General features: G+C 54.3%; 2 protein-coding genes and 1 long non-coding RNA gene across 7 annotated transcripts; all 3 read left to right on the top strand.

The window, feature by feature from the left end:
- The first annotated feature begins 9,578 nt into the window (after positions 1–9,578).
- On the top strand, positions 9,579–13,148 carry LOC142458434 (uncharacterized). Its single transcript, XR_012786417.1, has 3 exons — positions 9,579–10,240; positions 11,518–11,589; positions 12,203–13,148. It is a non-coding gene; the product is annotated as an uncharacterized LOC142458434 (long non-coding RNA).
- Positions 13,149–14,801: 1,653 nt separating this feature from the next.
- Positions 14,802–43,967, top strand: USP36 (ubiquitin specific peptidase 36). 4 transcript variants are annotated; one of them, XM_075562305.1, is made up of 22 exons: positions 14,802–14,911; positions 18,935–19,045; positions 20,691–20,952; positions 21,211–21,432; positions 23,674–23,784; positions 24,133–24,247; positions 26,748–26,815; positions 27,289–27,359; positions 28,352–28,434; positions 29,606–29,717; positions 30,935–31,075; positions 31,618–31,718; positions 32,387–32,522; positions 36,086–36,244; positions 36,338–36,787; positions 37,306–37,388; positions 38,572–39,105; positions 39,588–39,766; positions 40,954–41,055; positions 41,483–41,598; positions 41,982–42,130; positions 42,373–43,967. In XM_075562305.1, the coding sequence occupies exons 3-21, from the start codon at positions 20,700–20,702 to the stop codon at positions 42,111–42,113; spliced, it is 3,168 nt and encodes a 1,055-aa protein (XP_075418420.1). In that variant the 5' UTR covers positions 14,802–14,911; positions 18,935–19,045; positions 20,691–20,699; the 3' UTR covers positions 42,114–42,130; positions 42,373–43,967. The 4 variants fall into 4 exon arrangements, with proteins under 4 accessions (XP_075418420.1, XP_075418419.1, XP_075418418.1 ...); XM_075562304.1 differs by having other exon boundaries at positions 24,133–24,235; positions 36,086–36,787; XM_075562303.1 differs by having other exon boundaries at positions 28,355–28,434; positions 36,086–36,787.
- An 11,407-nt stretch (positions 43,968–55,374) lies between these two features.
- CYTH1 (cytohesin 1) lies at positions 55,375–124,865 on the top strand. Of its 2 annotated transcripts, none has more exons than XM_075562300.1 (13): positions 55,375–55,534; positions 108,832–108,914; positions 112,874–112,938; positions 114,793–114,859; positions 115,076–115,194; positions 115,519–115,599; positions 116,070–116,182; positions 116,824–116,972; positions 117,186–117,297; positions 121,200–121,276; positions 121,724–121,795; positions 122,557–122,711; positions 123,533–124,865. In XM_075562300.1, exons 1-13 carry the CDS (start codon positions 55,513–55,515, stop codon positions 123,873–123,875), a joined length of 1,458 nt encoding a protein of 485 aa, XP_075418415.1. In that variant the 5' UTR covers positions 55,375–55,512; the 3' UTR covers positions 123,876–124,865. The 2 variants fall into 2 exon arrangements, with proteins under 2 accessions (XP_075418415.1, XP_075418416.1); XM_075562301.1 differs by having other exon boundaries at positions 55,376–55,534; positions 123,528–123,743.
- The last annotated feature ends 660 nt before the right edge of the window (positions 124,866–125,525 follow it).

The raw sequence follows: 125,525 nt of genomic DNA, 5'->3' as shown, positions 1-125,525 counted from the left end.
GGCCTGCACCTGTCAGAGATGGAAGGCTCAACTGTTCAAACGAGGAGGTGGGCGAGAGAGAGAGAGAGAGAGAGAGAGAGAGAGAGAGAGAGAGAGAGAGGTGGGGTTCTTGACCGAGAGCGAGAGAGAGGAAGGTGGTGTCTGCGCCCTGTCAGGGGCGGAAGACTCATGGGTGGGGGGGGAGGGGAGACAAGGCAGCCCACCCAGGCCCCACAACCCTCATTACCATCAACCCTCCCTTCCTGAACCCCCACTAATCTACTTCCTGTCTCTGTGACGCCCCTGTGGGGGCATTACCCAGGAACGGTATCTTCTTGTCTTTGGGGTTCAATGTCTTTCTCAGCATCACGTGGTTGAGGTCCATCCACGGGTAGAGCTGCCTTTCTGCCCATTGGCGTTCCTCTGGGCACGTGTGGGCAATAATTGGATACCTGACTCAGTGTGCCGGCCGGGGGGTGGGGTGGGGTGGGGGGGTGTCCAGCACCCAGCACTCCAGACCCTCCAGACACATTGCATGGATTGGGGTATTTCCGTCAAACAGGGCTTTGAGATAAAAAAAAAAACAACAAACGATGGTGGGCATTTCAAACGTACGCAAAATGCAGACAGTGGTATGGCAAATGCCGCGCCCCAGGTTCTGGGTTCAAGCCAGTACCCGAGCGTTTTTACAGCGATCGTTCGTTTTATCACAATGTTGTCATTGTAAACAGGAGGGGGGGTACATTTAAGATCATCCACTGTGTTTTAAACAACAAATCACATCGTTGATGCTTTACTCAGGCCTTGCTTGTTCCAGAGAAAGGTGCTCTTTTGCAGTCGGGGGGCGGGGGGGGGGGCGGGGTTGTGGACATGATTGTTGGTTTCGCTACAAGGTTCCCTCAAGAACGTGAAACACCGGCCACCTGGAAGGGGTGTGGGTGGGCAAGCTCACGACGTAAGCGCTGATCCCGTCTCTGTGACAATTTCCAAATTCTTCAAGAGCCATAAATATATTTTGACAAGCAAATGAAAATCACCATGATCTGAAAAGGGGACTAGAATCGTTTTATCTTCATTTTCTAGTGGACTTCAGGGCCGCAGGTATGGCCCCATGGAGCCGCCTGGGGCTGGAGGAACACGGTTGCTGACCCCTGATCTAGAACAAGCCCCCTGACTTGGAACTGATGGATGAGGAAAACCACACAGTGGGACCAGAGAAACTGCACCCTGAAAAGGGTTGGGGTTATCCATATTTTCAACTCAATATGCTCGCTCTATTTTAAAAGTTAAACCAGTTAAAAGTTGTTCTTAACTTCACAGCACTGACTGGGCTGATACTTAGATTTTGCTTAAAGAAGAAATGTACTTGCTGTCGGGTGGTGGGCAGACCTGGTGGGGCTGGTGAAGGGGGCAGCTGCTCTGGAAACGGTGGCAGACCCCAACCAGTTAAACTGAGAACTGACACAGGACCCAGGAATCCCACTCTTAGCCACAAGCCCCTCAAGGCACTGTCTCTGGCGGAGCAGCTGGTGGGTTTGAACAGCTGATCTTCCAATTCGCTTCCCAACTAGTATAGCACTCTGCCATCAGGGCTCCTTTTGAATCTAAAACAGAAAAACAAACTCACTGCCATCTCACGGCGACCCTCTAGGACAATGGTTCCCAACCTTCCTCATGCCATGACCCTTTAATACAGTTCCTCATGTGGAGACCCCCCCAACCATAAAATTTTTTTAAATTAAATCATTTTATTAGGGGTTCATTACAATTCTGATCTCAATCCATGCATACATCAATTGTGTAAAGCATATTTGTACATTCATTGCCCTCATCATTGTCAAAACATTGTCTCTCCACTTAAGCCCTTGGTATCTGCTCATTTTTCCTGTCCCTCCCTGCTCCCCCCTCCCTCATGAACCCTTGATAATTTATAAACTATTATTTTGTCATATCTTATAATGTCAGACATCTCCCTTCACTAACTTTTCTGTTGTTCATCCCCCAGGGAGGAGGTTATATGTAGATCCTTGTAATCAGTACCCACTTTCTACTCCACCCTCCCAGTATCACCACTCACACCACTGGTCCCGAAGAGATCATCCGCCCTGGATTCCCTCTGTTTCCAGTTCCTATCTGTACCAGTGTACATCCTCTGGTCTAGTCAGATTTGGGATCATGACAGTGGAGGGGGAGGAAGCATTTAGGAACTAGAGGAAAGTTGGATGTTTCATCATTGCTACACTGCACCCTGACTGACTCTTCTCCTATAAGGGGATGTCCAATTGCCTACAGATAGGCTTTGTGTCTCCACCCCGCACTCTCCCTCATTCACAGTGATAGGATTTTTTATTCTCGTGATGCCAGATACCTGATCCCTTCGACGCTCGTGATTGCACAGGCTGGTGTGCTTCTTCCATGTAGGCTTTGTTGCTTCTCAGCTAGATGGCTGCTTGTTTACCTTCAAGTCTTTAAGACTCCAGACGCTGTATCTTTTGATAGCCGGGCACCATCAATTTTTTTCACCATGTTTGCTTATGTATCCGCTTGTCTTCAGCGAATGTGTCGGGAAGGTGAGCATCATGGAATGCCAGTTTAATGAACAAAGTATTCTTGCATTGAGGGAGTACTTGAGTGGAGGCCCAATGTCCAACTGCTACCTTAATACTAAACCTATACATATATGCACATAGATCTATGTCCACATCCTCATATAGAAATATATTTACACATGTACATGCCTTTATTTAGACCTCTATAAATGCCCTTTGCCTCCTAGTTCTTTCCTCTATTTCCTTTTACTTTCCTCTTGTCCCACTATCATGCTCAGCTTTCATTTGGGTTTCAGTAATTCCTCTTGGTTACATTACCCTTGGTCACACGCTACCAGGCCTCCTACCCTCCTCACCACCAATTTGGATCACTTGTTCCCTTGTCGCTGGGTTTGTTAACACCACTTCCTTTCCCCCCACCTCCCCCTCTCCCATGTCCCCCAGAATTGTCAGTCTCATTGTTTTTGTTTTCTCCTCCAGATTGTTCATCCAGCCTATCTTATTTAGACAGACCTGTGGAGATAATAACATGCACAAAAACAAGACAGAGAAAACCTAGCAACAAAAGAAAGCCAAACAACAAGCCAATGACAACAAAACACAACAACAAGAAAGAAAAGCTTGTAGTTAGTTCAAGGACTCTTTGTTGTCCTTTAGGAGTGTTTTCCTGTTGAGTCTGATGGGGTGCCAAGCCCTGGCCCCAAAGTCTATTTTTGGTATTCCCTGGGGACTTCATTGCTCTGTTCCCCTTGCTGTTTTATTCCATGCCCTTAGTGTTTTGACTCGGTGTGGTGGGAACAGATCAGGCGGAATTCCCACACTGTCTCCAGTGTTGTCCCCTGTAGGGATATGCCATAAAATTATTTTCATTGCTACTTCCTAACTGTCATTTTGCTACTGTTATAAATCAGGCAACCCTTGTGAAAGGGTCGTTCGATCCCCCAAAGGGGTCACGACCCACACGTTGCGAACCGCTGCTCTAGGACAGGGTAGGACTGCCCCTGTGCTTTCCTGAGACCGTCACTCTATGGGAGTAGAAAGCCTCCATTTTCCCTGGTGGAGTGGCTGGTGGTTTCAAACTGCAAACCTCGAGAGGTTAGCAGCCCACCGTGCAATCCCCTGTACCACCAGAGCTCTCTTTAAAAAAAAAAAAAAAAGATTATTATTTGGAGTTAATACAGATACCCTATCATTCCATAGTTCATCACATCAAGCAGTGTTGTACAGCTGCTGCCACAATCAGTTTCCACACATTCTCTTCCTTCCTGGACTCCTTGACATCATCTCACTCTGACCCCCCTCCCCCACCACTGTACTCTCAAGCCGCCACCCCCCAGAAATCCTTATTCCACTTGCTGTCCTTATAGGTTCATCAGTCCTGGGGTTCATGTGCTGAAAAACAGAAAGACATATGACACACCTTCAAGAGGGTGCCCCCTCCCCCCATGGCATGACACCTTTGAGATAAACCCTACTATGAACACACAAAACAGAACAAAAATACAGATCATGTTGAAAACCAGATCAGGTCCAGCGTGCATCAACTGACAAGGTGCTAACTGATCGAGTCAGCTTTCCCCTTTGATCTTCCGGTCTCACCTCTCCAGTGCTCTCTGTTTAGGAACCACTTTCCGACCCTTCCTCAAGTATGGGTAGAGAGATCACCGTGGGCTTGTCTCCAATGTTGTTCCCACAGATGAATCCTGGGTTCCCAGTGTCATCCATAGGCTTCTGCATACCGGATTCTCACAATTTAGGCTTTGATACTATTCCCTCCGACTACGGATTGTATATTTCACAATCCTTCGGTGACTCATGATGGTGTGCTTCTTCCTTGTGGACTTAGTTGACATCTCACTTCGATGGCTGCTTGTTCAGAGACAAGCCCTTAAAAGACCCCAGACACTATTTTATCTGATAGCCAAACATCATTGTGGCAGTTACATAATCTGGTGTCAATTCGAGGATTAAGAGTGTGAAGGGGTGGAGTCTAGCCTGTCAATCAGGATATAGCCAATGAGGCTTCTGTGTGGGCATGGCCTTCTGAGGATTCCGGAAACTCCTGTATTCCTCCTTCGAGGTGGAAGACACTCTCTCTCATGGCTCACTCCCTTAGAGACATCCCTGTGGAGAAGACACATGAAGAGAGACTGATAGAGCCGATCTCTGGAGCTCAAGAAGCCATGTGAAGACCCCTGCCAGTGCTGAGATGCATACAACGCCACTGGATCCACAAGACTTCCCATCCACTGGCCTGTGATCTTCCTGTACTCAATGCCATTGCATGTGTTTCATGAGTCTGAAGAGGACTTTGCAGATTGGTGTCGGACATGTGGGCTAATATCAGACTTGTGGACTTGATCTGGACTGGGCCGGGATGTTTTCTCAATATTCAATTGCTCTTGTACATGAAGCTCTTTCCTATACACACGTGTGTCCATGAAATTTGTTTCTCTAGTCCACCTGGATGAACACACTCATCAGGTTTCTTCTCCACATTTTGCTATAGCCCGTATCTTCTGTGTTCCTTTCCTGAGAGTGAGTATCAAGCAGGGCCACGATGTAAGAGCTAAGTGCTAAGAACTAATTATTCTTAAGTTGGGGCTAGGATTCAGTGCCCCAAACCCATTCCTGGATTTACGTTTTCTTGTTTATCTGCCTTTGGTTCCCTTTCCAAACCTCCTTGATTTATGGTAGACTTATCAGCCCACCCCCCGGGACAGGGCACAAGGTGGAGAGATGCTCCGCCGGAAAGAGGACTAAGCTCTGCTACGTGTCAACACCAGTGAGCCTAGGAAACTCCGGGTGAAATAAGCCAGACACAGCAGAACAGATGTGGTGGGAGCGCCTCCCCACCTCCTGTCAGGGTAAGCAATCACAGAACCAAGCCAGCTTGGTGGTGGGCTGGGCCGAAGCCGGAAAGGAGCATTATCGCTTCAGAACCAAAGGCAAGCCAGCCAAGTAAGGGGGAGCAACAGACAGAATAGTCACAAACATCCGTGGGCGACAGAGTCTACAAGTGTCATTTGATTATGTAGGATTTGCTGGTTTGGGGGATGGAGGGTGGGGATGGGACTTCCCACACCCCTCTATTAGTGCACAGCGTGAGTGTCAGCAGGCCAGGGCCATGCCACGCTGGGTTCTGCACTGAGATGTTGAGCTCACGAAGGAAGATGTCTGTGGCTAACCTGATGGAGCCCTGGTGGCGTAGTGGGTCCACGTTGGGCTGCGATCTGTGGGGTCTGCAGTTTGAGACCACCAGCAGTTCCCTGGGAGAAAGACTGGAGCAGAAGGAAGCCCACAGGGTGACAATATGAATTGGCTGGAAGGCATTGACTTTGGACTTTTCAGTTGCTACCCTCACCATCCCAACAGTCACAGTGCATGGCTCCCCTGTGGCTGGGTGGCAGGGGTCATTTGCCTCTGATAGGTTCTCTCCAAGAAGCGGAGGTCTTGGGTGGAGTGGGGGCAGGGCAGACAGAAGCATGAGCCCCGTGTGCACCTTTTCAGCATGTCCCACCTGGTGGGACGTGCCTTCCCAAGGAAACCAACAAACCTAGAGTGTGAGGCACATCGAAAACTCACTGCCACGGAGCCGAGGCCGACTCACGGGGACCCCACCAGACAGGGTGGAACTGCCCCTGTGGGTTTCCGAGACTGTGACTTTTTTAAGGGTGCAGAAAGCCTCATCTTTCTCCAGAGGAGTTGCTGGTGTTTGAGAACTGCTGACCCTGAGGTTAGCAGCCCAACACATACAACTACTCCAGGGATGTTTATATGTTAAATTGTTGGAATATAACACACACACACACACACCCCGGACACACACACCTCATGCTCTCTCTCATACACATATGCATGCATGGGCACACACACAAACGTGAGACCCACGAGACAGAGCCCTGTGGCTGGCAGCTCGGCATGAAACCCACTGAGCCACCTGATCCTTGAGCTTCAGTGAAGGGGAGGGGACGTCTGGAAAGGATGGCGATGGTGCCACATCCAGCGTCACCAATGGCGCTGTATTATGACACGTGAGAATGTTGACATCACAAAGGATTTGTTCCCAAGAGGGGCTGCATGAAGGTCTGGGGAGAAGCCCCCTTCTCTTTCTATTCCATTTTCCACTCACGGGCCATCTTGTGGGTTCCCCCATCCCCAAAATACAGAGTGGACACAAAGCAACCCGAGCTCCTGGTCTGCGGAGGAGCTGCTGCTGGTGATACAGGCTGCCCTGGATGAGTGTCCATGGCAGCCTGATGACCACGGCGAAGGCTCTTCATTCCCAAAACCAGACTTCAGTCTCTTCTCTTCAAGGTAGCTTTCCGGAGACCCGCCTGGGCAGGAGGGGTAAGGCAGAAAGATTACGTCAGGACAATTATTTGGGTGGATCCCTGGTCTACCTCGATGAACCCAGAAAATCTAGATTCCACAGGAGTGAAGAATCTGTATCTCTCCCAGCCCTGGCCACACATCATAACAATGGGCCTGCCCCTGTGTTTGTTTCCTGTAGGATTCTCTCAACCGGAATCCTTCCAGAGGAACGTCTAGGGCGGGTCTGCTCTCTGAGCAGGTGGGATATAACAAGCACATCGTAAATAGTTGGTGGGTGAATCAGCCTGGGTTTGGCTGCCTTCTGGGTGAGTAGATTCAAAATCACAAAGTCGAGGTGACTGACAATTAAAAAAGAAAAATTTTACAGGAGTCACTCCGGGACCAAGTACCTGAAGATGTAAGAGCTCCCTTCCTCTCCAAGGCAGGGCGCCCCAGGTGGAGCTCAGACCACAGTGTCCTATGTTTTTAAACCAAGACTGCATTCCTTCTTCGTTGACGATTCTCTGGCTTTCTCATTCTTGGCACATGAATATGGCTCTTCTAGCTATAGTCTCTGTGACTCTCCATGTGACTGCACGGGAGTATGCAAATGAGGTGTGTGCCGCCCAACCAGGGGATTGGATGGCTTGCTAATATTGTAAATAAAGTGTACTACAACACCCCTCTGAGGGACGGAGCCACGCAAATAGGTGTATGGAACCCTAATGGGGGGCTTGGTCAGTTTTTCCATCAGGCTAGGATTGAAAATGAGCCATCCAGGAGGCAGAAAGGGGTTTCCTCACTCACGCCCATCAGGCAGAAGAAGATGGGAAGGAGGTGTGTCTTTTGGACTCACGGTCCCTGCACTGAGAACCTTCTAAACCCAAGAGATGGCAGGAATCCAGGAAGACTTCTTGGAGGCAGTGGTGCCAGGCTGCAGAGTTGGGCAAGTGGGAGATGCAAGGCCACCGGACCAGCTGGCACCTGAGTGGAGGCAAAGGGAGACCAGCAGCCTTGGTTCTGTTGGGAGACCCAGGGTGGGGATTGGTGAGGACAGGCGGGTCGGCAGATGGGGCCAGCAGCCCCGGGGTGCTCTCCAGAATTCTCCCCACCAGCATGGGACCTGGGGAGGGCTTCAGGCAGGGTCAACACACTTTCTAGCACAGCTACCCCCCGACTTACAAGGTGCCTCTATCCCAGGCACTGGTCTTTAAGCGCATTTTCAAGTAAGTGAAGTACTTACATTTCACTCTCCGTGCCTTTTATGATCAGTCTCCTTATAAATCTGATCTTGATTTGTCTTTAGGAGCTGGAACCCCGATATGTAAACACCACAGGTGGACTTCTGAGAACAAGGACTCGCCCACTGCCGTCCATTCCATGCCGGCTCCGAGTGAGCCTACAGGACACCGCAGATCCACCTCTGGGGGTTTCTGAGACGGTAGCTCTTGCTGTGGTTGTAGGTCGTAGGCTGTTGTTGTCGGTATCATCTGACTCACGCTGCCCGGCCCGGCGCCAGCCTCACAGTCCTTCCTGAGCTTGAGCCCAGTGTTGCAGCCACGGTGCCCATCCATCTCCTCGAGAGCCGTCCTCTTTTTTTGCTGTCCTTTTACTTTGTAAAGCTTGATGTCATTCTCTGGGGAAAGCATGTGCAAAGCACAGGAGACGAGTCTTGGCCTTCCTCACGGCTCAGGACGACTCTGGCCGTGCTTCTTCCAGGACACATCAGTTGGTGCGTTTAGCAGTCCTCGGCACTTTCAACATTCTTCCCCGGCACCGCGATCCCAATGCTTCCTTCCTTCTTTGGTCTTCCTTATTCAGGGACTAAGTGATCCAGTAACAGGAGGCTAGTGAACCGATCAGGGCTAAGATACAAAATAACAGTAACAAGAGATAATCGATCAAGGTTTCATGTGGGTGAGAGTGGGGAAAGAAGAGCTGATACCAAGGGCTCAACTAGAATGTTTTGGAAATGATGATGGCAACGCGTGTATAAACATGCTTAATACAGTTGATGTCTGGAATGCTGTAAGAGCTATAAGAGCCCCCCAATATCGTGCTTTTTACAAAAGAAAGTAAGAAAACATCAGGACTGGTTTGTTGTTGTTTTTTTTTGTTTTTTAATGGGACAAAGATTCTTCTTTTTCCTGTAGAGCGGCTGGTGGTTTCAAACTGTTGCCTTTGCGTTAGCAATCCAAGTAGAAACCCCCTACTCCACGGGCCTCTGCTCTACACAGTGCGGCATCAGCCAGTGGCTTGCTGTAAACCTGTGCGTGCTAAGGGGTGTGCACAGAGCAGGCGCCAGCAAGTGGTCACAGATACAGCCCTTCCTTCCTGGGATACGAGTAAGACCGAGGTCGCCTGCATAACATCCTGGTTGGCAGTTTGAGCCGTGGATTTGCCCATCCCAACCACGCAGGCAAAGACAGGGAGGGGCTTGACTTGGACAGCTGGGGGTGGGGAGGGGATAGAGGGGCTTTCCTGGGACATATTTCAGAAGTTAGATTGCCAGAGCATAGGGCTTGCTGACTGAAGGTGGGGCTCGAGGCAGAGAGGAGGCCAGTTTGGTGCACAGGCTGGCGAGTGCTGGGTGAGGTCCACTCAGGGACGCCAAAGCCAGTCCCTGTGTGTAAGGTGGGGGTGGGGGGATGTTAAAACACTGGGATGGAGGCAGGCCCTGGCGGAGGAGCCATGCAGCCAGCCGGGCAATGGGGATGACCCACGACACACTAGAGCAGGAAACTGGCCCCTCTGGAGACGGGGGCACCCAGGGAGGGGAACGAGGGAGGCTGGGGTCCAGGTGGGCTCTGATGGACTCCATTCAAAGTAGGGTGGGGACGGCTGTTGCCCAGCCGGCCCGTGTCACCAGTGACCCCTTGTGCTCAGAGATGGAAGCTAACTCACTGGGAGTGAAGGGCTCCGCCCTTCCGGACCGCCCAGAACGCTCTTAAATCTGAAACTGCGGACTCTCGGTGCCTGCCGTCAAGCCCACGCCGACCCACAGTGACCTGACAGGACAGGGTAGAACTCCTGTGAGTTTGAGACTTTCGATGGGGGTATAAAGCCCCAACTTTCTTCCTCAGAGTAGCTGGTGGTTTCGAGCTACTAACTTGGCAGTTATCAGCCCAACACTAACCCCCACACCACCAGGGCATTTTTTGGGCTTTCTCAAGACGCCTCCAAAAAACCCTCCCAGGATCTCCCAGAACCCTCTTTGGACCTCTCTAGGACCCCTCCCCTCAAGCACCTCTCTGAATGCTTCCCGGGATCTCCCCCAAGTCCCCCAGGACCCCCACCCCCAGAGCCAGAGCAGAGTCAAGAGCTCAAGGATGGCATGAGGCTGTGCACCGCGCTCCCTGTAGGGACTGAACGACTGGGGTGTGTTGCTTCTGCACAGGGTGAGTTGGAGGTGCTTTGTGCGATGTTGTGTGTGTGTGGGGGGGTGTTCAGCAAACACGTGGGCCTGTGACCCCAAAGTCATGGGAGAAGATTGCAAACTCGATGTGCTCACAGTCAAACCACGTCCCCATGCACAGCCTCCCTTTTCTCTCCCAGGGGCAAGGCCCTGGGTTCAGGTTGTGCCGCATTCCCTTCCGGTTCTGCACTTCCGGTGGGCATGGGAGGAGCCCGGGTGGTGCAGTGATGAAGCGCTGGGCTGACAGCCAGAGGGTTGATGATTCAAACCCACCCAGAGGCCCTGTGGGGTCGCGACCTGGATTTGAGTCCATAGGATTAGCATCTGGGACACCCACAAGGGCAGGTCAATGCTGCTATGTGGCAGGGCGGGGCGGGGGGAGGCAGGGGGGAGGGCAGCTCTGAGCCTGAATCGGGTATAGGAGGGGTGCACCGAGTAGTGAGTTCATTTGCATCCTGGTGACCTTTGCGATGGGGCATTTTTGTAGCTCACCTCATGTGAGCATACCTCCAGGGAATTCTGGGAGGGAGGCTGAGGGTGGAGGGTGGCCACAGCCTCCTTCCCTACCTCTCTCTAGGTTGCTCAGGTTATGTTCTCAAGGGATGGGCAGGCCTTGGGGCCACCCTGCTGTGGTCACATGCGGAAGCCCCTCAAGGAGCCCTGGTGGCATAGTGGTTACACATTGGGTGGCAAGGTCAGCAGTTTGAAACCACCAGCTACTCCTCAGAAGAAAATCCAGGCTTTCTACTCAAAGAGTTCCCGTCTCAGAAACCCACAAGTGCAGCTCTAGCTGGTCACATCACATAGTGCCGCTATGGGTCAGCATCGACTCGGCAGCAGTGAGCTTGGTTTCTGCAGCTCCTGAGCACTCGAGGGGTGGATCTGGAGCCTTTATTATCTCCTGGCTGGGACCTTGCAAACATATCTTCCCTGCACTCGGCGCTCCCAGCTGAACCATGGGAACATGACACGTCTCTGAGGGGTTGTAATGAGGATTCCATCAGGTTGTGGTGGAAAATGGCCCATGCGTTCTGGGCACTCCTGAGCTCTCAGCAGCTGGTAGCAAGGCTGGTTCTGTGAGGTGAAGAAATCAAGAGCTGTTGGAGGCCTCCCCATCTCACAGATCAGGAAACTGAGGACCAGACCCATGAGGAGCCAGTTGAGTTGGTGCCGGTTCACAGTGGCCCTGTAGCATGGAGGGGAACTCCCTAGGATTTCTGACACTGATGGAAGAAGACAGCCTCATCTTTTCTCCCTCAGAGCAGCTAGTGGGTTTGAACTACCAACCTGGAGATCAGCTGCCTGATGAGTAACCCCTGGAGGGCTCTTTGGGTAAGTTAAACCCAAACCACAGACAAACCCACTGCTGGGGACTTGATGCTGACCCACAGCATCCTCTCCCTCAGCTTCCGAGATGGTACATTTTTATTTGTTTGTCTCATTAGGTAAACTTTATTGTATCAAAGTATCGCAGATGGGTCTAGAGGACTCATCTGGACTGCAGCAGGACACCTCTTAGCTCTCCCGCCTCAGCCTGCTGAGCCATTCCTCTTTCAGAAACACACCATCCCAAAGCTTTCCCATATCCCTGTTGTTGTTTTTAACTGTCGTGGCTTGCCAAATTAAAACAGCTGAATTTGATACACGCCCAGTGTCCTTTCTTTCATCTTTCTGGGCCTGAGAAATGGAACAAGCAACACCTGTCCTCATCAGGACCCTCCGGATGTATTCTTCACCCAAGAAGTTACAGATTTCAACGAGACCCGTTCTCCTGAACAACCACGTCGGTGGGCATGGGGGCACCCCCCCCTTCTCTTGCATCGAAGCCCAGGGGCCCACCGGGGTCATGCTCTGGACACAAATGATGACAGAGAGGGCGGGCTGTGGCCAGTCCTTTCTAGTTCCCCACAGGTGTCAGCATGAAGCCTCTTCTCTTTCTTTCCAGGGAGACTGAGTTCCATATTGATGTGATTGAAGTCCCTCCGCAGGCACCATGTGCCCCTTCAGGAAAATGTCCACACCCCCTGGGATGTCACGGCCGGTGCCAAGAATGGTCTTCATTCTCGCAGTAGATGCGGCAAAGGGGGAGGATGTATGTCTTTATGGGAGCAGACGGCCTCATCTGTCTCCCTCAGAGCGGCTGGTGGGTTTGAACTACTGACCTTTCAATTAGCAGCCCCAAAGCTTAACCCATTGTGCCACCAGGGCTCCTTGGGGAAAAACCCAGTTTTCCCTAAGCCCTGTGGTCAGCTGTCCTCTGCCCATGCGGCCCTCTAATGGACTTGACACTGACTACCTGGCAGGGGGCGGGGAGGTCGCCCCAGGTCCTAGAAGAGGCTAAGTGCTAGGCAATCAGAACTCCCAGTGGCACCGTGGAGGAAAGGCCTGTGAATGAATGTACTTCCCAAAGGTTACAGGTTGAAAACCCAGAGCTGCACAGCTTCACTCTAATGATGGCAATTAACGACCATCTGACTGTCTGCCTGCTGCTAGTGCCCACCCCCCATGTGTCCCCTTTCTCTCTCACTCCCAGTGGGCCTGTGTCAGGGTCAGGGTGGCTGGCAGGGAAACATGCCTGCCCAGGACAAAGCCAGCTTCAGTCTGAAGCTCTAAGTGACCGTTCTTACGGGCGAGGGGCAGGGGTTCAACCTCGGGATACGTTTGTGGGTCTTGCTTTTATGGTTAACACACACACAAAAACCCTGACACACACATCTCCCACCCACCTTGGGTGTTGCAAAAGGACCCCTGGTGGCGGTGTGGGTTATGTGTTGAGACTGCCCTGCAAGATCAGCAGTTTGAAACCAGCAGCCCCTCAGGAGAAAAAGGAGGCTTTCTATTCCCATTAAGAGTTACTGTCTTGGACACCTCCAGCGGCAGTCTACTCTGTCTAATAGGGTCAATATTAAATGGGAATTAACTCCATGGCTGTCAATTTGTCTGTCTGTCTGTCTGGGCAGGGAGTGGGGAGGGGGTGTGCACGACGAAGCACTCAGCTGAAAAGTCGACAATCAAACCCATCCCTATGGAGGGAAGTTCTACTCTGTACATGCAAGGGGCTATTGGGGGGGAGCGGTGTCAGAATACGTTTGTTCTGATCTCCTCTGCTGATCTGTGTGATCTGATCCATCCCTGCTTTAGGGCTGTGGGGGGAGATGAGCCTGTTTGTCCCTAAAGTCGCCCCCCTCCACTCCTGCTCATTGGGACAGAAAGACAGAATGGGACAGGATGGGTACAGGACTTGGCCTTTTGGGAAAGTTGTTTCTTGCTGCTGGAGGGCATTGGAAGCTCTCCGGCCCCGGGAAAAACAGGTTGCCAGATAAGAAAACACCTGGTCCTAGCTTGGGAGAGATACCAGTTAACAGAACGAATGCAAAGGGAGGGCAGCGGAATTTAAAAGCAGGTGAAAGGCTGAACCTATCAGCCATTCTGCAAGCCAAAAGTCTCAAACTCTGAAACATCGACAGAGGTTGTACTCTACCCTACCCTGCAGGGTGGTTCTAACTAGGGACGGAACCCATGGTCTGGGGTTGGGGCTGGTGAGCCTGGCCCTGTCATAAGGCGCAGGTGAAGGCCGCTGGCCCTGAGTCTCCTGTAAGCTGTGGGTAAGGGTAGTTCTTTGCAGTAGGCGCTCTGGTTTGCAGCACATTCAACAGTCCGCTCCAGTGCATGGTGACCCCATGGGTAGGTGGCAGTAATAGAAACTCTACTTAAACTATAGGGTTTTTAATGATCCATTTTTCCGGAATCGGCCACCAGGACTTTCTGGCATAGAACTCAAAGGATGGAGGGATTTTTTACAAAAAACCTTTGCTATTTCCCAGGCTCACAGGGAATGCAATGTTGTCAATGTCAAGTTCGTTGTAAAACTGGTTCTCAACCTTCCTAATGGAACCGCTGTTAAAAGATGCTGCAAAAGCAGTATGAAATCTGCTGTAAAAATTCGACCAAGACCTCAAGGCATGGCTGTGGGATGATGTTTGGGTGGACTGGGGAGGTGGGCTTCATAGGTCAAGTGTCGTGACTCTCGGATCCTCACACTCCAAAGCGCACTTCTTGTGGCAGCTTTTCAGAGGGTGCTGCTGTTCCCTGCATGACCCCAATCTGCAGCTGGTCGCCAGGCACCGGGGCGGTGCCTCCCACTTCCAAGTCGGCACCCAAGCCGCCTGAGCCGTCGCTCCGCTAGTCTCTTTGGCCTCGAGATGCCTTGCGCCCGCCAACTCCTGCGTCACCCCTTCAGGGCTCCCGATGGAGGCCTGGGGACGCACGCACCAGCGCGGCGCCCACGCGCCGCCCACCCGGAAGTGCGGGCGCATCACATGCTCTGCGGGAACTTCGCGTGACGGCACAGCGTCTGCGGCTCGGCGTGCTTGCGTCATCGCGTAGGCTGGCGGGGCACGGTGGTGGCAGTGACGTTCCCGGGGCGTCCGGCAGCCGAGGGCGGGTCTATGGGAGTGGGGCCGCAGGTAGACCCCGCCTCTTAAAGCCGCCAGACCTCTTCGTGGTTGGCTGTGGGCGGCCGCAGGGCGCGGCGCCTTTAAGGCTCGCAGTGACACGTGTGTCCCGCGCCGGAGGCCCGGATGGTGCGCATGCCGGACTGCGGGCCGGGAGACGCGAGCGCCGCGCGGGCCTGCAGCGGCGGCCCGGAGGCCTGGTAGGCTGCTGCGGGCAGCGCGCGGGGAGACGGCCGCGGGGTCATGCGGGCCCCGGGAGGGCGCTGGGCACTTGGCTGCGGCGCGTCCCGGGGCGCGGGCAGCGTGGATGCGTGTTCACAGGGCCCGGGTGCTCGCGAGGGAGGGATTCGGGGTGTCTGCTGAGACGGGGTGCCCTCGAGAGAGGGTTTCGGGCTGTCCACAGGGTGGGGTGTCCGTGAGGAAGGGCCTCGGGTGTCTGCCCAGACAAGGTGTCTGCGAGGGGGAATTCCGGGTGTCCTTAGGCTGAAGTGTCTGACGGGGAATTCGGGGTGTCCTTAGGCTGAAGTGTCCGCGAGGAAGGGTCTCGGAGTGCCCGCGGGGGGGCAGGGTGTCCACGAAGAGAGGTTTAGGGTGTCCGTGGGAGTGGACACCCCGCAGAGAAAGGATTCGGGGTGTCTCCCGGGTGAGGTGTCTGCGTGGAGGGGCCTCGGTATGGCCGTGGGGTCTGGGGTGTCTTCAAAGAAGAGTTTTGAGGTGTCCTGGGGTGGGTTTACTCGAGGAAGGGACTTAGGGTGTCTGGGGGAGCTCGCGCATCCGCCTGAAGGGGACTTGGCAAGTTCACTAAGGGTCTGACGCTTCCCCATGGGGGGTTGTGCGTTCTGGGATCTTGAGGTGACCCTTAGAGGCTTGGGGGTGCCCCCGGGGGTGCGCTCAGGCTGTAGTGCATCGGCCACCCTCTGTCTCCTCCCGCCCCCCACCTCTGCGAACCCTGGGCTGAGTTGCTTGCAGGCTCTGCGCTGTGGGGCCGGAGCGGGCAGCCGCGTGGAGAGAATCACCTCGTGGTCCTTTTCTGGAAGGCGGTGTGGGCTCTTTAAAGGCGCCTGGCTTTTCCGAGTGGGTTTCCACTGCGCTGCTAGTAGTTAGAGGCAGAGAGAGGGAAAGTGTCTCCGGCTGATGGATGCCAGGAAGCAGGTCTTGGAGGGCAGGGATGGGATCCTCTTCTGTGTTCTTTACTGGCCCCAGCTGGCTTCTGCAGAGATGCCCAGAATTGGACTCAAGCTCACAGGGACTCTACCTGTGTACCCCCACATGAAGCACTACCCAGCCCTATGCCATCTGGTCTGCAGCCACTGTGTCAATCCATGTGGTTGAGGGCCGTCTTCTATTTTAGCTGACCCTCTAGTTTACCAACGTGCTGCCCTGGTGGCGTAGTGGTTATGCGTTGGGCTGCTAACCCTAAGGTTAGCAGTTTGAAGTCACCAGGAGAAGGATGAGGAGGACGAGGCTTTCTGCCCCTGTAAAGAGTTACAGTCCGGGAAACCCACAGGGGGAGTTCTGCCTTGTCCTGTGCGATCCGTGAGTTTTAAGGACTGCTTTCCCAAGCATGGTGTTCTTCCCAGGGACTGGTCCTTCCTCAGAACACAAAACACATCCGATGTTTTCCTGGGAAGTCTCGCCATCCTCTGTTCTGAGGAGCAGTCTGTCCTCCCAAGACAGGTTTGTTCGTTTCTCTGGCAGTCTGTGATCTGTGTGACACTCTCTGCCAACACCATCATTCAGATCTCCATCGCCCAGCTTTGGCCTGTGTAGGAGGTGATGGAAATACTGTGGCGTGGGCCTCAGAGCCCATCTTTGCTCTTTCTCATGCCAAAGAGGTCTTGTGCTGCAGATTTGCCCAGTGGAAGACATCAGTGGCTTTCTTGACTGCTCCTTCCAGGGCCCTTGGTTGTGGAGATAAGCAAGGTACCTGCCTCTTCTGTTGATCACGATACATTCGTTGTTGTGGGGAGTTTGCTTTGTTTGCATCGAGTCGTGGTCTATTTTGGCTGTGGCCTCGTATCTCTTTCCATAAGACGTGCTCCAGGTCCTCCTCGTTTCCAGCGTGCAGGTCCCCCAGGAGCAGGAGGTTACCCACAGCTTGTCCTGACCCCCGCCCTAAGATGTCTTTGCCTAGTCACCGGCACACAGCCAGACATCTTCCCCGATGGTCCCTGTCTACCCCAAATCCCTTGTCCCAAGTCCCTTCCAGGTCTGGCGGGACTTGCTGTGTCCATAGCACTGCAGCAACCTTTTTCAGTGCGGGCCAGCAGCCTGTGAGAGTCATGGTGCTGCTCTGTCCTTTCCACCTGAGTTGGATCACAGTAGGCCCTGGGGAGGCCGCCGTGCCCCAGAGGGTCTCGTCTTCCTCATCGCAAGCAGCATGAGGCTGAGAGGGTGAGTGTAGAGTGCAGTTTAGATGGAGAGATGAGCGGGGAGAGAGCAGTGTAGAGTGCAGTTTAGATGGAGAGATGAGCGGGGAGAGAGCAACAGGCCTTTGAGGCCGCCAGGTTTGAGCCCCTGTAGCAGTGGAAGCAGAGTTGTAAGTGTGTTGAGTGTGACTGTCGTGCGGGGCTCCTTCCTTGAGCCCAGGAGGATCTGCTGTGGAAAAGGGTGTGGATGCGCCTCACAAAGTCCTTCAGAGGATGTGCTGATGGGTGCTCGGAGGGGTGTCTTCCGATGGTTACCCTCACCTCGGGGGAAATCATTTTTTCGTTACTGCTTCACGTTTGCAGTGGGAAACAGTCTGTGCCTTTTGAAATCTGCCGACTCCCACTCTGGCACCAGTGCCTTTTACTCTGGGTGCTGGTCACAAGTTAAATTGGATGAAAGAGCCATCACTCTCCGGATGCTCTCCTTCCTCCAGCCACCCACCCACAGGCTCCTGTCCTGTCCGGTTAAGATGGGTCCCACCTGGGAGGTAGTGGCTGTACAGTGCTTCTAAAGCCAAGCACCTTTGCAGGGCTGAGCCACGTACTATACAGGTGAATATCAAAGCCCACTGTCCAAGTGTGCCTTCAGACTCGTAGGAGGGCTGTCCCAGTTGCTGAGGCTGTGAGTCTGTACGGGGCAGTCAGTCTCCTCTTCCTTCTAGCCACTGGTGGGTTTGAACCACTATTGATTAGAAGCCTGGAACTTAACTGTGCCACCAGGGCCATGTGTGTGTAATACACTCATATATACATATAACACATGGATGCATTACATTTGCATATCTACACACATGCATTATCCATTATCTGTAATTCCAAAACCTCAAACTCACTGCCATTGAATCTATTCTGAATCCTATCAACTCTATAGGACAGAGTAGAACCGCCCCTGTGGGTCCAAGTCTTTACAGCTTTACAGGAGTAGAAAACTTCTTTCTCTGTAAGAGTGGCTGGTAGTTTTGAACTGCTGACCTTGGGATTCACAACCCAACTCAAGGACAGCGCCGCTAAGGCTCCATTCTGTGTACTTCTCAAACAACTCAAACTCAACTGCCATTGAGTAGATGCTGACTCATAGCGACCCTATAGGGCAGAGCAGACTGCCCCTGTGGGTTTCTGAGACTGTAACTCTTTACAAGGGTAGAAAGCCCCAGTTTTCTTCCATCAAATTGCTGACCCTGCAGATCACAGACCAGTTCATAACCTTGCACTACCAGGGCTCCCAGTCTGTATTCTTAGCAGAGGACAAATCTGGTGGCTCATTGTTCTTGTCTTTTTTTTTTTAATTTCTTTTTTTTTTTTAATTTCTTTTACAAACCCTTGTGTGTTCTTGTCTTTTTTAATGAAGAGCGTGGGCTCGGCCTGGGCCAGAGGCCTGGACCTAGTGTTAGCGATGGTGGCTAAGGCAGAGGTTCAGGTTAGAATTTGAGTCTGGGCAGTGTTAGGGTTTCAGTGCATTCATTTTCCAGGTTAGGTTTAGGGTCTAGTGAGGGCTGGGGTTAGGGTCAAGGTGTTAGAGGTTAGGCTTCTCAGGGGTTGTCCTGACCCCTCCCCACCCCCCTGCATTTTTCTGCTGGTGCTCTGAGTAGATAGTTGGGGCTGCTCGTTGGGAATATATGTCAGGCTCTCCCCTGGTCTGCCTGGGGCAAGAGCTTGTCCTGGCAGCTGTGGTTCTCCTCTAGTGGCCCCCACCTCGCACCCACCCACCCCTTTCTGTGCTCTCGGTGATGGCTTGTTCTTGGCTGGGAGGGGAGGGGCGGTGGCCTCCTGTGCCCATCTCTGTTCACTCTACAGAGCCAGACACTGCTTTTAGAAGAGCCGTTAGACCACTTGGGCGATTCGACAGGCAGGGCCGCCCGCCGAACACCTCCCTTCAGGAGCCGTCGCCACATCCAGCCCTCCCAGGTAAGCCTGCGGGGGCTCCTGCCAAGCTGGCCAAGCTACCTCGTCACCCTGAGGGGGCTCTCAGGGTCCCGGCCCCTTAGACAAGAAATCTTTCTTACTTCCAGTTGAAAACCCAGCTGGTGCCACCCCCGTGTCCCCCCACCCTGCACCCCGCACTTCCCACCTTTCATGAAATAAACTCACTGCCATGAGTCAATTCTGACATACACCAACCAACCCACTGTGATACTCTGGCTCCTGGCATCTCTGTGTTTTTAGAAACTGTTGTAGAAATCAGAATTCAACCCATGTATGTGGGGCTTCATGGAAAAAACTCAGTCTTTGAACTCCATCTTTTCTTGGGGGTTTTGAAGCCACCTCTAGGGAATTCACAAGCCTTGCCTGATGGCAAATTGAATGCCTTTTGGGGGTTCAGGTTTACCTCTCCCCCCTCCCCCCACCTTGTGGTTTCCGGTTTCTATTCTTACTTTGAACTTTGAACTTGATCCATAGGTCAGTGCTTCTCTCCATGAGTTTGGGGTACAGTTGGCTGGGTGGCTTCTTGTGGCAGGCTGGGTCCTGGGCACCAGGCTGTGTAGCAGCTTTCCTGGGTGACTGAGTGAGCAGTTTAAGGAGCACGGTTTCTTAAGTGTAGCTGTGGTAGATACAAAGTAGCAGTCGGGGTGTGCAGTCTGTCTCTGCTACAGTGTCTCCTGCGCATGGGGATGGGCCTCCTCCACCAGCGGCTACAATGTGGCGAGAGCGCTGTGTGTGGCCCCTGAAGGCCGCTGTTTCAACCCCATTGCATATCAAAGACTAGAAGGCTTTGGGGTGGTGGGAGGCCTGCTCCTCTGACTTCCTCACCAGCTGGGGACAGAGCTGGAAGTGGCCCTGGTGCCCAAACCTCGGTGGGCTGGCCCTGTGCTTGGTCAGGGTTGGGGCCACCCTCTCATCTGTCACTACTTATGTCTTTCTCTGCAATTCTTCCTCCCTTGCCTTTAAAAGACCACCCAAGTCCACTGCCATGGGATGCCAGCATGCACCCAACTCTGAACTTTCTGTTGCCACAGGGGAGAGGACTACAAAGCCGGGGTGCTGACATGAATCCTAGGTTTTCTTTGCCTGCTCTGCGTCCACATGCTGTCCAGGGCAGTGGCTGAGGCACGGGGTAATTGTCTCATAGGCTTTGCCATGTTAACCAGCCCCACTGCCTCCCATGGTCCCGCTGAGCTGGCCGAGGAGGGTCCCAGGGCGTCCTTACAGAAGTGCCACTCGAGTGAGGGCCCTACCAAGCGCCAGGCAGGGCTGGGCAGCATGGCACCCAGGTGGGGCGGTCTTCCTTCCCACGGAGCCACTGCGTGGGTTTGACCTGCCGGCCTCGCAGCTCAGCTCAGGGCTTATGTCACCAGGGCCCCTCTAAATCCTCTGTGCCCCTCGGGCTGAGCTTGTCCCACGTTAGACTCGCTGCTTCTCTCCAGCTGTGAAGCGTGTCTGTGTGTGACGCTGGTGCCCATGTCTTGTGGGCCTCTGTGTGTGTGTGTGTGTGTGTGTGTGTGTGTGTGTGTGTGTGTGTGTGATCAGTGTCTTCCAAGAACTGGGGTCTACGAGAAGCAGTGGGCTTGTCCCTGGGGCCTGCCTGTCCACACTCGATGTCCGGTTCCCCCAGGGCTGCGCCATGCCGATAGTCGATAAGCTGAAGGAGGCCCTGAAGCCCGGCCGCAAGGACTCAGCGGCTGACGGGGAGCTGGGGAGGCTGCTGGCTGCCTCGGCCAAGAAGGTCCTGCTGGAGAAGATCGAGTTCGAGCCCGCCAGCAAGAGCTTCTCCTACCAGCTGGAGTCCCTGAAGAGCAAATACGTGCTGCTGAACCCCAAGACTGAAGGAGCTGCTCGCCACAAGGGTGGCAGTGAGCCCCCGATCAGGAGGCAGGGTATGGCATGGGTCCCCCCAGCAGCCGAGGGGTTGGCAGATTTGTCTGAGGGTGTCTAGAGGTGTCGTCCCAGGTGTGATGGGCAGGGCAGTGGGAACCAAGAGCAGAGAGACACAGGGTGGGCTGCAAGGGGATGGGGCCAGGCTGTGATCTCTGAGCTCTCGGGGTATGGAGTGACTGGGTTCCTGGTATATGTGGCGGTGGCAGCAGCTGCCATGTCCTCCCGCGGCTTGTGTTGACCTCTGCCCTGCCCCACAGGTGGGGAACGCTCTTACGACAGCTGCACTGACGGGGTCCCGGCCCCCCAAAAGGTGCTCTTCCCCACCGAGCGCCTGTCCCTGCGCTGGGAGCGTGTCTATCGCGTGGGCGCCGGCCTGCACAACCTGGGCAACACCTGTTTCCTCAACTCCACCGTGCAATGTCTCACCTACACACCTCCACTTGCCAACTACCTGCTCTCCCGGGAGCATGCGCGAAACTGTGAGTGCCCCTGTGTGGGAGGTGGGGGGGGGGTAGCCAGTCCCCTGAGTAGGACCGTGTCTCACTAAAGCAGCTCATTCTGGGGCCATGGTGGGCACCAGATGCAGTAAACAGTGCCCCAGCAAGCACAGCCGTTTTTAGAGACAAACTGAATTTAAACAAAACCCAACCCATCGGTGGTCTCTGAGGCCCTCCAGCTCGCAGGCCCCGTGGGAGAGTAGCCTGCCCCTGCCTACATTGCAAGAATGTGTGTCCTGAGGGACGCAGACCCTAGGGCCCTCCTGTGGCCAGCTGCCAAGTGCTTGCATCACGGCAGTGCCTTTGAGTGGCTCTGACTGGTGGCGCCTGCACAGGCTTTCTGAGGCTGTGCGTTGCTACAGGAGCAGGCAGCCTCCTCTCCCTTGTGGAGCGACTGGTAGATTTGAACCACCTACCTTGGGATTAGCAGTCCCATGCCTAACCCACTGCGCCACCAGGGCTCCTTAAGAATAATTCTTGCAGCCAATGAATTCCTACTCAGGTTTCTATTGGTGTGAACACAGGTGGCATGTGCCGCGTCAGTCATTGTCACTGGTACAGATCAGTGACTACAGTGACATCACGCCTACCCCACCCCAACCAGACAGAAACTGGAGGCTCACTTGACAAAGGCCCCCTGGACACCAACGTTTCATGGACTCTATTAGAACGAGCCCCAAGGCAGGAGTTGAACTCTGGTGCGGGTCTGAGGCAGAGAAACCGTGCGTGAGTGAAGAGTCGGTTAATTCTGAAACAAACGGAGGCAGAACCTAAGAAAGAGACAGAAACTCCTGGGGAACTCAGTGATGCTCTTAGCATCGAATTGTTCCTAGCCTTCACAAACGTGTCTGATGGGTGCTGGGGGGCTGGTTCTGTCTGGTAGCGACCCTGCCCTCCACTGAGAACCAGGCCAGCTCGTTCTATTAGGTTCTAACAGCTTGGAGAGCAGCGTTAAACAAGAGTGCCCGTTGTGAGAGAAAAGACTCGCGGTTTCCCCTTACTTGGAACCTTCGTAGGTACAGGGATTCCAGGCGCTGGACCCCGCCCCCTCGTTGTCAGTTTTGTCTGGTGCCTTCCGTCTGGGTGGCTGTGCCGCCGTGCTTCAGACCGCAGCAGGCTCGCCGGGATGGACAGCTTTCCCTGCGTTTCCAGCAGACCTGGGCAGGCTAGGAGGAAAGAGCAGGCAGCGGACTTGGCTTTTTCAAAAAACGTTGTGGCTAAAAAGTTATAAAGTAACAGATGGGTGTGCTTAGAAAAGTTCAAAATGAAAGCTATGACCATCTCCGAATGGTAAGCGCATCGTGTGACTGAGGTCTGGACGTCCACCCAGCAATCTGGTTTGGGTGTAAATAAACCCTGGCATCTTTGTGCCCCTGGAAAGCAGGCGACAAGGCCAGCCCTGACAGCCTTGAGACATCTCAGGAGCCGCTGCTCGTAGGTGTTGAGGAAAATCCTAGAACAGGGTTGAACAGGGTAGTGGTATATTCTTTGTACTTCCCTTTCTGTGTAAAATGTCTCAGAGTTTATAGAAGCCAGCACTGCCCTGCCACCTGCCCTAGCCCCCGCTGGCGGGTGGCCAGCTGACGGGTAGACTCAGTTTTGCAGGCACACACTGTGCCCATTGGGTTGCCGGTCGAGAGGACTGCTCTTGCTCTCCAGAGGCAGAGTGATGCAGTAGTGAATGTGCGGCCTGCAGAGCCCTTGTGCGTGGGACCCAGCTGCTTACGGGATGTCGAGAGACCCCGAGACACTAGCTACTGACCTTCCACACACCTTGCACTTGCCTTTGGGAAGTCGGGCTATTGCTGATTATAATGGACTGATGCTGTATGTACCACGTGCTAGCATCACTCTGTTGCTGACCGAAAGATGGGGGTTTTGAGTCTGCCTGAGGGTGCTGTGGTAGAAAGGCCTGGCAGTCTCTTTCTGAAGACTGAGCCTCAGAGGGCCCTGAGGAGCACAGTCTGCTGGGGCAGGCACACGTGGGGCTGCCCAAGTCAGGATCAGTCCGACAGCCAGTGGTTAATGAACTATCACAGGTCTCAACCGACCCTTGGGGTGACGTGTGAGCCTGCTGGGGACCCCGCTATGGACATGTCTCCTCAGTGATCCTCAGGAAGGCGGGGTCACCCTTTTCCTTCTGATCAGCTCAGCCTAGGGGCTTGTCGGGCTGGGCAGGGGTGTTGCCGCCAGTCTCTGGAGAACTCTGTTCTCTGCCCACAGGCCACCAGGGGAGCTTCTGCATGCTCTGCGTCATGCAGAACCACATCGTCCAGGCCTTCGCCAACAGTGGCAACGCCATCAAGCCTGTCTCCTTCATCCGGGACCTGAAAAGTAAGGGGCACGGCCATCAGGCCCGGCTTAGCTTGGGGCTGCCCAGTGGGCGGTGGGTGCAGCAGGGCCCAGCCATGGGAAAGGAACCTGTGTCTCCTTGGGGCTGTGGTGCACTCAAGGGTTAGCTATGCACCCCTCCCTGAGGCACGGAGTGTCCTGCCTGAGGAATGCATGGCACTCGGCAGACACCTGCGTGCCTGGGCTCCTGGTGTTCCGTGCTGGCTCTGTGGCATGCCGTCTCTGAGCCCTGCGGTGGTGGGAGGGGCTGGCCTGGTCCTCTGCACCAAAAGGACTGGCAGGAGTAGTGCAGACCCTCTCTGCCCACTGATGGCCTTCTCCCTCCCACAGAAATCGCCCGGCACTTCCGCTTCGGGAGCCAAGAGGACGCCCATGAGTTTCTGCGGTACACCATCGATGCCATGCAGAAGGCCTGTCTGAACGGCTATGCCAAGTACGCCCAAGGGTGGGCAGACACAGGCTTCCCACGAAGACTGGCTCCTCCTACCACCCCTCGCTCAGGCTATGGGCTATGGTCAGGGGCATGCAGCAGCCCTCGGGAGAGAAGATGGCCCACAACTCTGTGGGCACACCTCCCCATCATGTCATTAACCATGCTAGTGTTTTCGTTCCTGATCTCTGGAGCCCACCCGCAAGAGCAGGAGGTTGTGGGATTCCACGTGTCCTTATGAGAGAACTTGGACGTGACGTAGGCAGGGAGCGTTGATGTTGAGAAATGGAAGGCTGGAAAGCCCGAGCCTCACAGTCGCATGGATGGCCGTAGGTTAGGGCGTTTGCTCTGTGCTTCCCTTCTGGTGTCTCTGCCTGGTGGCCTAGTGCTCACATGTCAACTGTTAACCACAAGGTCAGCAGTTCGAAACCACCAGCTGCTCCTTGGAAGAAAGGTGAGGTTTTCTGCTCCCAGAGAGAGTTTCAGTCTTGGAAAACCCCAGGTGTGGTCCTGCACTGTCCGGTAGCAATGCGGAACCCGCAGTGGGTTATTTGTGGGGCTGTGATTCTCAGGGTCAGCAGTTCGAAATCACCAGGTGAAAGACAGGCTCTCTACTCCCGTCCAGAGTTTCCGTCTCGAGAACCCCGGGCAGTCACTAAGAGTCGGCATCACTCCGTGGCAGTGAGAGTTGTCATGGTTAATGAGGTTGGGTGGCATCGAGGAGTAGGCTCGGGGCTGTCGCTGCAAGGTCAACGCACCAAACTCACGAGCTGGTCCTGGGGAGAAAGATGAGGCACGCCGTCCCTGCCCACCATTACCATGATGCCACTGCCGGTCTCCATCCCTCCCCACCTCCTGCTGCACTCCGCTCGCTCAAGGCTTGGAGCTCAGTATCTCCCTCGCCCTCTGATGGGAATTTGTCTCTTCCTTTCGTCTTTTTAACTTGAATTTCACATGGAGCCTGGTTTCTGATAGTCCCAAATGCTTGTTTGAAGGTGCAAAGGGTCCCCCTTTCTTCATCCTGTGTGGTGATGGCCTTTGATGAAGCCCTGGGGCCCTGTCTCCATGTCTCTCCCAAGGGCAGACACCTGGAGACTCACAGGACTCCTGGGCCCAGCATGCCCCCTCTGGCAGCTCAGAGAAGTGCAGCCTATTCTGACCTGCAGAGTATCCCCCACCCCCCACCTCTTTGTGGCTCCCCTGCCCTTCACTAACTGCTCTCCTGGGGTGCCTCTCCATCCTTATTACCTCCACATCCGTATCTGTTACCCCTGGCTGCGTGCCCCTGGGAACCCCAGAGTCAGTGCCCAGGACATTCAGCCTCACACCCTACCCCCTCCCCTGGCAGCAGTGACCTCAGGTGACAACCACTACCGTCCTTATTCCTCTCCCTGCTGACTCAGGCCCTGCACGGGGCCCTGGGAATGGGCCTTGGTCTTCTGCTCCTGTTCTCTGGCACCTTGCAGTGTGGACGCAGTCGGGCCAGCGGCCACCCTTCTCTGAGGGTTGGCTGTTCGGGGACGGCCCTGCCTGTTTTCTGGTGTGGTGACATCTTTTCTCCGAGTGAAGCTACACCTGGCAGATAGACCAAGGGGCCCTATGTTGGTCCCCCAAATCTTACGTGTGTGTGTATGAGAAAGAGAAAGAGAGAGCTAGCTAGCTAGCTCACTTCCAGGGCTGGGGCGTGAACCAGCACAGATGGGAGGGCCTGGGCAGTGGTGGAGATGCGGAGCCCACAGTGGGTTCTATGGATGGCAACTTCAACTGCACTTTGAGGGGTGCTGAGGAAGCCTGGCCTGTGAGGGGCTGCCCTAGGGATGGGGACGGGAGAGTGTGGCTTCTGGGAGAGCTGTGGACCCAGGGTTGGAGGGACACACAGGGTGTAGACCACACAGTCGGTTGCCCCAGCGTCCAGTGGGCAGACTGCCAAGCTGTCTGGGGGTCGCTGGCCATTCAGAGGGTGCTTAGGCAGGGGTGCGTGAGCGCCAGGAACAGGCTAGCTGGAGGCATTTGCCTCTAGATCTTTCTTGCCGGACTGGAGGCTGCTGCGGGGAGGTGTCAGTGTCCAGAGCTGTGCTCTCTTTGGGACCTGGGTACTTCCTGGCCGCCCTGACCCAGGCCATGGAGTCTAAAGGGGACATGGCTCTCAGGGTGGTTTGCTTGCTCCCCGGCCCTTCACTGTTCCTCAAGGTGTGGTGTATGTGCAGGAGGGGAGGGGCCTGGGCCTGGAGAAGGACAGGGTGGGCGACTGGGAGGGTGGGCCTGTCCTATAGAAAGACCTCTCCCTGTTCCTCTATCGAGATTGTGAGTGAGCGAGGCTCCGGTGAGCCAAGCGAGCTGCTTGGGCCCCTCCTTGGTGGCCACATGCGGCTGCCCACCGAGGAGCAGAGCGGGGGCCTGGGCTGGGGCGTCTTTAGAAGGGACAGGACAGTAGAGAGGTCGCAGCAGGCAGTGAAGGGTGAAGTCCTGCCGAGGGTGGTGCAGGGCTCTATAGTCCCCTGTGCTCTATCTGCAGGCTGGACCGCCAGACGCAGGCCACAACTCTGGTCCATCAGATTTTCGGTGGTTACCTCCGCTCCCGTGGTAAGTGAGGCCGCCTTCCTCTCCGACCCAGAAACCAAACACTGGGGTCTGGTGGGGCATCAGAGGCCTGCCCCGCACAGTGGTCATGGGCAGGTGGCCAGTCCAGTGGCACATTGCTGTCTGCCCGGGGATGGTGGGGGAAGCAGCATGCCGTGATGCTGTGGGGACAGGTGTTCTTGGACAGAGAGAACCAGGCCAGATCCAAGCGGGTGGTTCCCCTCCACAGGGGAGGGGAACATGATAGGCTGGCGGAGGGGGGTGGGGGGAGAGGTTGCGGGGCTAGCTTGAGTAGGTGTCTGGGGATACACTTGAGCAAGGCTTGAGGCTGTCCCCCGCTTCAGATAACTGTGGGCCTCAGGGACTGTGGGCTGGGTGCATTCCAGTGTCTGGCCAGGGCCCCCTGCAGAGGCCACTGTCCAGTCCTTGGTCACCATCCACTGTCTGCCCACCATCACGGCCTCCCTTCGTTGCAGTGAAGTGTTCCGTGTGCAAGAGCGTCTCAGACACATACGACCCCTACCTGGACGTTGCACTGGAGATCCGGGTAACGGCCGGTGTCCATGGGCACGTGGCGGGCAGGAAATGGGGGAGGGGCGGGTGGTGGTTGGTGGGTCTGTACTGTCTACGTTGAATCTGGATCCAGTAAATAGGGTTCCTCAAAATGGACAGGGAAGCACTTCAGATCTGCTGCAGTGCACCCCGATCCCTCCCTGGTTCCTGTCTAGCTCTTCCTTACCAGTCTTTAGAAAGGTGGGGGGTGGGGGTGTCAGGACTCAGTTTTGCCGCCTGAACTCCTGAGCGGGGAATGTTGCTGACTATGTACATGCGTTGGGGAATCCTGGTAGAATAGTGGTTATGAACTGGGCTGCTGACCCCACGGTCCAGGCTTCCAGCCCACCAGCTTTCAGCTCCCATAAAGAGTTACAGTCTCCGAAACTCAGGGGGGCTGTTCTCCTTGGTCCTGTGGGGTCACTGAGTCAGAATTGATGGGATGGCAGTGTGTTTGGTTGGTATATGCAGGGAGGTTGCTGGTGGTGCCATCATTAAGCATTGGGCTGCTTACCCTGAGGTCAGTGGTTTGAACCCACTGGCCTCACCTTGGAAGACAGATGAGGCTGTCTGCTCCTGTAAAGACTCTCCACCATGGAAAACACTTGGGATCAGCTCTACTCTGTCCTGCAGAGTCCTTGTGAGCTGGATTGACTTGGCGTCAGAGGGTTTGGCTTGGGGAGAGTACACTGGGGCAGAGTCTTGAGGGCAGCGCCCTTTCCCTGGTGGGTTGCCTGGGCCTCCGTAGGTGGATGCCACCAGCTGCAGTCTCTGGGCTGGTGCAGTGGGATGCTTTGAGACTGGCAGGCTCCAGGGCCCCTGGTCCCGCCCCTCTGCCATGGACGCAGGGGCCTTGGAGAGTAGCAGTCAGCGGATGTACGTTGTGCAGTGAAGCTTTGTGATTTGCTGCCTCAGCCAGAACGGGCCTTGCCTTTGGCATTCCCGAGTCAGCAGGCGCCCCCGCCCCACCCCCTTTGCCCCTTTCAGCAGGCAGCCAACATCGTGCGGGCCTTGGAGCTGTTTGTGAAACCGGACGTGCTGAGTGGGGAGAATGCCTACATGTGTGCCCAGTAAGTGTGGCCCACTCCCCTGGGGTCCTTAAGTAAGTGGCCCATGGCCCTGGGGTCCTTAGGTAACTGGCCCACTCCCCTGGGGTCCTTAGGTAACTGGCCCACTCCCCTGGGGTCCTCAAGTAAGTGGCCCACTCCCCTGGGGTCCTTAAGTAAGTGGCCCACTCCCCTGGGGTCCTTAAGTAAGTGGCCCACTTCCCTGGGGTCCTTAAGTAAGTGGCCCCTGGGTCCTTCTAACAGAGGAAGTCTTTCTAAGTACCAATGGGACAGGGACCTCGAAGCATGAGAGCCTGACTGCTCTCACCCTGCCCCCTCTCCTGCGGGTGGGCATACTCTGTGTTGGCTCTGAGCATGTCCCTCACCAGCTGCTCTCATCGGTGGCCTTGGGGTGCTGTCCCGTTTGGTGCCCACAGTGAGTGTGCTCTCCTGCTCACTGATGGGTGAGTGGTTCCAGACCACTTTGAGGTACCTTGCAGAAAGTCCTGGCGATCACTCCTGAAAAGTCACCCCGAAAGCCCTGAGCCACAAGGGGCTCCGTGAGCTGGACTACACACAGAGTGCTGGCTGGGACTCGGTTCCCCATGTCCCCCTCCTTGGTGGGAGTCGTTTCAGCCCCTCACAGCAGCCACCTCGTGCCTCTGGGTCCCCTTCTTCACTTGTCTCCAGCGGTGCTGAGGTTGTCCTCCCGCTGTCTACTGCCCTTCATCCATGCTGCCCTCTCGGCCCCTGGTGGGCGGTGGGTACACACGTGTCTCAACTCCTCCCTGCTCTCTGCTGCCTTCCAGGAAGAGGTGGCTGTCACCGGGGAGGGTGCAGGCAGTGGGGCCACCGGGGGGCCCGTTATCACGGTTCTCCCCTCCCTCCCTGGGGCAGAAACGCCCATAGTTGGTGGTTTTCATGTTGAATTGTTGGCGTGACGGCCACTCAGCAGTCAGGGTCCCGCTCCAGAGTGTCTCTGATGGACCAGTTCAGTCGTTGGCCTGTTCACCGCATCCCGTGTCCAGGTGCTTGGTTCCCAGAGCTCTCGACTGCCCCCTCCCCAGCCCTTCGTCCCTTCTCATCATGGGGTCCCTGTGGTTCGGTTGGCAGTGCTCTGACAGCCCCGCCCCTGAGAGGCACCACTTCAGCGCAGGGTGGCTGGTAACCACAGTGGTTTCTCTCTGTCCCGTAGCTGCAAGAAGAAGGTCCCAGCCAGCAAGCGGTTCTCCATCCACAGAGCTTCTAGCGTCCTGACCTTGTCCCTCAAGCGCTTTGCCAACTTTAGCGGGGGCAAGATTACCAAGGTGAGTGCCCACGAGTGGGGCCGAGGGCAGGGCTCTAGCGGGACCCTGCTTCAGGATTCTACCCTCTTCTGGGAGGGCCAGGCTGCCTGGGGCAACAGGTGTGGTCGCCCTTGGGTTCCCACTGTCCCCCACCCTGTCCGGTGTTACCCGGAACAGTTGCATTTGCAGCTGTGGCTTTCTGAACGGGGCACAGAGCGGAAGTCCCCTGCTGCACCAGCGGGGCCAGGCCCCACTGGGAGCCAGGTCACTGTGGCTGCACTCTGGAGGAGCCGCTGTTTCTCTTAACATCCGGGGCTGGGGTCCCCGCACAATGCAGTTTGAGAATGAATGGTCTGTTTGGGGGCGGTGACTGGGCCTCTCATGCTTGGCACTTGGGACTATGGGCTTGTCTCCCGGACACTGTCTGGCTGAAGAGGCCAGGCCTACAGAGGACACCCGGGGACTTGAGCAGTGTCCATGGAGGAAACCCACTGTCTTCATGTCCCTGTCCCCGGAGACTTGGGGAGACCCCACCTACTGGATCGTTCCTTGAATGACATTTCAGACCAGGCCCTTCTAGGTGGGGGCCAGTTAGTGGACACTCGAAGTGGGGCAGCAGCTGGAGGGGACCCATCCCCTTCAGAGTGTGGCAGCACCCGTGGGGGTGGGCATTGGTCATGGCACGCACAGGAGGACGTACATTTCTCAGCTGCACCCAGTGACCACTGTGCATGAGTGTGAGCAGGTGTGTTATGCCCCTTCCGAGTGTCCATGTCCCAGCTGCACCCAGTGACCACTGTGCATGAGTGTGAGCAGGTGTGTTATGGCCCTTCCGAGTGTCCATGTCTGGAGGAAGTGCTAAGTGACATTTACCATGGCATAGTCACACAGAAGTACACCGGCCACCACAGAGGGGGTCCCGTGGCCTTGGCACACCACACCCCTGCATTCCCCAGCACGTTCCAGCCATGGGGTGTGACAAAGGGAGAGAGTCCCCTTCCTCCTCTGCTGCTGGGGACCAGGAGTGGGGGGAGCAGCTCATCCGGAGGCCAGGCCAGGGACCAGCTGTTTACCACGTGCCACAGCAGTGCAATCAGGCTCTAAAGGCCTCTGCCCACCGGGGCTCTGCAGCCCTGTTGCCGTGCCAGTCCCTGCGGAATCCTGGGGAGAAAGTCGTGTGGCTGCCTTCTTCCAAGCTGAGTGGTGCTAGCCATGCTCAAACTCTCTCTCCCGCACAGGACGTGGGCTACCCCGAGTTCCTCAACATCCGCCCGTACATGTCCCAGGGCAGCGGGGAGCCGGTCACCTACGGGCTGTACGCCGTGCTGGTCCACTCGGGCTACAGCTGCCACGCTGGCCACTACTACTGCTATGTGAAGGTCAGTCGCCGCTCCCGGACACCGCAGCAGAGAATGTGCCACCTTCTGCCCAGTCCCCAGTCCGCTCTGCACGCACAAACCAAACCCAATCTCACCCCCTGCTCTCGAGCTCACCTCTCGGGTCTGTAAGGCGGCTGCGGGGTGGTGCGGACAGCCTCACCTGGCTGCCACAGCCCAGCCAGCGGGTCACACGGCCAACGCCTAGCCCGCTGCACTGGGGAGAAGAAGCCTTCCAAGAGCCTGGACTCTGGAGTGTCGTTGGGGCTCACGGGGAACCCCGGGCTATGGGTGGGGTGACATTAGTGCTTTGTCCCGAGCCCCCAGAGGCCTCTGGTGACGACAGGCTGGCAGGAGAAGTTGAGTTGTGAGCATGCCCCACCCAGCAATACTGTCGGTGAGGGGCTGATCCCTTGGGCTTGAGAGGAGCTGGGCGCATTCAGAACTATGCAAGTGCCAGACATGTTGGCGCGAGGTCATCACCGGCCCTCACGAGGCACGTGTGCTGACTGCCCTGCCTGGTCTCCTGTCTCCCTGTGCCCCAGGCCAGCAACGGGCAGTGGTACCAGATGAACGACTCGCTGGTGCACGCCAGCAACATCAAGGTGGTCCTGAACCAGCAGGCCTACGTGCTCTTCTACCTGCGGTAACGAGCTCCTCACCCCCACTCCCCTCCCCCCCCAGGGCTGGGAGTGCTTGGCAGGAAGCCGGGGAGGACACAGCTGTTGGAGGCCAGTCCTCAGCCTTCCCTCACCAGCCTCTCTGACCGACCCGTCTGCCGTTCCTCTGACACTTTTGTGTGGGGGTGGATGGTGACCACCGGACCAGCACCTGATGAGCCTGTCCTAGGCCCCATCAGCAGGGCCTTTTTCCGAGACTGCCCCTCCTCGGGGCTCTGGTGGTGGAGCCCTGTTAACTACAGGTCAGCAGTTTGAAACTGCTGGCTGCTCGAAGGGAGAAAGCTGAGGCTTTCTACTTACAGGGTTGCGGTCTGGGAAACCCTCAGGGGAACTGCCCCATGCTATCAGGTCACTGTGAGTCAGCAGTGGCTCCATGGCCGTGGGTTTGGTTTGGGTGCTCGCCTCACCTTGGGCTTGGGAGGTGCTTTGGCTGCCCTGCGTTGCTGCTGAAGGCTCTCTGCTCCCTGATACACGGCTCTTGCCCCAGAAGAAGCCAGGCTCTGTGCTGCCCGGGGCGGTGCCTAGGCTCTGACGGGCTGTGGAGACACGTCCCTGGTTGAGGACAAAGCAAGACTGAGGACAGGCTAGTGCGGGCAGCCTGTGGCACCCCCTGATGGCTTCCTTCCTTCTACAGGATCCCCAGCTCCAAGAAGAGCCCCGAGGGCCCCATCTGCAAGGCAGCCTCTACCCTCCCCAGCCGCCCCAACTCCACCCCAGACCCCCTCAAGAAGAACATCAGCGGGGTGGCATCCTCCCCTCTGACCAGCAAGGTAACCCCCTTTGGCGGACAGACGGGCAGCATCACTGACCTTCCCTGCAGGCCTTGGAGTCTCAGACACAGGCCACCTGGGGCTTGGAGCCCCACTTCTGGGGGATGTGGGGATTGGGGCTGGGTTGTCTTCTCTGGGAATGTGGCTGTCGACAAAGCTGGAGCCAGAGAAGGAGGAGGTGGGCAGGAACAGGGGGACCAGAGCCAGCGTACAAGAGAGACAGCACTCCTATGTCGCACACTGTTACACTCACGCTGTCACCCTTCCCCTGCACCGTTAGCTCAGCTTGAGGACAGCCCGCCCATGACAGACCCGAGCAGGCCCTTCACTTTAAATTTCACTTTAAATGTGTGTGTGCGCGCGCGCACCTTTACACACCACAGTTGGGCCGTGCCAACACGCACAATCTGGTGATGTTGGTTACGTTCTCGGAGCTGTGCAGCTGTAGTCACGTCTCTCCGAGTGAGCTTCTGTCCTGGCATTTAACTCTGGAAGTACCACTGAGGCGCTGCAGTGGCTACGTGATGCGGAAGCTGTGTCGCTGTGGTCCGTTGTGCTCCTGTGCGGTGGTCCCCTGAGTGAGTCCTTGTTCCAGGACATGTACAGAGTGAGCGAGCAAGCAAGGGGACACGGGTGTCTGTAGCCGAGCCAGGTGGCTCGGCAGACAGGTAATACACACACATGCGTGCATACCCCCTGAGGTTTTGAAAAGTGTCTGGATGGTGGTGTTGGAAGACAGCTGACTTGTTCCGTGAGCTCCGTGAAGCCCCCTCTTATGGTGTGCACAGAGAGGACGGCAGTAAAGCTAAGGAGTTTGCGCTGAAACCTGTTCCCCTTGGGAGACCCTGCTGGTACTTGAAAGAGCAGGGACAGAGCTTCCAGCAGCAGCACAGCCACGAGCAAGACCGCAGACTGACCGACAAGGGGTGGGCAGTCTTTACTGGTGAAGCTAAACTCCCACTTGGGTTTTCAGAGTCCTTCAGAGGATGTTTGGTTTAAGGTTTAAAGATGGTCTCAAGACAACAGCTTGAGGAGCCCATCCAGCCTCCGTGGTTCCAGAAACTTTGGATTCCATGAGCACTTGAAATTCTGTTCTGCACCTTCCCCCTTTTGATCAGGGTTCCTTCTGTGGAATCTCTTGATGGCAATGTTCAGTTACTGGTCACGGTACACCTCAGCTTCTGGTGTCCCAGATGTCACAAAGGAGGCTACCTGAAGATCGTTCAGCGTTGGCAGCAGTAACCGGGTACCAGAGACCCGAGCTGGCTTCAGAGTGGATGGCATTGCTGTGCTGTGAACGGAGAGCAGCAAACAGATGTGCTTCCTTGACTATGCAGAGGCCTTCGGCTGTGTGGAGTGCGCAGCCACGGATAGCACTGAGGAGACTGGCACTTGCAGAGCCTGTACGTTGACCAAGCGGTAGTCACTGCGAGAGAGCAAGGGAGTGTTGTGTGCTCTAGAATCTGGGAAGGTGTTTGTCATGGCTATATCTGTTCACCATCTGCATGCTGAGCACACTCGGACTCACGCTGGGTAAAGTAGAAAGGCAGCGAAGAAGACGTGGACTGACACGGTGGCTGCAGCCATGGGCTCGGACGTGCTAATTGTGAGGCTGGCGCAGCACCAGGCCGTGTTCTGTTGTCCACGGTGTCGTGTCGCTCAGGGGCAGAGCCCCCTTGACGGCACCGGACAGCAGCAAAGCAAGGCTGTCTGCTTGAGCACCGCGCTCTTGTGAGCGCTCCCCGTGGGACCGAGGTGGCAATACGGCTGACTGGAAAGATTGGACAGGACTCTCAGGGTTCATGAGGAGGGTCACCAGGGTCACGTGGCATCGTTGTGCACGTGGACACGCTGAGGTGGTGTGGCCCTGCTGTGACCCTTCTCATCGACAAGTATAAAGAAGTAGTTGTAAAGAGAGGGGGCAAAGGCGGAAATGTTAAATACTGACATCAAACCCAACCCAACCTCAATTGCCACCCAGTCAGTCTTGGCGGCCTGGCGGCCCGGAGCACAGAGCAGCACTGCCCGTGTGGGTTTCCCAGGGGCAGATAGTCTCATCTTCCTCCAGCCGAGCAGCCTGGGGGTTCGAGCAGCTGCTGGCCTTGTGACCCACTGGCACTTAAGACTCATGGTCTACGTGCAAGGTTGGCGATCCCTGCAGCCTAGGCCCTGAAACTCAGGGGCCGCACGGGCATTGCCCAGAGGCTGCCGGTGTCCCGGGGATCGCTCAGGTGCCCTGCGCTGAAGCCTGCCGTTCACGCCCACCCAACCAAAGTGAGTGCATGCAGGTCCCCCGGTGCTCACAGCAGCGCCCTGGGAGCCATGCTCCTGCCGGGGAACAGCTCCCAAGAAAATAGACGAGACTCCTTTCAAAGCTCCGGAAGGGAGGCGTGAAGCCAGGGAGCGCACACTGAAAGAGGCCCGGGTTCAGCTTTGCGTCTATCTGTAGCCGTCCTCCAGCCGCGTGCCACTCTGCAGCAGAAGGGTTCTACTGGTGACCGACAGGCCTGGCTGCGACGATGGGAACAGGTGCTCACAGCTCGAGGCCACCCCAGCCCCTAGCCACTGTGGTCACAGCCAGAGGGTCCACTTCTGGAAACCTGGCTGGCTCGAGTCCAGACAAAGCTTCCACCCTTGGGTTGTTGGACAAGGCCCTGAGCTGGCTGCCCTGGCCAGGGCAGAATGAGGCAAAAACGAGGTGAGCAGCTGGGGGTGTGCAGGGTGTCTGCGAGCAGGAAGGCCGGACAGAGCCTTCAGTCGCAGGGTAGACTCTGAAGGTATCTCCCGTGGCCGAAGTCGGAGCATTTCGGAGCTGCGAGAATGAGCCGTGTGGAGATGCTGTGGCCATCCGTGCCTGGAGAGTGTGTGAAGCCAGGCTGGGCTGCTTACACCCAGCCAAGCATTTGTAGAGCAGTGGTTCCCAACCTTCCTGAGGCCGTGACACTTTCATACAGTTCCGCATGTTGCAGTGACCCCCAACCATAACATTTTCGTGGCTACTTCATCATTGTAATTTTGCTACTGTTATGAATTATAATGTAAGTATTTGATATGCAGGATGTATTTTCATTGTTATAAACTGTACGTAATTAGACATAAAGCATAGTGATTAATCACAAAACAATATGTAATTACATATTGTGAAATATGTGTTTTCTAATGGCTAGGCAACTCCTGTGAACGGGGTTGCCCACAGGTTGAGAACCCCTGGTCTAGATGCTGAGACTGGAGGTTGCTTTTTGTTCTTTGTCAGTGTTTTTGGTAATTTTCCAGTCTTACTGAGTAAAGATTGCGATGGAACACACGTACACACGCACCCCTTCCACACACAGCGCCCAATCTACTAAGACTATCTCCAGACAGGGAGATATCCACATAGATCAGGAGTCCGGCTGGCCTGCCTGGGGGTCACCAGCTTGAACCCACCAGCCACCCCCAGGGGGAGAGATGAGCTGGACGGTCAGGGACCATGGGGGCACTTCCGCCGAGTGTGCTGGGCTGCACGGGCCCGGGGCACAGGGTGGGGTCTGACCGAGCCTCCTTTCTGCTCTGTTCTCTCCCAGCGACAAGACCCCATGACCCCGAAGAAGCTGCAGGCCGCGGAGGAGCTTGGCGTGCCTGTCTCCCGAAACGGCTCCCTAACTGGCCTGAAGCCACACAATGGGACGGTCCCTCAAAAGCCGCCCTCGGGGACTCTATTCCCCAAACTCTCCAAAATGCAGGTGCACACGCCTACCATTCTGGATGAGCCTGGGAAGAAGGCCAAGAAATGCGCCCCCCTGCAGCACCTCTGCCTGTCCCCCAAAACCTCTCAGGGGCCCCGCGGCACCAGCGACTGGAGTGGTGGTGGAAGCAGGTCAGAGAGCCGGCGGCCGGGCTGGGACAGCAAGGACACCGTCCCCTCTACCTCACCGAAGCTCCTGGCCCGAGCAGCCACCAATGGGCACGGGCTGAAGCCCCGCGACCAGAGCCCCGACTCCTGCTCCTCTTCCTCCTCGTCCTCGACACGAGGCTCCAGCAGCTCCAGCCCTGACCACTCAGCCAACAGCGCCACCCCCCAATCCCCCAGGAGTGGCGCCGCCCGCCCCTGCAATTCTCAGGAAACCGACTGCCCTGCCAACGGTCACCCCAAGGCGCTACCGCGGGGAGGCGACCCCAAAATGGTGAAGCTGAAGGCCCCCACCTTGAGCAGCACGGCCACAGAGGCTGCCAGCATCCTGTCTCCACCCCCAGCCAAGAAACTGGCCCTGTCAGCTGCCAAGAAGGTGGGCAGGGGCCACAGGCTACTTGTTCTCCGGGGGGAGGGTCTGCACGCTGGGAGCTGGGGCACCTTGGGGTGGCTGTGGTGCTAACGACAGTAGAGGGGCAGCCCAGGCTCCATGGTTTCGGCTTGGCAGTTAGGCAATCGGGGAGACCAGTATCCCCGGGAGGTGGCCTCGCAGATGTAGGGGGCCTGGAGGTGGGGCGCAGACCCTGACTGGGCCAGCAGGCCGGGGTCCCAGGTGGCAGTGACACTGCACTGTGGTCACGGTCACGGCCAAGCTGGGCTTTTGTGTAACTCCTTCCTTGGTTCCTTTCTGTTTCTAACCAAAACCACTCTGATTCTTCTTCCACCACCCACCCTCCCGTCTCCTCCCTCGCCCTTACCCTCCCTCCTCTCTGGGCTCCTTGTGTTGTGTCTGTCTGTCTGTCTGTTTTCATTTGCTCTCATGTTCATTTGCCCTCTTCACTCACGGAAACCTTTTTTAGACCACCAAGTTTTTATTTATGTCGATAACTGCAGGCCCGCACCCTGCGGAGGGCGAGCACCACTGACCTCTGTCCACCTCCCCGCCCACCGTCCACTGGGCCGGCCAGTCAGAGCAGGTGAGCTGGGGGCTGGGTGGGGGCTGTGGGGAGACGCAGAGCCAGGAGGCCCAGAGGTGCCCCATCTGGCGAAGAAGAGTCGGCTGCCCACTGAGGGCAGCCCTGGAGGCGCGGTGGCCAGTCACCCTTCCCTGGAGGCACACTGGTTAAAACTCAATAACCAGAGGTTCCTCAAACGACAGGCCAGGCAACCCTTCCCAAAGCCCCCGGACTGTGGAGAGTAGCCGAGTGGCATGGGGCCCTGGTCGATCCAGTGAGCCTGTGGGCACCAAGCCTGCCTGCATCAGGCTGTTTGCAGACCCCTGGACGCCCGTCTGTGATCTGATCACCACAGTAGGGTTGTCGGGCTGGCTGCGAGCATGGCCTCCAGTGCAGGGACTCACTCTTGTCCTTGATCCTGGCCTTCAGACACACTTCCCGGGGCGGGGGCTTCCCCAAGGCACTGCTGCGACAGCTAGGGTGGCCGAGAGAGCGTGACCAGTGCACTGTGGTTTGGTGGCTGCTGAAGCTCCAGCTTGGTTGGGCGGAGTGGGCTGCCTGCTGCTCACAGCATGGCCTCTCCCAGACGGCCTCCTCCCCATCGCGTGTGCTCCTTGCATGGGCCATCCCCTCGGCAGGGCTCTGACGAGGCCTCCTGTGGAATATTTCCCTAAGCGGGGGGACCCCTCCGCCCTCAGATGTGGTTTCCTTGGCGGAGCCCCCCACAAAAGAGCGACGCGGGTCCAAGAGCATGGTTGTGCGGGTCCCTGGCGGGACCAACTCTGTGTCCTGCCCTGCCCCACTGACATGGGACTGCCCTCCTGGTGGGGTTGCCGTCCCCCCAAACCCTGCCCCGAGTCCTTCTCCTGGCCAGGGTACCCATCTCCCCAAGGCCTACATAGCCATCCCCCCAAGGTCCACTGACTCCTTCTGAATTCCTAGTGGGGGGTGTCCATCCCTGGAGGCCTGCTCCAATTCGGAGAGGCTGAGCCCGGGATGTTGGCAATGGGTCCCGGCGTACAGGCCCTGCTGGCTGAGGACAGGGGGTGCCAAGTGCTGCCTCCTGCGTCTCTGGCCCGGGTGTGCAGCTTGTCTGTCCTCCTGCTTCCAGTGACCAGAGTTGCTGGAGACGCATGCACACCATTGAGGTCGGGGAGTCAGCAGGGGTCTGGGGGGGGGTCCTCATGCTTGGCTGTCTTTGCAGGACAGTTCCCGCCCCCACACCACCGCCAAGCTACCCACGGCCGCCCTTCCCACCCCACACCACGTGTCTTTCATCGTCTACTAGCTCCCACCTTCTTGGGAGAACAGAGCCACGGAGCTTACCCTCTGCCCCCACCGCCCAGCCTCGGGTCAATGGGGCTTCCACACACCCCCAGGACCACCTGCAGGAGGCCGCAGCCCCCCAGAGTGTTTCTCGGAAGAAAAAGAAGCACCGCTCAGGAGACACCGGACGTCTGTGCCTGGAGGCGGGCTCCTGCCAGCCCAGCGGGGATGCCATCCCAGGGCCTCGGGGGAAGAGGAGGAGGAGGAAGAGGAAGCACTCAGAGGGCACTCTGTCAGGGGAGCCAGCTGGGGATCCACTGGAGGGCAGGGGGCCGCAGGTGGTGAACGGGCAGCAGGTTGGACAGGCAGCGGGTGCGCACTGGGAGGACAGCGGCAGCAGGAAGAAGAGGAGGAAGTGTGTGGAGGGTCTCCTGGGGGAGGAGAGTGGCCCTCAAACCCCAGCCTCGCACAGGTAAGGGCAGCTGTGGGCCCGCAAACAGGCACGGGGTGGTCCTGAGGCGGGCAGGCGGTAGGCCTGTGCCGTTGGTGGTGAGTGGGGGTGGCCATCACAGGATGGCACTGCTGATGCACGTCCAGTGTGCACCGGCAGTTGCAGGCTTCAAGAGTCCTGTGGGTCTCACATCCTACACACTGGACTGTGGGGCCCTGACCACACACTGGCACTAGGAGCTGGTGCTCTTGGTCCTCTGGGACTGGGGTGGTGTTTCTCAGGCGGTGTTCCTCCTTCTCTGGGGACTGGGGTCCAGAGTAATGCTCTGCAGGCCGTTCTTGTGGGCTGCTTGTGTGTGTGTGTACATTTTTCAGGGACGTCCCTGTGTCCTGGTTGGGCCTGGGGAGGCATTTTTGAGGGCACTCCTCGACAGACTGCACTGGGGCACAGTGCACCCTTTCTGGGTGTATGGTAGGGGCACTGACCCAACTCTGGCTCCACAGCCACGATGCCACTGCCCCTGAGATGGTGGCCGAGTGTCCGAGGAAGAGGAGGAGGAAGAAGAGAAAGCGGGAGTCCCAGCAGGACGAGGATGTGAGCGAGCCTCCCAGTGGCCTGGCCAGTGTCCTGCCCCAGGAGCGTCCAGCCCCCGAGCTTAGTGGCCACGTGCCTCACATGAACGGTAAGCAAGGCAGCTTCTGTCTGGGCATAGTCTGATGTGACCAGGTGGCCACTTGTCCTCTGCAAGAGTCTGGCTCAGGGCATGTGACGTGAACACTGCAGGGTCTTCTGGGCCAGAGTTGTCCGTCTGTGCCTCCAGCCTGTGTGTCATGGGGGCTATCGGGCATGCTGTTGGCCTCTCATTTCCCTGCATCAGGCACAGTGAGGACAGGTGGCCCTCCAGTTAAGGCCCCGTCAACAAGGCAGAGAAACCTGGCAGACACCCCAAGCTTGGTTCTGCTTGCCCAGCTGCCAGCAAAGCCGAATGTGGACAGGTAGGGGCTGGTAATCAGTGCCGGGCAGTGAGGGAGGCCGTCTGCAGGCAGCATGGAGGGAAAGCTCATGAGCTGCAGGGGGCGCTGGACAGCAGGTCCAGTCATTCAGACAAGGGTGGTTTGTAGCTGCTGGTGTACGCCTGGGCCACGTGGGAGCCAATGAGACACCTGTGGGTGGTGTGGCTACAGAGGGTACTGCACCCCAGAGGGCAGCATACCTGCAGAGGGGATACCCAGCAGATGAGGTGCTCAGAGGGATACTCAGAGGGGGGCACCTTCAGGGAGGCCCCAGAGGGACACCTGCAAGGGGTGACCCTGCGGCCACCAGCTCTGTTTGTGGAGCTGAAGGTCCTGCTCTGTGGGGTTGGCAGCCTGGGCCGAGAGGCAGCAGAGGCCGGCCTTGCAGATGGTCCTGTGCCCAGGCCTGGTTGAGGGCCAGGAGGGGAACCCAGAGGTGTGCTGTGGACAGGCCGAGAGAGGCGAAGACCCCCAGAGTTGGTGCCGGGCTGAAGGGGCACCATCTGTAGTGAGGTCAGTATAGTTGTGGGTGGACCCAGGCAAGAGACAGGGCCACGAGCTCAGAGGTGGTTTTCTGGACCCCAACAAGGGACTGAATGTGAGACCGAGGTGGGAGACCGAGCCCACACCAGCCTCTGTGGCCCATCTGACCTGGCCTGAAGTGTCTAGTGCCCCTCGGGTGTGTAAGAGTGTGGGATGGATTGGCTTTTTTTGCACTTTGTTTCTCAAGTGCTCACTTGGCCCTCGGCGTTGTCCAGGAGAGACCACTTCAGCGGCCCCTCAGTCTGGCGCCCAGTCTCCCTGTGAGAAAACAGGGCGGGCTGTGAACGTGTGTCCCCCACCGCTCTTCCTGCAGGGCAGACGCAAGTCCCTCCTGCCCCCTGGAGCATGGAGAGAGAGCCTGACGTGGTCCGGGAGTTGCTCAAGTTCTCATCAGATAAAGCTTACGGGAGGAAAGGTACTGGCCTGGGGCTTGCCCTCCCCCTCTGACGGGCGGTCCTGGGTGGGTGGGGGGATCAGCCCTGCCCTGTGTGTGTTGCAAGCGAGGGTCAGAGCAGCATGCCCTCCAGGTGGGAAAGCCGTCCACAGGCTGGCCGCCTCCCTCCGCAGGGCACAGCCTCTTCACAGGGTGGGCACTGGGAGCATGTGGCCCTAGGGGCAGGGCGGAGTTGAAGGGCTCTCTAGTCCCTGGTCTTCAGGGGGAACACAGCACAGGCTGCCTGGTTCATAACTCGTGGGCTGTTTCTGGGGAGACAGTCCCCAGCAGGCTCACCCCCTTCTGCCCTGTCTGTTCTCATGGAGAGAGAACGGACAGTCGGGACAAGGCCAATCTAAGCCATAAAGGAGGCTACCCTTACCAGACTGACGGCCTGTCTGTCCCGTAGTCTTGACATGGGAGGGTGAGCTGTCAGCCGTCAGTCGGGACGCCATGGAGGACAGCAGACTGGCCCGGAGCCAGACGGTGATGGATGACTGGGATGAAGACTTCGACCGAGGGAAGGTAGCGTCTGGTCACTGGGTGGACTGGCCAAGGTCGGGGGAAGCAGAGGCAGCGGTGGGGAGTGGGCCAGGCAGGCTGCATTCAGATCCCAGCTCCTCCATTCGCTGCTCCTGTGCCTGCCTGTCGTCCCGCTCCGTCTTCAGCTAGGAGAGGTGATCTGGGAGCTATCACCTATGCCCCCGGGAAGGTGAGGCTCACAGCACCAAGAGCCAAGCCCAAGGATCCTGTCACCCAGAGCCGAGCTGCCCCAGGTCTCCCAGGCCACCTGGGTCCTCCGTACCAGGCTAGTGGCCAGCCAGCCCTCCTTCTATGGTGGTCGGTAGCCATTTGCGGTGACACATATGCCCTGCCCGCAGCTCTCACCACTTTGGTCCTTGTAACAGGAAAAGAAGACGAAAAAGCTGCGGAGAGAGAAGAGGAGGAACGTGAACGCCTTCCAGAAGCTTCAGAGCAGGCGGAACTTCTGGGGTGCGACTCACCCGGCAAAGGCGGCCAGCCTCAGCTACCGCCGCTGAGCTCCCACGACGCAATGGTCAGCCATGGTGGCCGGGCCGTGAGCATATGTGGGCACGTGCACCTTGGTGTGCGTGGGTGTGAGCACGAGTGAGGGCGGGTTGTGCGCATGCATTGTGGCGTTCCCCTGTGGGTGCGATGAGGGTGTGCAAGTGAGCACAGGAGCGGGAGTCTAGGAGAGTGATGCCCTGAGTCGGGCGCAGCCTGGAGGGGTGGGAGTGGGGATTTCGGTGCTCATCGCCCTCTGCCCTGTGCCCCCAGCATCTGGAGAAATGGCGGTGTCCCCTCCCGGAGCCCTGCACTAACAAGCACCCTGTGGGGACCTACTGTGGACCTGCCTGCTGCTTGCTGTCTGTGGGCTCCCGAGAGGGAGGCTGGGGGCCTGCTCACCACAGCGGGACAGCCTGAGCGGAGGGCCTCCAAGGATGCTTGCCAGGCCTGTGAGAGAGGACACAGAGGACAGGCAATCTGCACTGACTGAGCCCAGTGCCCACAGACAGTGGGGCCTCTTTCCCTAGAGAGGGCAGTTGCCCACCTGCTGCCCAGTGCCACCCCCTGGCTCCTCTGGGCCAGGCCCTGTAGCAGCCTCACCCTGAGTCCAAGCTAACCCAGCGCTTCACCCCAAGTCCTGGAATGGTCTCTGGTGAGGTGTCCTGGGGCGTGGAGCCCTCCTATGTCCTGCTCCCCTCCACCAGGCCTGCGGCTTCCATTGGCCTTTGTCTCCCCTCCCCCACACGCAAGTGCCAGCTCCGTCCCCTGCCTACCCACCACCCCTCCGTCCATGCCATCCTGCAAGTGCTTGTGGACGTAAATGATTGTATAACCCAAGAATTTTTTAATCTTGCTCAAGCTGTGCCTGCAAACTTGTAACAAATGTGGAACTCCGTTAGGGACTCCAGGCGGCCGGCCAGAGGCCTCCTGTCGAGGAGGTGGCAGCAGTTCTGGAAATGACTCCAGCTGGGCCTCTCACCCTGCTCTTCCTCGGGGGAACCCCAGAGGTGGGAGAGATGTGGGGCCTGGCCCGTACCTCAGAGGGGCGCTTGTCATCAGACCTCCACGGCGCCTGTATCTGGCAGCTGGCTCTGCCCCTCTCCCTCGCCCGCCTCTGGGCCAGCCGAGCAGACGGTAGGAGAGACATGGCACTTAGCTGTGGCTGCCTCCCGGTTCCCCCCTTTTAGATTTCTCTAAAGAAGGGCCAGGAGGCCATACTTCTGGGGCCTGGACTGGGAGCTGACTCCCAAGGTCAATCGCGTTCAAAGCTCCAAGTTCCCGTGGCACTTTGGAAGCAGACGCCATCGGGGCAGGCGCTGTCCCCTCCTGGGGTTGGCACTCATTCCCCGGGGGGCCATTTCCTAGCTGTGGACCCCTCACATCCCCAGATCAGGGAAGGAAACTCCGTGGACCTTCCGCCCACCCGCCCAGAATGTGTCTGCGCTTTTCCTCGCCGTCCCTTGTCTGCAGAGAGCACCCCCATTGCGTCTGTGCAGCGGTGCCCACTGGCTTGGCTTTCGACGACGCTTCATCACTGTTCGTGGGGCCAGCCTTTCCCTTCGCAGTCAATCACTGGTCAAACTGGGAAGGGCAAGGACACAGCCCACAATGCACCCATGTTCTAGGCCCTTGTGTTGTGTGCACATCTCAACCCACATGGACACGGACCAAGCTTCTGCAACAGCAGTCCCCTGGCCGGCCTAGATGCTGGGCTCCACCTGGTGCCATGGGGGAGCTGAGCCAGAGGCGGCCTGTGGGACCCCACCAGCTGTGCATAGAGGTCCGCCCCCCACCCCTCGCCCCGAGGGAGGGGTCCTGACCCCCACGTTGCCTAGACCTTGGTGCAATAAAACAAACCATTTTGTGACCCTGCCTGTGCTTTCTTGCCTTTGCTTATAAAGCCTTACACCAAAGCCCCCCCTCCCCCCCAGCCAGTGTCCGCAGTTCCGTGCAAGGCGGTCTCTGGTGCCTGCTTCTGAAGGTAGGAATGGGAACCCTCAGACCCCTGTGGGCTCGCGGCAAGCAGGGAGAGCCTGGCTCCCCAGAATCAGGTTCTCTTGGGCTTTGTTTCTGAGCTGACCTGCACTGAGGTGAGCCAGTCGCCTGGCTGAGCTGAAAGCCACACTTTCTGCATAGGCAGGAGCAGGGCCACAGTCTGGCAGCGCCTTGCTTGGCTAGCGCGCACATGTGGGAGCTGCAGCATGCTCCCGCCACATGCCCCTGACCCGGCCCCTACCCTGAGTGGGCGGCCCGTAGCCCTTGTCCTCCAGCAGCAGGTCCCAGGACTTGCTAAGGACAAGTTCCTTGGTGTGGACCAGGGTTTTCTGTAGAACCCGAAGGTTTAGACTCGGGACAGGGGCTTTGTTGGTGTCAGGCAGAATGTGGTGGAAATGCTCTGAGAGGACGGGGGCCGGGAGGGGAGTCCTGGGTCTCCTGCAGGAGGCAGGTTTCCCGCTGGAAGGGTGTTGTAGCTACTGCTTGGCAGGCAGACACAAGGGTCTTCCGTGGCCTCTAAGAGCTCCACCCACAGGTGGACACCCAGGGTCTCGGGAAGCAGGGCTGTCTGTGAAATGGGACTTTCCAGGGGGTGCAGTGGTAGGAGCCTGGTTTTTCACCCTGGCCACCCCCACCCCCCAGCTGCTCTGAGGGCTGAGGGTTGAGGCTGTGTGCTCGGAACCCCAGTGGAGCAGGTCTGCTCTGTGTGTGGGAGCAGCTTTCAGTGAGGACAGGCCCCATGGCAGTGAGTTTGGTTTGCCTGGGGTTTCTTTTTTCTCCTGAGGACCTGGGTAGCTCATCTCACCGGTTCCCACCCTCCAGCCTGGCCCCACCACCCCCCCTTCCCCAGACCCCCAGCCATCGATAAAGACAAGAAGCTCTTGTGACATCATTGCCGGCAGAGCGCGCGTCCTGGGTTCTCGAACTGTAGGATCAGCTATGCACCTGTGATGTCCACAGCGGGTTTCTGAGTGACCTGTGACGCGAAGTGGGCTGTGCTGGCAGTGCTTACTGGTCTCACGATGTTAGGCACGAGGGCTGTTTCTCATCCTGTGTCCTTTGAAAGGCCTGGTTCTGCCCAAGGGGGCTGCCTTTGGAGACTTCTCACCAGAGACCAAGGTCACCGTCTCCTGCCTGTGCCCAGGGCTTCCTGCTATTGTAATGAGTGGCTGTTGAATCTACTGACCTTCAGGGTCGGTCTGCATCCTGTGCACCCGCTGGCAGGATTCAAACCGCCGATTTCCAGTGAGCAGGCTGGCATGTCACGGCCACACCACCAGGGCTCCTTATTAAAATGCCAGACCTGCACCATCCAGCGTGTTCCGGCTCACAGCAAGGCCCCCATGGCGCCCAGAGCAACCCCACAGAGCTGGCTCACGGGTTTTCCAAGGCCATAAAACCTATTTTTTACAATCTTCATCCCACTTTAGGTGAAAGCTTACGCAGCCTGTCAGTCTTCCGATCAATTGTCCACCAACAGTGTTCTGTGCCACTGGTTGCCGGTCCGTGAAAGGTTAGCACTGTCCCTAGTTCCTCCTGGGGTGCCCCTCCCTGACATCTCAGCCAGGGTTTGGGACAGGTGTTGCCCCCCTGGTCTCTCCCAGCTGAGGGCCCGAGGAGCACACTCCTGGCAGCTGTGCTGGCTCCTGGGCCCAGCTGTGGCTGACTAGAAGGTGGCCTCTGGGGGTCTTCAGCACACAGTTTTAAATTCTCTGGGCTCCCTCCACTCTCTTTCAAGCCCCGTGAATCGGTTTGTTTTTCATTAGAAGTTTCTTCTACGTTTTGTACCTTCTCTAAGTGGTGCCTTCCGCGGCCTTGGTTGGAGCAGTGGATAGCCGGTGCAGTCTCCGCTTCAGGAGGTTGACAGTCGTTTGGACTGATGGTTGCCTGAGTCCGCCCTTTCCTTCCTTCTGCTCGGTGCCACAAAGAAGGAGACCCTCACAAGCTCTGAAGACCCCCGAGGCTACGCACCCGACCAGCAAGCAGAGCACCTCCGTGACCATAAACTATTTGGCCCATTGGCCTAGAGGCCCCCCCACTCCTGCCCCTCTGCTGAGGCCTCAGTGTGTGTATCTTAGGAGAGACCTGTGGGTGTCGTCAACAGCCGAGCGCTTAAGCATTCCACCACCAGGTGCTTGGCTCCTTCCTAGTAACTCAGATATTAGAGGATGGGGCAAAGTGGACACGCTGCCGGGGGATGCATGGCTGTCACCAAGCCTCTGGACTGCCGAGAAGGTGACCCGCCTACCCTCCACGGGCAGGCGTTACCTGCACCAAAGGTCTTCTTTCCCTGCCTGCTTCGCTGAGCCTGAGGGCCAGCTGCCCCCTTTACTTTCTCACCGGGGTCTCGCGGGCAGTGAGCACACCCCCTCGGTGTCCCAAGAAGGCTGCCCACGTTTCTGGGTCACCTGTCTATCATTGGGCACAATCAGCTTCCATTGCAAACATCTGCAGGTTCGTCCATGCGTAGGATGGGCTTTGACAGAATGAAATGGGGGTGGGGGATTTTGACATGAGACAGAGCTCCAGTGAAGGGCTGGGGAAGCAGATTCCCAGCTGTCATTGACACCTGTCATGTGCCCTCTCTCCTGCCATCCCGTCCCCAAGTCCCGAGACAGAACTGGAAGGTCCCAGCCAGTTCTCCTGGGGCTGGCGCCCTGGGTTTACCAAGGATACCAGACTAAATACTGCTCCAAACACTGCCCAGCCCCCCACACCTGGCTCCCCTGTTGCCCTTGGGGCAGGTGGTAACCCTGACTGGCAGGACCGGTTGACCCATTCCTCCTGATACAGCCTTTCAGAGGGTCTTCCCTGCCCACCTCTGCCCTGGGCAGGGCTTCAGGGACTGGCTGAGGGCCCTCAGGTACAGTCGTAGGCAAAATGGTGACGAGCCGGGCTCCTAACTGCAAGGTCAGTCATTCGAGACCAGCTGCTGCTCCTCTGGAGCAAGACAAGACGTTCTCCTCCCGCACAGAATCACAGTCGTGGAAACCCACAGAACAGTTCTACCCTGCCGTACAGGGGCACTCTGAGTTGGCATCGGCTCAGCCACAGCGAGCTTTGAGTCTTTTCTTCTGTTCCTTGAGCACAGGGGTCCTCCCAACCCACCCACCCCCCAAAAAACCCTCACTGATATCAAGTCAATTCCAACTCAGAGTGCTCTGCTAGGACAGGGTAGAACTGCCCCTGTGGGTTTCCAGGACTGTAAATCTGTGCAGGAGTAAAAAGTCTTGTCTTTCTCCCAGGGAGCGCCTGGTGGATTTAAACTGCCGAACCTTGTGCCTTGAAGCCCCGTGCATAACCCACTGCACCAGCAGGGCTCCTGATGGCCAGTCCACGCCAGCTCACATCCCTCACCCACCAAAGAGGAGCAGCTCCAGCCATCACATTAGGGGTGAGTGGACTGAAGGCTTGACCAGTAAGGCCCACGGGTGATGTTATAAATATCCGAGTGGCCTGGGCAGAAGGAAGGTCCCCTGGCCCTGAGTAAGCACCTTGGGACATGGGGGGAAGTCGGGGATCATAGCGAACAGGGACTCTGACCTCTTCTTTCTCCTAGGCCCCAACTTGCCCCTTCCACAGGGGCCCCAACACCTCATTCGACCTGACTAGAGACGGAATACGGAGGGAGCAGCACTTGTTAGGTTTAGAAACAGTCACCATTAGGGAGAACTGGAGGGGAGCCCTGGAGGTACTGTCGGGGACTACCTACCACAAAGTTGGTGGTTCAACCCCACTATCCTCACTGTGAGAGACGAGACTCTCCTGCTTCCCTACAGATTCTCAGCCCCCAGAAACTCAATATTGGCCCATATGAGTCTGAGTCAATTTAATGGGATTGGTGTGTGTGTGTGTGTGTGTGTGTGTGTGCAATCAAATCTCTCAGTGTAGTGTCTCAGGCTGTGATCGATTTCTAAGAGTCAGTTTAAAACACCGAATACATGGATAGGGCACACGTTTATCAGGTATGTATTCAGTCTCTACTCCTATCTGAGCCAACCAGTTTGCCCAAGGACCAGCGAGGCCTTGCCCAGTGCCCTGGACCCTACTGGCCAGGCTGTCACCCACTTCAGGCTGCTCTCCCCAGCACCACCGACAGTGCTCACAGAGCCTAGGGCCCCAGCAAATGTTTGCTGGACTACTGCCCACAGCACCCCAGAAGGGACATCGTTACAAACTGAGTCCACAAGATTATGTCTCTCCACAGTGCCTGGCTTATTGAGGGGTTCCGGCTGGTATTCTACCCCGACACAATATGGCCAATCTCCCCACCCCAAGTCAGAGGGAGGCGGAGTTTTTAATTGAGAAAGTGCCCCTGCGAGGAGTCCGCAGCGGTACAACGCAGACAGGCTTTGTGATGTCCTGTCTGAAATCACAACACCGAGAACACAACTCCCTGGCTTTGGATTGGACGCTGTGGGGTGGGGCGTCATGGACAGATGTTTGACGTTAACTCAGGTTGCAAAGGTGAAGCACAGGAAACCACTGGGGACCACGAGGCAGCAAGCAGTCCAGGCCGGTATGTCTCAGGCCGTCCTCTCTGTTGACTAGACTCCATCTCAGTCAGGTAGAGAAGACTGTCAACCTTAATTGGTCCTATCAGGTGACATCTGACTCCATCCAATGCAGCCCCACCCAATGATTGCGTAGAGACTGCGTATGGTCAAGGGCCTGAGGCCAACTGCATTTGGGCAGGGTGCTTTCTCTAACTGGATTAAACCAGTGGTTCTCAACTTTCCTAATGCCACGACCCTTTCATACAGTTTCTCATGTTGCGATGACACCCCCCCTCCCCCAATCATAAAATTATTTTTGTCGCTACTTCATCACTGTAATTTTGCTACTGTTATGAATCAGGCGACCCCTGTGAAAGGGTCGTTCAACACCCCCCAAAGGGGTCTTGACCCACAGGTTGAGAACTGCTGAACTAAAATCACTTGGGTACAGTGTTCTCAACCCAACAAAGGTTTGGGAGGAGAGGGCAAACAAACAAGGTGGTAAGAGGGAAATGTTCAGCACAAAAGGCACGCAGGAAGTGGGTGAAGAGAGAAGGTCAGATAGTGTCTGTCTGGTGTCCTTTCAGTGGGCTGGTGTTTGTGGGCCGGGCGGGGGTCCAATGCCAGTAGGCACAACACTCGATCTTGATTGGAGGAGGGGGCTCCTGGGTAGGGCTTGGGGGTAAGCCCGTCTCTGCCAACTATCCTGCTCTGGCCTGAGGGAGGGCCAGAGGGCACGGTGTTGGGTTTCTGCATCTGGTACGCATCCGATAACGTTGCTACCACCCTGGAGTCGATGCCGACTCAGAGCAGTCCTGTAGGACAGCGTAGACCTACCCCTGTGGGTTTCTGAGGCTTCACGGGAGCAGAAAATCTCTTCTTTCTCCCATGGAGCACCTGGTGACTTCGAACTGATGACCTTGGGGTTAGCAGCCCACGTGTAACCACACGACCAGGGCTTCCTCAGTTCATCCCAGGAGCCTCCCTTGGTCTGTACCGAGTACTGGGTTATCACCTGGAGTCGTCTGTCAAGGGCGTTCCCATCCGTCACACATCCTTTGGATGTGTACACCCAGGATCCATGCTTTCTCTCTGAGCTAACACAGGGTGAGTCTTGCTCTGTACAATGACTCAGCATGCACAGACGTGCAGCAGGCTGGGTCCCCACCACCAGCGCCCCACATGTCTTGTGACTCCTAGCGCTGAATGGGACAGATTAGCTCCTACCTACACAGCACCTGAGGGACCCAGGTGGTATAGTGGTTATGTGTTGGGCTGTGATCTGCATGGTCAGTAGTTTGAAACCACCAGCAGCTCCTTGGGAGAAAGAGTGGGCTTTCTACTCCCATAAAGTTACACTGTGGGAACCCCACGGGGATGACTGTGAGCCTGCACAGACTCGTTTGTATAAGGAACCTGCGCCAGGAGCTCAGCTTCCAGGTCCACAGGGCGGGAATCAGAGCACACCTCTAGCCCCAGGTAGAAAAGTGATTCAGGTGACACGGACTCAGGTGACATCTTAGTCTCTGACAAGACTCACTCCTTATCTGAACCGATCTGAGTTCACCTCGAGGAGAGATTTGGAGAAGCTCCCGGAGCAGAGAGCGGGCTAATTACTGATGAGAGAGCACAGGGATGGGGGCCTGATTGCTAAGTGCTTACAGTAGGACGGCACTCCAGGGCTCCGCAAGCCTGCCAATTTACAGTGTTGGAATGGAAGCCCATGTGCCAAAGAGCACGCTGGGTCGCCTCAGAGTGGTGAGGCTCTTAGATGGAATGGGAGGTCAAACCCCGCGAAACAGAAAAGGGTCCGAGGGCACTGGGTGTGTTTCCGTGTTTGGACTCTGGCGAATGCAGACCGTGGATGGTCTTACAGGTATTATAAACGACTCATATTCAGTTAGATCAAGCTTAACTTTATAATCACCGCCAGCATCAGTTTCAAAACATTTGAGACTGTAACTCTCTAGGGGAGTTGTGCTAGTCCTGGTAGACTAGAGAAACAAATTCATAGAAACTCATAGGTGTTTGTTTAAGAGAGTTTTATATAAAGGGTCCTTGTACATTCAGAAAGCAGCCCAGCCCAGTCCAGTCTAAGCCCATAAGTCTGATATTAGCACGATCACAGGCCAGTGGGCAGGAAGTCTTTGGGTCCAGTGGCATAAGCATCTCAGTGCTGGCAGGGGTCTACACTTGGCTTCTTCAGGTCCCAGGGCACGGGGTCTGTCAGTGTAGTGCCATGTGTCTTGTCAGTAGAGTGGCATCTCCAAGGGAGTGAGCAGAGAGAGAAGTGTCTTCCACCTCCAAGGAGGAAATACAGGAATACCCAGAATCCTCAGGGGAAGACCATGCCCACACAGTGACCTCATTGGCTATAACGTGATTGACAAACTAGACTCCACCCCTTCACTCTTAATCCTCGCAAGTCCCAAACTGACGCCAGATGATGTAACTACCACAGGAGTAGACAGCCTCATCTTTCTCCAGAGACAGTTGTGGTTAGGGACCATCAAGGTGGGGTTCCGGATCCTAGGGGCCCCATGGGACAGGGTAGAACTGCCCCACAGGGTATCAGTCTGTCCGCGAGCAGACTGCCTCGTCTTTCTCCCTGGGGTTTGCACCACCCACTTTTCAGGTCAGTAGCCTAACCCTTAACCACTGTGCCCCCTGCCCCGCATGCACACCCTGTTCTATAACGTCCTGCAAACCAGAAATCATGCTTGGTAGAGTCGAGGGTGAGCACAAGGAGGCGAGGCGGACTACCATCGTGGCTGTAACAGACAAGGGTTGTGGGGTGGCGCAGGACCGGACGATGTTTTGCACTGTTGTGTGAGTCAGAACTGGTGCGGTGGCCTCCAACCACAAACTGGGTCGTCTGGTGAGATCCAGAAAATTCACCTTCTAGAAGGGTATCGATGCTTACAGAAAAAAAGGAGGAAAGTAAAACTGAAATTTTAGGACTTGGAGTCTTGTGACAAACAAGTTCACTTCAAACAATCACAAAAACCAACCCCCCCCCACCCCAATAAAACATACAAAAAGGTATTGATGACCATGAGGGGCGGGCCTGATCTCCTGGGGTTCTTGGAAAGAAGCTTCAGGTCTTACAGATTTTCAGGAGACAGCCAAGGCTGAGCCGTGTGATCCTGAGGGAGGGTGGGGGTGTTGGCTTGCGGAAGAACAGATTTCCTAACCACAGGAAGCCTGCGCCAGGGTCACGCCTTGGGCAGGAAGTCGAGACAGGGCTCCTGCGGAGGCTGGTGTGTTGAAGGTGGCCTCATCTAAGGGACAGACTCCCTGCTGCAGAAGAAAAGAATTTTGACAGAAAACGGTGCCTCTCTGGTGGCATTCCCAGGGATCCAGGGATCAGTCCGCTCTGGGACACAAGTCTGGGAGGTTGAGCTATTGGCCGAGGTCACAGACTCATTCAAAGGACATCAGAAATGAAAGCAACGGACCACTGCCATCAAGTTGATTCTGAGTCGTAGTAATAACCCTAGAGAGGGAGAAGGACGGGGCTTTCTACTCCTGTAAACAGTTCCAGGGGGTAGCTGAGGGTCAGCATTGACTATCTGGCAGTGAGAGTTTGGGGTTTATTTTTAACCCTAGAGGACAGAGTAGAACTGCCCCTTTGGGCGTCTGAGGCTGTAAATCTTTGTGGGAGCAGAAAGCCTCATCTTTCTCCCACGGAGCAGCTGGTGGGCTTGAACTGCCGACCAACTCAAACCACTACTCCACTGGAGCTCTCAGACTCAAAGGCAAGTTCAATGTCAGCCAGCTGATGCGAACACAGAGCAGCCCTGGAGCCCCTGGGGGTTTCTGAGACTGTAACTCTTTATGGGAGTAGTGTATTAGGACTTAAATTCTGAGCACCCCTTTGCAGGACAGACTGACTCTATCGACTTCCTTCTCATCATTAGCCAAGGGTGGATCATCTCCATTCCTCTCCAGCCCGCACCTCTAGAGGGGCAAGTCTCTCTTAGAGGTTTCCTAGGTGTGTCCTTGATGGAAGTCACCATACTGGGGACAGTACCAGGGTTTGCATGGTCATGCCCTATCAGACATGGTCCAGAAGCCCTGGACCAGTCTTTCAAATGCTTCTGACAATTTACATGTCCCATGATGGCCCTGTCATCCCACCTGTAACTGTGATGTGTGGATCGGCCACCAATCATGAACTGTGAGCATCTGTCCGAGGTCTGATTTAACTATCGTGGATCCTTGGATGCCATTATGACCTAACAGCCACCATCATCAGGAACATTTTCTGTTCATTGTCCCTTTGAAAACATGGCAAAAGGCCTCAAAATCTAGGTGAGATTGGGTCTCTTTTGCATAGAAAGCCTCCTCTTTTCCCTGTGGAATGGCCACAAAGGTCTCAAACTCCCAACCTCCCAGTTAGCAGTCTAATGCATACCCACTATGTCATCAAGGCTCCAGGGGATTCTGAACCTGTCTCCTTTCCAGCAGGTCCATTGCCCAGGCTGGAGGAAAAGGCCAGGAGACAGGCTAGATGGCTGAACAGTAATGGTGAGGTCACACCACCCCCTGGTGCAGCTGCCCCGAGAGGGTCCTGTGACTTTCCGGGGGGCTTGGGCTGGCTGACTGTGAGGGGAGTTGCTGGGTGGTACCCACACAAGAAAGGTCCTATGCTACCCTAGTGGGGACCAGCCATCTTTAACTCACTGCCATCGATTCAATGCTGACTCATAATGGCTTCCTGTGAGTTTCCGAGACGGTAACTGTTTATAGGCGTAGAGCCCAGTCTTTCTCTCAAGGAGCTGCTGATGGGTTGGAACTGCTGACCATGTGGACCACAGGCCACCATGTAACCACTACATCACCAGGACTCCATAGCCGTCCTTAGGGTATTTCCACTCCCAGCCTTCCCCAGACACACACCAAAAGGAGGTGTTAGAGTTTGTATTGTAAACAGCACACCAAGAAGGAGTTTACTTCTCTGGGAGTGGCTGGAAAAGAGGCATTTGTGTGAACACAGCCAGAGGTACAGAAAGACGCAGCATGAAAAGATGGTCTCATTCCAGGTCATAGTCCTGCCCCTTTTCTTCCAGCTCCATTCCTGTTCATTTTCTGAGTATCCTTCCTAGGGAAAAAGAAATGCTTATGCATACCTCTATACCACCCCCACCCCCCAAATAAACCAAAACCACAACCCAAACCAAAAAACCTCACTGTTATCCAGTTGATTGTGACTCATGATGAGTCTGTGGGGCAGTGCAGACGGCCGTGAGCATCTGGACTGTAACTCTTTACCAGAGTAGGATCCCTCACCTGGGTTGGGTGGTTTCCAAGGAGTAACCACTACACCACCAGGGCTCCTTGCATCTATACCAGCTGTATACTCGTAAGGTTATGTGGGTGTAAAAAAAGCAGTCGCAGCCCTAAGGGTCCTAAGCCATGAAAATGGGTGAGGCTGACCTGCTTCTTGCTTGAACTGGTCACCCACGCTGAGTTAGCTAAGAGGACAGACAGTGCAGGATCAGCTTGGAGCCTTGGGCACCTTCTCCACCCCATCTCCTCCCCCACGGCAGTCCCAGGATCTCTGTGGTGCCCCAGGCAGTGCTCTGTGCTGGGAGAGAGGAGGTTTGGCTGGTTTTCTGCTGTGTTGGGGTTTTCCACTTGGTCACAAGGAAAAAGTAAAAAACAAAAAATGAAACCCAACCCCCTTGTCATCAAGCCATTTCAACCCGGCCGATCCTACAGAGCCAGGCAGGGTAGAAGTACCCCCACAGCGTTTGAGGCAGTGAAGCTTTCTCCTGCCCGAGCTGGTTGGCAGGGGAACTATTAACCACAAAGCCGCCTGGGCTCAGGGAAAAGGCCCCAGTTCCCAGAGGCTTCCCGCGTTCTCCCGCTGGGTTTTAAGCGATGATCCTAAAGAACCCAGTAGGAAGGTGGGCGCAGTGGGCTTTAGCCTGGAAAGTCAGGAATGGTTCTGAGCAGGAGCCTGCTATGTCCGTGACTAGGCTACGGTGGGCGCAGCACACACCTGCCGAGCGAGTAAGGTGCCTGGAGTGTGTGGGTGCTAAAGCCTCTGGCATCAGGACTGCTCTGCCCACATAGGCCGAAGCACGCAGCCAAGACTGGAAAAGCGGGGCTCACCGAAACCCCGAAAAGCTGGGAGCTGGGACGCCTGCTCGGGCCCCTTGGCCCAGAGTGAAAAAACCTCAGGAGATTCATTCCGAGAAGGGACAGCTGAATCGCTTCGGCGATCTTTCCCAAAAGCAGGTGTTCCTTTAGCTCCACCCTACTCCCCCACGTCGAGCACGTGGCCACAGCAGGACCTTGCGATCCACCAGCCCTTGCGAAATCCGAAACCTTGCCGACTGGGCGAGAACCAAGCCTCAGAGGGCGGGCCCTGGGGGCGTGACCACCCCCGGCGCTGAGCTGCTCGGCGGGACGGAGCTGAGCCACGCGTGCGCAATTACTGCCGTGAGAATCGGAGGCGGAGACAGACCTCAGATCTAGGGGCGGGGCTTGGAGGCGGGCCGCGTGGGCGCCCTTGCGCAGGCGTGGGCCCTGGCGGTGGTCACGTGCCGGAGTGGGTGTGCGTGTGGGTACGCGTGCGCCAGTGCGGGACTGGGCGGTGGCCGCACACCGAGTGTGAGCGTGAACGGGGGCCGGGGGCGGTGCTTTTGACTAGGGGGCGGTGCTTCTGGGAGGCCGGGCGCGCGCGCAGGCGCAGCCCCGGACGGGCGGGCGGTGGTGTGTGTATCGCGTGTGCCACTGGTGCGCGTGCGCGCGGCAGGCGGGGCGCCGGAGCCGAAGGGCCGGAAGCGCGGCCGCGGGGGCGGGACTCATCGCTGAGGCAGCGAGCGAGTGAGCGGGCGAGCCGGCCGGCGGCGCGGGACGGACGGTGAGGCGAGCGGCAGCCGGGGCCGTGGAGCCCGGCGCCGGCACCATGGAGGACGACGACAGCTACGGTCAGTGCGCCCGCGGCCCGGCCAGCCAGCGTCCCGCTCCCTCCCTCCATCCCCGCGGGCGGGCCGGGCTGCCGGGGCGGCGGGCGGAACGCGGAGGCCGGGCTCCGCGGGCCGGGCGCCGATGGCTGAGGGCACCGAGGTCGGAGCGCCGCGGTCTCCAGGGCCCGGGTCTCGGGGGGCGCGTCTCGGGGCGGGGTCGCTGTCACCAGCAGCGCCTTCCTGGCCGCGGGGCCCGAGCGCACGGTCTGTCTTCCCGGTAGTTTCCGGCTCTGGCTCCGTAAGTTGCGAGCCCCGGTCCGTTTCTTTGTTCGGGGATGAAAATGACGGGGCAGGTCATCCGAGGCGGTGGCCTCGCCGGGACGTGTCCCCAGGGGACCCGGGCGTGCAGGCCTATCGTTGTCAGCTGTGGACTGGCCGTCTCGCACGGACCAGCCAGCTGCTGCCCGGCCGGCCGCCTGTCTGCGGGGCTGGGACCCGCGCAAGGACAAGCCGAGTTGTCCAGCCCTTTCGGGGCTGCTCCAGCCACCTTAGCCTAGGGACACGGTGACAGCCTGACCTGTCTGTCCCCGGAGCACTTTGAGGCGGCAGAGGGTGATTTGCTCGTGGACCGCGGCGCGTCCACACTTGACCCAGCACCGCTGGCAGCCCAGCTCCAATGGGGCGGAATCTGAAACACTTGCCAGCCCCATTTGGGACCCACCGTGGGTTGCTGGCCAAGGTGATGTAGGTGGCGTCTTGTTGGTGTTAGTGAGCAAGCTTTGACACGCCAGCTGTCAAGACATAAACAGGAAAGCGTGTTGTTGTGGTGTCTGGTATAATTTTGAGTAACTCATTGAAGAACTGGCTACTGCTGAAGAGGTGGGTTTGGGAGTAGCAGCTTGCTCTCAGGAGCCTCTGTGGCTTTTACGCTGGCAGCCCGCCCTGAGACAGGTGTCCTGGTGAGCCCGGGTGGTCAGTGTTGGGGCGGTGAGCCCAAAGGTCGGTTCCAGCCACAACAGCTGTGGAAACCCAGTGGGGAAGTTCTGCTCAGTCCTGATATGAGTCAAAATTGACCCAATGTCCATGAGAAGGCAAGGCAGTAAGGGCCTGTACTTTCCTTTTGTGATTTAGAAAGAGATTTGCTGGCCCCCGAAGGTTTCTCATGGGCACTTCTCTGCCTCCACCTAAAGTTCTTACCCACAGCACCCAAGCAGGAAGCTATTGGCTGGTTGTTTTAATACATTATGTATGCATTGAGACTTTAACAAACACACATTTATGCTCTTAGTTGTTTAGGAAGCTAGAGGTCCGAATTCAGGGCTTTCTCGCTGTGGTGGCTCTGGGGGAAGGGTCTTCTTGTCTCCTTTCGACATCTGGGGACCTACCATTCCTTGGAGATCTCCATGGGGCCTGGCATCAGTCTTCCTCTGGGTCTAACAGGGTCTCGGTGCAGGGACAGAACCAGAATCCAAAGGCTGCACCCTGTTCCTGTTTCTGCCTTCTTGGTGGTAGTAGGTCTTTCCAGTCCAGTTGGTTTCTTTTGTTGTGGTCATTGTTGTTTGTTTGTTTAATAAAAGATTTTATTGGGGGCTCTTACAGCTCTTATTACAATCCATACATCAATTATATCAAGAGTATTTGTACATATATTGCCATCATTATTTTCTAGACATTTACTTTCTATTGAGCCCTTGGTATCCGCTCTTTAAAAAAAATATTTTATTAGGGGCTTATACAGCTCTTACATCAATTGTGTAAAGCACATTTGTACATTCATTGCCCTCATCATTCTCAAAACATTTGCTCTCCACCTAAGCCCCTGGCATCAGCTCCTCATTTTCCCCCTTCCTCCTCCAAGCCCCCTCCCTCATGAACCCTTGGTAATTTATAAATTATTATTTTGTCATATCTTGCACTGTCTGATGTCTCCCTTCACCCACTTTTCTGTTGTCGGCCCCCCAGGGAGGAGGTCACATGTAGATCCTTGTAATCGATTCCCCCTTTCCAACCCACCCTCCCTCCACCCTCCTAGTATCACCACTCACACCACTGGTCCTGAAGGGATCATCCGCCCTGGATTCCCTGTGTTTCCAGTTCCTGTCAGTACCAGTGTACATCCTCTGGTCTAGCCAGATTTGTAAGGTAGAATTGGAATTATGATAGTGGGGGAGGAAGAAGCATTTAGGAACTAGAGGAAAGTTGTATGTTTCATTGTTGCTATATCGCACCCTGACTGGCTCTTCTCCTCCCCAAGACCCTCCTATAAGGGGATGTCCAGTGACCTACAAATGGACTTTGGATCTCCACTCTGCACTCTCCCCCTCATTCACAATGATATGATTTTTTGTTCTGATGATGCCTGATTCCTTGGACACCTCATGATCGTGCAGGGTAGTGTGTTTCTTCCTTGTGGGCTTTGTTGCTTCTGAGCTAGATGGCCACTTGTTTACCTTCAAGCCTGTAAGACCCCAGACGCTGTATTTTTTGATAGCCTGGCACCATTAGCTTTCTTCACATTTACTTATTCACCTGCTTTGTTTCAGCGGTTATGTCGGGAAGGTGAGCATCATAGAATGCCAATTTAATAAAAGAACATATTCTTGCATTTAGGGAGTACTTGAGTGGAGGCCCAATGTCCTTCTGCTACCTTAATACTAAATCTATAAATATATGCACATAGACCAATTTCCCCATCCTCATATATAAATATATTTACATATGTACCTACCTTTATTTAGACCTCTATAAATGCCCTTTGTCTCCTAGCTCTTTTCTCTATTTCAAAAAACAAAACAAAACACAAGAAAGAAAAGCTTATACTGAGTTCAAGGACTGTTTGTTGGCCTGCCTTTAGGAGTGTTTTCCAGTCCAGTCTGTTGGGGCACCACACCCTGACCCCAAAGTCCACCTTCAATATTCCCTGGGAACCTCGCCATTCCGTTCCCTTGCTGTTCTGTTGCACCCCCTTAGTGTTTTGCCTCAGTGTGGTGGGATCAGATCAGGCACAATTCCCACATTGCTTCTCTGGTGGTGTCCCCTGTAGGGCTATGGGTCAATGAGGGACGTCATGTCTCATAGTGGGGCCGGCCATGTGGTCCTCTCTGTGGACTGGCTGCTCTAATCGGGAACATCGTCTGCAAGACCTGGTGGGCCAGGCTGTGCTCCACTCTCTCCTCCTCCCCCTTCATCTGCTCCCATGTGCTCCAATCAGATATGTCCCTCTCTTGGAGCTGCAGATTCAATGCCGTCCTTTGAAATAAATTCTTCTGTGGAGAGGGGCAGGTGTCCACATAGTAGTTGGGATCGGGGTCAGCCCCTAGCCCAATTGTTTTCAGTACAGCGACTTCTCTGCCACCAAGTCTGGAGTGAGGTTGGCACAGTGGGCTGCCAGTTGGACTGCTAACGGCAAGATCAGCAGTTTGAGACCAGCAGTTTCCCTTTCTGATGGAAAAAGATGGGACTTTCTACTCCCGTAAAGAGTGACAGTCTCGGCAAAGCACAGGGGCAGATCTCCCCTGTTGTGTAGGGTCACTGTGAGTCCTCATCGGCTTGATGGCAGTGAACTGGAGTTTTCTATCTTCATAGCTTCTTTTCATCTCTTGCCGACCTTCCTCTTATCAGGTCCCTTGTGACTACATTGTATGCTGAATGTTCAGAGTCCTCTCGGTTTAGGGGCAGCTGCTGATCAACCCTCATTCCACTTGGAACCTTAGCCCCCTCTGTCGTCGAAGGCAACATAGTCACAGACTCTGGGGATTAGGATGGTGACATCTTTGGTGGGGGCTGGGAGTAGGGGCACTGTTTTGCCTATGATACCGGTAGATGAGAAAGAGGTTGATTCTTCCCCTTTATACAGTCTTTGAAAATCACCTTTCTTTTGTTTTCAAGGAAGCAGAAAGGCTGAACTAAAGGGGATTCCCCACCCACAAAGGAATTATCTGACTCCATCTCTTCCAGCTGCCTTCCTCTCAGATAACACCTTGTTGTTGTTGGGTGGCCTGGAGTCCATTTCTGGTCCTAGTGACTCCTGAGACTGGTCTACGCTGTCTTCTTTAAAGTCTTGTTCCTGTAGGCATAGTGAGCTCCAACCACCATTAAAAAAAATCATTTTATTAGGGGCTCATACAACTCTTATCACAGTCCATATATACATCAATTGTTTAAAGCACATTTGTACATTCATTGCCCTCATCATTCTCAAAACATTTGCTCTCCACTTAAGCCCCTGGCATCAGCTCCTCATTTTATCCCCTTCCTCCTCCCTTCACACTCCCCCCCCCCCCACCCAACCACCAATCTTTAGGTCAGCCCCTGAGCACTGGGCTCAGTAGTAAACATCGTGAACCTTAATAATTGCTTTTCAAGCTAATGAGTTCAAGTTAACTCATTTTATCAGTATTAGTCTTTTTGTTGAACTATATTTCATTAAGGAGCCCTGGTGGCATAGTGGGTTAGGAGGTGACCTGCTAACTGCCACATCAGCAGTTCAAAACCACCAGCTGCTCAGAGGGAGAAAAATGAGGCTGTCTGTTTCCATAAAGATTTATGGCCATGGGAACCCCCTGGCCTATCCTGTAGGGTCACTGAGTCGGAATAGACTCGGTGGCAGTGGAGTTGTTGGATGTTTCTATAGCAGTTCCTTTTCTTTCTTTCTTTTGTATACCCCCTTTTAAAAAATCATTTATTGGGGGCTCGTACAATTCTTATCACAATCCCAACATACATCCATTGTATCAAGCACATATGTACATTTGTTGCCATCATCATTCTCAAAATATTTACCTTCTACTTGAACCCTTAATATTGGCTGCTCATTTTCCCCCTCACCTCCCTCCCCCCTCCCTCATGAGCCCTTCATAATTCATAAGTTATTATTTTGTCATATGTTACTTTTGTATACCTCTTAAATACTTTTGTTTATTTTTAAAAAATCATTTTATTGGGGGAGTTCATTTTCTTTGATACGTTTTGTACTTTTCTTCTACTTTGTAAATTGGTTAGATTAGACCAGTGGTTCTCAACCTTCCTGATGCCGAGACCCTTTCATACAGCTCCTCATGTGGTGGTGACCACCTCAACCATAAAGCTATTTTTGTTGCTACTTCATCACTGTCATTTTGCTACTGTTATGAATCAGGCAACCCTGTGAAAGGGCCATTCAACCCCCAAAGGGGTTGTGACCCACAGATTGAGACCACTGGCTTAGAACAAATGTGCCCTGGTGGTGTAGTGGCCCTGCGTGGGCTATGATTGGCATGGTTGGTAGTTGGAAACTCCTAGCAGCTCAGAGGAAGATTGGGTGTGCTACTGCTGGAGGCAGTTACAGTTCTGGAAACCCATGGGGAGTCTTGAGTCAGTACTGGTCCGATGGCAGTGAGCTTAGAGCAATTTAACCATTGGGGGCTCTTACATCTCTTATCACAATCCATACATTCATCCAGTGTCAAGCACATTTGCACATATGCCACCATCATCATTTCAAAGCATTCTCTTCCCACTTGAGCCCCTGATATCAGCTCCCCATTTCTTCCCCCTCCCTCCCCTGCCCGCCCTCCCTACAAACTCTTGATAAGTTACAGATTATTTTTCCCATAGCTTGCATTGTCCTCCGCTGCCCCTCCCCACTTTTCTGTTATTTGTCCCCCTGGGAGGGGAGTTCTAGGTTGATCCTTGTGATTGGTTCCCCCTTTCTCCCCCCACCCTCCCCTAATCCTCCTGGTATATCTGCTTTCCTTGTTGGCCCTGAGAGGTTTATCTATCCTGGATTCTCTGTGTTTCGGCTCTTCTCTGTAGCAGTGTGCATGCTTTGTTCTAATCTGATTGGTAAGGTAGAACTGAGGTCATAATAGTGGGGGGAAGGAAGCACCATAGAACTAGAAGAAAGTTGCTATCAGCTCATTTCCCCCCTCTCTCATGGTTGGTAGTTGGAAACTAACCTTTTATGATTTATAAATTTGTTTTCATGTCTTACACTGACTGCTGTCTCCCTTTACCCACTTTTCTGCTGTCCGTCTCCCTGGGAAGGGGTTATATGTAGATCATTGTAATAGGTTCACCCTTTTCCCCCCACCTTCCCCTTCCCCTCCTGGTATTGCTACTCTCATTATTGGTCCTGAGAGGTTTATATGTCTGGATTCCCTGTGTTTCCAGCTCTTATCTATACCAGTGTACATCCTCTATCTAGCCTGATTTGTAAGGTACAATTGGGTTCGTGATGGGGGGGGGGGTAGCACCAAATAACTAGAGGAAAGTTGTGTGTTTCCTCAGTGCTACACTGCACCCTGACTTAACCACTATTTTTAGCATTGTTGCTTTGGTGAAAAGTGTTAGGAATTTCAAGTTGCCATTTTGATGTATAAAACTTTCAGAAACCAATTCATTTATAATGCGCTAAAGAAAGAAAAGAACTCAGCGTTTCCACTTCAACAAAGGGAGCTTCTAAAGCAGACACTGGAGCCTTCCTCCACCGAGTAACTCTGGTGTGTTGTGTTGTGCTGTGCCTGCGTGCCACTGGACACGGACACAAGTCCTCCTCTTGTGGACACTCCCTAGGACACGGTAGTGTTTATTTGGATGTCTTTAAGTCGCTACAGACAGGTACACACGGTGGAGATGTGCTCCCATGGGTGGAAACAATACATCTGCTATGGCCCATACGCAGACGCAAGATTCTAAATGGATTAAGGACCCACATGTGAAATAATTGGGGACTTTTTTTAGGGTCATGTGATCTCCCTCATAAATCAGAGCCTTCCTGGTCCAGGACAGTTCCCATTTTCTAGGAGGAAGAGATACATTGGGCTTCAGAGGAAACCGCATCTGGGAAGACTTCGTCCTACTAGTTTGATGTCTGCCCTCCGTGCCTTTTGAACTTGAGCCGACTGTTCTAACCTGCAGCCGCTCTTCAGTGGGCCCGGGCTCTCTGAACTCGTCCCAAAGCTTCTTTGGGTCTGTGTCTTTTGGTGGCAGAAGGGTCATAGCCTTCATCAGAATCAGTGGAGGGTCATCGGCATCAGGAGGTCATTGATGGGGTTTGATCCTCCCTTGGGACAGGTTGTGAGAGAGAGAGAGAGAGAGAAAGAAAGAAGGGCAGGCCACCCCTTGGTGATCAGTGGAAGCCTTGGTGGCAGTGAGGCTGCACCCATGATAAAGTATCAGATGTCTGGGGGCAACTTCCTGAGAAGATAATTGAATGCAGAGCACCCATCCGGGCCATTGTTTCCTCACTCAGCGCCCACACTGCTCTCCTGAGCTCAGGTCCATCCATTGCCTGCTGCCAGAGGAAGGGTGGGCGCCCAACCAGGGCTGGCTCCTTCACTGGAAACTTCACCGATGACAGTTTTCTCACGCCGAGACTTTGTGCCTGGGCAGGTAGATGGGGGTCAGACTTTTGACCAATTATTGTCACTATCACCTTCCTTAGTCTCCTGAAGAATTTCAGCTTGTATGCTCTCTCCTGGTCAGACACGGTCATTACCACAGGGAAATTGTGAGCTGTGTAGACCTCACCGGCCTGCCTTAGGGTGATAAAGAAATAGTTCAGGAGGTGGGATCCTTTCTGCCAGTCATACCCATCCTCTTAACATGTGCCATGTAGTCATCACAGAGCCCTGGTGCCCTAGCAGGTTACAAGGTCAGCAGTTTGAAACCACCAGCTGCTCCTCTGGAGAAAGATGGGTCTTTTACTTCTGTGAAGAGTTATTGTCTCTGGAACCGACAGGGGCAGTTCACCCTGTCCTGTCGGGTTGTAGTGAGTCAGGACTGACTTGATGGCAGGAGTCATGTAGTAATCAGAAACTATCTTGCCAAGTAGATTCCTCTGAACTGCACTTAGTGTGTAGGAAGAAGAGGGGGAGGAACGAGCAGGCCCCTTGGCAGGAAAAAAGGAGCTTGGTGGTGCAGCTGCTTGCATGTTGGGCTTCTCACCGCAAGTCTGGGGAAGGATGAGGCTGTCTGCTCCTGTCCAGATTCACAGCCTCGGCCACCAGAAGGGACAGTTCTGCTCTCGTCGAGAGGGTCGCGATTGGTTGGAATTGACCTGACGGTTATGGGTTTGGCTTGTTTTTACAGTGTTCTTTCTGGTGGGGAAGAGGGCCCCACAGCTCAGTGTGTGTTGCACCAGGTGTCGAGGCCGAGGTTGGGCACCCTCAGCTTGAGGGACTGGCCCCAAGGAGTGGGCCTTTCAGGACCCTGCCCTCTGTGGCCCACTGCCTCTCGCCATTGCTGACTGGTGCCCGTTGCGATGGGAGGGCGTGGAGGTGGCGGGGCTGGCTTTGCAGCGTGCAGACGTGCATCCCACATCCTCTCAAATCTGCTGCCTCTGCTGTTTGGCTTCCCTCTCTACACGCACAACAAACAAAACAGCTCTAGGTGAAGGGCCAGGCAGGGGGTTCCCGTCACTTATCATTACCCGCGGTGGCGTGACATCACGTGTCCCTCTGCCTCCTTGTCTGTGAGGGCTACTAGTTGTCTCCTGTGCTGGCATTCGAAAGGGTCAGGCTCGCATCTTCCTCACTTGGCGTCTTTGTTTCCCTTCTGGCGGCTTGAAGAAGTTTTCTTTGTCAAAAGCCTGCTGTTCTCTGGCAGCAGTGTGGTCTCCTTGACGGTAAGAAGGATGGAATTCATTTAAAACAGAGACCCACATTCAGTGCCGTGGAGTCTTATTTCAGTTCACAGGTGACGACAGGGACCCCTGGCTGTCACCTGCATGGAAGCTTTGCATTGTCAGCCTGGTGGCTAGTAGCGCAACACCGAACCCTCTGCGCCACCATGGCTCCTCGCAAGGGCCATAGCACGTATGTTGGGGAGGGATTTGAACTTGAAGAAGGAAGAAAAGGAAACAGATTTTAAGTGGTTCTGAAGAAGCCTGGGGTGGAGTGCTCCTGTGCTGAGAGTGAGCACTGACTCAGTGTCCTTCTGTCCTTTAGGGCGCTGGGCGGTTGTGCGTAGCAGCTGCCAGGCACCATGCATTTCGTCAGCTGAAGGTCTTGCCTGCTGGTGTGTGCTAATGCCCCGAGATATCATCCCAACAGTGCTCAGGCTGGCGGGGAAGAGACTATCCAGCTTTGGGGCTGTTTTCGGACATGTTCAACTTCTGTAGGGACTTCCCCAGGCTTCAGCACCACCATCTCGAGTTGAGCCTGTCTGAAGACCTCCTGTAGCCCCTGCCCAGCCTAAGGTTCCCGGCAGGCCCACTTGATGTATGTTTTTAAACTTTGATCACCATTTATTGACCACCCCAAATGTCCGGCTTGCTCGCTTTCTCTTTCACGCCACCTGGCTGGTTTTTGGTAAGTCCTCCCACCTGTCCATCCAGCCAACGCTCCTTCCTCTGTGTGACACGACCTGCCCTTCTTGCTGGAACGGTGAGGCTTGAAAGGTGCGAGTCAGCTCAGCTTCTAAAAAGTGCTTGGTGTGGGAGTTTGGAAATTTTGTGGGAGCCAGGTTTCAGGGTGCTCAGGTCAGACCTGCCCTATCAGAAGCCACCTGACTTCTGGCATCAAAGGAATGGGCATTCCAGAGTTGGGGCACAGAATCATGTCTTTCTCCACAACTAGGGTGACTGCTAGCTGCTGGACACTTGGTTTGGTACCAGGCACATTTCCCAAGCCCTCAACCCCTTCTTACAGCCACCCCAGGTGGTGGAAGCAGAGGATCCATTTCCCCCTGGGCAAGGATGAGCTGGTGCTCAGGGTGGAGCTGGGGTGAGCACCAGACTCCTTGGGACCAGGGGCTTCTGGGGCCCGCACCCCGGGCCTTCACCTTTTCTTTCCCTTTCTGAGTTGGTTGAGACCTGCAGCCTTCCTCCAGGAACACTGGGTGGTGCCCCCGTTGCCCTGCAGTTGGCAAAGGAGCTTGGTGCAAACCGGTGTTGCAGGGTGCCAAGCAGTTTTATATTCTGAGAGCCTGGTACTGATCATGGGTCAGGATTTGCAGAGTTTTAGGCTCTCGTATGAAAGCCTGTTCCTTCTCAGCCGTTGGGTGGCACGGTCACCTCCCAGGCCGCCTGTAAACTGGGCTGGTGTTGTGGCAACAGTAGTTACACCACTGGGCCTTGCATAGGTCCCTGGAGCTGGCACATGTGAATTGGGCTGTTGGACCTGGCGTGAGAGGAGAGGCAACTCTGCAGGCAGGCACACGCATTGAACTAGGTTACAGGGGCTTTGTGGTGTCACTCCCCACCCTTTTGCCTATTGTGACAAATTATAATAAAGTCTATTGAGGATGGGTCCTGACCGAAAGGAGGGTAGCTGTAAAACAAGGCCTTTAAATTCTAATAGAAACTTGGTTTTCTGGATCCGCTGAGGTCTGGGAGTGGGCACGCTGGCACTGTGACCTTGAGATGATCGCTAAACCTGGAACCAAAACCTCCCCCCAGGCTGCCTTTCAAGTAAGCAGCAGTTAGTGCGGAATGCTAGCTCTTTACACAGATGAGGAGCTGGGGGCCCAGGGAGTCTGGGAAGCAGTGCGGTGGTTGCGGGGCAGATGGCACAGCATGAAGCGTGTGACCCAGGTTGTGAACTATATGAGTAGAAATCATTGACCAGGTCTCTGTATGTTGTACTGTTTATATGAGAGGCCTTTTAAAAGTTTGTGGGGTCCACACGCTTTATGAAGCCCCATTTGATTGGCACTACAAATAGAAGGGAGGGAGGATGCTGTTGAAAGAAGGGTGAGGGACAGTAGTACTACTCAATGGAGTCCCCAGTGTCTTCAGCCGTTCCCAGGCTCCACCTCTACGGCTCTGTATGATGAGAGGAGGGCTGGCCCTGGAATGGGTGAGGCCATCAAGGGTCCTGAGACGTGGGGACCTGGGTTCCTCGGCATTGGTGACTGTGCGTGGAGGCATGTTAACGATCCAACTTTGATTGGCTGCTCTCAGCTCAACTGTGGACATGGCCCACTAAGGGGACTGCAGGGCAGCTCAGGAAACACCCTCACATTTGCATTTCATTGAGTGTTTAGCTTCTCATGGATCAGCATTGATTATAAAACTGAGTTGGGTGGTGACAGTCAGCTTTTGCCGGAGGTGGTGGCCTCCTGCCCTTGGAACGGAAAAAACAGCTGAAAAGTATTCTAGGAAGAAGTCTAGGCATGAGATGATTTGGTCATCATTTTCCCAGACACCTGCCCTCTCCGTCCACACCACATGCTTACATTTTATGGTGTGGATGCAGAGTAGGGGCTGGCACTCATCCACCATGGTCATGTGCCAAAGGCACAAACCAAGTTACCTGCTAGCAACCACTGCCCTTACCCTTTTCTGGTCTCTCTGTGAATGCCCTGTCTCTTCAACTCAGGAAAGTGTGTGGGCACACTGCATTCTAGTGAGAGGAATTTAAGCGTCTGCCTTACAAAATGAAAACAATAGCACATCCTTAGAGTAAAAACTCAGCAGAGACCTGATGCAGGGGACTTAAGTGGAGAGCAAATGCTTTGAAAATGATGAGGGCAATGAATGTACGGATGTGCTTTACACAATTGATGTATGTATGGATTGTGATAAGAGTTGTATGAGCCCCTAATAAAACAGTTAAAAATAAAGTAAAATAAATGGCTTTCATTGAAAAAAAAAAAAACCCCAGCTGATTTGGTGAGTGGTACCTGGGGTCTTAAAAACTTGTGAGCTAGCTTAGGGAGCAGCTATTGGTGTCTCCCTGTCTGGAGCAAAGAAGTGGGAAGGAAATCAGAGCAGCTTGGAAACAATCCAGTAGACAGAGGGGCCACAGGAAATGGAGCTTCCCCAACCCTGAGATCAGAAGGATTAGAGGATGCTCGACTGCCACTGTCGACTGCTCTGGAAGGGATCCCAGGAGAAGGTCTTGGAGAGATCGGGAGAGAGATGAAACAAGCTCAGAATCTAGAGAGATACTTCATCTTGGATGATGGGCAAGAGTACCAACAGTTTTAATTACCAGAGGGACTGAGGTTTTTTTTCTTTCTGAAAAGGGGGTGGTAACCTGTGTAATGAAAGATGTATACGTGAACAATTACACAGGAGAGGTGGGTAACTCTTAGAATAACCAACCTTTCGGCATCAGAAGGGTAGCAAGCACCTAGAGTTCAGAGGACAGCAAGGGTTGTGGGGGGAGGATGGGAAGCAAGGGGAGGAAGTGGGCTCAGTGATGGGTGGAGTACGTGGCTGTCAGGGGGCATGAAACACAATGTGGAAACATGTCTGAATTGTTGAAACCTTCATCTAATCCACAGTAAATAGTAAAAGCAAGCCTCCCCAAACTCCTCCCATGACAGAGAAAAGCACATTACTAAAAGCCCCTTCTGATCTTTAAAGAAGCCTTATTAGGTTCTCAACCATTTGAGGGACTTTGTTCCTGGCATTATCCTGTCCCAAGGTCAGCTGGTTTCCATACAGAAGTAGGTCACCATCCCTCTGGGGGTGAATGACTCTCAGACCAGTGTGGGTTGGAAGACAGGGCAGTAAGGCGGGGATACGTGCTGTGGCAAGCACGTGGAGGCCCTGAAGTGTCATCAGCAGAGAAAGGCCTGGGACCGGGCATCTGCCTTACTGTCTCCTCTCTGTCGCTGGCCTGCTGGCTCCCCAACCCGGTCCGGTTGGTCCCAGACATCACTGTGTGTCTGTGACAGGACACCAGGCCGGCCTGTGGAGAGCAGAGACCTGCTTGCCTAGGCGTGCAGGATGCCCACGTGACACGGAGTGAAAGGACAGGTTCCTCAGTCAGTGTCCCAGACATAAAACAAACGCTCGCTCTGTGAACTCACGGAAACCCTCTGTAAGCTTTAGGAGGACACCGATTAAGCGCTGAAATGGGGCGACCTTGGGGGTTGGGGTTGGGTGGAGGGCAGGTCTCTTCTGCCACATGAATGGGACAGGAAAGCACTGCAGCTCTCGGCGGTGGCTGTATGCTGGCTACATCGGTGGTGACTTTATGCTGGCTACATTTGCGCTAAGTTTTGATTTCAAGAAGTCATACCATCAGCCTGATTTTGACACCTGACTTTGTAGAACAGATAAAGATCTGTGGCACTTGCTACATAGAGTTACTTTTTAACTTCTGCTGAAAACACTTAGAATGTCTTGTAATAATATATTTTGCTTTGAGAGAAAAAGCATTTTAACTATTAAAATGCTGTCGCAATCTATGTGACGTCTGTGAAAAGCCTCTCTCTTTGGGGAGAGGGCAGTATGAAAGATGGGGTCTGTCACGAAAAGGGTTCTTCCTGGAGGTGGTGGCAGCAGCACACCGTGGGCCTGTGTGTTTTTCCGGCCCAGGTGGGCGCTGTTGCAGTTGGGGTTATGGGGTGTCCTGACTAACCTGTAGGCTCACCACAGTGAGCTCTTCAAAGAGCACCTGACTCTGGCACCCTACTCCCGCCACACCTGGTAGGCGAGGCTGCTCCAGGGAGCCCTGGTGGCATGTCAGGCTAAGTAGTGGGCTACTAACTGGGAGGCAGGCAGTTACAGCTCTCCAGCCATTCCATGGGGGGAATGAGGCAATTCACTCATGTAAACACAGCCTTAGAAATCCAGTGGAGCAGTGAGTGTCCCATAGGATCACTATGAGTCAGAACTGACATGATGACAGCTTTTTAGATTTTACTTATCTTTCTAGGTTTGCACTCTATGGCTAACCTAAAGGTTGGCGGTTTGAACCCACCTGGGGATGCCTGACATCTGCTTCAGGAGGCTAAGGCAGCCTCACCTGTAACTCATTCATTTACTTTACTAACAACCTGGTCACCTACAAATGAGGGGAGCCCTGATGGAGACGCCCCACACCAGGAAGTATGCACTGCCATGCTAGGGTCCCCCCTGCACAGACCAGCATGAGCTCTGCCTGGCTGGCTTGGAGGGCAGAGGGGCTCCTGGGCTGTGAGGATGGTCAGGTGGGGTGCCTGAGTGTTAAGTTCCTTTCTTTAACTCTCTAATCCTCATGCCTCTGTGCCAAGCTGCCCCGTGTTCATCTAGGAGAGGCTAGGAGAGGGTCAGCACATTAGAGCAAAAGTCACCGGGGCTGGGCGCTTCCTGTTTTGTTCCTTCATCCTGCCTCCTGCTCCGCCCACCTGTCTCCCCACTTCACCCTGCCTCCCTCTCCACCTGCCTGCGAGTCTCCTGTGGCTCTCGGTTGTGATTCTTTCCATCCCTTCTTGCAGCGTGCTCACTCACCCAGGGCGGTGCCCTCCCTGAGCTAGGCCCCAGCCACTAGAGAAGTGGCTGAGCAAGATCTCCTCACTTCTCCTGCTGGGACCAAGGAGGGGGTTGAGCTGGGATGCTGCTGGCCTGCCTTGGAGGAGATCTGCAGCAGAGTCATCAGCCAGGAACTTCCTTCGACAGCTCTCTTCCGGGCTGTTTAGCAACCTCAGACAGCCAGTCAGGGTTGACTCTAATGTGCGTGTCCTTCCTACTCCAGCCCGTGGGCAAACCCTGGCAAGACAATGACTCTGGGGACTTTCCAGCATGTGCCGACGTAGAGAGAAGAGTGAAGTGGAGTTGGTGCCCATTGTGTCCACCCGCAGGGCCATGTTGGTGGCATTGCTGTTCTCTGTGCGTCGTGCTCCCTGTCCCTTCAGTCCTTTCTGTATACTGTACTAGTGTTTAAAAAATAAATGCTTGAAAAGTAGTAGGGATGGTCTGTGGCATGTTTTACAGCTTGCTCTCTATATACACATATATGCCTTTTCTTTGCCATGAAAACTTGTAAACGCATGGCGCTCCCTGTCTCTGTCATTTTGTTTGTGCGCCTGCTCTCCACCCTCCTCAGCCTTTGCATGGCTCTCCGGATCTAGAGATTCTTGGCCGAGAAGCAAAAGCGGTGCTGCCCCATTCCCAGTGTGGAGCCCAGTGGAGACGGGAGACAAGCCAGAGACAGTCTGCACAAGCTGGGCCTAGGGGACTCCCATGTAATGGCCCACACTGGTACCCAGGTTCCCGTTCGTCGCTTCGAATGCACAATTCACCACATCTCAACCGAACATGGGCTGGAAAACTTTGATTTCTTCCTTCCCCATGAGCAGCTGCCTAATAAAGATGTGAGCCACTTATTGTGTTACATGTGTAAATGCCCAGTCAGGGAAGGCCGCACCTCCTAGAGGGAGTACGGAGTCACGAGGTGACCAAACAAGCGAGTAGATTGGCTTGCTGCATGAGGACCAGAGCCTGTGGGTTGGGGCAGGACCATTTGTTATCACACGGAGTCCAGCGAAGAGCAGGGACAGCAGCGTGGTGTCGCCGATTCCCCTGTCCCCAAGTCCCGTGAGGTGATGTGACATAACTAGACAATGGCTTCGAATAAGTTAAGGTGATTCTGCACAGCTCAGGAACAAAGGACCAAGGGCTTAGCAAGCAGCAAACAGTACAGCTGCCTTCCTCGGGGGCGGTGGGCGGTGGGTGACCAGTCCTTGACCAACATGGGCCTCCTTGACCGACGACACAGTGTGACTGGCTGCAGAGAGACAGATCAGCCCCCTTGTGCCAGCTTAGCAGGGGCCTCGGGGCTCAGAGCCCAGGGTGGACAGCCTCAGCCAAACAGTGCAAAGTGGATGCACCCTAGTATAATTGGGGGGTGTTTGGAAGTTTCCACTTTGTTTCTATAACATATGGCTCCGAGCGCCATGGCTCCACAAACTTGCCCACGTTGTTGACCGTTTTCTTTGGTAGGCTCCTGGATGCGTTGAACTTTTTAGTCTCTTGATCTTTGCTGTCAGGTGGCTTTCCAGAAAGTTCTGTCATTTCCGTGCCATACCAGTGTAGGATGGCACTTGGTAGTTCACCCTTCCCTGTGTGGAGCTTTTTTCTTTTTTAACCATTCGGCGTTGTGATATCATTTTAAAATGTTATTTTTGTCTCTCTGTCTCGGCATGAACTTAGACTGTTGCAGACCTTTGCTGAGTGTCTGCGTAAGTCGGCTGGGAGAGTTCATGCAGCAGCTTTTCCGAGTTGTTTTTAAAATCCCATGTACTTTGCAGGTGTGACCTATTGGAGCTGGCGCCAGCCTGGCCTTGGGATTCTGAGGCAGAGAGCCCTCAGGGTGGAAGGAGCACTTCGACCTTAGCCAGGGGGTTTCTCTAGGGAGTGACCATCCAGTTTCCTCTGGCTGCTGCGGTTAAACCGACACGGCAGCTGCAACAGTGGACCCAGACGCAGCAACGACTGTGAAGGCGGCCCGGGCTGCAGTGCTTTCTTGTGCTGTGTGCATCGGCGACGACTCTGAGCAGGAGGCTTCTGAAAAGACCAAGGAGCAGTGGGAGCTCACTGGCCTGTCCACCCCATGACTAACCTTAGTGCAGGACTCATCTCTTTACTGAACAGAGCTGATGTTGAACTTCTCCTCTGTGACCTCCCAACAGCCCCGGGTCCCCTTGTCCCTCATAAGCCTGAACACGGGTTTAAGACTTTTGAAAGTAAGTCCATGGTGTACTTCTGAAGAGCGACATTTTCAGATTCTCTGCATTTGTGTCTGGAAGGCAGTGTGCTCTTGGGACACCGGGCTGAAAGTAGCTCAGGCTTCTCTCACCATCTCTCTTGAATACGCGTATGGACTGAATTGTGTTCCCTCCAAAGATGTGTGGTGTGTACACTTGCTCAGTCTGGGTGCCGAGTAAATAAGTCACCCAAGGAGCTGGACTCCATGGAGAAGGCAGCGGCAGGATTGGAGGAAGACTTCGATATACAGCAGCGGTTCTCAGCCTGTGGGTCACAACCCCTTTAAATGTCGAACAACCCTTTCCCAGGGGTCGCCCCATTCATAACAGGAAAATGACAGTTATGAGTAGCAATGAAAATAATTTTATGGTTGTGGGGGTCACCACATGAGGAACTGTATTAAAGGGTCTCGGCATTAGGAAGGGTGAGAACCACTGATATACAGCAAATGACACAACCTGGTTTTGCTGAGAGCCAGGAGGACTTGAGGCACTTGCGGAATGAAATCAGACTGAGCCTTCACTGTGTCAAGAAAACCCCAATCCCACAACTGGACCAGTAGATGACAGCATCGGGATAAACGGGAGGAAAGATCAAAGTGGTCAAGGGTTATGTTTACGGGGCTCCCCAATCAATGTCCTCAGAAGCAGCATCCAGGAAACCAGAAGAGCTGTTACCCTGGGCAGCTCTGCCGCATGAGACATCTTTGCAGTGGTCCCAGCAAAAACGTCCCTCTGAGCACAGAGGTGCACCTGGCCAGCCTGTGGTAGTTTCACTTGCCTCGTATACGTGTGAGAACTGGACCGTGACTAAGGAGGACACCAGAAGCAGTGATGCATTTGAATTATGGCAAGTACCACCGACTGCCAGAACAAATCAGTCTTGAAAGACACCCAGAATGCGCCTTAGAACTGAGAGTGGCTGTGCTGTCCAGAGAAACCAGCCCCTGGGAAGGAAGGACAGCATGCTTGGAGGGGGTCAGTGAAAAAGAGGCAGCCCTCCATGAAGTGGAGTGACACCATGGCTGATGCGGGCCCGGGCTGCGTTTGGTTCTCTGGAGCGTGGGGCGCCTAACAGTGAGAGATCTGCTGCACCAAGGAGTGAGACCTTGCTTGGGAAAGCAGGGTTTTCCTTTGTGAATATCAGTTAACTTAATACAGTCGCACCAGAGTAGGCCAGACCCAGAAACCAAACCCTCTACCACCAAGTCAGTCTCACTCATCTGCGGCCCAACCGAGCAGAGTGGAAGTGCTTCTTGGGGCTGCCGAGACTGACTCTTTCAGGCGCAGGCGGCCTCATCCTTCTCCAGAGGAGCACCTGGTGGCCTTTAACCTCTCAACCTTGTGGCTAGTCGCCTGGGCTCAGTGCTTAACCCACCATGCCCCCAGAGCACCTTCCTCCTGGAGTGGGGAGGATTTTAATATGAGGGGAAAGACAGAGCACAGGCCCAGGGGGAGGACAGATGTCATGTGACAGCAGAGGCTGGTGCATCCGGCCCAACAGGGGCGCAGTAAAGGACCATTGGCAGAGGAGAGGGGCACAGGCAGTTTCTCAGCGACAGGGCCTGGTACCTGCTTTGGACTGCCAGTTTTCAGCCCTGTGAGGCAGTCCGTTTCTCTGGGGTGTTTTGTTAAGACAACCTGGGGAACTGTGATGTTCCCCAGACTGCTCTGCAAAGGACCTCTCATCCCTCAGCCTTAATTCCTATGCTGCCTCCCACGCTTACTATTTGTGCCCTGGGCAGCAGGTGGTCACTTCTCTCTAAGGGATGCTTTCTTCTCTAGTATGGGGGTGGTGGTGACACAGCTGCATCTGTCTCCTTGAATCAATCGAAGGGCTAAGGGGGCTGGGCCCAGTGCCCCAGTCTCAGGTGCTGCCTGACGGGGGCTGGTCGAGTGCTGAGCACATTGCCACCCCATGTGCGGTGCCCCATCTGGCCTCCACTGCAAGTTGAGGATGTGGCCCAGCCATGCCATTGGAAACAGGGCATTTGTGGAAGGCAGCCCACCAGGTTCCATCTGTGTGGTGCCTACACATGCTTCAGGTTCCCGCTGGAGGTCTTTCTAACCCTGTGATGATACCGAAATATCATTTGTATTCTGTAACCCATATGTATCCCTCCCTGTAAAGCTTATCTTTTAGTGGGGCATCATTTGGTAGAAGGGTATGCCCACGAAACCACTGCCACCGTCAGGAGACAGAACACAGAATGTTTCCTTGGTTGTGGAAAGATGTTTCATGTTCATGGCCCTTTGGGGGTGTGTGTGTGTGTGTGTGTGTGTGTGTGTGTGTGTGATGGTGTGTCTGTGTGTGTTGTCCTGTCGTTCCCCGCTCCTCTGGTTCTGTCACTGCTCTGAGCTTCTAGAACGGCAAGCCATGAAGTCATGCACCCTGCACCTGGGTCTGGCTCCTTTACCCAGTGCGATGTGGTAAGGTTTGCTCGTTGGGGCTCGGTCAATGTGTACTGCAAAGACAGACCCCCTTGGGTTTCTCCACTACCCTGGGAGCTGGGTTGTCTGCACTCTTAGCAAGTGTTCTTGAGCAAATCATTCAGGGAACACTTTTTTTTTTCTAATTTAGAACCCCTTTTCGATACATGGATTAATTTCCTGCACTTGGTAAGTCACTTGGCAGGTGGGGTGGGGTGATCTTTTGGAATGAGGTGTGTTTTCTCCTTTGATGAAGTCTGTGTCTCACTCCCCAACCATCAACATCATGAGTCTTAGGCAAGATCTGTCTTGCTCCAGGAGTCTTGGTAGCTTAGTGGTTACATGTTGGGCTGCTAACTGCAAGGTCAGCAATTCAAAACTATGAGCCACTCCCCGAGAGAAAGAGGGGGCTTTCTATTCCCATAAAGAGCTACAGTCTTAGAAACTCACTGGGGAAGGTCTCCCCTGCGCTATCGCCTTGCTGTGCGTCGGCATTGAATCAATGGCAGTGAGCTTGGTTTGGTTTTGGTGTCTTGTTTTAAACAAGAGGAAAACGGCATGTTCTCTAGGCCCAGCCACAGCTCTGGATGTCACTGGGCATGGCAATGCCCATTTGAAAGTCCATCTGTGCAGCTCCAGGGTGAGCCCTCGTTCTTATTCTGGGCCCCAAGCTCACTGAGGGGCCTCTGCCAAGTTCTCTGTCCTCTTACATCCATCTTAGCGGTCTGTCAGTGTACAGGAGTCAGCTGATTGGTAGCAGTGTTATCCTCCAATTTGGTGCTTTAAAGATGTAATTTCTAGGAAAATCTCCATGAAATGCTTGTGAAACACTCTTCCCTGACCATGGGAGCACAGTAAATAACATTTCTCTCCGTGGATCCCTAGTGCTGGCCCTCATGGACCTGGAGAAAGGAGACTCGAGGTAGAGGTCCCATGGCCCTCCTCGCCATTGGAAAGGTGAGGTACCTGGAGGAGCGTAAGAGAATATGCGGCAAATCCACCAACTTCCCCTCTCCTTCCCCGGTGGTAGGCTCTTTTGTAACAGACGATCTGGAATTATTAGTGGATAAAACCAGCAGCTCTCACGTACTCCATGCAGGTTGTCAGAGAGACCAGTTCCTGGAGAAGGACTTCACACTTGGTAACGTAGAAAGACAGAAACCAAACTCACTGCCATAGAGTCATCTCTGATGCCTAGTCATGCTGTGGAACAGAATAGAAATGCCCCGTGGGTGTCTAAGGCGGGGACTCTATGGGAGTAGAAAGCCCTTTCTCCCGGTCAAGTAGAAGGGCAGGGAAATGAGGAAGGCCCTGACAAGGCAGATTGACACAGCGGGCTTAAACATGGGAACAGTCGGGAGGGTGGTGCAGGGCCAGGTGGTGTTTCCTTCCATTGAACATAGGGTTGGTGTGAGTCAGAACCGACTTGATGGCCCCTATCAACAACCTGAAAATCCTGATGTCACCAGGCCTCTTCTACCTCTGAGCCTCAGGCTCTCGACTTTACCGCCTCACATGGCACATCTTCTAGATGTCCGGCAGGCACAAGCACTGCCAGAGAGCCCCTGACCTGGGTCTTGTCTTTGGCCCAAGAAGCAGGATCTCCATCCACGTAACTGTGCAGGTCAAGCATTTAGAAACCCACCGGGCCTGCCCAATTGCTCTCCTCATCTGTATCAGGCTCAGGAAGAGGGCCATCTACTCTCTCCCCAGACTGCCCCTGGCCGCCTCCTTTATGTCATCTGAAACCCTCCTGCTGCCATATTGTGGAGGCCACAGACAGACACACCCCTGGGGTGAATGGCACTGCTCATGTGACTCCTGCCATGTACAGCAGTACAGAATATACAGAAAACTCAGTGAATTACTGCAATGATGTCCTCTTCTTAGTGTCCTAGTCTGTGTCCCTCAAGTCATGAAAGTACCAGAAAGACCTGTTTGGGGGAATATCTGTTGACACTCTTCCTCTCCACCCTATGATGCTGTGGTGCTTGGTGTTGCACAATTGTAGCCCCTGCAACTTAGACACGGTTTCTAGACCTGGTCGGGGTATCTTTGGAATGAGAAGGGGACTTTTGGGGAAGTGTACCATCAGAACAGTTTTTTTTAATGTCCACATTTTAAAGAAATTGTTGAAGAAATAGCCTTCCAAAAATAGCTCATTACTATTTTTTGGTGGTTGTTTTTCATCGAAACCACCTGCTTTCAAAGCAGGCGATTAGATTGTTGCAGACCAATGGTTTCTGCTTAGTGTATTTTCAAATCAGTCACAGATAGCAAGGCACTTGGCCCGGCTGACGGCTGTGATCCTGCCTCCTTGGCTCTGCCCAGGGACAAAGGTGGCATGGCTGCCTTCCTCTTGCCCTCTGTCACAGGCATGGGGTTTCCTCTTTGGGGCAGTGGCCTGTTGCCATGGGGTCAGCTTACTCCATCATCTGAGCCAGAGGCTGGGTGGGGTGCACGGATTGTGTAACGTTGGTCTTGTGGTTTTTTGCGGAAAGGGGGAGGGAAGGAAGCCGGAAGGGGACATGCACTCCTGTGAGGCAGTCTGCTCCGAGGAAGATGAGGAGACACAGAGAAAAACAAAGACGCCCACACACCCCTCCCCAGATGCCCTCTGCAGAGCCCCACCCCACCCCAGGAGCACAGCTTTCAGAAACACCTAGCACTCCCTCCTGCTACCCCCCCACCCCATAGACTTTTTCCACTTTTAGTGAGACTGTTTTTTTCCCTAAAAAGAAATGTACAGAAAATCCAGTGAATTAATGCAATTATGTTCCTTTCTTTTTTTTTTTTTAACATTTTATTAGGGGCTCATACAACTCTTATCACAATCCATACATATACATACATCAATTGTGTAAAGCACATCTGTACATTCTTTGCCCTAATCATTTTCAAAGCATTTGCTCTCCACTTAAGGCCTTTGCATCAGGTCCTCTTTTTTTTTTTTATGTTCCTTTCTTAGGACATTAATCTGTGTCCCTTGAGTCATGAAAGTACCAGAAAGACCCATTTGGGGGAATATCTGTTGATTTCTCCTGGAGAAACTGGTTCTTGTGATGTATGACAGGCGTCTAGTTCAGAAAGAAGCTTTGTTGAGAGCCGGGTCATTCTTGGGCTTCCACGGTGATTACAGGTCACCATTTTGCTTCCAACATGTTCTCTCCAGGGCTGTGGACGCTTCATACCCTGTGACACTGCACCAACACAAGCACTCTGGCCACCTGGGCTGCGGCGAAGCAGGCTCTGCAGACCTGCTCCTCTTTGAGGACGAGAACCTCAGGTTGGGGAGTTGCGAACGGGCAGGGAAGCTCTCTCTCACATCGGGTTCCCACCTTCCCTTTGCCCCTGTAGGTGCTGCTGCTGCAGGGAGTGAGCCCTGGAGCAGCCGCTTGAGCAAGACTTGCATGGGAAGGATTCAGGTCGAAGATCTTAACCTTTACTTTCATCCAAGTGAGGCATGCGCTAGCTTAAAAGGTCATCCAGCACACACAGGTTGACACCAGTGTTCAGTCACAATATTCTACAGCCACAGTGGAAGCAGCCCAAGTGTCCACCAGTGGATGTATGTATGTGTGTATACAAGATCCATACAGCGGATAACCGTGAGGTTGGCAGTTCAGAACCAGCAGCTGTACCACTGAGTGAGGGCGAGAGATGAGGCTCTCTGCTTCTGGAAAGATAGTAGTTTTGGAAACCCTAGGAAGCAGTTCTGCTCTGTCCTATAGAGTTACTATGAGCTGGAATCAATTTGATGCCAGGGATGGAGAAAAGTAAATCTTTAAAAATAACAAATACAAATAAATATTAACCATGTTGGGGCAGGGCGTTAGGGTCACAGAGTAATGCAAGGATTATAATGAACAGTTGCCCACCCAGTGACCTTGAATGGGGGCAGTCATTCCCAATGTTTCTGGCTGGCTGTCCAGGAACCACCTCCCTATTTAGTAGTAGTCTCAAGTCCTCAGACAGTCTGTGCCCACTTCCCATAGCAGTGAGGCCAAAGTCGCTCCCTCCCATGATGGGGGCCTTTCTTGTTTGACATTTTCTTTCTTCCTTGCATTGTCACTAGACTCAATGTTTTCATTGCCTGATTTGCTTTGAAATTGTCATTGTTTTTCAGGCACTCTGTCTCTGTCCTGTGCTTAGCTATCAATACTGTCATGTTTGGGGACCCTACCTCTGTTTTCCCCAGGTAATGTCAGCCTTTGCCTGCTCGACTCTTGCCCACTTGGCTGCGGAGCCCTTGGACTCTGACCCCTGCAGAGTCACCGTGGGGCAGCTCTCCCATCACCCCATAAAGTTCCCTTTTCTGGTTTACCTTACATTTGCAGATGCACATGCTCCAGGAATTTCCTGGGAAAGAGCATGTGAGGGTCTGAGTTCTGAGCCTGCATGTTGGACAAATGATTCGTCTACCCTCGTATTTTTTTCCAGGGCAGTGAGTGTTATTAGTTTGGAATATAAGATCCGAGGTTGACAATACACTCTCTTCCATAGTGGGCGGCTTCATCGTTGGATTAGTAAGATTGTGTGATGTGGCTGCAGGAAACCGGGCCTTGTTCATTTTCTCCAGGGCACAGCCAGGCTGTGTCTGAGCCAACCATGGTTCTAAAGCATCTGCCCCAGTTGGTGACGGTTTTGATGTGTGTACTTTCACTGCAATTGAAAAAAACACCTGCCCTACTTTGGGTGGTTTCTAGTGGGGCCTTGGCTCAGACGCTGGGTGCCATTCACTTCCTGTGTCCCCGCAGCTGCTGGGGAAAGACCATCCTTCCCTAGGGGCGGAGGTGCCAGCCCTGCATAGGTCAGAGGTTTCGGTCTGCACAGTGTCCCCTGGGTGCCAGCAACCTGCTCTGTGCATCTGCCCCATGCCACTGCTGCACTGTTTATAATCCTTGGGACAAAGGAGTCAGACCTGCCAGGTTGGGATCCACAGCACCACTGAACTATAGGTCATCTGTAGGGTGAGTGCCATCTTCAGGGTCAGGAGCCCTACTGCCATGGGCAAGGCTGACCTCACCCTTGACGTGAACCTGCTCTAAAGATGCCAATGAGAAAGCCCGCACACCTCTGACTGGTGGGTTATCTGCTGTTGGTGGCGAGTGTAAGGAAAAGCATCCATCTGCGTTTTCTATGTTGATTTTTCACCAGCAGCCCAGCCTTGTTAAACTCTGGTGCATATTCATTCTCTCAGCCTCTCTCTGGGGCCTGCAACCTGTTTTGCATGGGCAGCCAGACCAACTGTGAACCACCTCTTTTCACCCTGAATGCCTTCTTCCCAGCCTTCCGTAACTGGTTAGGGCATTGAGGATATTTGCATTGTCTCACTGTCTTCTCCTGAGAGACTCTCTGGGCCGCAGAAGCCCTACAGGGTGGGAGCCTGCAGACGCACCTTTACCGAGTGTTCACAGCCCATCCACAGTCCACTGTCTCCTGTAAAGAGTTGCCCAGACTCTGCCCTATCGGGTTGCTGTGAGTTGGAATTGACTTGATGACACTGAGCTTGGCTTTTGGTTTGAAATGTTTATGAGAGCAGCAAGACTCATCTTTCTCCTACGAAGCAGCTGGTGGGTTTGAACTGCTTAACTCGCTGTAAGCAGCCAGACATGTAGCCCATCACGCCACCAGGGCTCCTAGGTGGAACCAAACAGGAATCACAGGAATCACATGGACCACATCTGTGGAAAGAGATGATGAAGAAACTGAGGCTCATCTGTCAGTATGAGGCCAGGGGCCCCCACAGGATCCATTGGTTGCTCGAGTTGAAGCTGAAAAAAATGAAACCCGTTGGTTCACGAGAGCCAGAGAATGACCGCGAGCATATTGGGCCTGAATTCTGAGACTGTGGGGAGGATAGATTAGCACCTGGAATGCTGATGACCAGAGGAGTTGTGGGGTGGCATTGGGCACTCCAGAAGGCCAGCCTTTCCCACTTTGTGTGGCGGGCCAGCTGTTGCTCCTTGGGTGTTTCCTGCGAGTTTCTTCATCACCATGGCCCCTCTCCACAGTCTCTACTGCCATCGAGATGATTCCGGCTCCCAGTGACCTGATGGAGGCCTTCTGAAGCCGTCCTTCTGTACAGGAGCATATTGTCCCTGCTTTCTCTGTCTACCAGGCAGCTGGTGAGAGAGCAACAGACACTGCAGTCAACTGTCCAGTGCATCCCCACTTCAGCACTTCATTGACATGGTGCCCGGGGAGCCAAGTACAGACTCAGACAGACCTGGGTTCAGGGGTGCAGGGCAGGGTTCCACACGGAGAGGAACGAGTTCATGCATACCATCTAGGAAATGGGCAAGGAGGCATCCTCGGTGGGTCCTGGCTGAGAAGACCACAGAAGTGGCACCCAGCGGGTTGGGGTGAGGCTTGGGGCGATGAGCCCTCTGTAGCAGGTTCTGATGGGGTATCATTCACCCCAAAGCCCTGCACAGCAAGGTCAGGAGGGCAGGCCAGACCAGGGCATGGCTGCATCCGGTTGATTGTAGACTTGGTCTGGGAGTCAGCACTTCCAAAGCCACCCCCTGGTTCCTGTGTCTTTCCCTCCAGCATGCTGTCTCAGGCTGCCTGTAGTCTGTGTTAGTCAGTGAAAGCAGCAGCTCCTACTGGCTGGCATGTTGGTTGGAACATCAGGCTGCTAATTGCTAGGACGGGGTTTCAAAGCCACCAGCTGCCCCTTGAGAGAAAGATGAGACTGCCTGCTTCCTGCGTCTCAGAAACCCTATGCAGGGACACTGAGTTGGACTCACTTGGTGGCAATGGGTTTGCGTTTTTAATGGCTGTTACTGCCTAGTGCCATAATCTAACCCGTGTGTGGAGTTTGATATTTAGGGGGGAAAGTGCTTGTAAATATCACCAGTTGGGCACTTGTATTGCACCAGGGAGCACGTGAACTTCTTCCTCTTTCAGTATATTCTTCTAAAGAGCCAAACTCAATTCTACTGAGTTGATTCTGACTCATATGGCCCTTCATGTAAAAGATCATTTAAATGAACTGGCAAGGTGTAAAACTTGTAGCAATCTATCCATTGAGGCAGCAGAGGGCAGCACAGATCAACTTTACTGCAAACATTTTAAACTTGATCCTAGTGGGCCTTTAGAACAGCTGCTCCAAGGGAGACAAAAAAGGCATTTTTCTCCTCCGAAACCACAGGGCACTTGGTCTACCCCATCGTCCTATGGGCCCACTGTGTGTCAGAATGGACTCTGGCCATGAGTCTGTGTGGCAACCACTTTCCGGTATGAGTTCCTTTGACACCCCCCCTTTTTCACTTGTGAGGAGCCCTCCCTGGGGGTGCAGTGGTTACGTGTTGGGCCAACATCTGCAAGGTCAGCAGCTTGAAACCACCAGCCACCCCTCAGACACTCACAGGGTAGTTCTAGCCTGTCCTGTCAGGTCGCTCCGAGTTGGCATCGACTCGATGGCAGTCAGAGTGTTTTTTGTTTTGTTTTGTTTTTCAATGTGGCGCTTACTGATTCCCCCATTGCTAGAGGAAGATGCTTCTGTTTATTTTGTTGTATCAAGTGTCCTCAGCGACCCGTGCACAACAGAACAGACCACTGCCAGCGTTGGCACCAGCCTCACAGCGGCTGCTGTGTTTGAGCCTTGTGTGTCCACTGTGTCAGTCCATCTCTGTGATGGTTAAGGTTTATTGTGCCAATCTGGCCGATAAACACATGTGGGGTTAATTGAAGGGCAGAGAGATAAATGCCTCGGTGAGCCTGGCCTTTCTGGTTCTTGGGTCTCTTGTTCTCCGATGGTCAGACCAGTGTGCGGCTGTCTTACCTAGTTCTCTGCCTCCCCTGGCAAGGCACACTTCCTGTGGATATCCCTGAGGAGAAGCCACATGGACCTGCCCTGATGTAGCCCTGGGTGCTGGAGCAGCCACGTGGAGACCCCTGCCAGTACTGATATGCTTACATGCTCACTGATTTGGCTTTCCTCCTGCAGTCGGCATCATTGGATGTGTTTTGTGAGTTTGAGGAGTTTGTAGATCAGTGTTAGACATATGGGCTAATGTCGGACTTATAGGCTTGGACTGGACTGGATTGGGATGCTTTCTTAATGTACGTTTACCTTTTAGATAAAACTCTCTATTATGTACATATGCGTTTCTGTGGATTTGTTTCTCTAGCCTACCTAAACGATCACAATCTTGACCATTTTCCTCTTTTTTGCTGACCTTCTACTTTACCAAGCATGAATATGTCAATTTCATCCCTCATAAATTACATGTAAATTACACCTTTTCAAATGTCTCCTAAAAGTGGCATGACAGAGTTGGCAAAGAAAATTGAAAGTACCGTGGACTGCCAGAAGAAAAAACATGTGTTGGAGGAAATACAGCCAGAATGCTACATAGCAGTGAAAATGGCAAGACATGGGCTGACATATTTTGGACATGTCAGGAGAGACCAGTCCCGGGAGAAGGACATCGTGCTTGGTAAAGTAGTGGGGCAGTGAAACACAGAGGAAGGCCCTGCACGAGATGGATTGACGCAGTGGCTGCAGCAGTGGGCTCAGACATTTGGACATTTGTGAGGATGACACAGGAAGGGATAGTGTTTCCTTCTTAAGTTGTACATCAGGTCTCTGTGAGTCAGAACTGACCTGACAGCGTCTAACAAGGCTGTGGCCTGTGCGGACAGCGCGCCATGGCCACCACAAAGTGGGGCATCCACTGAGCCCCTGGGGCCCCGTCCATCTGAGCCAGGCCAGTGTCAGCACTGCCGCACCTGAACTAGAGTTTCTCCACTTAGATCAGTCTTTCAAAAACATGATTTAACTTTTTTTTTTTTACCTTGAAAATATGAATGGCCAATTCTTGGAACAAAAATGAAATAAATTCAAATTGTGTACATAAAGCCGACAAAGGCATGCCTTATGACTTGACTCTTTGCTGTTGTTTGTTTTGGGGCATCTAAATGATTTGGACCTTTTCTTTTGACACTAGAAGTGCTAGGACTGTCTCACAAAGGTAGGTGCCACGAGCAAATGTGACAGGAAGCCCCGCAGCTGCCCTTGCCAAGTGCAGGGCGGGCAAGTGGCAAGGAATGACGTCACTCACGGAACACCTCCCTTGAATCCTCAGAGACACACATTTCCTTTGTCCTCAAGTTGGTTTGGGCCAGGCAGACTCAATTATTCATGTCTGTGAGGAGAAACATTACAAATCCACACTTTAATTTTCAGGTAACATGACCAGACGTAACCTTCAAAGGTGTTTTGCAATAGTCCCAGGTGTCTGCAGGTTCATGTCTGCAGAGGGTTGACGCGTCTCGGTGCCAGCCTCCTGGTGCCCTTCCGGGGGGTCTAAGGGCACAATCTGCATGGTTTTGAGCCTCCAGCTCCCCTCCCGTCCATCAGGAGATGGAGATAGTGAGGGAAGCTAAAGCTGAGAGTATTTGGGGGTGGGCCATCAACACTCACAGATCACCCCCATCTCTGGAACAGGGGATTTCTCTTCCACTTTTGGTAAAACTTGCAAGTTGAATTCCTGAAGGCTATGAAGGCAAAGAGAGTGCTTGGGAAGCCTTCATTCGATAGATGTGGCCGGCTCTCTCCCTGCTCACCAGCTCTGTGGATGTGTGTGGCCAGGTCGATAGCCCACTCTGTCCAAACAGGAGACTGGAGAAGATGTCCTGGGTTACTTGTTACTAGTCCCCTAGCGCACCTGCCAAGCCTGCCCATGGGTGTCCACATACTGCTGCCCTGTGGAGCTCAGGCTCAGGCACAGTCGTGAGGGTGGTGCAGGACCGGCAGGGTGTCGATCTATTGTGCCCAGGCCAGCTCGAGGGCACCACGCAGCCACCACAGGAACACTCGTTGGGCGGACTTGCTAACGTAGCTTCCGAGTAGGTGCCTGTGTGTGCCATCCCGTCTTCCCGCTCACTGTCTGACGGGGTCACTAACAGCACTCACTTTGAGTCCTCAATAGGCCCCACCATGATGACACACCATGTAGTCACTTTCCTTGCCCGTGAGTCAGCCCCACGTGGAGTTGGTGTGTCGGCAGTTAAACGTCTATGCCGAGGAGACGGGCCTTTACTTTCCGTCATTTCCTCACACACACTGGGCTTTCTGCCATGGCTTTGTGACAGCCCAGTCAATCAGGTGGCAAAGTGGAGCTGGACCTGGGACACCCCTCTCCCCCAGCCCCGGGATACCCTCTTCCAATGGGAACAGAAAGGTATCCCAAAAGCAGCCTGCTGGCAGCCACAGGAGCTGGGATGCTGGCTAGTCTGTGGGCCCTTTAGTCCCCTACTACCCTCCTCCCCCCCGCCCCAACTTTTGAGAAGGAGCAGTGTGTGATGGGAGCAGCAGTGAAATCACCAAGTCAGGAGAAACCAGAGGCTGCCTGGCCAGGGGGCACTGCAGAAATGGGGTCACTCTGACCTGTCACATCCCACAGGGGTTCCAGGTGCCAACTCTCATCTTTTTCTTTAAAAAGAAATATGTCCAGACTTGAGCACGTTTACAAGTTAAGCCACCACTTTATCTATCATGATATATGCCCCCCTATGCCCACCTGCCAGTCCAGGCCTCTGGCCTCTGGAGACTATCTCCAGCCAGCTGTTAGATGGTGGCATCACAGAGGAGGTCAGACCTTGGCGGGGCTTTCCAGGGCACCTATGAGAGAAACCTGCTTCCTCGGGGCAACCTCTAAGGCCTCCACTGCCCTCAGCTCTCTGAGCCCATCTCCTTCCCATCTGCTCCCTGCCGCAGTCCACAGGCCACTGGCTTCTCTGCCTGTGCCGCTCTCCCTCCCCGCCACCCAAAGTGGCTCTGGTGTGCTGTGTGTTTTCCTTATTTGTTGACCTGCCTCTCCCATCTCCAGGGGCATGTCAGCGTCACAAGGAGCTATGTAGACCGCTTTGCTTTTAGACATCCCATGTCTCTAGCGTGCCACTGGATCAGGTCCCATGAGTGCTGGTTCAAGGAGCAAGGGTAAGACTGTTGATTTGACGAGCAACTACAAGTCTGCAGAGGAAAGCCACCACTCATGTGCTTTGCTGTACTGTGCTACAGCTTCCGTCCCGTCCGTAAGGCCCTATTTTCCAACTATTGCACCTCATATCCCCAGCTTGCATGTTTCAGTTGCCGGTGATTAGCAATGATGGCCTGCTTGGTCAGTTTCAGCCTGGAGATGTTGGCCGGAGTCTTCCATTTCTTCATCTTTGGCTTAGTGGTTGGAACGTACAGTCAAATAGCAGTCCTTGGAACTGTGCTCTCATCCTGTCACAGACAGCGCTGGACTTCAGGACAGGTCTGGCAGTGCTCTTCCGACGATGACTGCGCCAGCCTCCCTCTTCAAGTTGCCGTTTCTTCTTCATCCCGGCAGAGTAAACTACAGGACTGTCCGACTCAGAATGGCCAGTGCCAGCCCCTCCGCCCACTCAGGCCGAGGCTGTTCATCTTCGTGCACTTCATTGTGATGGTCTCAAAGTTTCCTAGATTCATACTTTGCACACTCCACCTTGCAATTGTTCGTGGGTCTCTGCAGCTGTTGCTTCTCGTTTTGAGTCATGCTGTGTCTGTGAAAGAATTTTGCAAGACAAACAACTTATTTATTGCAAACACTCTTTTTCAACAACATAAATGTGATGGTACACGTGGAGTCACCAGATGGAATGTCCAGGAATCAAACGGCAGCATCTGTGGAACATCATTTGCTCATTTGAAAGTTCGGGTTGAAGCTGAAGAAAATGAAAATAAGTCCACAGGAGCCAAATTTTTACTGGAGTGCAGCCCCTCTGAATTGAAAGACGGTCGCAAGAACAGAGCTGATGCAGCAAACACTGGTAACCGAAGACTGATGAGCTGTGGGTGACAGCACGGTTATCATCCTGCAGGAAGGATGTTGTACATGAAGAAAGCACCAGGTCGTCAGAGACAGGAAAGAAAAGACTAACATGGATGTCAGAGGAGATTCTGAAACTTGCTCTTAAACATGGAGTAGCTAAAGCAAATGGAAGAAATGAGGAAGAGAAAGAGTTGAATAGAAAATTTCAAAGGGCAGCTTGGAGGACAAAGAAAAGTATTATAATAAAATGTAGACCTGGAGTTAAAAACAAAACAAGGAAAGAACATGCTCAGTGTTTCTCAAACTAAAAAAAAAATGAAAGGAAAAATTCAAGTATCAAGTTACAATATTGAAAGATTTTATGGGCAAAATGTTGAACAATGTAGGAAGCACCAGAAGAAGATGGCAGGGATACACAGAGTCCCTGTTCTAGAAATAATTGATCGATGTTCAGCTACTTCAAGAGGCAGCCTATGATCAAGAACCAATGGTTTTGAAAGAAGAAGCCCAAGCTGTACTGAAAGCACTGGCCAAAAGACAATTATCCAGAGATTGACAGAATACCAACCAAAATGTCTGAAATGTATATGCTACAAAGTGCTCATTTGTGTATGCCAAGAAATATAGAAGACCAAACAGGTGGAAGAGTCCCCTATGTGTGCCTGTCCCAAAGAAAGGTGACCCAGCAGAGTGAGGAAGCTGCTGAGCAATATCATTAATAATCATATTAAAATAAAACTTTGCTTAAGATTAAAAAACAAGTTACAGCAGTTAGTTCATCAACAGGGAGCTACCAGAAATCCAAGAGCTAGATCTTGGCTAAAAGTGGTGAAAGATGTTTACTTGTGTTTTTTTCGACCATGCAAGGCCGTTCGAGTGTGTGGATCATAGCAAACTATGGACCACATGGTGAAGAATAGAAACCTGAGAACAATTACTTATGCTCATATGGAATCTGTACATAGACCGAGAGGCAGTAATTCAAAGAGAAGAAGGGGATACTGACTAGTTTCAAAGTAGGATAGGTAGACATCAGAGTTGTACACTCTCTCCACACTTGTTCTACCTGTATGCCGAGCACCTGGTCTGAGAAGCTGGACTGCATGAAGAAGGGTGAAGCTTCAGGGCCGGATGAAGACTCATGAACGACTTTCCGTATTGAAGTGATACGACGTTGCTTGCTGAGAAGTGAAGCAGACTTGAAGTACTAACCAGCGAAGATCAAAGACTACAGCCTTTGATTTGGATTACAACTCAGTCTAGGGAAAATGAGACTCCTCACAAGCAGACCAATAAACATCACATTCAACTCAGAAAGACTTGCAAGTTGTTAAAGATTCTGCTTTACCTGGATCCACAGTTAAGAAATCTAGTGATGATGACGTATTGCACCGGGCAAATTTGCTGCAGAAGATCTTTTTAGAGCAGCAGTTCTCAATCTGTGGGTTGCAACCCCTTTGGGGGTCGAATGACCCTTTCACAGCGCTCGCCTGATTCATAACAGTAGCAAAATGACAGTGATGAAGTAGCAATGAAAATAATTTTATGAAAAAATTTTATGGTTGGGGGTCACCACAACATGAGGAACTGTATTAAAGGGTCACAGCATTAGGAAGGTTGAAAACCACTGCTTTAGAGTGTTTAAGAACAAAGCTGCCGCTTTGAGGACTGAGGTGTGTCTGACCCCAGCCTTGGTATTTTTAATTGCCTCATATGCGTGTGCAAGCTGGACAATGAATAAGGAAGCCTGAAGAAGAATGGAGGTATTTGAATTATGGTGATGGCAGAGAATATTGAAACGATGTCAGCTTTCAGAGTTAACAGATCCATACTGGAAGAAAAACAGCCACATGAGCCCTAGCATCGAAGATGAGGCTGCATCGCATGTATTTTGGACATGTTATCAAAGGAACCCACCCTCGGAGAAGGTTATCATGCTTGGCAAAGTGCAAAAATGGGCGAGATGAAGGGCACAGTGAGCCCAAATTTAACAGTCATTGTAAGGATGGCGCAGGAGCGGACACTGTTTCCCTCTGTTGTATGCAGGGCGCTATGGTACAGCGGCGCCGATCGACAACATCAAATGGAAGCTCCCACAAATAACATCACAGACAAGTGCCAGGTGGTGGGAAATGTTTGCAACAGAATACATGTGAATAATAATGTACAAGTCAGTGAGAAAAAAGATAACCTGATAAGTAAATGGGCCAAAGACATGCACAAGCACTTCACTGACAAGGAAACGCCCCACAATTTGGAAAGATGTCTAGCATCACTGGGAATCAGAGTGCTGTAAGCATCCCCACCAGCGAGAACCCACTGCTGCCTACCAGAGGAGCAGAAGGGAGCCCGTCGGGAAGTGGCAGCCCCGCTGGCAATGTCGGCTGAAGTGGGTTGCACTGTTAGGTACCGTCCCTTCAACTCCTACTCATAACGCCCCAAGGTACAACAGTCGGAAACATCACCCAGTCCTGCGCCATCCTCACTCACTGCCATCGAGTCCATGCTGACTCATATCGACCCCTGTGGGTTTCAGAGCCCAGTCTCTCTCCCTCTGAGCTGATGGTAGTTTCAAACTGCCAGCCTTGTGGATCACAGCCCAAAGCGTAACCACTATACCCCCTGGGTTCTCTAGCTCTCCTCACAATTGCTCATGTTTGAACCCATAGTTGAGCTACTATGTCAATACATCTCGTGGGCCTTCCTCTTTTTTGCTGCCCCTGTGCTATACCAAGCTTGATGTCCTTCAGAGACTGGTCGCTTCTGATCACATGGCCAAAGTACATGAGATGATGTCTCGCCATCTTTACCTCCAAGTACCCTATTTGCAGAAGGCTGTGGATGACAGTGAAAACCCAAAATCCATTTGAAAAGTCCCCGAGTAGATTGAGCCTCCATTGAATTTCTTCTGATCATGAACCAAGATGTAGATAGTCTGGCCCTCAGGCAGGGAGCACTGGAAGGTGCCTTCCTCTCCTAGGGAGGGGTAGTTTCTCTGGGGCTTTCCTGGGTGTGTCCTTGATGTGGACATCCCTGTACTGGAGTCACATAGGCATGGGTCATGGCCTATCAGTCGTGCTCTGACTGTCTTGGTCCAAAGGTCCTGGACCAATCTTGGAACCTCTTGGTCCCGTTCCCATCTGTACTCCCAGCTGTCACTGCAATGTATCGATCTGGCACCAATCATGAATGTGTGACAGTTACCTTTGTTCCATGACTGATTTAAAGAGCTTCTTGACAAGATAATAATTTATAAATTATCAAGGGTTCATGAGGAAGGGGGGAGCAGGGAGGGAGGGGTAAAAATGAGGAGCTGATGCCAGGGGCTTAGGTGGAGAGCAAATGTTTTGAGAATGAGGAGGGAAATAAATGTACAAAAGTGCTTTACACAATTGATGTATGAATGGATTGTGATAATAGTTGTGTGAACCCCTAATAAAATGATTAAAATAAAATTTTAAAAAAGCTTCTTGACTAAATCCTCAGACACCTTTTTGGCCTCATGTTGATGGTCTCCCTCATCCAGATGATGTGTCTGGGTGTTTGTCTTGTATTTGTCCCGTTTAAGACTTAATAAATGTTCTGGTTAAACTATTGAGATTGGGAATTCCTTTGTACCCTACAACACAGGTCAGCAGCCATTGTGGGGCAGCAACTCCAGAGAAGCACCCTTTCATTTGCCAGTAGGTGGAATAGAGAGATGACCTCCTTTGGGAAATGCTGATTGGGAATTGCCTATGGATCTCTTCACTGGGTGGCCAGGCTGGCTCTAGAAAGTGAGGTTTCGGTTATACACATACGCACCCACATTTATTCTTATGCAAGCAGGGAAAGGGAGGGACCAGGACACTCCCCTTGAGGCATGCCTGTTCTGCAGTGGTCTTCAGAGAGGACCTGGAGGTGCTGTCCTGATGTGAGTATCCAGGTGTCAGTTCGGTGTTGCTGACCAGTGGTCCAGGCTTCCCGCACCAGCAGGACTTCCTGTGGTGAGAGTGGTGTTGATGGTGGTCCAGCAGGAGCACCAGTGCAGAGGCAAGCCTGAGAGCAGGACCCAGCTTGGATCCTGGATCTGAGAGGCTGGGAGAGCGGTGGGACCTCCTTGGACTCCCTGGAAGGTCCCACTTAACTCTCAGAAACCTTCTCCTGGGTCAGGCCCCACCATGCTGGCCCAGTACTAACTTACCATCGTGGCAGGCTGGATGCAGGTGTCATCTGTAAGAAGGTGAGGGAACTCCTCAGCCTGTTAGGAACTATATTTGGATCCAGCCTTCATTCTAAGGCATTTTGATAAGGGAACAATGAAAGCTAATGCATAGGGCCCATGGAGAGTATTCATTGGTGTTAAGAGGAGCAGGGAAACTGGAGACCACATCAAAGCCCGCCACTAGGGGATTGGCTAGTGGAAAACTTTTGTGTGGTTTCCCATTTTTCAGCACAGGTTCTGGAGCCCCAGTAGCACGTTGGACTGCTAGCAGTAAGGTCAGCAGTTCAAAACAACTAGCCTCTCCCCTGGAGAAAAATGAGGCTTTCTATTCCCATGAATCATTACTTTCTCACAGGGAAACGCGCAGGGATAGTTCTACCCTGCCCTCTAGGGTCAGAAAGGACTCGATGACTGTGAAGGGGTTGATTATTAAATTGTGTGTCCTCATGGGGAAAGATCGCTGTCTGTTTACAGCTGTGGAGAATGATGTGTAAATAAGAAGAGCTGGTTAGAAGACAGTGTATATGGTATCCCGTTTCTTCGCCCGTACCCCTCCCCAATACACCCCCCCCCCCACACACACACAGAGGTGGAGGGGGAGAATGAATGGATGGATGGGGCTTGTGCAGAATTTCCCCAAGAGTTATGTTCTTGAATAATTTCCCTGCCTTCTTTAGCCTGTGACCTCACATCCCTGTCAGGATTAGATCTGTGAGTCATTCCTCGGAAGCACGCCACTCCTGTTTCCTTGGGAGACCTGGACTTGGGGATTCCAAGCTGAGAAAGTACCTGGGAAACGGGCCTGGGGTGTGGGTGTGGACAGCAGCTACAGCTCCCCCAGCGCAGCCAGGCGAGCCTGTGAGCTTGTGGGCGGCTCACTTAGTCTCAGCGGGTGCAGCTCCAGGAAGGAGATGGTAAAGCTCCAGGAAGGTGCTTGAGTTGACTTCAGGAACTAGGTGGTGGCCCGGCACTGGGAGTGACCTGCAGAGGCGGGCCCCTGATTGGCTCAGAGGACAGTGATTTTTTTTTCCTCTCCCCGCCAGTTCAGGAAGCAGCTCTGAGCTGCCCTGGTAACTCCACAGTCTGTAGGTAAACTGGACCCAATAGGAGACCTCATAGGAACACACCTCCGGCCTCCTTTAGTCAGCCTGCTGCGACAGAGAAAGATGGTCCTCAGAAGCAAAGAGGAGGAGGAGGGTGAGTTGGGGGAAGGAGGGGGCGAGACCCTCTTCTGATTTCCCCCATGGACTAGGTACCAGGTGATGTGGCTCCCGGGGAGGGGGAGTGAGGGCCAGCCCGGGCCAGCCCGGTCTCTGTCCTTCTCCGACTATGTTTATTGTCAAAAGAAAGACTGGATGGGGCACTTGGTGCTTCAGAAGCTGGTGTGTGTGATTGAGAGACAGAGAAGAATGTGGCCTGGTACTCCTGCCCACACCAGCCCTGGGTGTTCCCTGGGGCATGGGGCCCTCTGAGGCACCTGTGTTTCTGTCACGCACATCCTGTCTCGGAGGGACAGTCTGTCCGGAGCTCTAGGAAGCCTGTTTCTGAAATAAACTGTGACGGAGGGGAAACTTACTGTGAATTCTGGGCTTCCTCTTTCAGTGTGAGGCAGCGGCTGTTTGAACTTGTCAGACTTTCCTCACTACACCCCCCCCTGCCCCCGCCCCACTCCCTCTTACCCTCTCTGTAAATAGTGAGCCCCGAATAACGAGACTGAAACCCTGTGGCTTCTAAGTCCCAGAGGTTCTGTAGAAGCCCTGGAGCCTCCAGCACCTTCCTCAGCCAGGCCCTCTGGGGTTTCGGGGCGGGGGTGGGGGGTGGGGGACAGGGTGGGGGGGAGTGGAGCAGGCCTGTTGGCTGCCTTACCAGGCACACCGAAAACTGTAAATAGGTTTGTAGCTAGTAATGAAGGACATGAGTGGACGAGACTTGAGCCTTAGGAGATACTGGGGCCGTTTGGGTGTGGCGTGTGAGAACGTTGCAGTGCGTTCTGGAGGGTCTTTTATGCTCTACCTTACCTAACGCACAGTATCGTGACAGACCCCTGGCCTTCCGACATCCATCCGTGGTTACAAGCCAATGACCTCACCCTAAACCTCTTTTGGTGAAAATGTGAGGTATAGGTAATGGTTTCTTATAAAAACAGGCCACATTCACCAAAGGTGGTTGTGGTTGTATTACGTCAACGTGTATCTGGAACTATTTCTATCCTGCTTTTTTTGGGGAGCAGCCAGGTCTGGCTGGCTGGCCTAGGGTCCCAGCTCGTCTGACTTCACACAGACTTAGCAGGGGGCTTGCCTGGCCTATGTGTTTAAAGTGGCACTTCCAAGTGGGGGCTCAGGTGGAGAGTCTGTGTGTGGGGTGGGGGTAAGGGGCTGGAATGACTGGGATAGGAGGACACAGGCTGCTGATAATTAGATCAGCGGTGGATGGGACAGTCCACAGAGGCAGTTTCAGAAAGGGTTGGACCGCCTACTCGGGAGGTTTTATGTCAGGAAAGTGGGTCAGCCTTTTCCAGAAGCCCTGGTGGCACAGTGGTTAAGCAATTGGCTATTAACAGAAAGGTAGCAGCAACTCGAAAGAAAGACCTGGTGGTGTTCTGCTCTTGTGAAGCCCTCCAGGGGTGGGGTCACTGCGAGTCCAACATCAGCCAGGTCACAGGAGAAAGATGAAACAGTGATGGCACTGGGGCAGCAGGTGTGGGCCAAGCCTGGCCGCCTGTGTGTATTACCACTTCGCTGGGATCTGCTTCTGCCCCAATCTGAGCCCAGCCAGACCCTTGGAGGGAGCTGGCCTGCAGGTGCCTGGAGGTTCTCCAGTTCTGCATAAACTGCCCAGCCTGTGCCTCTGGTCACATAGGTGTGGGCCGGGGAGGGAGAGATCAGAAACAGGATTACCCAGCAGCCCCATTCCACTGGCCCTCCTGGGACTATAGCAGCAGGTTATCTATGTGGGCCAGGAGGGAGGGTAGGTATTGCTAGAGGTACACAAGTGGCATCGAGACAGGTGTGGAAGGGAGGGACCCCTGGTGGGTCAGAGAGAAGTGAGGGTGTGTGTGTGAAGTCTTCTTTAAAGGAGCCCGAACCTTGCCAGTGCACACATCTCACATCCATAGCCCTCAGAGGTTAATTGCGCACTCTCTTCTCCCCTGACAGACACTGTTTTGTTTGTTTGTTTGTTTGTTTGTTTGTTTGAGCTGCCCACTGGCTTCTGAATGTCATCCTAGCTGTGTGGTTTCACTCATCTCAACTCCTCGCCTCATGAGGTGTCGGCTTTGGGAGCAGACCTGGTGGGGTGGGGGTTTTCAGACACCATTCTTCTGGTTTAGCAGCTGAGCACTTCACTGTTGCCTGACCAGGGGCCTTGAAGGTAGTTGCTTTCAGGTTGCGTCTATCTCATGGCCACTCTGTAGGACAGAACAGCCTCCCCTGCGACTGCCACATCATCATCTGGTGCAGCTGTGGGTTCAACCCATCGACCTCCACTGGCACCTGAACGCCCGGAGACTTCCTACTGGCTATCCAAGTGCACTGCTGAGGAGTCTGTTCTGACTCTACCATGGGTTTCCAAGGCTGTAGATCTTGATGGGGTCACACTGCCACATCTTTCTCCCTTTGAGCAGCAGGTGGGTTGGAACCATGTATCAACCCCTTTTAGTTGACAGCTGAGTGTTTGACCCTGATTAACCTCAGCAAATAAACAAACTCATTGGCACCTGGTTGATGACGACTCATAAATATAACTCTACAGGACAGGGTACACTCACCCCTGTGGGTCCCCAGATGTAATTCTTCTGGTGGTCGTGAACTGCTGGTCCTGCTTTAGCAGTCCTTTGTGTAGCCCAGGACATGAACCACTGTACCACCAGGGCCCCGAAACCAGCCACCCAGTTCCAACTCACTCTGACCAAATAGGGCAGAATAGAACTGCCCCTTTGGGTAAATCTTGATGGGAGCAGAAAGCCTCATTTTTCTCCCAAGGCACAGCTGGTGGATTTGAACTGCTAACATTGCGATTAGCAGTCCGTTGCGTAACCCATTGCACCACCAGGGCTCCTAGTCCCCTGTTACGTGCCTTTGACCCTTACTTCTTCTTTGGAAGGGAATCCAGACCACCAGGCTGGCACAAGCAGACACTAAGCTCTCTTTCTGGTACCAGCGGGGTTTCAGGCCTGCACTGGGCCTTGCCCCTCACTCCTAGTCCTTAGGCCCCCATCATTCTCTGGCTACATTACCCTGCTCAGTATCAGGGTGACTAACTACTATTCTCTCTGCATAACTTGACTCTGGAAGCTGTTGGGCATATGCAGGCACCCCCAGCAGAGCCATCTTTGCCCTGCCAGGCCTTGCACAGGGCTGGGCCTGGGTCTGCTTCAGTCCCTGATCCCCACAGGCCTGGGTGGTGGCTGCAGCTCGCTCGGGAGACACCATGCTGGAGTGAGTATGTTTCTGGAGGAGGAGGAGGAGGAGGAGTGAGGGCTCCTGGTTTGCACGGGCTCCACTGGTGAAGGACTCCACCTCGGGGAGACCCTTGTCCTCATGGGGTCAGGCTTCACTGTAGGGTTGCAGTTCAGATAGAAGGGAGATGTCAGCAGTAAGGTGCTATGAGGGAATGCTAAGTATTTATAGGAAAGCATACCGAGTGGAAAGCATGCCATTGTCCTGGCTCTCACTGCTTGGGAATGCCGGCCTTGATGCCAGCTTACCACGTGATCACCGGGCTGGCCGAGGTGGGTGTGTGTCAGCAGGAAGACCTGGGGTGTTCCACCTCCTCAGCCTTTCTTTATGACCGGCTTGCACTGTGCAGACGCATAAAGAGCTCTATCATTACTTGTAATAGGCACACACCATAGCAGGAAGCCTGCATCTCCATCTGCTGTGGCAAGTGTGGAAGAGACTGGCTGCTTTTGAATCTGACCCAGCTGCCTGTTGCTGCACCCCCGCAAGTGCTCAGGGTGCTGTGCAGGGACTAGAAGGGCCTTTCCTCCTGGCAGTGCCTGGGCCAGGCTTCTGGCCTCCTGGAAAAGGTTGGCCTTTGTCCATGGTCTCTGAGCCATCCTGTAGCCTCCCAAAGCCCCTCTTGGGAACTGGAGAGAGTGGGACTAGTGGTGGGTGGACGTGGGAGGCAGCAGGTGGTATACTTTCAATAGCACCCCAGGTAGGAAAGTGAAGCAGGTGTGGTGGGCTTGGAGGCCCAGATCCAGAGCACTAAGAGCCTCTGTCAGACTACTGATGCTTAGCTACAGTAGAACAGCCAGGTTCTGTAGGTCCAGAGAAGAATGTCAGATGTAACATCGGACAGGATGACCATTCCAGTTGCTTCCTCTTAAGCCAGTGCCTGCTGCGCCCCCCCCCCCCCCCCAATGTGGCCTTAACCACTCCGTAGAAGGCCGTTTGTTCCAGAGGCTAAACCTACGTGCCCTTTGCTGCTGGATAAATCCAAGATGCAGGGCTCAGCCCCTGGGATTGGTGGGATGGCCCCGCCCGCTGTCCTTCAGGGCCAGGCTCCCCACAAAGCTTTGCCATTGAGTTGACCTAGCTCCTGACTGCTCTCCTTTTGTTTGGTCGTGGACAGGCCTTCAGGGCTTGCTTCTCGCTGAGCCAATGTGTGAGGCCTGGGCCTTGGTTTCTTGCTGCACAGGTGCCCTGGCCTCCCTAGTGGGGGCCTGACTGCTCGATCCATGCTGGGCCTCAGAAGCCACCTCGCTCGCCTGCCTCCATCAGCTCGTGGGTCCAAGAATGTTAGTCAGGCCTGGGCAAGGGGAAGTCTGTCCACATTCCCTAGCTGGGCTTGCACTGGAGGAGAAAGCACCTTGGTGGAGCCACCACTGGTCGAGCAGTGAAGGTGCCCCAGTGGGGGACTTCAGACTCCCCTTTACCTTGAGCAGCGTTCTCCTCTACCTGTGGGTCACCACCCCTTGGGGGTCGAACAACTCTTTCACAGGGGTCGCCTGATTCATAACAGTAGCAAAATTACAGTTATAAAGTAGCAACGAAAATAATTTTATGGTTGGGGGGGGGGGCGGTCACCACAACATGAGGAACTGTATTAAAGGGCCTCGGGATTAGGAATGTTGAGAACCACTGACCTAGAGCAAGGTCAGCAGGGGACCCTTGGCCAAATCTGGGGATGATTTTGGTTGTCCCATATGTGGGGTGAGTATTGGCACTCAGTAGTGGGGCCCTGGGGTGCAGCTCAGCACCCTTGGGTACACAGGAGGGTCCCACCCACAGAATAACCCTAGGGCCACAGAGGCCTGAGGCTGCTGGCTTTGACTCAGGGAGCCCACTCTTGTCTGCTTTCCTTGAGAGATGGACCCCACCCAGGGTGACTATAGAACCCCTCACATTTGAGAATCACCATGGGGGGCTGCCAACATGTTCCCTGGCCCCCACCTTCGGCTTGCATCCCAAGATCCGTGTGGTTAATTCATCCCAACAAGAATGTGCTAGAAATGCCATGGTGCATCTGACGTGGTGGGTCTCGGGGGAGAGGGCGGAGGACAGGGCTGCCCTGGGCTTCACGCTGCTGTGGTCAGCATCCCTGCGCCTGCCGGCCAGCATGCAGCAATAAGAAAGGGACAGGCGAGTGGCGCTGCCCGCCGCGCGCCAGCAGGGAAGGGTTAACACAGGGCAGCAGTGAGCCGCTCTGCGCTTCTGAGGAGAACCACCAGTGCCGCCTGTGAGCCAATGCTGCCCGCGCTGCCCCGCCCCCACGCCCCCCAGGAGGCCGAGCTGGGGGCGTAGTGGGAGGGGCCGCGGGGCTCTTGCCTTCATGGACCTCAGCCCACAGGGACTCCAGTGGCACACAGGGCTCCTGGATCTGCCTGGCAGCGGCTCCAGTGCTGACCTCCGCAGCCCCCAGCGGTACCCCCTGCGTGCCTGCTCGCCTTTGTTTCCCGGACTACGCCTCTTCCCCCAGGCTCCGCCGGCACCCATGCTGTCGCTGCCCCGGCCCTCACGCCACCCCGTGCTGTGGGGGTCCCTAGCCGCTTGGGACCGTGGGACCATACTCGTCCACCATGGCCTCTAAGGAGGAGCTCAACAGACTGCCGCTGCGCTGATGGGGAGGCGCAGGGTCACGCCTCGGGTAAGAGGCTGTGTGGGGGTGGGGGCTCTGTAGGGCTGGAGGTGGGTGTCCGGTAGGTAGATGGCTACTAGTGGGACACCCTGCATGTCTACTTTATCCCTCCTTGCCCAGTAATCATTCCCACCCGCCCCGCTGGGTCGCTGTACAAGCTGCAGCGCTGTACTCTGGGCTCCTGCCTTGGGGAGCATGGAAGCAGGGGGGCAAATCTGCCCGATTGTATACCCTCAGTGCCACAGCCTCCGGCTTTGCTCAGTGAGGGCCCTGGAGCCAGATTCTGGCCCTGGAGCCAGATTTCTAGCAGTGCAGATAGAACAGCAGGGCTGACTTGCAGCTGTGGAGACCGGGAAGGGGTGGGCGCTGGGCGGTGAGACAAGGCAATCTCAGGATCCAGCGGTGCACAACTGTGTGCTCTGACCCTTACCACAGCTGAGGGAGGGACAGGGGAGCTCATCTCATCCCATGCACACCCCAGAAGGCTTGAGGAATTGAGGGTCCAGCCCTCTCTGCGTGTCTCCCAAAGGTTGAGAGCAAATGGCCCTTCCTCAGCCCCCACCTTCCCAAGGCATAGAGATCCAAGAAGGGAGAGCTTTGTGTAGAGGGGGGCTGGGGGTTCTTAGAGGAGGTCAGCTTCTTCACAGGGTCAGTGAGCTGTTACTGAATGCAGGTGCTAACTTTTTAAAAAGGTAACTTCAATTTTATGATTTGGCTTCTTTTGCTACCTTAGAATTTGGCCTGCTCTCCCACTGTGTCCTGCGGTGAGATGAGGCTTCTGTTAGATGACTCTTCATCCTTTCGTCTCATTCCAGAATCCGTTAAAGTAAATGTGCTCATTTCCTTCTTTATGCAAGGACCCCCCACAAACAAATCACCAAAACCCCCCACACAAACAAATCACCAAAGAAACCCAAACCAGTTGTCATGGAGTTGACGCAGCTTACAGCTAGCTACCCTAGGTAGAGTTCTCAGTGGCTGGGATTCAGGCGTAAATCACCAGGCCTTTCTACCCCAGGCCCTGCTGGGTGGACCAAGCAAGCTCTTACTTGGCAGCCAAGTTCACTGACCGGAAGACAGGACGAGAATCCCCTTGTTTGACCAGAGTTTTCTAATAGCCATTCTTTCACAGAGATGGGGTGGGGTTGGGGGCAGATGTGGGCCATGTGCTCAAGGTAAAAACTGGTGGGGCCGGGGGCAAGAGCTTCCTCCTCCTAGAGTCCCTGGCTGCCTCGCTGAGTCAATGAGGGGCTTGATAATAAGAACCAGCCGCTTTCTGAACAGTGCAGACCTGTCCCTCACGTCTTCCAGTTACTCCCATAGAGCCGGCTCAGTAGGTGGGTTTGGGGCTACAAGAGCCTCAAGTTCGTGGATTGGCAGTGTGTTGGGAGGAGGTTGGCTGCATGCTCATTGAACTCTGGCGCTGTGTGTCAGCCAGGTGAAAAGCTCTCAGGCTGCATGTTAACAGGTGGACGGGCCTGTTACTGTGTGGCACCCAGGAAAGGCCCCGTCCTCACTTCTGGGAATGGGGCTGGGCTAACACACCAGCCGTGGGCTCTTGGTACAAGTGCTTGAAGAAATGATTGGGAGTTGACTCGCTGCAGGCTGACTCTCGAGCAGTGACTGGGTGGGTGAGTCCCAGCAGCTTCCTGTTGCCCATATTCTTGGTGGACAGGACCCCACCCTGCACGGGCTCCAGCCGGAATCATCACACTTTCTGGTGGTGGTCGGCCTGTTTCTCCTCTGTTGCCCTTTACTTGGGTTTTAGATTCATTCTTGTCACCCTCCCTGTCTGAGAGGTCTGACCCCTGTAAACCTAATATCCGCAGGGATGGAAATGTGTCCTCTCAGTGAGAGCAAGAAAAGGAGGGAGTGTCCCAAGTCAGCCCCTTCCCCAGCCGTTGTCCTGGGAGTCCTTGACACCTCCCACCGTACTCCCCACCTGCCACCCCATCTGTGGCCAAACCTGTAATCCACATATGCATCTTTTTACCTGAAAAACCAAACTCACTGCCGTTGAGTCGATTTTGACTCATAGCGATCCTGTAGGTCAGAGAGAACTGCCCCATGAGTTTCCTAGACTATAGCTCTTTACAAGAGTAAAAAGCCTGGTTTTTCTCCCACTGGCTGTTGGTTTTCAACTGCTGACCTTGAAGAATGCAGGCCAATGGATAATGACTATACTGCCAGAACCTTTCTTTACTGTGGTTTTCTTAGAATTTAACTGTATTTAAAAAAAAAAAAGAATTTAACTGTATTTCCAGTTAGACCAGTGGTTCCCAAAGCAGGCAATATTGCCCCCTGTGTGGGCGCTGGAATGATGCAGGGGGCTGATGTTTTTAAGTGCCAGAGTGGCACTGAGTGATTTGTTGTTGTTGTTGTTGTTCTGAAAGGGCCAAATCCGTTTGGGAATCTGTGGCTCACACAGCTATTCTGCCCAAGTTATCTCCTGACCCCACTGACCCTCTTCACAGCCCGGCCAACGTCCTTATGGTCCCCCAGGGTCTTCTGTTCTCATCCTGCGTTTAAGTGACCAGATTTCCTCCCAAGTAGGCTATTTGTATCCCCCATACTAGATGCCATTGTCCCACTGAAAGCCAAAACCCACCCTGTGCAGAGAGCACTTGTCATTGTTGATGATGGCATGGACAGTCACCATGAGCTGGCTGGGACCCTGACCATGTGTCCCAGAATCCAGAGTTGACAGTCCCTCCATGGTCAGGTTTGGCACCCCTGTGTGGGTCCACACAGCATCTGTCCCCTCCTTACACCCACTGCCTTCCTCACAAGTTTCTGAGGTTCACAGGAATGGGCAGCCTCTTCATTCTTTGGAGAAACAGCTGGTGGGGTTGAACCACCAACTTTGTCATTAGCAGTCCAGCGCTAGCTGAAGGACCTAATATTGTCCAACTGTCTAGATTCCACCTGTGGGCATCTGTTCCTACTGCAGGGACCACCTTCTGCCATCAGGGAATGGGATGAACCAACGGTAACACAGAAGGGAAGATGAATCCTATTTGAAGAAGAAGGCAGGAAACTGGGGTTTGTTGGGCACTTGTACCCCATTTCACATTACCCCCATGGCAGTGACAGATCTGAGACCTGGAGAGGCGCTGCACAGGCCAGCTCTCTTTCTAGAAGGTCAGGGCATTTCAGCTGACCTGAGAGACAAGGGATTTCGCTCCTCAGGCTACTCTGACAGGGCTAGCTAGTCGGAGTCCCAGGTGCACAGCAGCAGGTGCTGCAGGGCCCTGCCCACCCAGGCATCTGTCTGCAGGCTTTGGGCTGACTTCTTCATGAAAGCAGCTTATCCTGGCCCACGCAGTGAGCCCAGACTGCACTTCTCTTTCACTGTGTGCACACTGCCTGCAGTGCCACCTTCACTCTGGACCCTGTTGGCCCCTCAAGGTGGTGAAGGACTGGGGGCTGGGGTTGGAGTGGAGGGCCTGCTCCGCTGAGGTTCTGGGGGCTGGTGGCAAAGGCAGGTTGTGGCCTGAAAGTACTCTTATAGCTCTGTCCCATCTTGCCCACGGCATCTAGCTGCACAGGTCACTTTGGTGACCGCTAAGCGGAAGCTGTCTGCAGAAGAACTGCCACCCCTGTGTAACTGAGGAGCTGGTCACTGGGCTCTGCCAGGCTTGCCTTTGCTGACAGAGAGTAGACAGGAGCCCACAATGTGCTTCTGCACAGCCCACTGGTGGAGCAAGAGGCCACGGCTCCTTTAAGACAATCCTCCTTTGTATGCCCAGCGTGGAGCCCGCTGCCTGCTGCCTGCCTGCCGCCCTGAGCCACTGCCTGTGCTGAGATCTGCAGTTTCAGCCAGATAAAGAAGTCAGTCGCCGGCAGCTGCCCTTGCGTGGCTCCCAGCACAATGGATCCTTGTGGTTGCTGGCACTCTGATCCTTTCTTTAAACCCAAACCCTGGAAAGGAATGGCAGGGGCTTTGTCCCTGTGACTCCACGTAGGCTACCTTACCTGTGCCCCTAGCAGGAGGGCTCCTTGGGCCTGGCCTCCTGCCTCTGCCAGGCCCCAGGCAAGGTGAGGGGGCAGCCAGCCACTATGGGGAGCAGTCTTCACTCTCAGCCCTTTGTAAAGCCCAGGCTGGTGGAGGGTGGCCTCCCACGCTGCTAGGCTCTTACCGGTGGCAGCAGCAGCACGTGGCTGCTGCCGGGGACGGGGCGTTGTTTGCTGCTCCTCCATCTGTCCCAGGAGCCAAGCTGTCACAGTTTAACCCTATTGGTGGCACTGAAAAGAATCGACATGTCCTGTGTGTGTTACTGTGGGCCAGGTCTCCTACCTGGAACTGTGGGAGCCAATCCCAGCAGTCGCGCCCCCCCTACCCCCTTCTCCTTGCAGGGAGCTTTTTATCTCTGGGGAATTTCTTTTGTCTCCTGGACAGCATGAGAAGGAGGGCTTGGGGTTCACGGATCAGTTTCTGGGGCAGGAAAAAATACTGTTCGTACACTGCTCTGGTTGGCTTCCTCTCCTACAGCAACATTCATTAGAGAAAAGGAGAGTCAGAGCTGCCCTCCTGCCCCATCCCCACCCTCACCCCTCCCCAGTTCTTAGATGATTTGTTGGACCAAAAAGGAAGCTTCATTGTGACTCGTGGTTGCTAAGTGTGGACTGAAGCCATAACTTAGAAACCCCGTGGTCGGTGTCAGGAGCCGAGATCAGAAAAAATGTGAATAAGTGGTTTGTTCACTGGGGCCGCACATTGGCCGGCAGCCGGTTCAGCCTGACGGCCGGCACTGAGCAGGAGGCTGGGCGTTAACACTTCGATTTTCCATTTCCATTGGTAAATTACAGCCATACATACAAAGCACATATTTCGAAGTTTACGCCCCTCCCTCTCCCCTCCAGAGACACACACCCCAGCAGCTGCTGCTCCCAGGGAACCTGTCAGGCTTCTCTCCTCATGCGAGGGCAGGAGCTGCCCAGGTCAGGGTCAGAGCTGGTCGGATGAAGTCCATGCACAGTCACTCATTCTCTCGCTCTGGCCATCCTGTAACCCAGGGTTCCTCATGCCTTGGACATCCCCAGAAATCGATATAAAGCACCACTTTCTTGTCTGTCACCTGTACCCAGCAGTCCTTTTTGCCTCTATTTTGTTAGAATGTGGGCACCATTCCTGGGCTCCCTACAGCTCCCGCCTACCTTCACCTGTGCCTCTGCTTTGACTCCATCTGAGGAGCGAGCCCCAGTGCTATTCTTGGCCTGCCTTGGCTCTACACTCTGTCCACAGTCGACTCTCAGGGTAGCAGACAGCTCAAAACAGTGCTGTTCAGAAGGCAAGCCATGCTCCCTGTGGGCCAGCTGTGGCCCCTGGCTCGAGTCCCCATTGGCATGGTCAGGTGGGCCCCATGTGATCTCCTCTTTGGTACCTGGGCCTCCTCTGGGTTTGGTTTTTCCTGTTTGCAAATGACTTCCCTGTTGTTGCGAGAAGGCGGCACAGATGTGGCGGGCTGTCTTGTCCGCTCTGTGCAGAGTCTGTCCACAGAGCCCTGCACTTCCTGCTGCCGCCTGGTCTGATGTCTTAGGGTCCTGGGTGCTGGTTACCCTGGGGATCCTGAGTGATGCCCCTACTCTGGGAGCCAGGCCCTTTCTCTTTCAAAGGGACTTCTTGGGCAGGGGTGAGTACGAGATGAACCGTCTGAAATGATTTTTCGTTGCCGTCCTATATGTCTGGGAATTCTGTGGCAGAGGAATTTTCATTTGGAACTAGGGGAGCCCCTTGCCGCTGACTCTCAGCCCCCTCACTGAGCCCATCTGCTTTGAGGGCTCTTCCTGCTCAGCCTGGACAGGTTGAGGGGCTTCTCCAGCTCCTAGGTGGCACTCTGTGAGTTTAGGAGTGCAAGTGGGTGCTGAGTGGGTTGAGAGGCAATCCCAGTCACTCCTGTTTCCATTTCCCAGCCCTTTTGATCTGTGTTCTGCAAAAGCACCCCAACTTTTTTTCTTCTGGGGGATGGGATGAGAGACACTTCGTTCCGAGTGCTCACTGCATTCTTTTCCCCAGTAGTGTCTTGTCAGTGTGCCATGTGTGTGTTTAAGTCCTCGTTATGTTTCAGGTGGGCATCCAGACTTGTGCCCCGGCTTGTTTGTCTGTCCCCATGGTGCTCTCTCTAACTCATGCCGAATGCTGGCCCTACCACTGTGGAGCTGGGAGGGTGAGTGGGCTCCGTGTGTGGTGACTGATGCCCAGTTTCGCTTTGGCAGATATTGGGGCAGGACCCTTTGTTGCTGCAGGGCCCTGCGTGCAGGGTCCCACCTGCAGTTTACCTTCCTAATGCCGCGACCCTTTCACGCAGTTCCTCGTGTTGTGCTGATTCCCCAACCATAAAATTATTCTCGTTGCTACTTCATAACTGTAATTTTGCTACTATTATGAATCATGTCAATATTACAAATTGAACATCATTAAAGCATAGTGATTCATCACAAAAACAATATGTAATTATATATTGTGAAATATTTATTTCTGATGACAAATGAAATTTTGTCTTGAAGCATGGTGTAGCGCGGTTAACAGTCTTCACGCCTGGTACTTGTATGTGGGTGGATCTGCATTTGGGTGAATCTGCATGTGGGCGGACCCACCTGGAGACAAATAGAGGAGCGGTGTTTCAGTTCCTAAGACCATTGGAAATATGTTTTCCGATGGTCTTAGGCAACCCCTGTGAACATTCGACCCCCAAAGGGGTTGAGACCTACAGGTTGAGAACTGCTATTCTAGAAGGTACTTACACTTCCTCCGCTGGCTCCCTCTCCTGTGCTTTTTATGTTGCAGGTCTGTGTCTTTTTGTTGTTCTTTTACTCTGTGTGTGTGTTTAATTAGTGTCTTGGAAAGGAGGTTTGCAAATGCTAATTGGATTTTATGATACAGGAACTGAAGTAGGACCTTCTAGAAGAGGTATCCTGTGACTCTCAGAATTGTGGAGTGCTTAGACCCTGAGAGTAGGAGCTCTGGTGTCGAAGTGAGTTATGATTGGGCTGCTAACCACAAGATCTGCAATCGAACCCACCAGCCACTCTGCAGGAGAAAGATCAAGCTTCGCACTCTCAGAAACCCACAGGGGAGCAGGCCTAGGCTGTCCCCTAAGGCCACTGTGAGTCAGAATCGACTCGATGGCAGGGAGCTTGGTTGTTAAGACCCTGAGAGGAAGCAGCCAGACAGACCCAGTGCCCCTGGATCAAGGTCAGCTTCTCGTGGTCAGCAGTGGGCTTGAGGGGCACTCCTTGTCCTTTGTGCTTTTCTACCCACCTTGTTAGGAGGATCTGGAGCTTCATCTGAGCTCTTTTTGGTCAGAGCCTCCTTGATAACCTGAGGAAGCCAGTTATGTCACTTCAACATCAAAGACCAGTCATGGATTCTCTCCCCACCCCTGCCACTGGGTCATTCCCAACTCGGAGTGACCCTCTAGTTACAGTAGACCTGCTGTGTAGGGTTCAGATAATACAGATTTCCATGGGAACAGCAGCCTCATCGTTCTCCTGCAGAGCGGCTGGTGGATTTGAACCTCCGGCCCTGTGATTAGCAGCCTAACCCACTGTGCTGCTTGGGCTCCATTCCCGTGAGAAAGTTGCTTTCTTTCTTTTTTTAAGTTAAAAGATCATTTTATTGCAGGCTCTTACAGCTCTTACAACAATCCATACATCAATTGCATTTTTTGTACATATGTTGCCATCATTTTCTTTTTTTAAATCATTTTTGGGGGCTCATACAACTCTTATTACAACCCATACATACATCAATTCTGTAAAGCACATTTGTACATTCATTACCCTCATCATTCTCAAAGCATTTGCTCTCCACTTAAGCTCCTGGCATCAGCTCCTCATTTTTAACCCCTGCCCTCTTGAACCCTTGATAATTTATAAATTATTATTTTGTCATATCTTCCACTGTCCAATGTCTCCCTTCACCCACTTTTCTGTTGTCTGTCCCCCAGGAAGGAGGTTATATGTAGATCCCTGTAATAGGTTCCCCCTTTCCACCCCACCCTCCGGGTATTACCACTCTCACCACTGGTCCTGAAGGAATCATCCGTCCTGGGTTCCCTGTGTTTCCACTTCCTGTCTGTACCAGTGTGCATCATCTGGTCTAGCCAGATTTGTAAGGTAGAATTGGGATCATGATGATGGGGAGGAAGCATTTAGGAACTAGAGGAAAGTTGTGTATGTTTCATCATTGCTACAATGCACGCTGACTGGCTCATCTCCTCCCCACAACCCTTCTGTAAGGGGTTGTCCAGTTGCCTACAGATGGACTTTGGGTCCCCAATCTGCACTCCCTCTCATTCACAATGATATGATTTTTTGTTCTTTGATGCCTGATACCCGATCCCTTTGACAGCCCGTGGTCACACAGGCTGGTATGCTTCTTCCATGTGAGCTTTGTTGCTTCTGAGCTAGATGGCCACTTGTTTACCTTCAAGCCTTTAAGACCCCAGACACTATGTCTTTTGTTAGCCAAGCACCATCAGCTTTCTTCACCACATTTGCTTATGCACCCACTTTGTCTTCAGCGGTTATGTCAGGAAGGTGAGCATCATGGAATGCCAGTTTAATAGAGGAAAGTATTCTTGCATTGAGGGAGTACTTGAGTGGAGGTCCAATGTCTATCTGTTCCCTTAATATTAATCCTATAAATATATGCACATAGATTTATTTCCCTATCCTCATATATAAATATATTTACATATGTGCATGCCTTTATTTAGACTTTTTAAATGCCCTTTGCTTTCTAGCTCTTTCCTCTATTTCCTTTGACTTTCTTCTTGTCCCTCTATCATGCTCAACCTTCATTTGGGTTTCAGAAATTCCTCTCGGTTACATTGCCCTTGATCATGCCCTACCAGGCCTCCTACACCCTCCTCACCACCAATTTGGATCACTTGTGTTCCCTTGTCCCTGGGTTTTTTAGCACCACTTCTTTCCCCCCACCTTCCCCTCTCCCATGTTCCCTTGGAATTGTCTGTCCCGTTGTTTTCTCCTCCAGATTGTTCATCCAGCCTATCTTATTTAGACAGACATGCGGAGATAATAACACGCACAAAAACAAGACAGAGCAAACTAAGCAATGAAAGAAAACAACAACAGTAATAACAACAAAAGCCAAATGGGAAAAAAACCAACACAACAACAAAAAAGAAAAACTTGTAGTTAGTTCAAGGACTGTTTGTTGGCCTTTCGGAGTGTTTTCCAGTAGAGTCTGATGGGGTGCCAAGCCCTGGCCCCAAGTCTAATTTTGGGTTCCCTGAGGACTTCGTTGCTCTGTTCCCCTTGCTCTTCTGTTGCACGCCCTTAGTGTTTGAAAAAGTTGCTTTCTGAAATAGGTTGTTGCCCCAAATGTCCACCAATTATATTAGTATGATTGTCTGCCTTCTAGAAACTCAGGAATATAATTTCTTGTCTTCATAGACTAGAACTTTTTCTCGGAAACTCAGACTGACCTCCTGCAAGCCTGCTTCTCTCCGAAGTGGACAACTGAGCAGCAGAACTCGTGCTGGGTTTCAAAGTGGCCCCTGTTGTAAAGGAGACATTTGTCTTTGTCACACAATGTCGATGGATTTATTAGCTCAGCAGTGAGGCACTTCCAAGATGCCAGCAACTTCAGGGGGCTGCTGACACTGGCACCACAGGCCCCTCGTGGGAGGTCATGGTCTGCTGGGACTTTTGGGGACTGAAGAACGGTGTGGGGAGGTTTTCCTTCCTTCCTTTGACATCATGGAGTGGGGTGGGGTCGGGGAGCAAACACAACAGCATCTCAAGGCTGAGGGCAGGATAATAGGGGTCAGACACGCCTCTGACCTCAGCCACTCCCCACAGCATGCTTTGCGGGGCTCGACAGTCCGGTGAAGTGACCACACCGAACCACTGACCCATGATTGTGGGGTTTACTGGGAGGTTACGCAGCCATATCAGGCTCAGGGTCAGAAATGCTCAGGACACAGGTATTCTGGTGAGGAGCGCCTCTTCTCAGTCATGCCCGCAGGCCTGTCCAGAGCTCTCCTAGCATTACTGTCAGCAGGCCACGGGCACTCCGCTCTGCTGTCAGGCTCAGCCCAAAGACTCAGCTTTAGCTCTGTGAGTCAGCCTCTGAGCACCAAATGTTTATTGTCTCCATGTGTGCTGCTGCTGCTGCTGCTGCTGCTGCTGCTGCTGCTGGGGCCAGTGAGTCCATTCCAAGCCCTGGCCACATCCTCACCTGTTCTTTCTGAGCTGTCCTTCCCTCATTAAAATACGCTCACTGCCCCCAAAGCTTGACTCTCATCTTTACGGGAGCAGATCACTAGGCGTCTCTCCCAAGAGACCTGTTGCTCGGTTTGAAGCGCCCACCTTGCAGCATAACCCTCTTCCGTGCTTCTCACTCACTCCTTGACAGCGAGGTGATGCTGACTCCCAGCCCCCTGTAGGACAGGGGAGCCCTGCTCCTGTGGTTTTCCATGACTGTAACTCTGCAGCAGTGAAGGCCTTATCTTTTCTCCCAGGGAGCAGCTAACCCATGGCTTTGAGTTGCTGGCTTTTGTTAGCAGCCTGGTGCGTCACCCACTGCGTTATTCACCGGGGCTCCTGATTCAACGTATAGTCAGTAGCTAAAATGTAACAGCGTTTTCTTCATTTTGGGTAGGCACTCTAGTGTGGATGTGTTTCACACCTGACGGGAGCTTCATAGTCCTGTGGCTTGTGGCTCTCCCTTGGCTGACAGCTCTTGGCCTTTCCGTTTGGCCTGGGAAAAGGCCCAGCAGGGTTCCAGGCAGTGTTCCAGGCACTTCAGCCTCCCAGCAGTCCCAAGAAGTGCTAGTTTGTACCCCACTTGACTGAAAGTGAAAATGTGCCTCAGAGGGGGCCCCAAGTGACCTAAGAAGTATGGGGTAGATTGTAGCAAGGTCGTGTGAAATCAGGTCTGCCCATGTCCAGTCCTTGTCGTTCCCCTTGGCTCACGGTGGTGTCCTAGCAACTCAGAAGGGCCACCACCTTGGAGGGCTTGTGCTTCCCAGTGCCTGGAGGGCTGGTGGATTTGAACTTTGGACCTTGTGGATTACAGCCCAGGGCTCCCTCCTTCCTCCATAGAGATGCCACAGCCATTGGGCCCCTCTCTTGGGGTTTCCTGGGACTCCTAGGATGGAGTTGAGCTCAGTGGGCCATGCTGGTCCTTCAGGGGCCACCTCCATCAGAGCCAGACCCTCACTTGCCTGTGTTCCTTCCCAGTGTGCCTGCACGTGCGCTTTTCTCAGGCTCGCAGTCTCTCTCGTTCCCTGGTGAACCTAGGTAGTTGGAGCGGCTTCCTCCCCGGTGATTTCTTGTGTCCTGCTCCTTTGGGAACGGGATTCCCATTAGTTCTGGTTGGGGTGCGGTGCCAGCTCATTTACTAACAGCACCCCTTCTCCTTATAGTTCCCAGCGACCTGACTCCGGAGGAGCGCCAGGAGTTGGAGAACATCCGGCGACGGAAGCAGGAGCTGCTGGCTGACATACAGGTAAGAGAGAGAGAGAGAGAGAGAGAGAGAGAGAGAGAGAGAGAGAGATGGATGACTGGATTATCAAGGATGTAACTAATATCTGGTCCCTAGGAACTGCTCCACCTCTGACAGCAGTTTTACTGATATTTTTCTAGATTCCTTTCCAGAACAACCAAATTCACAGGGAATCAGTGTGAGGACTCACTGTTTGCTCTGACCCCCGAGGCAGCAGCTGTTACTGTTGTAGAATTCTTGGTAAAGCCTTTGGGTCCTCAGGGTCAGGGCTGCCCTGTCACCACCAGATGGCAGCATGGAAAGGAAGGACGCCTTGGTTTGAGTGCATTTTGACAGTTGTGCCTAGATAGCGGGCAGTGCTGGGGAAGCTTGCTGCTCTCCATTCTGAGGACAGGCCTGGCTGGTGTGGGAGATGGCAGGGAGCCTTCCTGCCACCAGCCACTGAGTGGCAGCATCAGCCAGTCCTGCACTGCCAGCTGGCTTTCATCACGTGTGTTTAGAAAGCAGCCGCTGGGCCTGACAGACTCTGGAGGCAGCCAGTTTGGGTTGAAGACACATTTGTCATTGTGTTGTCAGTGCCCTTGAGCCAGTGCGACAAGAGCAGAGCCCCACCCAGCCCCACCCAGCCTGCCTCCTGGGCGCTGCTCTTCACCAAGCCCATTTTTGCATCGGCTGTGCCAGTCCATCCTGTCGGGGTCTTCCTGTGTATGCTGACCCTCTGCTGTACCAAGCATGACATGTCCTCCGGGACCAGCCATTTACACACTGTCTGTATCTGAAGGTTCATTCCTGTGTGCGACCATGAACTCTGTGACTGGGTCAGGCGCTAGGCCCTGTCACCTGTCTACTCCCTCCTGCCTAATTGTCACACAGAGTCCCCGTTCCAAAGAGAACTAGTCCACAGCCCACCATGTCAGGAGGTAGCATATGAGCTAGATCCAGTGTGCTGCAGGGAGAAGTTCAAGCAGCACTGAAAGCCTTAGCTGAAAATAAGGCTCCAGGGGTGGAAGGGTTTCAGTAAGCCAATGAAGCACTGCAAACACTCGTCTGTGCCAGGAAATTTAGATGGCTCCTTGGCCAGCTGACTGAAGGAGATCTATATTTGTGCCCATTAGAAAGGTGACCCAACAGAATGCCCAAGCTACCAACAGCAGTTTCACGGACAGCGCGCACACGTACAATCTGGCTGACGATCACCCACGATGGTGGCAGCGGTCCACTGACGGGGAGCTGCCCGAGGTCCAGCCTGGATTCAGAAGAGGACGTGGAACAAGGGACATCATTGCTGATGTGAGACAGACCGTGACTGAGAGCCGAGGATACCACAGAGATGTTTACTTGTGCTTCATTGACTCTGCACAGGCACTCGATGTGTGGACCCTGATTAACCATGGGTCACCCCGAGAAGAACGAGGATTCCAGAACGCTTCATGGTGCTCCTGAGGAACTTGTACACGGACCAAGAGACAGTTGTACAAACAAGGGCACACTGCACAGGTTAAAATCAGGAAAGGTGTGTGTCAGGGTTATATCCTCTTACCATACTTGTTCAATCTGTGTGCTGAGCAAATCATCAGAGAAGCTGGTTTTCATGAAGAAGAATGTGGCATCAGGATTGGAGGAAGGCTCATTAACAACCTCTGATACACAGATGACACGACCTTGCTTGCTGAAAGTGAGGAGGGCTTGAATTCCTTGCTGATGAAGCTCAAGGCTTGAACCTTCAGTATGGATTACACCTTACTGGGAAGAAGACCAATCCTCACCTGGACCAACAGGTAACATCATGATAAATGGAGAAAAGGTTGAAGTTGTCAGTGATTTTTGTCTTTTATCTATCTATCTATCTATCTATCTATCTATCTATCTATCTATCTATCTAAATTGTTTTATTAGGGGCTCATACAACTCTTATCACGAACCATACATATGTCAATTGTATAAAACACATTTGTACATTCATTGCCCTCATCATTGTCAAAACATTTGCTCTCCACTTAAGCCCCTGGCATCAGGTCCTCATTTTTTCCCCTTCCTCCCTTATGAACCCTTGGTAATTTATAAATTATTATTTTGTTATACCTTGCCCTGTCCGAAGTCTCCCTTCACCCACTTTTCTGTTGTCTGTCCTCCAGAGAGGAGGTCACATGTAGATCCATGTAATCAGTTCCCCCTTTCCAACACACCCTCCCTCTACCGTCCCAGTATCTCCACTCACACCACTGGTCATGAAGGGATCACCCGCCCTGGATTCCCTGGGTTTCCAGTTCCTATTTGTACTAGTGTACATCCTCTGGTCTAGCCAGACTTGCAAGATAGAACTGGGATCATGATAGTGGGGGAAGAGGAAGCATTTAGGAACTAGAGGAAAGTTGTATTTTTCATCAGTGCTACATCGCACCCTGACTGACTTGTCTTCTCCCTGAGACCCTTCTGTAAGGGATGTCCAGTGGCCGACAAATGGGCTTTGGATCTCCACCCTTCACTGCCCCCCCTCATTCACTATAAGATTTTTCGCTCTGATGATGCCTGATACCTGATCCCTTCGACACCTCATGATCACACAGGCTGATGTGCTTCTTCCATGTGGACTTCGTTGCTTCTGAGCTAGATGGCCGCTTATTTTCTTCAAGCCTTTAAGACCCCAGATACTATCTTTTGATAGCCGGCACCATCAGCTTTCTTTGCCACATTTGCTTATGCACCCACTTGTCTTCAGCAATCTTATCATGGAGGTGAGCACACCATGATATGATTTTTTTGTTCTTTGATGCCCGATAACTGATCCCTTCGGCACCTCGTGACCACACAGGCTGGTGTGCTTCTTCCTATGTGGACTTTGTTGCTTCTGAGCTAGATGGCCACTTGTTTACCTTAAAGCCTTTAAGACCCCAGACACTATCTCTTTTGATAGCTGGGCACTATCAGCTTTGTTCACCATATTTGCTTATTCACCCGCTTTGTCTTCAGCGGTTGTGTCGGGAAGGTGAGCATATCATAGAATGCCGATTTAATAGAAGAAAGTATTCTTGCATTGAGGGAGTACTTGAGTGGAGGCCCAATGTCCTTCCGCCACCTTAATACTAAACCTAGAAATATATGCACATAGATCTATTTCCCCATCCTCATATAAATATGCATATGTATATGTCTTTCTCTAGACCTCTATAAATGCCCTTTGCCTCCCACCTCTTTCCTCTATTTCCTTTGACAATGATTTTGTCTTGTAATGATTTGGCTCCACAGTCAATGCTTTGGAAGCAGCAGTCAAGAGATCAAAAGATGTGTTGCATTAGGTAAATCTGCTGCATGAGAGCTTTTTAAGACTATTGAAAAGCAGGCATGTCACTGAGGACTAAGGTGTGTCTGACCCAAGCCATGCTATCTTCCATTGTCTCGTGCGTGTGGAAGTGAGACACCGAATGAGGAAGAGCGAAGAAGAAACCATGCATTTGAAAGGTGCTGGAGAAGACTGTTGAAAGTATCCCAGGCTGCTGGAAGGAGAAACTAATCTGTCTCGGGAGAAGTACAGCCAGACTGCTCTTTGGCAGCAAGGATAGCAAGATTTGATCTTACCTGCTTTGGACATGTGGTCAGGAGAGACCAGTCCCTGGAGGAGGACATCATGCTTGGTCAAGTGGACGGGCAGTGACAAAGAGGAAGGCCCTCAAGGAGGGCCGCAGCAATGTGCTCAAACATAGAAACAGTTTTAAGGATGATGCAGGACGTTCAGTGTTTCCTTCTGCCCTGCACAGGGGTGATACCCATTGATTGGTGGCACCTGTCAACAACAAATGCTATCCTGGCAAGGAGCTCATCATTGTTTCAGGTTACATTGGCTGTCTGATTGCATTTGTATGATGTGTTGTATTTTTGTTGGGGTGGGGGCATGAAGAAGATGCCCTCCTGTGGTTTCCCAAGTGCTGCCTCCTTCCATTAACTCTGGGCTCTTTCCTTTGTAGAGGCTGAAGGATGAGATAGCAGAAGTAGCGAATGAAATCGAGAACCTCGGGTCCACGGAAGAAAGGTGAGTCTGCCCAGCTGCTAGCCAGCCTCAGGGGCGGTGGCTTCTCGGTGCCCTAATGTTTATTAAGACTTAAAAAGACAGACAACACTAAAGGCATGGACACATCATCCTGATGGAGAAGGCCATTGGCACAAGGTCAGAATGGCATCCAAAGGTTCATTGAGATACAAAGCTTTATAAAAGGTGTCGAAGAGCAAAGGAAACACACAGAAGCATGCCTCATGACTGTGACCCCTGAACAGTCTCCATTACAGTGACATGGCCAGCCAAGCCAATAAAAGACAGACTGCCCCTCTCGTGGCTGACTGGAGAGGGACAGAGGTAATTCACCCTCCAAGGCATTCTGCCAAGATGAGCCACATCGTTGGTTAGTGAGCAGTGATCTGTGTGGGGACTCTGCAAATGGACTTGGAGCTGTCACTACCTACTTGGAGCTGTTCCTTTGGGAACTGGGTGTTCTGAATTTAAGCTCTTATACAGCACACACACCATACTGCCAGCCCCCGGCCACTGGTACATGAGCTGCCAGACACCCCTGGGACCCAGAGAACCTCTGCTTGACCCTGTGGTGCCCGCTGTGGCTTTCTGTGTGTCAGGTCAACCCTCCCCAAGCGATTGTGAAAGCCCTCTGCAGCGGCTCGTGTCCAGTGTTGTCTGCAGAGTTGGATGCTTGTCTGTGCCTCAGAGGCACAGGGGCAGGATTGCAGGGGAGACGGAGATGCACAGTGAGGACAGGAGTCTGGGCGACATGAGACAGTAGTGACTAAGTGTCTGGTTTTGAATGGGGGCTCCAGACCATTCTCTAACTGTTTAATGCAGCCATCAGGCCGTGTGCAGTTCACGGGTGTCTGTTTTCCTAAGCCCGAGGCTCCCCGGCTGGCTCACGAGCCTGTTGGATTTTGTGATTTTGAACTCGGGTGGGTGGGGGCACTTGACTTCAGGGGGCTGGTGTCAGCCCCTATGGAAAGTAGCAGCACATCACTGAGTCTCTCTCATTAGCCTGCATGATAGCTTGCCCTCTTGCCCCTTTAAAAAAATCCCTGCCCCATCGGGGTCCCATCAAAGTGTGAGATACTGTTACAAGGGCATGGAGGGAGGCCACAGATAAGGAGCAAGTGTTTCCACCCCATGTACCTGAAGATGGGCTTGTGCCTGGGTGTGTAAAGAGCTCATAGGACCTTACATACAAGGACAACCCCACTGAAAATAAAGGCAGAAAATTGGAACACACAGGTCACCTAGGAAACACACTGCACAGGAAGGGGCACCCCACCTGCATAGTCTGGTGCTGAGCGGGGGTGGGGGGAAGGGGAACATCCTGTGGCTCTGTAAGCTCCGGGAGTGTGTGCATGTATGAGAGCCACTGCACCGCCAGGCCCACCCCTGGGTGGCACACGCACTGCCATGCAGTGACAGAAGACAGGCCTACAGCCCCACTGTGTGCTGGGGTGTGTCTAGATGTGCTTGATTCTGTGGTGCCCGGGACCAGATAGGAGGTCATGGTTGGCTGAGCAGGATATTAGGATGGAGATTAACTGTAGACAATGGTGAGGAATTTTACTCGGGAAGGAAATCGTTCCCACATGGGATTATTAAAATCATCATCAAAATCATTCTCATGGGCATTAAAATGGGTATATTATGGTGTGTCAGTTACACCTTACATGGTCTGCTTGTTTTCACTATCATTTACAAAAGAAAACCACTGACCTGGTGTGAGGCAGCTGCCCCTCGCTTCACAGGGCAGAGCCACCCCAGTCCTGCCAAGTCCTGGGAGGCAAGTGGGGGTGGCGTTGGTCTCTCAGTACTTCCTTCTCCTGGAGAACCAAGATGGCTCTGTTGGTTGTTTTGCAGGAAAAACATGCAGAGGAACAAACAGGTAGCCATGGGCAGGAAGAAATTCAACATGGACCCCAAAAAGGTATGGGAATGAGCAGTGTGTTTTCATGGCGCCCCGAGAGCACTGGGAGCTCAGCGGCGGACACAGCCGTCGTGTTACACAAAGGCCGTGTCCTGTCGAGCTGTACGCCCAGGCTCCTCAACAGCAACCCCCTGACCTGGAGCAGCCCTGGCGACCTGTTCACCCCCGCCCCCAGTGCTGCTCCTGGGCATCATGGGTCTCTGGTGCCGCCCCCAGGGGATCCAGTTCCTGATGGAGAACGACCTGCTAAAGAACACCTGTGAGGACATTGCCCAGTTCCTGTGTAAAGGCGAGGGGCTCAATAAGACGGCCATCGGTGACTACCTGGGGGAGAGGTGAGGCCGCCAGGACCTGCAGAAACAGACAGCCCCTACCCAACCCCCCTCCAGATGAGCCCAAGATGGCGTGGAGGGGAGCTCTCTTAGGGAGAATTTTAGTGGTTAGAGGCAGGGGCCCCACAGCGGCCCGTTTGTTCAGGTCATAAACTCAGATGGGTTTCTTCTGTGGTGTGTGACTGGTCAATAGGTGACTCAGTGGTCAGCCTTGCCGAGCCCACTGGACCTGGACCTCAGAGTTTGGAGACAGGACTGAACAGGGGATGGGTGCCTCTCAGGGTCTGGGTATGGCCTCTGACCCCGGCTTCTGGCTTCTCTCAATAGGGATGAGTTCAACATCCAGGTGCTTCACGCCTTCGTGGGGCTGCACGAGTTCACGGACCTGAACCTTGTCCAGGCCTTACGGTAAGTAGCCGCCTGAGAGGCACCGGGGAGGTGTGGGAGACGGGTGCTGCATGACATGAGTGGTCACTCCCAGGCACAACGACACTTTGTTGCCATCGTGTCTTTGGGAGTTATTTCTAGAATCTTGAGGTTTCTTGAAAACCTGTAGTCTAGTGGGCCATGGCTGACAGTGGTGGGCTGATGAGAGGGAATGAATGATGATTCATTGGCCCGGAAGTCCGAATCCATGCAAATGCTTCTTGGGGTCTCCTTGGGAGTCGATGATTACTTCCCGTTTGGAAACCCCCTTCACATCCACTCGGCCTTTGTTTCGAGAAGAGTGCTGAGGCTGGGAAGGGGGGGGGTCTGTTCTGAACACAACAGAAGACGGCAGCCCGGCAGGCCCCCTCCCCCTCCTGCAGGTGTGACGCTACACGACTAGAAGTTGCACACCCACTTCCAAGGCCATAGCACACATGTCTTCCGCATAGGCAGTTCCTGTGGAGCTTCCGGCTGCCAGGGGAGGCGCAGAAGATCGATCGCATGATGGAGGCCTTTGCCCAGCGCTACTGCCAGTGCAACCCCGGAGTCTTCCAGTCCACAGGTAACCGGGCCGCTGCCGGAAAGCCCAACCGGAGAGACCAGAAATATCCATTGCGGCACCTATGAATCATGAGCTAAATGGACAGCAACTGTTACGAATCATGTTTATTAGGGGAAAAAATCTTTGGTGGCAAAAGCAAATGGTGGTCAGTGGAAGTCCACGCTGTCGGCCTGTTAGGGTGTTCACTTTGCTGCAGTGTGTGTCTGGGGTCCATGGGGTACCACTGGGTGAGGAAGATACTGGCGGGCATGTCTGTGAGGAAGGCCACCCTGGAGGGAGGCTCATTTTCTCATTAGGCAGGCTGCCGGCTCTCCCAGGGTGTCAGACATCCGGGTTTTACTGACTGTGCTCCTTCGACCTGACCACAGTGTTTCTCTTGTGACGAGCCCACGTGCCTAACGAGCAGACACGTAGAGCAGAGGACGGGTGCGAGGGCTTGCGTGCTGGCAAAACCCTCAGACCGTGCGAGGTTTGTGTAGAGACGGGCTGTGGCGCTCCCTGTGTGCTCTCCCCCAACGCCATTCTGCTGGCAGCGTCGGACATTCTTCCAAAGAGGCTGGTGTGCACCGACAGCATGTGCTCCTCCGCCCAGGGTGTGCCCCTGGCCCCTGCCTTGCACGAGCCTCCTCTCTCGTCTTCAGACACCTGCTACGTCCTCTCCTTCGCCATCATCATGCTCAACACCAGCCTGCACAACCCCAACGTCAAGGACAAGCCCACCGTGGAGCGGTTCATAGCCATGAACCGGGGCATCAATGACGGCGGTGACCTGCCCGAGGAGCTCCTACGGGTGAGCCGCGCTGCCTTGGGCCGGGGCTGCCAGCAGGAGGTGGGGTGCTCCTCCTGTGCATTCACTGGGAAACTCCCAGGCAGGCTCAGACACCGTCCGTCAAAGCTGGACTCACGCTGAATCCGAAACTGCTGTGCCCTCCCATTGTCCGATTGTGAGCCAGGGTGAGAAGAGATGTGTCTGCAATCAGATCCCCCGCCCTCTTTCCCCCAGAACCTGTATGAGAGCATAAAGAACGAGCCCTTTAAGATCCCTGAAGACGATGGCAATGACCTCACCCACACCTTCTTCAACCCTGACCGTGAAGGCTGGCTGTTGAAACTCGGTGAGTGATGCCCCTGGGCTAGGGCTCCACAGTGGGGACTGGGGCCGGGAGGTGGAGGGGGGGTTGGGCTGCGGGGGCAGAGGTGGGGGGTTTCTGCAGAACAAAGATCTCCAGAAGAGGTGCCCCGGGTCAGGCTATGCGGGCGTGTTTCTGCGGCACATCTGGGGACATGCTGTCCTTGACCGTCCACGTTCATGTTTCCACTTGTAAGTCCGTTGACAAGGTGTCATGTGGAGATCCCCTTGAACCTGGCCCAAGTCCGTCTCCCCGCCCTTCTGCCTCGGGACAGTGACAGCTGTGTCCATCTGTCCATTCCCACCCCCACCCTGTGCATTCTCACCACCGCACCCTCCCCAGGCAGCGTGCATGGCAAGCTAGAGCCGGGCTGCAGCTCCCCCTCCCCCCACGGCACCTTCCTCTCCCTCCTTCCGGGCCCAGGCCCTCCATGGCGCCGACCGCTCACCCAGAGGCCCTTTCCCTCTGTATCCTGGGAGCCGGTCACTGTGGAAGGACGCCAATAAATCCACAGCTCTGAGTGGGTTCTTGACCACTAACCACAAGGTCGGTGGTTCAAACCTGCCAGCTGCTGTGCAGGAGAAAGATAAGGCTGTCTTCTCCTCTAAGGATGTGCAAGCTCAGAAATCCTGTCTGTGCAGGGTCGTGTGAGTCGGAATTGACTCAATGGCAGTGGGCTTATTTTACTTACTTTTGCATTCATTCACTTGTTTGTGTTTTAAGAGGTCCCTTTGTTTTCTTCTGCCCTGGCTTTGAAAATGAGTGGGTCCCCACCAAGGCCCTCCCCTCCTCTCTGGACTCAGTGAGGCGTCCAGGAGGGGAGCTGCACAGCCTGCCGGCCCTGGCACCTGGGAATCAGAGACAGAGTTTGATGTTCTTCCTGGTTCAGATGCAGCCACCCCCTCCCAGTGTCCACACACAGCGACTTAACGGATGCCTTCTCCCTGGTTCCCCTCACGGGCCAGGGTTATGCATGTCGCTGGGACTGGCTAGCCTTAGACTTCTAAGCCAGAGGAACCTTTGAAGGGACAGTTCTACACTGACTGATCCCCAAGGTTCTGCCTCCACACTATCAAGCAACTAGCCCCTGAAGGAGACACTGGCACGTTCCCCAAGTGCCCGACGCTCCAAAGATGGCCCTGAGCCTGCACCAGGGACAGCCTGGACTGTAGCTCCACCTGGGCCCAAGGACGTGGTGCGGTCCTCATAGCCCTTCTTCTCAGCCCCCTCCGAGTGAGCACCTCCACCTTCCCTAGTGTGAACATGTCTGTGTGTGCGCGCCTGTCCCCGAGAGTCTGTCCTGTGTAGATCCATGTGTGCCTGGTTCATGGGCCAGGCTGGTGTGTCTGTGAGTCCTCACACACACTTTCAAGAGACAATCCCGCCCCGTCAGTGACTAGGGACATAGCAGTCACCATTGGCTGTGTGAGCGGGGTGCGTAGAATCGTGGGGTCCCAGCCCTGACCCAGACCCAGCAGGTGTGGCCCCTGCGGCCGCTCCATGGTTCCCGGGTTTCATTTCTGGCTGTCGGCATTGCTGAAGCAGGCGTGCGGGTGACTGAGGTGTGCACCGCGCGATGAAGGAGCTGAGTGAATTCGTTTGTTTTAATTTTCTTTTCTCCCTCATTTGTATGTTTCCATGATTTGGGCTCTCCTTTCCTTGCCCCAAACTCCAGGAGGTATGTAACCCCGGGCCCCGCCCGCCGCTCTGCCCAGGCCCCGTACTCGCCGCAGCCTTTCTGAGTCTGTTGTCCCGGTTATTTTGTGTTCTTTCTGTTCTGTTCTGTTCTGATTTTTAAATTGCTGGTGGTAGTGTTACTGCTGCTTCTAACTTATTGTACAGTCCCTAGGGAACCGGCCGGGTTGGGCTCGAGCTGTTTCCCTGGCTCATCCTGCAGGCTAGCCTCTCGTTGTCCGGTAGGCAGGCTTTAGGGGGTGGGGGTGAGGGCGCTTAGGGCAGTGGGAGGGTGTGCAGTCACACGGGGCTACTGAGGGGCAAGAGCACATCTGCAGGGACCCTGGCCAGGGCGCGGCATCTTGGTCGGATCCCAGGAACATCTGTGCTCCGCATGTGGAGTCCAGCCAGGAAGAAGGGGCGGGGAGGACCCTGCGATTTCCCAGGGCCACTTGCTTGCTTCTAACAGACCACGCGCACAAAGCAGATGGAGATGAAGGCCCAGGGCCCAGGCGAGGCTTCCGCAGCCGGTGGGCCAGGGGTCTCCTCAGCTCCGGGGCATCCTGGCGGGGGTGGGGTGCTTTCACTCTGCAGTCTCTGTTCAGGTTCAGTCTGGGCTCCTCTTTCCCGGGGAGTCACCGCAAGAGCTACACAGGCCCTTCGCTCTGTGGGCACAGTGCACCATTTGCCCTCTGTCAGGAAGCAGGTTCAGGCCTGCTGGGGTCCCACCCTGAGCCCCACTATCGGTCAGGGTGTCATGGGGGCTCGCCCTAGACTGGGGGTGGGCATGGGGCAGCCAGTGGCTGAGCCTTCCACAGGGACTGTGCAGGTGCGCATTGCTCTGTCTGCTTGCTCGTGTCTGTCTACTTCCACCTGCAGGGTTCCCTCGGCCGAGGGCCAGGGACAGCCACCTTTGTCCTTAGAGGAACCCTCAGCTCTGCTCTCTCTTGGGCCCCTCAACCAGGGGTGGGGGTGGGGTAGCCTGCGATGGAGGTGCATGGGGACAAGCGTCAGTTGGTGTCTCCATGTGTGCTGAGCCCAGGAAACAGCAAACCCACGTCCATCCAGCTCTCTGGCAGGGAGGGGGCAGTCCCTGCCTCAGCACACCGCCCGATTGGTGATGGTGGGGGGTGTCACACAGAAGTCAGAATCATGAGGGTGGAGGAGCTTCCTGTGCTTTGGAGCTGGTCTGGTATAGGGTGGGCTAGGCAAAGGCTTGCTTATGCAGACCTACCCTAGCCTGACCTGGACAGCTGTGGCTCAGACTTCCTCCCTAGAGCTGAGCATCCTCCGCCCCACCCCCATCCCCTAGTGCCCCACAGCCCTGCCATGTAGGTCCCTCTGGTGTGAGCACATGGGCATGCCCTGGAAACCCCCCACTCCCACCCTGTTGAGCTGCTTATGACAATGGGGCTGGTGTCACTGAGACCTGGCCACCCTCTCCTCGCAAAGCCATGCCCTTGGGGGTGAGGGTTCACCTCACCTGGGCTCCACTTGGGCATCCGGGGCTGCAGGAGACGCCATGGCCAGGGCCAAGAGACTCACTCCGGCACACAAACCCGACGGCAGACTAGGCACGTGTGCATACAGGGTCCCTTCTCTGGGAGGACCTGGGTGGCTCAGGTGAGGCTCCTGTCCGGCCCTGTGCTCCTGCCTCGGGCCCCACCATTTCTGTTGAAAAACACAGGCGGGGTCTGCCCAGGGCTGCCAGGCCCCTTGTTGAGTTGTCTGAGTTTCTGAGGCCTCCCTGGCTGAGGTCCTCCTCCAGCACTTGGGGTGGGGGAGTGGGTGCTCTGCTCTCAGGCCGTTGAAAGGTCAGTGAGAGATTTCACCCTGATGCCGCAGGGAGGCTGTGGGCAGGGTCTCAGGAGGGTGAGGGCCAGGCTCCAGGAAGACGGGATTTGCCAGAAAGGGATTGGGCCGGCCCTTGCCTGTCTCTCCCTTCCCACCACCCCGCCCCCTCTGCCACTGGCCACCACACAGTCAGGCTTCCTGCTGCCATTTGTTCACATGGTGGGCCATTAGCACCCCTGGGGCCCTGCCCTGCACTCTGGCTCCATCCCCCAGTGTCATAGACTGCTTGCTCCGCTCATCCATAAAGACGCTTCTGCCTCAGCTCTGTGTCTCGCACCCTGTCGTCCGCCATGGCCCTGCCCCCACTCACATGGGTGCTGTGTGGTGGCACCCTGGTGACTGCTCCTCTTGCTCTGCAGGGGGCCGGGTGAGGACCTGGAAGCGGCGCTGGTTCATCCTGACAGACAACTGCCTGTACTACTTCGAGTACACCACGGTGAGCCCTGCAGGGTGAGGGCTCGGCCTCGGAACTGGCCGTTGGGGGAGGAGGGGACAAAGGAAGGAGGGATAGATGGGAGAGTGTTTTGTTTATTGATCGGTAAGTGGAACCTGTCCTCCCTCTCCCAGAGAAGGGTGTCTGGAGGGCAGGGAGGGTGAAGGGCACAGCCTCAGACAGTCAAGGGGGAGGCCGAGGTGGCCCCCAGAGTCTTTGACTCCATGAGTGCAGGGCCGTGCTGTGTGTGACATGGGATCCTTTGCCTGCACGGCATGGGAAGACAGGGCCTGGGTTCCCAAACCACCTCCATAGCGCAGGGGAGCGTCCTAGGAAGCTCAGCCCACAGACTGCCGGCCCAGAGCAAGCTCGGGCATTCTGGGGAGGAACAGGTCCTTTCTGGGAGAAGTCAGGAACTGACAGCCCCCCTCTCTTCTCTCCTGTCTGCAGGATAAGGAGCCCCGGGGGATCATCCCGTTGGAGAACCTGAGCATCCGGGAGGTAGAGGACTCCAAAAAGCCAGTGAGTACTCATTGTCCGGAGAAAGTGACGGGCCCAGCAGTACTCTGAGGACGCATACGCTTGGCAAACACTTCGCCAGGCAAAGGACTGCTAGGACTTCCCGTTTGTCCTGTCCTGTGCAGCGAGGGTGTGCCTCAGGAGCGTGTGTTTTGCCTGTCTGCTGTATTGTGTGAGGACTGACCGTGCCCTTGCACATATAGTGCCTGTCGCTCACTGACTCTCATGGAGGGTCCTGTGTCCTCAATTAGCGAACGAGCATCACTCTCCCGCTTGCGTGAGGCACTGATGGGGTCCCCGCACTGCACTCAGTGAGCTCGCTTACCTGCACGAGACGTCAGTGGCCTTTCTCCTCCCTCAGCAAAGGCCACCGTATCAAGTACTGTTTCTCCTCACTCAGGGACTGGCTTGCCTGCTCTGTGCAGGGTACTGCGGCTTCTCCTTGCTTGGCCACCATCGCTCACTGGCTGTGTGGAGGCATCGGCCTCCCACCTCACGTGGTAGCAGCAGCACACGCTTGGGCCTGGGCACTTGTTCCAGGACCCAGGCTCTGAATAGATAGATATCTTCCTGCTTTGGGATGCGGACCTTGGTGGCTTGGCTGTCAGTTTGTGGAGATTAGAACAGAGGCCCGTGGTCCTGGTGTGTGGACCCTAGACAGGGGCCGGTGGTTCCAGTGTGTGGCAGATAGGATGGGCTCGGGGAAGGTAGTGCCTGGTCGCAGCTTCCTCGGAAGCCTCAACCGTGCCCCCCTTGACTCTCAGAACTGCTTTGAGCTGTATATCCCGGACAACAAGGACCAGGTGATCAAGGCCTGCAAGACAGAGGCGGACGGGCGCGTGGTGGAGGGCAACCACACGGTGTACCGCATCTCCGCCCCTGCCCCTGAGGAGAAGGACGAGTGGATCAAGTGCATCAAGTAGGTGCCCCACCTGGGCCCCGCCCCACCCCTCCATGGGCCACGGAACTGCAAGCCCTGGGTAACGTTTGGCTGTGCCCCCTGTGGGGCTCTGTGGGGCTCCCATCCCAGGTGCTCCTCACAGAGCGGGCACTGGCTGTCTTTTCTCACTGAGGAATCATGGCTTGTTCTAGGGAGACAGCCCTGCGCTGGGACGGCTGTCCGTGGGCCCATGTCTCCTCCCCGTTAGATGTTCCCTGCGAGCCCCTGTCCAGGGTCAGCCCGCTCAGGAGCCCTGGTGCTGTGGAAATAGGCCCAGTCAGCTAGAGACCCTCCACCCTAACCCCCTCCTCTGCACAGAGTAACCCTGGTGGCTGCAGCAGCCATGTGCTCACCCCGCCCTCACCTGACTGGCAACTCCAAGCAGGGACTGCCAGTCCTGGTCACTGAGGTTGGCTCCAGCCGCACTGGCACTGGTGCACGAGGGGCTTCTGGAGCCCCGTGACCGCATGGCTAGAGGGAGAGCACTAAGGCCTAAGTGTGTCTGCTGGACTCGGAGCCTGCCTGAGTGCAGGCAGCTGTGTGTGCCCTGACCCTCTGTCTCAGAAAGCATGTCACCATGACCTGGCTGTGGGGCCACCAGGTGCTGCTGGGACCTGCAGTTGACCATGTCTTGACTGCCCCCCACATCACTCTGCTCTGAGCACTCCCACATGCCACACTGAGCACTCCCACATCTCTGCATCTCATGCACCCCACATCTCTGTTTCCCATGCCTCTCTGAGGGCCCAGCTCCCCCACTGCACTTCAGCTCCCTCTCCCCCCATTTGTGTGCAGAGCAGCCATCAGCAGGGACCCCTTTTACGAGATGTTGGCGGCACGCAAGAAGAAGGTATCTTCCACAAAGAGACACTGAGCAACCCGCGGGCACCGTGTCCCCCCTGGCACTGCCCCCTGGCACTGCCAAAGCTCTCAGACTGGCTTCAGCTTTTGCTCCTTCATGAAGTGGAGACGGCTGCCCCTGATGCCCCTCCGCCCCCGCCGTGCAGTCTGACAGCAGTGTTGGTCACCGCGCCTGCACCACTCCTGTTTTCTGTGAAGACGCCTCCGCCCCCGCCCGACTCCCACCCGGCTGCCACGCGCCCGAGGGTGGGATGGAAGCGAAGCCACATGCCATACAGATAGATCTCCCAGGAACAGAGAGAGCAGAGCGCTGTCTGGGCAGCAGCTGATGGCAGGGTGGCCAGACCTGGTGCTGCCCATCTGGGCACAGGGTGAAGGAAAGGGTGTGGCCTCTGTGGTCAGGACCCTCGGGACTCGGTGCAGGTGGCCTGTGGAGCCCCGAGAGGGGAGGGGCTCACCTCCAAATGCAAGTTCTGGGTGGGCTCCATGCCACAAAGTCAGCGTTCTGCCCTGAACGAAACCCCTGCAGCCCAGACCCAGGGGCCCCGCAGGGCTTCGGGACGCCCGACTGTTGCCCACCTGTCCTCGTTGTAGAGGAGGGTGGCTCTCACCAGACCGCCTTAGGGCCCAGCCTGTCCTGCTGCCCGGACGCCCGCCTCTCCTGCTGACAACAGCTTGGGGGTGGGGTGCGTGCCCGGCCCTGCCGTTCTCTCAGGGACTCTCAGGGAGACCCCTGCCGCTCAGCGGCCCCCTTGGTCACCGCCTCAGCAGAGGGGGACACAGAGGCCCCTCGAAACCGGCAGTCTGCCCCTCTGCCCACAGGCGCCTGCTGCACTCTGGGCACCGCCTTCAGGCGGGAGCCCTTGTAGGAGGCGGTACAGCTGGACCCACCCAGTGGTGGCTGCGCCTGCAGCCTGGAAAACCCCGGCAGGAGACTGGGTGGTGCCAGCCAGTGGCTGGGGTCGGAGCCCCCCAAGTGGTCCCGCCCTGGGGCCCCGCCCACCACACTGGCTCCCAGGACAGGCTGGGCAGCAGCTGGGTCAGTATTAGTCTGTTTATCAGCGTGTACATATCTCTGTATAGCTTTTCTCCTCCTAGATTATTTTGTATTTGTTTAAAAAACAAAGTTTTGTCAAAATATAAAATATAAAGACATGACTGAAAACTGTTGACAGGGTTCTTAAGAAGAATATAATTGTTATTTTATTTGTTTTGTTTGTTTTGCCTTGTAAACTAGCACCAAGGAACTGCAGCGAATAAACTCCACCTGCCCGTGCCCCCCTCTGTGTCCGAGGCCGGCTTTCCTGCGGGGCAAAGGGCTCTGGGAGGGCGAGGCTGGAGGGCGGGCACAGCGCTCTGAACCGCATCCCACGGGCCAGCAGCCGTGCAGAAGAGAATGGAGAGAACTCCCCGCCTCCTTTCAGGGGAGACAGTCACTCACCCTCTCTAACTGAAGGTCAGGGGTTCAGTCCCACTGCCCTCCTCAGCACAAAGACTGCCTGCTCCCAAAGAGATGATAGCTTTTGGGGCCCCGAGGGGGCAGTTCTGCTGTCACCTGGGTCGGCATGAGTGGGAATCGACAGCACTCAACGGTGACTTTGAAACCAAGCAGCCTGCCACCAGGCAGGGAGCACAGCTCCAGTTTTGCTTGAGCTCACAGACGGGCCTGCCTAGAGGCAGCCGGCTCACGGGCAGCAGCAGGCCCAGGTCTTTGTTTGTGGCCCAGCACAGGACCAGGGGCTGGGCATCATGTGTGAGCCCCGCAGAGTCAACCTGGCTCGGCGATGGACGCAGAGGGCCTCTGAGGCCGCCGGCTGCTGTGGTTGAAGGGAGCAGGTTTAGCTCTGTGGTTTCCTGCACTGCACACTCCACGGGGGAGCACTGAGGGTGATGGGAGATGACCCAGCAAAGTGGGGCAAGGGTGAGGCCAGG

This window comes from Tenrec ecaudatus, chromosome 10 (assembly GCF_050624435.1).
Source record: "Tenrec ecaudatus isolate mTenEca1 chromosome 10, mTenEca1.hap1, whole genome shotgun sequence".
Classification (NCBI taxonomy): Eukaryota; Metazoa; Chordata; class Mammalia; order Afrosoricida; family Tenrecidae; genus Tenrec; species Tenrec ecaudatus.
This window is presented reverse-complemented; position numbering and strand designations above follow the sequence as displayed.

Excerpts from the sequence above, each read along its gene's own strand:
- USP36 (XM_075562302.1), top strand. The coding sequence starts at position 20,700 with ATGCCGATAGTCGATAAGCTGAAGGAGGCCCTGAAGCCCGGCCGCAAG. Across the intron at positions 21,433-23,673 it reads CCGGGAGCATGCGCGAAACT|GCCACCAGGGGAGCTTCTGC; the intron begins GTGAGTGCCCCT and ends CTCTGCCCACAG. Across the intron at positions 32,523-36,085 it reads CCTCCCCTCTGACCAGCAAG|CGACAAGACCCCATGACCCC; the intron begins GTAACCCCCTTT and ends GTTCTCTCCCAG.
- CYTH1 (XM_075562300.1), top strand. The coding sequence starts at position 55,513 with ATGGAGGACGACGACAGCTACG. Across the intron at positions 55,535-108,831 it reads GGAGGACGACGACAGCTACG|TTCCCAGCGACCTGACTCCG; the intron begins GTCAGTGCGCCC and ends TTCTCCTTATAG. Across the intron at positions 108,915-112,873 it reads AGCTGCTGGCTGACATACAG|AGGCTGAAGGATGAGATAGC; the intron begins GTAAGAGAGAGA and ends TTTCCTTTGTAG.